Raw genomic sequence first — 134,616 nt, forward strand, 5'->3', positions numbered from 1 at the left:
GAAGCAATGGTTTGAAGTTAAATGTCTTGATGGATTTGTTTATTACAAACATGTTGTAATGTGATGTATTGTGGTGTTTTTATCTGCTGTTTGGACTCTGATCTGACGGCACCCATTTACTGCAGTGAACAAACTAAAGTATTAAATTACCGTAATATTTTAGTGTTTAGTGTATTAGAGTGTTCACTGTGTTTTGATCATCTCATATAGTTGAATAGCTTTTCGACGTGTATATTGCCACTAGAAAGATTTCTTATTGTGAGCACTAGAGTGCTGTTATAGACTTTAAATGAATTCAGATATGCTTTAATTTTTTATAATGTTTATAAAAAATTTTATAATAAAAAATTTTATAATTCTACATTTTTTGCCACTAGAAAGATTTCTTATTGTGAGCACTAGAGTGCTGTTATAGACTTTAAATGAATTCAGATATGCTTTAATTTTTTTTCTCACCTATATGTTTGAAAACATTGAAGGTTATGAGTAATGAAGTTTTGGTTATTCATATTCCATACAAGCTTGTGGTCTGTAGGGATTATTGAACATCCATAAATGTTCTATTCAAATGTTCTTTCATATTATTCTTTGTGCTGGTGGTTTTACCTACATTCGTATGACTTTTTCTTGTTATTGAAATGAATTCATGCCAAACAATCTTGAAGACCTTTTACATTTCCACAATGGTATGACCTTCAGGATTCTCCAGTGCTCACACATTCTCTAGTGCTATACTTCATTCATGTATTCTACCGTTAGCGTGCAAACATGAACCCATCCACCATGTTTTGCTCTTCACACAATGAGCTGAGCTTCTCCATTCCATCAAATCTGACAAATGAATGTCTTCTTGCAGCCAAATACAAAATGCAGCGTGGTCTCCCTTTAGAAAGCCTGTGTTTTTCTTTTTTTAGAGATATCCCCATTAGCAGCAGAGGGAACAATATCACCATTACTCCTCCAAGAGAAGGACTTAGATGCCGAGCCAAAGTTGGGCTTTTGTTCTGGGAAAAGAAAAGCGAGATGCTGAATAGTGGATAATAATCTTACCGAAGCCAGTCGGTCATCTGAGTTTAGCAGTTCTTCGGGTAACCTTAGTTCACTTTTCCTCTGTGTTTTTGTGACATTGTCATATCAAATGGGTCATTCCAGAAACATATTCCATGTGTGTTATTGTGATATAAGCTGATAAATGTGTATAGCATTGTTAGTCTTACCCTGAATAGGAAACCATAAATCAAAACCCTGAAACGGTCAACATTAAATGAATCCTCAGTTTTTCATTCCTGTTATCAATGAAAAAGTTGAATGTGCCTGAAGTAAAAAAGCATCATGTTTACTGAAGCTAAACTTCTTAACAAATGGAAAAGCCGATTTAAAAATCAATAGGCTGCCTTGTTCAAGGGCAGATTAACTCCGGATGCAAGAAAAAGTTTGACATATCGCTTTAAGAATAATGGAAATAAATGTAATCAAATATGCAGAAATAATAATAATTAAAGAAACTCACTTGATCTTAAAAAAAAAAAAAATCTACAGTATCATTCCTCCTTTAAATAGGAGTGAACAACTGGAATGATGTAGATGAATTTGGCTGAGAATGTTTGCTGGCTTGGTTCACAGAGTTTGTTGAATACACAGTGGATCTGATGAGTATATACATGCACTGAATCGTTTATTCTCTTTGTCAGTGTTGCACATGTTGGCCTTGATAAAGAGAACGGTGCATTTCTGAACCAACATTACACAAATGTACAGATGGTGAACTCTTCTTAGCCATTGAATAACTATAAGAGCATCTCTGGACTAGTTGATCTTTTTTAGGGTGTATGGTTAACTAAATGTTTATATATATATATATATATATATATGTGTGTGTGTGTGTGTGTGTGTGTGTGTGTGTGTGTGTGTGTGTGTGTGTGTGTGCTCTTGTTTTTGTGACATATCAGGACACAACTCTGTATAATGACATGGGTATGACACAGGTATTACAAGGAGAGGGGGACTTATGAGGACATAACCCATGTCCCCATTTTTAATCATACAGAATGAGGTTTTTTTGAGAAAGTAAAAATGCACAAAGTTTCCTGTGAGGGTTAGGGTTAGAGTTAGGGGTAGGGTTGGTGAAGGGCGATAGAATATACAGTTTCTACATTATAAAAACCATTACGCCTATGGGATGTCCCCACTTTTCACAAAAACAAATGTGTGTGTGTGTGCGTGTGTGCTTTATGTGTTAATTAAAAAGTAACATTTTAATGTTGAAACTCACTACAGTATATATGTACTGTCAATCATATATATATATATATATATATATATATATATATATATATATATATATATATATATATATATATATATATATATATATATACACACACACCCGTGGTATTGTAATTGAACTGCAATTTTGAAAATTATTACTGTTCATCATAGAGTTGTAGGAAATAATAGTTCACAGCATGTTGTGTAATTTATAAGTGTAACGTGATAACACAAAGACTGCTGCAGGGATTGCCAATAATGGCTCTGCCATAAAGATGTAAAATATTGGGTCGGGCCACATCCCTTCAGTTTTTACTAAAAGTTTAACAAGTGATTCTTTCAAAACAATTGTAATTTTGGTAAGTATTACTGTCATCCATTTCTCAAAGTGCCATTCTAATGTAAAGAAACAGCTGACAAAGTCTCATTTTTTGGTTGCTTATGTTGAATTTCCAGAATGAAATATGATGGGGACTGGTTTATAACTAACATGAAAGTGCAATAATACTTCATCAACCTTTCTTTTGTTTTCAAAGCAGACACACAAACACATCGAAACACACACAGACACAAGATTCATTCATTAGTGGCCAGTTACTAAGAGCCACTGCAGATAAAGACAAATGTTTGTGGAGCATCTCCTTCAAAATGAATCATTTAGCAAGGCCTGTAATGTCACACACTTTATAATGGTGAAAAAGGCTGTAAACTTTCTGCCTAAAACAAACCCGTGCGATAGATGGGCAGTTTACTCACAGGCAAGAGCAACTCCATAAAACAGGCTCTCAAACAGACATCAATAGCTGTTAATATTTAATTCTGCCCATCTGATAATGCGTTTCACTGAAACAAATCATTACTGTATTGAATTTGAGATAAATTGTGTTTAGAAAATTCTGAGGCTTAAAGCATTTTCCACTCTTCTGCAAAGTATGCAATTTATATGCATGCGTTATATAAAAAGACATATGCGATTTTTTATCACGCTTTCATCATGGCTTTCATCACAGGGACAATTTAGATTCTTCATACTGCAATAAAAGACACATAAAATAGTACAACACGGCTACATAAAGTCCTTTTAAACTTTTATTCACTTAAATTTCTCAGTGTTAAAGCAACAAGAAAACATTTAGAATGTCCTTTGGTGTGATTTTCTTTTTTTTTTTACACGTCAGTACTGTATATATACTGTATGTAAACTGATATTCTTTGATGCCAGCACGTTGCCAATATACTTTAGGAAAACTTCACAATCCAACTTAAGGAGAAAAAGAAAAGTGTAAATGAAATAAAATAAATTCCAGACCAACGTAATCAGATATTTAATTATGCACCTTGATTGAACGCACTTAAATGTTGCCCTTAAACACATTTCAGCAATAATACAAAAAAGTATATGTTCTACATTATCTGTACTCTGTCAAGAAAATAACTTCTGTATTAATACAAAAATTAAATACACTGATGACTGTCTAAGCATTTCATCTGTTTGGGTGAAAACATACATCTTTGACCGTGGCCTCAGCAAACAGTCCGTCACATTTCGAAGTCATGGGTTGTTCAGTCATATTTTTTGGAGGATAAGGGGGTGTGCCACATGAGTGTGACTAACATCACACAGACTGAAAGGAAAACCCAAAAATTATATATACTGTACTAAAAAAAAAATAAATATCAAGGGTTACAGAATAACATTCACAAAAGCACAGAGTGGAGGAAGGACGGGGCTTTTGACACAAAGGACACTCTAAAGTTTATTTTTGAAGGTGGAGTGGGACGTGTCGGCGGGACGAGCTCAATTTGAAAGCGGATCAAATGCGACAGTCTGAATAGATTTCCTTATATCCACAATGCACTGACAGCAAAGAATGCGTGTTTCTTTTCTTTTCTTGAGTCTTTCTTCACATAATTTTTTTTTTCTCGCAATTGCCAGTTCGGACACAATCCGGACAGTTTTCCATCGCTCCGTGTCACAATAGCCAAAAGCAGTCTACAGCCAACATGATACCCAGAATGGCTCAGGTGAAGGGCGGCAGCTGGCTTTACTTGTACATGCCTCTGGCTGAACGCAGCTCCCGTTGCCTTGGTGATAAAGGGAGGAAAGGGATGAGTCTTGTCCGCTCCAATCCCTGTCGCTCTCTCGTTCTGTTAGGGGAGTATCTATTATGGCTTAGTTCACATCACTACTTCCTCTTATTTTGCTTCATGAAGCATATGCTCAGGTAAATTCTATAAATAACACCTTGATGTTTTTTTTTTTTTTAATTTTAGATTTTTATATTGAATAAATTTTTTATAAATACTATTTTTATTGATGTATTAGTTATTGTATTTTGTCTGTCATCCTCAGAAATTTTGCTTTGATATTTGGGCACATTCCACATGGCCGGCCGAGTGTCGGTGGGTCTGGTGCGCTGCTTATACAGAAGAAGCTGGACAAGTCGGAGATCTGCCTCTCAAAGGATCCAGCAGATCTCCCCCAGGAAAACGGGACCCAGGACGGACAGCAGCGAAAGCAGGATCAGCCCAGGGGGGCGGAGGGAAGCCTGGCCCGAGTCCGACCCTCCGCAGCCGCCCGGCTCGTTCTCGCACCGTGGTTTCTCGCACAGCAGGCCGGTGTACGCTGGAGGACACTGACAACGGACGTTGTTCACACACACGCCGCCGTTTTGGCAACGCAGAAGTTCGTTGTCACACACTCGGGCTGTGGCATTCAGAGGAAAAGGGTAAGCAGAAGACAAAACCCCCCCCACACACATATATAGGCTAAACCCAAACAAGTATGAACACTTCTATGATTACATAGAGCTCTATCCTGAGATATCATATATTCATCTATTGCTGAAAATAGACAAAAATAGTCAATACAAAGTGCAGGCAAAGTATTGATTGAAATGAATCACAAGTAGAAAACTTAATATCATTATTAATAGAAATTCATAAGTGAAAAACATTAATATACTAATATTTCTTACAGAAAATTGAACTCCTGAGATTTTATTAAAAATGATCCAAAAAGCATCCCTGCTCAAATAAAGAAAATGTCTCTCAAGAGGCCTGCCATTAACCCAAACCATTCTCCAAATCCCTGACAATGACTTGCATTGCCCTCAGGTGTATCAGGTGCATTTAACAACAGGGACACCAATGCCAGACCTCGGACGTAAGCTGTCGAGCAAGCTTCAGGCAAACAAATTCCAGCGTAAACTAGCAAAACCAACAGAGACAAATAAAAACGGATGAACAAGCCATGCCTCTCGCGTCTTCATCAAAGCACTGTAATCCTGCTGATTGGAAAATAATCATAACACACAAGCGCTGACCTCTATCAGTATGCAAGGAATGGTTCTGAGAGGTCTTGTGCATCGCAGCATCTGTTTAATGGCTGTTACTGAGCTATTTTGGGCTGGACTGAGCAGACAGGAAGAGCTGGAGGATAGAGAGAAGAGGTGTAACTCTCCCAGTCATAACAGGCTGATTAGGGAGCTGGCAAAACTACATGGTCTCCAGCTTCTCTCTCTCCATCTTCTGTTTGGATACAGGCTTTATGGTTGAGTCAGGGAAAAATGAGCCCGTTTGTGTCCATAATTCCCTCTTTTCATCACTGCCGAGTCTTTTTACGATGCAGATCAATCGTTCCCTAGTGAAAACCCACACTCGTACCACAAAACAAGACCCAGAAATTGTACCTGCAAGATGAACAAGCTATTTGAATTATCGGCGATTAACACGCATAAAGATTGATTGGGTTCAATTACGATCAGTCTCATTAGTTTTTGTAGGCAAATCATACATTTCTTAATGTTTGGAACAGACTGACACAATGTTGTATAAATAATAATAATTATAATTTACAGTAAATTAAAATGTATTAAATTAGTTTTTACATTAAGCCAAAATAGGGGGTTCTACCTAATGTAACACTTCACTTGTTTCAGTCTTTTCTGTCCGATCTTGTGAGACTTCTTAAATCAGAGTCAAAATGTAAAGAAACATATGTGCGTTAAAAAACAAATAATTATAGTTTCCCTCATTAAGATATATGTGTCTAAATTTGATGTAGATTAGAGAATCTAGATTAGATTAGTTTATATAATCTAAAAAAAAAAAAAAAAAAAAAAAAAAAAACAACTACATTCCCTCAGAAATTGCTAGTAAATTTCAAAGAATTCCAAAGAAATGTCATATCATGCAAAAATTTTGTATAAACATTGAAACAGTATTTCCTTGTAAAATGTACTCTAATAATCTTTGCTGTATTTACAATTTATTTTATTTTTATTTTAACAGTGCCTGTTTTCCTGTTTTGGTGCAGTCATGACCTGAGCACATTTTAACCTGTCTTGTCTGCCCTTTAAGAAACAATAAAGAAATGATGAATCAAAAAATAGAGATTCTTTATTGATTCAGTGTTCTGGATAGGAGATTTTTAAACTCCCAAACTGCCCAAGGCATGTTTAAACTACTGTAGATGTTTCCTATTATAAATGAATTGATTCTTCACAAGTGTACGACATATTGACTTTTTGCAATTGAGACATCAATGTTGCCTTTTACCAAACTGTTCATGAAAAGGAGATTGCACAAAAAGAAGTAAGGTAATGAGTGGATTGTGTCTGTAGAAAGAGTTTCAGAACACCTCCTCTTTGAGGGAAAGAGAGCAAATTGATCGATTGCCTTTTCCACAACTGTGGCCTTTGGCAAGAGTGTTCTTGTGCTTCATCTGAAGAAAGACTTAAAAGAGGCACAGTTTTGCAGGTAATGTATCTCTCAAGAGTTTGGGTCTTTTTGCTTTACCCTGTGAGTTCAACTCTTTCTGTCTCCTCAGTTTGATATCCCCTGATGACCAGGAAAAGGTGCTGAGGCAAGAAGAGCCGCGTCAGTGATTTATAGTTGTTATGGGTGCTAACAAACACCTTTACCTTCCAATAGAGGGGGGCATGGAAACTATTTACTCTGTTGTTGGTCCTACAAACAGTTTAACCTCTATAGCCTACACCATGCTCTCTAGAGCCCATGGACATCTAATAAATATAAGCACCTATTTTAAGAGAGCAACAGAAGCTCTGTATGTTTAAAGCATGTGCAGTAACAAGCAGGAAAAACATGCTAAACCTCCAGTTCTGCATTTGCAATTTGCTTGCATGTAAATAAACGGTAATAAGAGAATAAATTGAGCGATTTATTGGGTTTGCTTTTGATAAGAGGGATAATATTTAGCGAGAATAGCAGTAGATTGCATGGTGCGCTGGGAAGAAAAGGCTTATTTGAAGAAAGAGTTTAACTTTAATTGCATACCGAAAATCTGCATACAGATGGACGGAGTCAGGAAAATGAGCCTTAGATTGCATTTATCACACACATTATGGCCTTTGGGACTTTGAATGAGACAAATGCAACAATTTTAAATCTCTTGTTTAGGACGTCTAACGAAAAGTGTCTTTGCTGATGACAACATCAAATTAAAATGGTTATGGTGCTTTACCTTAGTGCATACCATTTGGCTGAAACAGACACATGGTAATGCATCCTCATGCTGGTGAATGATGGATGTGTATAAAGAGTCATGTCTCTTTATTTCTCTCCAATATGTTTCCCAGAACAGACAGTAATGGGAGTGCATTTGTCACATGTCACTATTTGTACCAAACGCTCTGGTTTACTTTAATCTTATGACGTGTGATGTTGTGAAATTCTGCTTCTAAACAAAACCAGCCTTGTATTGTTGGGTTTAAAGCTACACAGAACTCAATATGCACATATTTACAGGACTGTCCGTCTCACATTATTACAGCCAAAGTCCCTTTGTGATATCTGAGGCTTTGGTAAATGTTGACCTTTGATGCTGGAAGCCTATTGAAGAATATAAATCAATGCTTGACCTAAAGATCGTTTCAACCACAGAGGTTGGAGCCAAGAGAGAAGAACCAGCCATCATAGTGTGGCCATAACAGCACACAGCCAGAGAAAACAATGCAGGCGTCAAATGTTCTGCTCACTCCAAATATTAACTCAGCTGCCTGTGTTCATCTGCGCAAATGCACGTGCATGGGATTGTGCCCGGGGATTGTTTGCATGGTTTATCTCTGTGCTTGAGAAAAATTCTACAATAATACTATTAATAAAAACAATGCTAATAAATGATTCGAATAATTCTCTCAAAATGAATTCTGCAGTTAAACCACTAACAAGGCAGCATAACAGGTGTGACTGAGCCTCGGATGGAAGTCAGTCCAAGTGCTGTAAGCAAACCAAGCTGCTCATTCTCGGATAAGCCAAAAAGAAGCAACAAACAGAGAAAATAGAAATAGGGAAAGAAGAAGGGAGGGAGGGGTAGAGGGGGACAGAGGCAAACGAGAGCAGGGGACTGAAGCTGCAGGTTGGGTGGAGGTTCTACTTACATTTGCAGCCATTGTCCCACAAATATCCTGGCAGACACTCATGGCACTTAGCCCCTGTTGCTCCCTCCTTACATTTACAATATCCTGTGCCATTACAGCGATCAGTGTCTGAGCCAAAGGGATTACAATTACAGTCTGTAGAAACAAGACACACACATACACACAGTGGAGAGATGGGGTCTGCGGTCTTCAGCCTCAGATCAGCTCATGAATAAGTCCCTCTGTTTTCAACACAAAAAGCATTTTCGCTCAAAATGGGCCTCTGCTGCCTCCTTCATGCACATTGCTAGTCTACAAAGGACAGATTTATAACCCCATATCTGAATATTTACCTCACATCTACCATTTCAAAGGAATAAAATGAGAAGCATCAGCTGGGGAAGGTGAGTGAAGGTGGAAAATGGCAACGATGGCATTTGGTTAAGTAAGGAAAACAAATGTTTTGTGAATGTTCAACACCTTGGAAGTCCCATAATGCAAAAGCGTAGACCATTACTGAGTGACTGCAATGTGTGTTCTGAATAATTTTCTGAAAACATATTTCTATATATAGTTTAGCATCAAAAATGAGTGGCATGAAGGAAGGGAACATACAAAAGAGAAACAAAGGCAGTCACATGGTTTCCTGATTTAGCTAGTTCACTTGCTGCCCATAAGTGCATTCAACTTAAATACTGATAACACTGATAATCATAATTAAATCCTTTGATACTACAGAAAATGTCCTTGTAGTCTACATAAAAAGTCTGCATTAATTTAAACTTTTTCCCCGCCATTGACAAGTTATCTCGTTTTTACGGCTTTTTGTGTTTTCACTGTTATACACTCGGGGGCGCTATTACACATCTTCTGAACGAGTACAAAACCTCCAAAACACACGTGAACGGGACAGAGAAATTAGTGATCTCTTATGTCAACAGATATTTAAAATAATCATCAGCAATATACAGGAAATAAATAAAAACTTCATAATGTTACAGAGTAAAATGTTGATCCTGGAAAAGGTATATATCTGTGGTAGCTTCGGAGGTGTTGATGGAAGTGATTTCCTGGATTAATGCTTTGATAATCATACTGAATATTATACAGATATAGTTTTTGAATAAAAAATTTGATTTTCTTAGCTTTTTGCTCAAAACTATAAATTTTAATGAAACCTATTTATATTCAAATGTATTTTTTTTTTTATAAGGCTCTTATCTATTTTGGTGTATGGCATATTCAAATATTCATGCATATTAAAAAAATATACTGGAGGCCATCAAATTTGAGTAAAAATCATCAAAATCGCTAGCGGTGGCTGGCAACTTTTTTCAAAAATGCTGGCGGGGAAAGAGATAATGGCGTATTTCTGACCAAAGATACCAACCTAAAAAAAAAAAAAAAAAAAAAAGTGACTTTATTTTACCCAAATACACAGTCAATTTTGATTTCACGTTGACTATAAGTTTTTGCCAATGTCAGTAACTCTCCAGGTCATGGATCACCCAAAGACATCTGGCCAATTAACTGAGGTCTGCTTATGGTGCTGAAGTGCCATTCAAGACCTGCATTACTTAGATATTTACAAAGATGACACAATTTGAGCAGATGTTGAGCTACTGAGGGGTATTAAATATGCAACAGTTTTAATATTATCAATTCAAAAGAGAATCTGATTAATTCTCTTGTGCTTTCTCAGAAGAGAACTTGGACGTGTAACCATGCAACTTTGATGTGTGCAATGGCATTTCTGATCATGATCTAAAACATTTCTCTTTTTATTTTTATTTCGTTTTTGATGAAACAAATAATTCCTTTTAAAACTCTCCTACTTCTTTTCTTTATAAATTCATCAGTGTTTTCAGATGCCTAGCACAACAGAACCTTTTACAAGTGTGAACATAGCCTCAAGGTTTTGCTACAGAGCAGATACGTGTTTCATTTCTAAGTAAAGACATTAATGCTTATTAATTATTAATGCATTGCTAAAACACTTACATAAACCTCTCCCAAGATGCACTTTTCACATATTTTGACAGTTCTGTGGCCCGTCTGTGACTACAAATGTTGCTCAGTTGAAGTGGAGGTCAGAGTCTGTGACCTGTAACACCTAAAGATGTGCGTGTAAGTCACACAGTCGTGACCTGCTCCCAGACACCTCTCTCGCTCTCTTCTTTCTCTTGCTTCTTCTTTCCGACAGTGACATATGCAACACGCAGCACCTTTTTTCTGTGGGTGTGAGCCCTCCCAGACACCTCACTGGGGAAGTGTGATGGCAGACATCACTTCTGTCTCACAATGACACCTGTCTGGCCTTTGTTTTTTTTTTGTTCTCGCTCTAACTTTTTCTTTTTATTTCATTGGCCTTGTAACAAACATGAAGAAATACCCCTATTTTTCCCCTACAGTATCTAATTTGCTGTGGATCATCACGTCATGCTGGTTTTGTAGTCAAAGACTGGAGGCATGTGGATCAAAGTGACTTTGCTGACGCACACAAGCATGTGTGAAGAGACTCGGGTGACGACAGAGTGATGGACAGACACAAAGAAGGGAGTGAGGAGATGGGAGGATGATGGAGCAATAGAAACAGAAGGCCAGATGGTGGATTTGGGGGGAGTGTGATGTGCGATAAGCCGTGTTGGTGGATGGGAGTGCTGGAGGACTGACCTATGCAAACATTCTCATCGTCCAGCTCTGCTGAGGCATTGCGGTAGTATCCAAGCTTGCACAGCTGGCAGTGCTGCCCTCTAGTGTTGTGCTTACAGCTCACGCAAATGACGGTGTTTAGCACCTCGATGTAACTGCAGCGATTGGAGTGACTGAAACATTCGCAGTCTTGCAAAAAGGGGAAAGAGATGTGGCTGTGTTTAGGGTAAGTGTGTGCGAGTCGCGGCGGCGCTGCAAATGAGGGGCACCATGGCATGCAAGGTTTGGATGGTTTGAACCAGCAGAAGCAGTGTTAGATGTAAGATCACCTAAAGATGAATGGAGAAGCGGTGTTGTTATTAGAGAGTTGGCCTTGAGCAAACCACAGCGATGGAGAGGAAAATAAGAGCAGGAATGTTATATGGAAATCAAACACGAGCAGATGTAATTTTCAACCTCGGCAGGATGCGAGTGCATGTGCGATTTGAAATTTACATCTGCTGTATTCATATTCTATTGCTCATGGAGAGTTGTCTCACAGAAATGATGGAAGGGTGTAGTGAAGGAGCTGGAACTTTCAAACACGGGAATAAAACAATGGCTTCTATTTTCTATTCCCCCGAAATAACAAAGCCTCTCAGGTCGAAAACGGGTACACAAACTGTATCCTCTCCACAGAACTACTGCCATAAAAATGAAAGACAAAGCATTTTTTTCAGTATTGATTCTGTCAGCTCCAAAATGAGAAATAGCACAAGCAAATCAGAAATAACTTCCTATCTATTTCCCAATAGCCTCCAAAGAAACCAAACAACGTTTATCCAGGACCCGCAAGGAGTGTGTCCTACTTTCAAAGTGAAGTTAAATCTCGATGCTCAAATGCTGCTCTTGGCATAGCATAACAAACTGATGGCATTACTCTGACCTGCCAGGGTTGCTTGGTCAACCAACTAGCCAGCACCTTCAACCCAATGGGTCTGACAAATATGAGTTACGCTCATAAAGCCTCCACGTCCCTCCTTCCTGAGATGATTTCTAAGGCTTTCGGGAGAAATGGAGGGCTTCTCATTATCGAGATCTGGATTGAGGTCAGGCCTCCTCTGCATCCTTTTCCCCTGTCCCCCGACTGGAGGAGTTGAGACAGACATATCTCCTGTAAAGCGATCTCTAAAGCTGCCTGGATGTGTCAATCATTCTTTCTGGAAAATGTTTTAGAGGGCCAACAAAAAACTGACGGGCTTCTTGTCTGTGAGCCACTGCGGAATTATATCAGATTCAGTGTTCTCATCCACACTCGGATCAGCAACACTGACTGTATATAACCCATTAATCTGACAGTCAACATGATTTGAACACTTCCCTACTGATTCATAAAGTAAAAATCTCCCCAATATGCAAAGACGTGGGTCTCTGAAGCATTCGGTACAGAGATTCCATGATGATTCAGGATGGAGCTAAAACAAAATAAACAATTGCACTAAAATCTACTTATTTTTCCTTGATAATATGCAAAGTGGGAATAGTAGGGTCAGGGGTAGGTGTTCTGCAAGTACAGGAGGTACAGGACTCACTCTGGATTCATTCAGGGCATGGTGAAGGGGGTAATTCGGACTACATACACTGACACAGAATAGTGAGAGTATATGAATCAAGTCCTCCTACCTCTCTTACTGTTTGAAACTTGTACAGAAGGAACAGTTGCCAAAGCAACTTGAGGAGCTACTAGACAAAATAAAGACAAAATAAAGACAAAATAAATCAAATAAAACATATTGCATCAACAAAAACCTGAATGATGATATAAACATTACAATCTGTCTGTACCAAAAGCACGTAATTGACAATAAAACGAGAATTTAGACTTATCCTGTGTTACTCTGCCATAAATGATAAAAAAGATACAAAAAGAACAAAAATTTGCACAGCGCACAATTCATTCTCTGCAGCTGCTGTGGTTTGGAAGTTTTTTGATGGCTTTAGAAAAGAGAAAGCCTGCATCGCTGGCAGAAACTGCTCAGCTGGCATTAGTGTAGTTGAGCTTCCCAGGCTTCTTGTGTGAGAGTGCGTAAGGCTTAGATCCCCACATCCCGCTGCCAGTCTGACACAGCAGCAGAACAACAGGGCTCAGAACAATCCCAAAGTTATCAGCTCATCGTGCAGTCACAAAACAAACGAGGGGCAATGAGAATTATGCCCTTTACTAACCTCCAACCGCCAATTCAATCAAAAACGCTGTTTACTCATGGCCGTTGTTTGCGTGATGCTTCTTTTTGGACATCTGGCAATGGATTACCTTGAATCAGTCTACCTAAAACAGCCATGAAAACTCCCCAGTGGGGTTAGGAAATACTGAGACAGCCCAAGAGAAAGCGTCATGTCTAATTAAAATGGAGGGCATAACGTTGTCTTTACACAAATAAAGACATATCATATTTGTGTCTTTATGGCTGTTCGGCTTGTTTCTTAGAAATGCTGATTGGTCAAAAATCTCACAGCTTTTATACATATCGAAAAAACTGGTACGTAAAAGAGAAAAGGCAAAAAGAAGATGTTTGTCCATCTGGAATGATTCAGTATGACAAATATATAAAAAGACTAGCTGTCAGCAAACTTCTGCTGAATCTGTTTCACTCTTACATCAGGCTAAAAATTGTTCTGTGAGGCAGATCAAAGGAAATTGTATCCAAGTCAAAAATGTACCCTACCTTGATTTCGGTTAGCGACACCTAGGGATGAAATGTTCTGCCGAACTGCATGCATACAGGAGAAATCAGGTGTTAATTGAATGCACTGGCAGTCGGATGTCAGATGCACTAGGACGGGTCCAGTTTGGACTCATGTACACATAAACAGCTACAAACATCTCCAGATGGGTCATTCATAAAGTTGAGCTAATAGGCTCGATGAGAACAAGCAACCAATAGACCAATCACAGATCATCTCTAGAGATTGTATGTAATTGAGCTGTGTTTTGTGGCTTACTCTATATAAATACTGTACATCGGAATGATGGCTGACAGTGATGAAGGGAAATTGTATCAGTCTTTCGGGTGTAAGACTGGATTGTGCGCATGTGTATTCATGGTTGCTTGCGATGCTTGTTCAAGTTATCGAATTGATTAATTTGAAGTGTGGTTCTGTATGATAAAAATAGCTAAAAATTGAAATGACGATTTGATGAGAAAATCCTCATAATTACATACAATTAATTTCCTTAGAGGAGGAAATATTAGGGCTGGGAATGGAGCTGGTCTCGTGTCAATCTCAGAGGCAGCACTAACGTGAGAGGACCAAACCAAACCAAACCATCCATCCAACACAAACATGGTTAGGTCCCTTATGTGCTGCTTCATGGTTGACCGCAGTGTGTGGGCACATGAAACGAGGACAGGGTGCAGGAATTCCAGCGAGGACACATCTACGAATTATTTTTCTCTGCTTTTCTTTTTTTCACCTGGGACATAGCATGGTGGTTGGGGACTCGGAGAGCATGCACACGCAGGTTGCTGACAGAGGAAACCCATCTTGAAGACCCATTATGAAATGGCCTCTATTCCCAATCACATTGGGAGATAGGACTCTTTTTTTCATGTGATTTGGGGAATTCCGTGAACTTCACTATGAGTTTTCAGTTCAAGCTCCAGTAATATTTTATGAAAGAAATTAAAGATGAAAAGCAAATAATTTGTTTAAGATTAATAAGATAATGTGAGTTCAGGGTGTGTCAACATCATAAAGTGCTTCTCGTTCTTTAGATTAGTACTTGATTTGTCAGCATCATCTCAACAATAAATTTGCTTTGTTTGTTACTCAGTCTCATTAAAAACAATTACAACTATTTCAAACCATTCTTAGCCTTTAGCTTTCATTTGTAAACAAAAAAAAACATAAATGCACAATTTGGCTCCATCAAACTAATCCAATATTTGGAGAAACACTTTTTTCCACAACCCTTTTTAACGGAAGTTCTCTCTTAATTTTTGAATCCAGCGAGACACAAAGAGTGAGCAATCAGCAATGGACAACCGTTGGAGTCACTATCAGTTTGGAACAGATCTGACCTCTGAGTGATGGACTAATCCAGCTGTCCTCTCTCATCACATTCCATGACACTCGTACACACAGAAGCCTCCGTCGTGATACCCATGGGACCATGCTGAGAGCTTTATTATTGATATAAAATGTGTTCCGTATTAGCAAGCGATTAGGAGCGATGCTCATCACATCTGCTCTTCATTAATGTTTTTGTTAGTGAAAATTTGGATAAAAATTGGATAAATGAAAAGTGACAGATTTTAATCAATGCCATCCCAGTAATGAAATGCAATCCTGTACTTTCAAAATCTCATCTTAAAATATTAATTTTGCTCTAATGCCTGCATTAGGCAATTTTGGCAGGCTTAATAAACTTGAAATAGAATTGGAAAAAGTCAATAAAGAATTCAATTACCCTCAAGCAACTCTGAGGAAACTGCAGTGTTTTCTTTTTCAGTCTCGGGAATAACATCTCCGTCCTCAAGGACACTCTTTACAAGCGCTCTCTATAGTTTTGTGAAGGTAGAGAGAATGCTGTTTATAATTGTTATAGTGATGGTCAGAGGACGGTTTTGGTGCTAAAGTAACATCAAGCTGTTTTTGGGACCCTGGTTGCATTGCGAGAGTGTCACCTCTTTGTGTCTTTCTGGATGGAGGTGTGTTAATTCATCATGAGGACAGGGAGTGAATGTTCATGGCATGGCGCTTGAATAAGAAATAATGGAGTGAGCCCATGCAAAAATGGCACAGCACAGGCCATGCTATACGGGCAAATACAAAACACACTTGAGGAGAGGAGAAGAAGTGTCCACTTGGTTTGACATACATTTCTGATTAAAAGTGCAAGAACTTTTAGTGCAAGATTTTTTTTTCTGTGTTCAACAATTTCATATGGTCACTGGTAACATCAAACTGTAATTTATGTATAGATCAGACTCCATTTACTCTTGTAATAATTCCAGTGTTCATTATTGAATATTTGATTTGTGTAATGCTATTCCATACAACTGTGATATATTATACCAATCTATCCAAAGAGGAAATGTGTATATTTGTCCTGGACCCAGGAGAAGTGAAGCGTGTGGAAATTTTCAGGGCTCTACATGCATTCTGACTTGTTCAATACCTCTGTGGCTCCAGTTTTCACATTCAGCCTCCCTGCGTCTGTAACTCTATCTGTCTGATGGCATATGAGGCCCCTGGCCGGACCAGATAATACCACACAGACCTGTATTTCTCCTATTAAAATGATCGGACGAGATCCTGAACGGTTTTACAGCCCCTGTAGCATTTATAATACATGTAATGCATGCAAAGTCAGGATCTGAATTAGTCCATCCATAAACTTTACTACAGAAAACTTCTGTTTTCTTGAAATAGTTTAACTTAACCCTATTCTAATTAACTTCCAAACCAATCAGATTAGGTTGCACTGTTTATATCCGATAGATATAAGGAAAATCAGAAATAAATGTTTAACCAGAAGTGGACCTGAGGTGAAGTGAGAAGCAAAGCTGTTCATCTTGCACTTCCTGTTGATATAGGTCTATAAGTTTGTTTACTTACTAACTGGACCAACACTATTTGGCACACCTGGAAGAGAGATGAGAGAAAAAAAGATTATATTAGCACCAGTAATTAATATTAGGGACACAACAATTTCCAATTTTAATCAATTTAATAAAAAGCAATAATAATAAACAAAATAATAATAATTCTATCTATTATAATATTATTTATATACAAATAAATATTAATAAAAACATCTGAAATGCACATACAATGTAATTTAGTTTTTTTTTTGTGCGTGAAATAATTTATAACAGAGCACATCTTTGCATTTTTTTTTTAAAAGGAAGAACTTGTAGTGTTCTATCATCTTAAATTAAAAATAAATAAAAGGGGGAGGTGCTATGTTTCTCAATCAAGAGGACCATTTGGAAAACAGTGAATGGAGGAGAACTCTTGGAGACAATGTCCTGGATGCAGAAAGAGAACTCACGCCCCTGCCATGTGCCATAGATCTAGTGTGTGCCATCTAATTTCCTTCCCTGATCTCTGCTTCACAGGGACAGTTAAGAGCCAAATTTATGACGTTTGGAAGGAGGGCTGAGAAATGGCTAAGAAAATAAATCTTCAGTCACCTCCGTTGAACACGTGTGAAGACTGAGTCAGAAATATAGCAAGAGGGAGAGGAAAGTGGAGAGGTCAACCTGCACAGGGAAATATAAACTCTGACATCATGACTTGATATTTAGATCCGCCATTTCTCTCCTTGAAGAAATCCTGCTCGATTATCATTTAAGAAGCTAAGTGAAAAATCCTGCACACTTCCCTGACTTGAATCTTAAATGCAAAATATGGCACATGGGAGCTTTAATTCCATTTCACACTTTCCGTACCTTTGGAAAAAATTCTGGGAGATTTATTTATTTATTTACTTCGATGACACTTGGCTCCCTCTTTCAGTGTAAGTCTATGCATTTAGTTATTTTTATTTGTTTTTACTTGCAAGTCACGGTGGAAAAATTGCTCATGTTGATGCTGCATCTGACACCACAGAAACACATACAGACGTCTGGATACACACTAAACAGCATCAACAGTGTAACACAGCACCTCTCATAGCACACAGTCCGCTGTCTTTGCTTTAAATACAGTCAGGCTTTTAGTCATGTTGCGCATTCATCCTCACGATTCATGTAAGTGCAATTCAAACTCTTTTTTTAATGTATTTATTTATTCATCTCTCCTCTTTTGAGTTGGACAGTCGTCCGCCTGAGACGGACGCAAACTATCATGTGTCACATTATTAGATTACCTTTCAATCACAGTGGTTTTCAACCCCCCTCACCTGCTGGAACTCTCCATTATGTCGGGGAGCAGGAATCAAATTGTGAAGCCTGATGCAGAAACACATTAGGCTGCTTATGTTTATTGCATACTCCATTGATTTTTACCATTTGCACTCTGGGGCTATTCGAGTCTCCAGGATCAACCATTGATGGGCAGGAGTGTGTGTGCTAAATGAATACACACCCTGGAAACGTTCCTTATTTTACATGTTCGGTTGTGCATGCAGGCACGCAACAATGCCTGAAAGTCACAACTTTGACTAATTTTTTTCAGATTGCATATATATTATAAATATGCCTGTATATACTGTACTTATTATATGTTTCTTCTATTTAAACAAATTCTTCCTTGATTTTGTGCGAATCCACCTTTCCATAAATTAATAAGACCCTTTTCTCATAATCAAGCAATTCAAAAGAATAGACAGTCTCTTGGGGGACAAATCCACCCACACACACCTAAACACATGTTATACTGACAGTTAATTTTTCAGGCTTCCTCCCAGAGGTTGACGGGACGTAATTAACCCAACCTGGGCAAGATACCAGATCTGTCCTGCCCTACATAACACACTCACTCGCCTGCCAAGTCATCCAGCTTGAGGGATTCCCGCTGGACCGCACGAAAATTGTGACGACTTTCCTTTTTTCCAATTTGAAAGCCAATCTGTCCCTTAACCACCCACTTTCTTCGCCAGCGAAAGGACAAAACCTTCTTTGATGCTTTATTTCATGTTTCATGTTGGAAACAGAGCTAGCTGAATTGCTCGTGGCCTCATTATTGTTGTTCTGGTAGCGCAACATCCTGACCTTCACAGAGTCTCATCTGTTTGCTTTTTCTGTCCACCTGGACATTCCGGTAACGCTTATCTACAAAATGTCTACCCTAGGCAAAGTTTGTAATTACTTTCCCTTGCCACTTACATCTCCTGGCCATCCATCATCCATTTTCCATCCGGATGTGAGCCGTGACATGCACAAGCAACCATGTGCCTCAAAACAGAAATGTAACAATCCACACCAGTGGAACTTGTTGTCCAACCTCTGCTACAGTAACGGTGCCTCCATCTGAACGTCTTAAAGGGCAGAGTGAATAGATTTGCACGGGAGATGGCAAGTATGAAAAAGTGCCTGCGATGAGTCACAGTTAAGATTCTGGGAATGCGACGCATGGCAGAAAATCCTGTGATGGAAGAAACAAATATTTGAAAGAGAGATTACCGTTGCGGCAGCACAGAGAAAGATGTGGAAAAGGCAGAGTAAACAAACCAGGTCTCATGGGGGAATAAGGAGAACATAACACAAAACAAAGAAAGAGGAAAAATCAGATAGAGGGAGCGAACGTATTATGCTTTCGGAGCTGACACTACGAGAGTCAAGATGGTAAAGGAAACCGTGGGGGTTGTGGAGCATATGCAGCCAGGGTGGAGATGTTAAAATGAATAATTAGATAACAAAAACGGTACAAAATAACTTTCCTCTTCTGGGAGAAGACAAGATGGCCACCTGGCCCTTCAGATAGCACTAATTAGAGCATCCGTACGGCAGTGGAACGAGGACTGAGGACACGCTTAATTACACTTCAAGATCATTCATGCTACACAACAAGAAAGGCAAACACCTTCTACAGGACGGAACACGGCTGCAATCAGCTTCCTCTCTGAGTGTATGTTCTTTCTATAAGAAAGTTTGCCTGTCTGAGGATGGCAGGTGGGGGAGGAAGGGTACAGCTGTTATAGTTTCAGCCCAGGAATGAACCGTTAGATTCAAGGACGCCAAACAACGGCAGGCAAACACACTGACATCTGTTAGCCCCTTACTTATGTATACTAATTAAAAAACAAAACCAGCCATCAGTCGTACACTACGGCACTGTTGATAATAATTTACTCTCATTGCGACTGTCATCACCAGATGTGCTGGGCTGTCTTCTCTAGCTAGGCTGAACGGAAGTAAATGAGGTATTATGAATCTCCTCCTCTGGTGGATCTCGCTCAAGCATGATTTTCATGGCTCCTGTTGTATGCCGACTGGAATTTTGTATCCAAATAATTAAATGGTAAAAAGCTGTAAAATCAATAAGTCACATAAAAGCTTATATCATGTTCAGCTTTTACCCTCGCGGACTGAAGCTGAGGTCAATGAGGAGCGATAAAAACCTTTACTGAAACAGTGTCGGGACACATCTCTCTCTTTAAGTGCTTTGATCGCAAGTAATTTACAAGGCCAGACCGGGCTGATTTGAAGTTTCATTTGCACAGTTTAATCCTGCCAGGACAAGAGGAATTAGTCAGTTCTCTGTTAAGAAGTGCTGTCTTAAACCACAGAGTATTACTCAGCAGAGACGTGGAAAACAATTAGCATTGCTTGCTAATCCTCTCTGCGCATTTTTAAATGTAAACGGGGAGTTGCTGATTGCCCTGCGGTCGCTGTATTTGGGTAACAGCAGGCACAGTGCAGATCAGACCTTATTTTGAGTCACATCATGAAACCCTTCATCAATCTGGCAAGCTATAAAACACAAACATTAGTCAAGTTTAAGAAGGCATTTTAGATTCAGCATGGGCCAGAACATTGTGTTTGAGTCCCATTGCCACCTTTTCAAGGAGGGAGAAAATGGGGGTGCCCTCATCACTTCCCCTCTCCTCGAGAGCAGAAATGGTCTGTCATGGCTAATTCTTGAACTGATCGCTCTCAGACTTGCCGTTCCGACGTAAAGCGAGAACCTAGCTACTTCTCAGAAGCTTTGACGAAGAGTGATATCCAACGCTGTTTCCTCAATCTCAAACTCTTTTCCTGGTTTTTCTGATCCTCCCAGACTAACAGGAATTACTCTGCCCTACACAGAAACAACAGAAGATGTACTACTAAATATTTTATATGTGTGTGTGTGAGTGTGTATATATTCATAGACAAAAAAAACATTGTATGATTTTTCATTTATGCCAAAAATCATTAGGTTATTAAATATCATGTTCCATGGAGATATTTTTTTTACAATTTTCTACTGTAAATATATCAAAACTTAATTTTTAATTAGTAATATGCATTGCTAAGAACTTAATTTGGACAACTTTAAGATGATTTTCTCAGTATTTCGTTTTTTTGCACTCTCTGATTCCAGATTTTCAAATAGTTGTATCAAATTGACCCTTATGACTGGTTTTTTGGTCCAGACACACACACACACACACACACACACCCCTATACATATTAGGGCTGGTAATTTAACACGCTAATTAGATTAATTAATTACGCAATATCACATGAGTGCAAATGTGAAACTGATCTTATACAACAGTTCAATAATTAAGAAGTTAATATTGTGTTATTTTCAATTTTGCCAACAAATTTTGCCATTACCACCCACTGGCAGTTTTAGGTTATTTTTAGAGTATCATTTAATTAAATAAATAAATTCATATTCCCATAGTAATATTAATACAATTTATAAAACTATTAAAGGTGTAGTTAACCCACCCAAAAATGAAAATTGTGTCATCACTTACAGCTAACCAACTCAAAACACCTGCAAAGGTTTCCTGAGCCTTCAAAATGGTCTCTCGGCTACACAATCACGGGGAATACTGCTGATCTGACAGTTGTCCAGAAGACAATCATTGAAACCCTTCACAAGGAGGGTAAGCCACAAACATTCATTGCCAAAGAAGCTGGCTGTACACAGAGTGCTGTATCCAAGCATCTTAACAGAAAGTTGAGTGAAAGGAAAAAGTGTGAAAGAAAAAGATTCACAACTAGCCGAGAGAACCGCAGCCTTATGAGGATTGTCGAGCAAAATCGATTCAAGAATTTGAGTGAACTTCACAAGGAATGGTCCAAAGTCCTCTTTTCGGATAAGAGGAAGTTTTGTATTTAATTTGGAAACCAAGGTCCTAGAGTCTGAAGGAAGAGTGGAGAAGCTCATAGCCCAAGTTGATTGAAGTCCAGTGTTAAGTTTCCACAGTCTGTGATGATTTGGGGTGCAGTGGCATTTGATGGTGTTGGTCCATTGTGTTTTTGGAAAGCCAAAGTCACTGCACCCGTTTACCAAGAAATTTTGGAGCACTTCATGCTTCCTTCTGCTGACCGGCTTTTTGGAGATGCTGATTTCATTTTCCAGCAGGATTTGGCACCTGCCCACACTGCCAAAAGCACCAAAAGTTGGTTAAATGACCATGGTGTTGGTTTGCTTGACTGGCCAGCAAATTCACCAGACTTGAACCCCATAGAGAATGGGGTATTATTATCAAGAGGAAAATGCGAAACAACCGACCAAAATATGCAGATGAGCTGAAGGCCACTGTCAAAGAAACTTCCATACCACCTCAGCAGTGCCACAAACTGATCACCTCCATGGCACGCCGAATAGAGGCAGTAATTAAAGCAAAAAGAGCCCCTACCAAGTATTGAGTACATGTGCAGTAGATGAACATACTTTCCATAAGGCCAACAATTCACAAAAAAAAAAATATTTTTTTATTAGTCTTATGAAGTATTCTATTTTGTTGAGATAGTGAATTGGTGGGTTTTTGTTAAATGTGAGCCAAAATCATCACAATTAAAAGAACCAAAGACTAAAACTACTTCAGTCTGTGTGCACTGAATTTACTTAATACACAATTTTCACAATTTGAGTTGAATTACTGAAATAAATGGACTTATGAACTTCCAAAACATTCTAATTTATTCAGATGCACCTGTATAATATAAATAATATATAATATAGTTTGGTAAATGTGTGTGTGTGTGTGTGTGTGTGTGTGTGTGCGTGCGTGTTTGTGTGTGTGTGCGTGTGTGTGTGTGTGTGCATGTGTGTGTGTGTGCATGTGTGTGTGTGTGTGTGTGTGTGCGTGTGTGTGTGTGTGTGGTGCTAAAAAAATGTCCCCCAAAGAGTTGGAATATCATTTCCCCATAAGGAAAAAAGAATCATACAAAATATTTTTTTGTTTTGTAAATCGAAAAATGCAGAAATTTTCCTGTGAGGAGTAGGTTTAGGAACAGGGTGTGTGTGTGACAATCTATGAGGAATGCAAACAACTTTGAAAAAATAAAATAAAATAAAATGAACTAATATATGAACAAACCAATTATATATATATATATATATATATATATATATATATATATATATATATATATATATATATATATATATATATATATATATATTTCTTATTGCTGTAATTAATATGACCTAATGCTTCAATCATTTTAATGCAGCATTTTTAGAATGTGTTGGATTATTGCATCTATTCTGTGCATATATATATAGCAGATTACTGGACATCTACTAACCTACATCAACTCTATTTTTACTGCTAGTTTTTTTTTTAATTTACCCCACTTGTTTCCATTGCCCTTCCACATGGTGTCAAGCACATAGAACTGTTGTAAAATCAGCTGCAATTGGTTTTAAAATGACAAACTGCCTTTCTCATGCCTGATATATTATTATTGTTTAATCAAATTATTTTTAATCCAAAGGGAATGATCTAATGATCTATGGCTTTTGCAGTATTATTACGTTATGGATTTCTCAGTCTCCTCACACAGGGCCATAATAAGGGGTTTAAGGTGAGGCTGTGTGCTGGCTTTTTCTTTTCTTTTTTTTTAATAATGTCCTGTCAATCTCAGTCCTTCAAAACACTCCGCCGGCTCCTAGAGAGTCATGAGGTACAACAGCTGCCAGGAGGCACGCGTCGCTCCACTCATACACATGCATCTACACACACACAAACCTGCTGAGGACTGAAAAGAAAGTTTTGGCATGCAACAGTTTCTCTGCATGCTAAAGTCATATTTGTGGTATGTGTTGCTGCTTTAGTCCCAGAAGCATATGGTGTGTGTTTAATAGTGCTAGTTTACTTCTGGGCAAACATTCTGTGTGTTGGATTGAAGGCTCTGTCTCCTGCCATTTGAACTGAACTGCAGTGGTGGTGTAGTCCTCCGGCTGGAATTACAGCACTGGTTTTCTAAAGGCTAACTGTCCTTCTGTTAGAGTTTAACATTTGACATGCAGTGCATTCTTTGAAAGACAGGTCCTACAAGTATGCCATTTAAAACCTGTGTGACTTTCTTTCTTTCAGGGTTTTTTTTTTTTGACTTTTATAAAATAAAATAAGAATAGCAAAAAGACTGAAACATTATTGAAAATATTTTCAGGTCCACAGAACACAAAGTATGTCATACACGTTTGGAACTACATGATAGTGAGATTTTTTTAATTATTATTTCTTTATTGTAGGTCCTTTGGAACAGCCATAATGGTAATACTATGGCATTCTCTGAAGTACTGTGAATGTAAATACAGTATGGCATATGGAAATCATACAGTACCATAGTATACAGTGGGGTCCAAATGTTTCATTTAATCCTGGAAACATGATTTTGATTATGATAAAAAAATATATAAAAAATAAATAAACGATTTTCTAATTATTCAGCTCAAGTGCTGCTGTCATTAAAGCTAAAGAAAGACATTTAGAAAGTATTTAGTTTGTAATTCAACAGAAACCAGTGTTGATTATGTTTGATATGCCTTCTTAAAGTGACTGTGTTGTTCAGCGTTTGGTGTCAGAGTTCCTGTGAGGACCTGGTTTTAAACTGGAAGTAGGGTAATAGCTTCTGGGGAGACAGCATGAGCGCATTGTGAAAGGTAGGACAGCAGTAAGAGAGATGGTTTATAGTCAGAATAAAAGGACATGTGAGCCTTGTTATCCACAAACACAGAGCTCATATTGTTCTTTCCAGTAAGTGGAATGGGAATATGTGTGTGTGTCTGTGTGTACTCACAGATATTTGCTGTGCCCTTGGGGATGGGGAGATAGGACCCTGCGCTCCAAGCTCTGGCCTGATAATTCCTCTTACAGCGGCCACAGTCAGGCCCCGTGGTGTTGTGCTCACACTCACAAGTCAGTCTCTCTTTGTCATAGATGCAGCTGTTGGCATGAAGGTTGCACTTGCACCTGTCACAGTGAAAGAAAAAAAGAAATAAAACATAAGCCCTTGTGGATTTTCAATCGTGGAGTTCAATTACACCCGAGAGGGAGACAAAAATTGGAACCAGCACTTAGAGACCAGAGTGACCTTGTAAATCATTTGCATTTCAACTAAACGTGAATCTGCATGTGGGGGTATTCTGAAGCTTCCAGAGAGTGACTTCAAAACCTTGCACATGGTGTCAAGGATTCTGCAAAATCAACATCATTATTTTTATGTTTTTTTTTTCTTTCCTCTCGAAAGATAGGTTATTTATAATTATCCCACTGGAAAAGAAATAATTACATACAGTTCACACTTGCAATGAGTGAAAGAAAACTGCTAAATAATATAAAAAAATAAGTGCACATAAGTATATTTGGCGTATATGTTGTTGAACACTTATTATTTACTAATGTTGTGCTGTATGCATTCTATTTAATATCAATCAATTCTAAAGCACTTGTGAAAGTTTTAAATCCTCAGAGGCAGTCATGCTTAAAATGTTGTTGGTAATAAATTAGTATGGCCACTGAGGACAAGCCCCAGCAAGCATTTGTATCAAACACACTCTATGTAGGGAGGTTTGCTCCCCCCGTTTCCTCTCTAAGCACGGAAATTGATTTAGTATACAGGAAGGCAATAGATGGATATTTCTGTGGCACACATGCAGTACTGATGTAAAGAAATGTGATGCAGTTATGTGAAACTGTTATGCAGCTAGAACAGAGTAGCTTAACTTGTTTAGACTATATGTGTGTCTGTTTTTCAGTTCACATGTGATTCTTGCTCCTAATTTAAAAAGAAATTGACCATCACTTGAACAAATATTTTTTTTTTAACTCATTTATTGATTAACACAATTATCTTTAATCTCTTCTGTATATAAAGCCATAATTATTATTATAGCTGAAATAATATTTGCAGTAATAAACATCATGTCTCATATGCCATCCATTAAGTTAGAAAAAATAAAGAATTCCTTTAAAGCTTCACAGCTTCATTCTAACAGATTAAACGAACACTGTAAAAAAAGCAAAAGCTGATCAGTCGCTAGTCTTTGATCTAACTTTTTCCGGGCTGAGGCTCCTTGCGGATTACAGGCATAACCAGGCTCTTGATGTCTGCCGTCTCTTTCCTCACACAGGTGTATGGTCTGCCCTGCGTGGGCACAGAGGAGCATTATTAAAACCATTAAAACCGGTGGGTCCGAAGAGATGCACGTGCAGGGGCTGATAAATATGATGCACTGCATCACGTTTGGAAGTGACAAATGACTGCTCAGTCCCCGCAGGTATACACGGGCAGAATAAATGAGAGGGAATTATTCTCCAGACACCCTGATTTGCATCTCATTTTCTATAGTTTTTTAATTTAACAGAAGGGCATGTCAGATCTCAAGATTCTAGGACATCCTCTTTAAAACTGGCACCTGTCAGCCAAGCATGAATCTGTTGCTTCTGTGAAATTTCAGCAAGCTTGGAAACATAAAATCTCCCACCAAATAATGACTTATGATGCAAATTAGTCCCTGATATTATAGTGGGTCATTAAACTGCATATAAACAGCAAGTAATAGACTTCTGAGACATATTAAAAATACACAAGAGTAAAAACCATAAAAACAGGCTGTTTTACAGTGACATGTAACATTTCAAATAGGCAATGAGGTACTTATTCAGTAAGAACTATGCATTGCAGTGAATGGCTCACCATCCTGAACTAAAAAGGCTGGTCCAGTGACTGAACAAAACAAAGCCATCGAGCTGCAAAAAATAAAAGGCATGCATGGCATTCTGATGAAGCTTCCTTGTTCAGTTCAGGTGGAGGTCTCAGATTCCATGTAGCTTGACCTTCATATCCTCTTATCACCAGTAACATTTTAATCACTGTGTTGATACGAGGCAGAGCTGTGCATCTGATGTAATGAAGGGGACAGAGTAAGGGCCCGCCAGGTCTCTTTGCCGTCGGCATGGTAGCATCGCTAACAGAAATGAAACATTCTCGTTCCAGTCTGGTCACCAGGGGAGACGAGGTGCAATAGCTGCCTCAAGGAGAAACGCAGCAAAAAAATATATTTAATTAGACGTTAATGCCAAAGCTGCTCTCCAGGGCTCCATCATAGAAACTGTCTGTCTTAATTTAACCAGGCTATGCCATATTCACAAACACTACCTTACACTCTGATAAAGGATTACGGTGAATGTGCATGTGCATTCTGCTTGTGAGTTTCCACAGCAATCTAATATGGCCAGCAGCCATATCACCCTGTAGACCAAGGATGGTTGCACACTGAAGCTAAGCAGGGTTGAGCCTGGTCAGTACCTGGAAGGGAGACCACCTGGGAAAACCAGGTGTTTGTGAGGCCTGCAGGGGTGCTCACCTTGTGGTCTGTGTGGGTCCCACGCCCCAGTATAGTCACAAAGACACTATAATGTAAAAACAGCACCATCTTTTTTTATGGGGTGTAAAAAAGAGTATTAGGGGTGTAACCCCGGCATCCTGGCCAAATTTGCCCATTGGCCTCTGACCATCATAGCCTCTTAATCATCCCCGTATCCTGATTGGCTTCATCACTCTGTCTCCTCTCCACCGATAAGCTGGTGTGTGGCGGGCATTCTAACGCAATATGGCTGCTGTCACATCATCCAGGTGGATGCTGCACACTGGTGTTGGGTGAGAAGATCCGCCTTTCACAATGTAAAGCACTTTGAGTACCCAGAAAAGTGCTTTATAAATATAAGGAATTATTATTATTAATTATGAATATGTTGTTGAAGGGACTGTCAAAAAGGAAAGATAGAATAATCATTTGCTCACCTAAAGTCATTCCAAACCTTTATTGATCTATTTTTCTCTGTGGAACAAAATAAAATGTTTTAAAGAATGTTGGTGCCATTGAATTCCATATTGTGGACAATACAAACAAACAAACAATAAAAAACTATGGAATTTAATGGAAACAGAAATATATGGTTATCAACAGTATCGGCAAAATACCAAAATATCTTACAGGTTTGGAATGACATGAGGGTAAGCAAATGATTGCAGATATTCTTATTTTTGTTATTTATTTAGGTAGTTAGTTAGTTTGCTAGTTAGTTGGTGGATGATCCCTTTAAAGAAATATGTTGAAACAAAATTATGTCATTACTCAACTCAATGTTGTTCCAAACCTGACTTTCTTACTTCTGTGGAGTTTTATGTGTTGTCAATGCATTGTCCATGACCCTTAAATTTCATACTTAACTGTATTCATTAAAACCTTAAGATGCGTAAAGGAAATTGGTCCCCCAATGATTTAAAAAGATTTTTTTACAGAATGAAATGCATATTGGTTTGGAACAACATGATGCTTGAATCTACCTATGCTTTTGTTTTTTGAACTACTACTTGGGGAAAAATTTAGAAGTCATTGTGTAGAAATAAATGTGTAATTCTAGTAATTAGGTTGTGTGGTCAAGATAGCTAACACGCAACAAAGAATAATACTGAAGGAGGATTTTGTTCAGTCAGCTTTGAGTCTAACAAAACAGTTTCTATGCAGAATGTCCTCCCTGAAAGGCAGAAGGAATAACAGGCTGTTAATAGTGATTTATATATTTATCTTTATTGATATACTAGTCTGTGACCTCCAAAATAACGGAAGCCTGATTGACAATAAGAGCACTAACAACATCGTATTTTCTCTTTTTTAATGGTCCCCCTTTCAACTGACCTCTTGAAAAAAGAACTTGTCTTCATCATTTCATATCTTATCTTCTTGTGCCAGTTTGGAAACAGACAGCAAAACAGCCCAGGTTCTCAAGCCGCCTTGTGCCGTACTGACTTATCAGGGGATAATTATTAGCAATTATCTCCAAATGAAGCTTCCACATGCATGGCTAAGCATGCTGATCCAACCACAAAAGGCTGAACAAAGACAGAATGGCCTGTGAGCGAGCTAAGTAAGTGAAGTAATTATGTTTAATTAAATGTGCAGGTGTTATTGTAACACAGAGAACAAGGTCAAAAACTCTAAAATAATTGTTTGCTCATGTCAGCATATAAAAACCATTGTGCAAATTGTAAAGGCAAACAGACTTATACTAAACAATGCAACAACAAAATGAAAAAAGGTGTTGCTGAGTAACTGGGGTACTGTAGTTCTTCAGAAGACTTGGACTATTGTGCACAAGCCATATGCACTAAATTAACTATTTTTTTTTTTTTTTTTTTTTTTTTGCATTAGCACAATTTTCACAAGCATTTTGGTACATTTTACATTTTACAATTCTTAGTACTAATATCACAACAGATCATCAAAGGTGCAATTATGTTAGTATAATACACACAATCAAAAAATGTCCTTTTCAAAATAAGTGTTTAATCTATATAGGCCTAAATATTTCATGTGCAGTAACTGCCTTTCATAAAGCTACTACTTTCAAAGTTCTCATTCAGTTTAATACATTTGTCTATTATTTAATCTAACTCATCTTAATTAGTGAATAATTTGGTGCATCTATAGATATGGATTCAATAAATATACAGGTGCTGGTCATATAATTAGAATATCATCAAAAAGTTTGTTTATTGTATAGCTTATTTTATAGCCTATTATTTCACTAATTCCATTCAAAAAGTGAAACTTGTATATTATATTAATTCATTACACACAGACTGATATATCTCAAATGTTTATTTCTTTTATTTCTGATGATTATAACTGACAACTAAGGAAAATTCCAAATTAAGTATCTCAGAAAATGCTAATATTGTGAAAAGGTTCAATATTGAAGACACCTAGTGCCACACTCCAATCAGTTAATTAACTCAAAACACCTGCAAAGCCCTTTAAATGGTCTCTCAGTCTAGTTCTGTAGGCTACACAATCTTGGGGAAGACTGCTGACTTGACAGTTGTCCAAAAGATGACCACTGACACATTGCACAAGGAGGGCAAGACACAAAAGGTCATTGCAAAAGAGGCTGGCTGGTCACAGAGCTCTGTGTCCAAGCACATTAATAGAGAGGCGAAGGGAAGGAAAAGATGTGGTAGAAAAATTTGTACAAGCAATAGGGATAACCGCACTCTGGAGAGGATGGTGAAACAAAACCCATTCAAAAATGTGGGGGAGATTCACAAAGAGTGGACTGCAGCTGGAGTCAGTGCTTCAAAAACCACTACGCACAGACGTATGCAAAACATGGGTTTCAGCTGTCGCATTCCTTTTGTCGAGACACTCTTGAACAACAGAGAGCTTTAGAAGCATCTTGCTTAAAAAAATCTCATGACACATATCTCATAACATCATTCATAATACCTGAGTAGCGCCACAGACTGATCGACTCCATGCCAGACCGCATTGTTGCAGCAATTAAGGCAAATGGAGCCCCAACCAAGTATTGAGTGCTGTACATGCTCATACTTTTCATGTTCATACTTTTCAGTTGGCCAAGATTTCTAAAAATCCTTTCTTTGCATTGGTCTTAAGTAATATTGTAATTTTCTGATATACTGAATTTGGGATTTTCCTTAGTTGTCAGTTATAATCATCAAAATGGAAAGAAATAAACATTTGAAATATATCAGTCTGTGTGTAATGAATTAATATAATATACAAGTTTCACTTTTTGAATGGAAATAGTGAAATAAATCTGATGTGATACTGTATACTGAAGCATTGCCATGGTAAAGACTGCACATAACTATAACTCAACATTCATCTGAAAAATTAATCTAGAATATGGATTCAGTCACATGGCACAGTGAGGACATTTACTGCATTTACAGTAATCTGTTCTAGCAGAAAACCATGTCATACCTTCATCACACCCTTTGATAACACACTGAATAAATACTTTTACAAAACATTATTGATTTTATGTGAGATGTGCAAGCTAGGTAACGTAACATGACTTACGATGAATTATTGCCTGTATCACTGTAATTATTTCAGCAACAAAGGTGATTTGAAACACAAATCTTGCATTGTTTGCTATTGAATGAAGTGATTGTTAAAAGTACTAAACTGAAAGATCATACTGTTGTTTTGGTGATTAATTCAAGTTCTTAATACATATCACAATGATCTGGTGTTTTGCTACAGTGAAATCATGAGATCAGGTTTTGAAAGAATGACTAGTCGTGTTACAAGTGTGATCAGTTTAAAGCTTTATACTAAGAGTTTTGAAAATGTACACCTTGTGAAAATAGTACCAAACTAATAATAATAATAATAATAGTAATAATAATAATAAAATTATATTGACATTTAATGTAATTTTGTGTTCCACAGGAGGAGGAAAATCATATGGTTTTGGAACAAAAAAGATTGATAAAAACTTAAACCAAAATATAGACATTTGTTGTGTCTATTGAAAAGAGTACATCCAAATTACTATAGTTCTGAAATGGGCTCAAGTCTCCAAATGCAGTACTCAGAATTGTAGCCATTCAAGTGTGGTATCTTGGGCTTTTTGAGGAACAATGTCTGAGCTTTTGAAGCAGATGGGAAAACTGAAGTGCTGGGTTACAGTTACTTAGAAAATGTACAAACTAACACATCCTGGCCATCACAGTGTTACAATTCTGTCCTTTATCTTTACTTTTTACTATCCAGTAGTAATTTTGCTCAGAATCATTTGAACTTGTTTTCCATTTGTTGAAAATGTTGTCTGAATTTTGATGATGGGTTTGAGGTTTTGGGGTTTGTCTGACTGTTACTCTTCTTGAAGTTGATTCAATGCTGTAGGCTTCCCTTATTTTCGATAGAACGTTTGTTCAAAAGAGTTTCCCCAAATATTTAAAATAACCTGATTCTACTTTTTTTAGGATGCCAAGTTCTTAGATACCTTTGTTTCTTTCAGCCCTGATCTACGTGGAAGGGTCCTTAGAAATACCCTTACTTGTGTTCCCCAGAAGAAAGAAGATCATACCATTTTGCAATTACATAAGGCTGAGTAAATGATGACTGATCCTTTAAGGTATCCTCCAGATTTTGGTTTACTTCCGCATCACCCTTTTCTGTATCCTTTGCTTCCCTTCACTTGCTTTGTTTTTTATGTCTTTCCACAGCATGTATCACTAATCGCACTACATCTGCCTTTCCACCCCATCAAGGTAAAGACAGATTTTCCCTTCTCTGTAAAGTGTTTACTTCTCCAACCACTGTAAAGTGATTACTTCAGCCAGTTCTGACTCTTTGTGATTGGCTGTGAGCAGTAGCATGTCATAGGCTGACAAGGTGAGGCCTGAGTACCGTGCCTCACTCTGAATCTGAGATAAATGAAACAGGGCATCTTGTGTGCTGACTCTAATTGCCTCCTGACAAAAGCAGACAACTGCTGCGCAGAACAGCACAGGAAGTAAGAAGTGAGTGCAATCTCTCTGAGACAGATATGTGCAACTATTGCTTTTTGCTAAACTCCATGGACTTGACAGCCAGAGAAGTTACATTCAGGGACAACTTAATGCTTTGGGAAGCCGAAGATGACCATCTGAGAAACCAACAGACTCCTCTGGGTTCAACTAGATGTGACAATGCTCACTAAAAATGGTCTATAACAACCTGCACCACATTAACCCTCTCAATCAACCATTAATGAGCAACAAACATGACAATTTAAGTGGCCTTGGTGGATATTTAAAGGGATAGTTCACCCAAAAATGAAAATGTGATTTTTATCTGCTTATACCCAGGGCATCCAAGATGTTTCTTCAGAAAAACACAAATGGAGATTTTAACTCAAACTGTTGCAGTCTGTCAGTCATATAATGTAAGTGGATTGGAGTCACGGCTTTGAGAATCAGATTCAGATTTAAGTAGCTTTATTGGCATGGTAAAAAAAAAGTATCTTTACACTGCCAAAGCATAGAAACATTTAAATAGACATTTAGCACAAAATATACATACAGTAAGAATAGAAGTACATTATATAGCATATAGAGTCTATATATGTCACCCTGGAACACAAAATCAGTCTTAAGTGTAAATTTTTCAAAATTGAGATTTATACATCATCTGAAATCTGGATAAATGATCTTTCCATTGATGTTTGGTTTTGTTAGAATAAGACAATATTTGGTTGAGAAACAAATATTATATGCTAATGATTTTTGGCATAATAGAAAAATCTATAATCTATAATTTTACCATACAATGTTTTTTTTCTTTTTTTTTTTTTTTTGGCTATTGCTAAAAAAAAAATGTATATACCCCAGCGACTTAAGACTGGTTTTGTGGTCCAGGGTCAAATATCTGTATACAGTTAAATTAAAGTACTAATAAAAAGTATAATAAAGAGACAGGAGAAGGATTAGATGTGTGTTTTACAGTGTTTTCTTCAGGCTGTGACTTGTGGTTCTGTTCTACTGGTTGTCCTTTAATCATGGCAGGACTTGACGTACCTTATAGCCGGCTAGAGCTTGTTGAGTTTTCTCCCAGAATGTATGGCAGTTTGTCCTTTTGTTGTATCTTTGTTAAAGTCTTTTTGCCGGTTTGTGAATTGAGGGAAGAATGTTTTCCTAATTTGTGTATAATTAGGGCAGTTGCATGTTGTGTGCAGTGTGGACACAATCTGTCTCCTTTTGGTAGCCAGGTCTTTCTGTGTCTGCATGTCTCTATAGTGAGGTTATGTTATATTATTAGTGGGTACAGACCTAGGTTTGCTCTGCATGCATTTTGTGGAGTTTTTCATTGTACACAAAGAATATTTTTACAGAATTTAGCCTGCAGAGTCTCTGTTGGGTGTTTGTTTTATTTGGTGAAGTCTTGGTTTGTGAGTGGACCCAGACCTCACATCCACAGAGTGCGCTTGGTTCTGTAACTGACTGGAGTATTTTTAGTCAGATTTGAAATGGGATGTCAAGTTTAATATTTTTTCTTGATTGTTTAAAAAGCTCTTTGTGCCTTGTCTCTCAGGTCGTTCACAGCCTTTTTAAAGATTCCTGTGTTACTGATTTTTAATTTGAGGTATGTTTAGTCTGTAGTGTGTTGTTTATGGCATGTTGTTTAATTTGAAACTGTGATGTTGATTTTCATAACTGGCCCTTTTTTGAAGTATCATAATTTTAGTCTTTTTAAGTTTAACTGACAAGGCCCATGTCTGACAGAAGGTGTGCAGGAGGTCCAGGTGCTGCTGTAGACCCTCTTTTGTGGGCGACAGCAGCACTAGATCCGCAAACAGAAGACATTTAACTCAGTGTCTAGTAGGTTAAGACTGGGTGCTGTGGACTGTCCAGAACACGTTCACCTTTTCTTCTTCAGCCTGTGCATGAGGCGTCTTCTTCTTGCTTTAGATTGGGAATGTCAATGGTCCACTTGATAGATAGGATGCACTTGACATTGCGATGAAAATCTATATAAATACTGTTCAACCTGTCAGTTTCTTGCACAGACTAATTGTTTTGTGTCTTTACACATCAGTGTATCGTCACGAGCCACAGGGTTTAATTTGGTTTTGTTTATGTATGCTTTATGATTCTCAAAGCCGTGATTCCCATCCACTTACATTATAGGACTGACAGACTGCAATGGTTTCAGTTAAAAATCTCTGTTAAAAAACAGTCACCTACATCTTGGATGCCCTGGGGGTAAGCAGATAAACATTAAATTGTATTTTTTGGGAGCACTATCCTTTTATTGGATATTCTTTACTCTAAAAAGAGGACTGTGGATGTTGTCTACGGCTCTAGGCTCACAATTATCAAAGCTTCACATTTGCTAAACAACAATGTTAGCAGGATGCAGTGAGGAGCTAAATTGGAATAAATCTGAATGACCCTGAAGACAAAAATTGCCACTGAAATTACAACACTGTATCTACAATTCATTTAATAATTTAAAGAACATTTAATTGTCCCACTTTTGTTTTATGCAGCAGTCACAAGCAATTACAGATTGTTAATGAAAGCCTGAAGACATTCATATTATTCAGGGGTCAGTGAACTAATCACAAGTAAAGAAAAGCTTGAAAAACTGGAGAGGCCAAAATCTAATTCAACCCAAAAATAATCTAGGAATGTCAAAATTTCTACTCAACAGACAGGTTTATTTTGTTTTATTACAGATCATGTAAAGCATATATGACGTAAAAAATAAAAGTACAAAAAATAAAATAAAAATTCGAGCTGCTTTATCCACCATGTTAATCAGTAATTTTACGTGTGATAAAAACGTTTACTCAATTTGCTTGGAAAATACTTGCGAATACCGCAGTCATAAAAAAAAAATGTACAGCAGCCCAGGCTAATAATAATTTGTCTATATTAAAAGTATTGTTCTTAACTAGCGATGTAACAATTAACTGCGAGCCAGTTGAAAATCAATTCAAAATGTGACGATTCAAAACTGTTGAGATTGCAAACAAATCGTGATTCAATTAGGGTAGGAGTTTATATGAATGTATGTCTGAGGGGAACTTACTGTCCTTAGAAAAGTTTGGATGGTATTTTTTCTTTTCATCTTACCTCTGTATAATTACATATTAAAGTTCATAAGTGCAGCACTGCTTTGTTTACAGGGGAAACCAAGGAAACGCTTTAAACAACTACTGGCAGAGAGTGAGTCTGCGTCTCATGCAGATATATTTTTTTTTATGTATAGTTTTACAAAACTGAAGTCAAACCATTCTGGTTTTGCTTTAAATTTCAGTATTATACAATCTAATTTATATTAAAAACTCCCAATGTTGCATGTATGCAGAATATTTGTATGGATCATGATTAAAATGCAGTAGTTGCTTCTAATGTTAAATGCAAAGTGCACATAATTATTTGGTTTATATGAAGATATTTCTTTTATTTGTGTTTATTTGTGTTATTTATACAATTTGTTGTTTTAAAAATTTCAATTTAGTTTTGTTATTAAAATTTACATTATACTTAAATGTGGTTATTTAGCAGGTGCTCTTTTCCAAAGGGACTTACAAATGAGGACAATAGAAGCAATCAAAACCAACAAAAGTTGTAATATTAGTTAGTAATATGCAAGTACTACCTGTATTATTATAGTGTATTATTATATTATTATGGTGTTATATTTCATTTTATATACAGCATTTTGTCAAAGCAATACTAAAAGGACACATTTAATTTATACTTTATATTAAATCAAATTTTGTAAAAATTGTGAATCCTGAAATGGACAGACAGACATAGTACACTGGACGTGACAAAACGACCATTGAAAGTAATTTGAAATTTGTGTCAGTACATATTAAAGAGAATGGGCAGCAGCAGTTTAATGTCAGGAATTTGTTGCACTGCATCCAGTGTAGACAGCAGAATAGGTTATATTCTGTTTTGTCACAGTGCTGCGCATCTGGTGAACACACAGTGTTTAGAGAGATGAATATGTTCAGCCCCCTCCCTCTGAAGCTATGAATATTTGGTGTTGATTACTACTGAAGCTTCGAAGCTCAAAAATGGTATTCGGACCAGACCAAGCATCTTCCCTACATTCAAATTTGAATTGAACATATGCTTTCTGTTTGCTACCATAATTGAAATTCAGGAATTCAATTGAGATCTTTTTAAATTTAATTCTGTATTGTATGATGGGAAAAAACACTCTTCAAGTCTGACAATAATGGGTTTTTCTTAAAAATTTACTCAATTTGTTGGGAAAAGGGTCATTGAAATCATTGTAAAATGCAAAGACAAAGAGAAATAAATTCCTATTCATCTGCAGATTCCCACTACAGTTTACAAAGCATCTCACAGAGCAAGCACCAGAAAAGCCCTTATAAGCCTGACAGCCGAGCCCAACACATGCCAGCCATGACCATACAGACGACATGGCTCTCTCTGATGGAGTATCGCTGCGGGAATTCGTTTTAAGCAAAACTCACGAATCTGGCTTTACACAGCCAATCTGTTGTCTTGTTTCAAGTCCCTTTCACACCACAGCAGCAAACAGCTTGTGTTTCGGTATTATCATTCTGGAAAAACAAGGGTTTGTGACCTTCTTCGATTGCTGAATGTGTAGCGTGGCAGATGAGGGATGTATTTAAATCTTAATGTGTCGGGTCTGAGGAAGGCGGGTGAGGGGAGGTCGGAGGATATCTGTGTTGTAATGATGCATGGCTGTATGGGGCTGGTGAATTGGCCTGGCTCAGATTGCCAAGTTCTCCCCAGACGCTCTGATTAAAGACTCTTAATCCATCATCAGTGGCGGCCTGAACCGCACAGATGTGCCCAGGGTCATAGGGCAGTCCACGATCGGAATCCTACATCGCTTTGCGTCTTCATCTGTCCCGCACAACAGACATCAGCCCAGAGTGAGGCGAGCAATATTAGATGTAAGCATTTCATAAATTCTTAGCTAAAGCGCCTTTAGACAGAATAGATGTTCAGAACGAATGTAAAAGCTTCCCACGCATAGCTGATTGAAAGAAACTTCACTGTAATCTAAAGCAGGGTGACATACTCAAATGGAATGTGTATGTGTATGTGTGAGGGGGGTGTGGGGTTATCAGAGGCAGAGATGTTGAGTAAAGGTGAGGTCAATAAGGGGATTACTCAAAGATATCCATCAACAGTAATATTACGAGTGACCAGACCTCCCCCACTAAGTTATTTAATAGGTCATGCCTATGAATGCAGATGCTGTCAACTAAAATAAAAAAAGAAAAAGGTAGAAATTATTTCATAACACACCTCTTAAAGTTTCTGTGAACACAATATTGCCTTATTCATTAAACCTTCCTATGAGTAAATATAGAGAAATTTGCACTCTAAAAATGAGCTAAAGCAACACAATCTTGGACATTGTGTCTAAACTTAATTGTATTATGTTGTATGTAATTTCATTGCTAACTGGGCGGCAGATTTATAGTTCCTAGCATGCTTTGCATGGGACTGCATTAGGAAAGTAAATGTTGAAATCGTGTAATTTTTTGTATTTTCAGTAAAGCTAAAGACTAGGTAGTGTTTATTGTTAAGTTATGAAGAAGAATATGTTTTTTGAGTTAAGCAAATTTTGTGGAAAAGTATTCATTTTTTTAAATGTTTAAAAAATGCATTAAATTCCTCTTTTTAAAAACTGTTCCATGAATTCACAAGCACTTTGATAGTTAAACGTGTATGTTCATGAATTCCAATAATTACTAGGGAATAGTCCCTAATCCTCTCCCATGAAATACAGGTACTGTATGTAAAATTATGTGAAATACAGGTATGCGAGTTACCTAAAACTATAATAGCAATAATTAAAATAATAATAATAATACATTTATAATTTTTTTTTTCGTTTAGTTAATCTTGATGTATTAAAAAATAATAATAATAACACTTATTTAAAAAGTATATATACAAATAATTAAAAACAACAAAAACAATAAAAAATAAAAATGACAAAAACATTTTGAAACATTCATTTTGTTCATGTTTCATGGATGAGGCTAGATAATAAAGTGACTTAACATTTAAGATGGACTTTGTACAGAGCAAGATAGTGAATAATCACAGCCCAAACTTTCCACTTCAGAAAAAATGACATAAACTTAACCCTGATTTTGACACATTAACATAATAATTCTTGTGTTACAGTGCTAATCTGAAAGGAGGCTAATAGCTTTATTCCACTCAATGGCTTTGAATGGGATAGGGATTTTGTTGGAACCTCTAAATGGGATCAGCCTTTCCAGGGCAACACTGTGGCTTTGCGCTGTAAAAATCCTCCCATCACCTCAGTATCAGCCCTGCTTATGGTGCTAAGCTGTGTATACTTGTACATGCATGCATGGGTTTGTGTACATGTGAATTTGCACATGTCTGTAGCAAGGGACGTCTGTCTCCATGTGTTGATTTTTTACACTATGTTTGCATAAAATACAAATTCAATAAGGTTTTCTACGTTAAAAACACAATTAATCAATTTGTGTTGTGATTGCACACTTGTTCCTTTGCTGAGCGCCCTGTAAAGGAGGAGGAACAGAATAAGGGCTGTGCCATCTGTGAGTTATCAGGTCAGAGAGAGATAAAGAGAGACACAGACAGAGACGGTACGAATGAGCGGAATGCAAATCAGCTCTTCTTGGGAGGAAGGAGTCTTTGTGTCAGTGTGAGAGAAATGTGCATCTAAACAGTGATTCAGACTCACACACACACTGATGCTTAAGAAATATTCACACTAATTCCCAAGGCACTTCCACAAAATACACATGAATCACTGGTCACATCAGCTGCATTTAATGTGCACATGAAATGACTGATTTCAAAGTCGATATGTGCTACATTTGTGCTTGTAAACAAACTGGCCCTCTGATTTTCAAATTGCTGGGGAACATTAAAAAAAGGCAGCCCCTTTCATGCGTCTGCTTTTTAAAAATGTTTTATTTATCTTAATATATGATCTTGTCAACACTTCTCTTTAAGAACCCTTTTTAATTTAAACATTAGCAGCAGGTTTTTATTTTTATGTTATTAAAAGCAACGCATGTTTATCAACATATCAATATTAGAATATATTATTATAATGTTTAATTTTCCACTAAGCATCTTGGTGAACTGGAGTATTAGAAAAAAAAAAAAAAAAACCCTTCCAAATAAATGTCTGTCTTCAGTCTAAACAGAGGATATTGTTTAAGAAAGGTTAAAGAGTTTACAATATAGGCAGACCAGTTTGCTAACACCCTCTAGGCTATGGTCTGTCTCTCCTCTGACTGAATGTGCTGGATCAGGCAGTTGCTGGTAATCAGTAAGGGTGTCTAGAGGCATCCAGACGTTCAGCATGTTATCATTAACACATTTCTCAGTCAGTCAGCAGAGTCCCCAAAGACACAACATTCTCTTCACGGAGAAGCGAATGCATTTCCCAGTCACTGGATGGCTGCTACATTATTGATAAGTCAGAGTGGTTCAGCTGTTCTTGTTACTTAATGTCAAACAGGTGAAATAATTATCAGCATGTTTACTAGAATGCTGGTTGCTCTTAAATCTGGAAAGCAACCAAGAAATGTTGGGAATAGTTTTTATTTTTTACAAATTTATTGAGGAAAACACTCGGTTTCTTGCTTGGTTTCTTTTTGATGGACTTTCAGATACATATTTTAAATCAGTGTGTTTATTCATGCATCAACCAAAACTTCACCGTCTGTGAAACAAGTGAAAGAGAAACCACTCAAGTCACAACACTGACAGACTTTACAATTAAACATACAAATATGCTCAAAGCAACATGTCATTTTCATATAATTTAATTATAATTACCACTTTGTTCCAAAACCTAGTAAGTTATTTACCTAGACAGCAGTCATCAGAATTCACTGACATGCTTGTTGGAAAAAAAAGATAAATATTTATTATAAATATCATCAGTATCATCAACATGTCCTTCAGTACTTAAAGTATAAATAAAATTATTTTTTTATGAAATAAACATTTTATTTAGTTACTGCCTAGATAGAGAGTTCAGTATATAAGTACAATATATATATATATATATATATATATATATATATATATATATATATATATATATATATATATATATATATATATATATATATATATATATATATATATATATATATATATATATATATATAAACATTTTATTTAATTAATTTGTTACTATTGATGATATTATGATAATATAAATAAAACATATAGGTTAAATCAGTGGTTCCCAACCTTTTTCAACTCGCGGCCCACACAACCAAACACATATGTTTGCGCGGCCCACTTCAAAAAAATTAACTGACCCCGCTATTGTTGGGTTAATAACTTAGTACTCAGAAGCTAGATTTTAAACTGTATTTATTGAAAAAAAATATATCGCGATTTTTTTGATCAATTTTGCAATTGTGACACACAATACAATATGCTTTTACAGTCATAAATGCATTCAGGATTAATTTTAAACATATTTCCAATAGAAAACCAATCAGAGCTTTATCAAAAAGTTGTAACATCTCTAGAACAGACATAAGTCAAAATTATCACTATAGTGAAGATGTAAAAAAATGTAGACTTGTGGCAAAAAAAAAAAAAATCCTGTATACAGGGACTTTTTTTTTCTTTTTTGCCATGCATTCTTCATAGAGCTCATTAATTGTAGCGGTGCCTCAGGTGTTTGCAGTGTGTATACAGTATGTGTATGCGGTCAGCAGTGAGAGCGCATAAATACAACGCGAAAGCACATTAAAATAATGCACGAGTGCGAATCTCTCTGTTCGCTGCTTTGCGAGGAGAGAGTGTGCACACTTAAAACGTGTCTCCTCTCACTTAAACTGCATCCTGTTCACTAACAAATTCACTCTATGCTCATGTGTTAGACATGAATTATTTTCGCACATTTTTATTTCTAGCCTTTTACCGCAGTGAGAACGCTCTGATCCGTCAACATTGGCTCAGAAAAAAGGTGCATATGCCCAGTCTCTGTTCTCGCGCTAGGCGCAATGCATTCTGATTGGATCAGATAGCATACTACGGGAGGTCAGGGCCACGGAAAACTGTGCTATAAAGCGATTTAGAAATCGCGCACGCTCAAATCGTGATTTTAGGACGTTTTCTTTTAAATCGCACAGCCCTAGAATGGACTGCAAATGAACAGAAAATAATTGGCGGCCCACCTGCAATACCACCGCGGCCCACTAGGGGGCCGCGGACCACAGGTTGAAAACCACTGGGTTAAATATTAGGTTATTAAGATAAATTTCTCTGGTATTGATATTTTTTTTTTTTTTTGTATCATGACGAACCCAAAATGTATTCAATAAATTAATACCAAAATGACATGATGACAGATGCCTGCTTTCTCAAGTTCTTAAATGAAATGCTGGTATTTGATGGACATTTCTTCCAGGGTGTTGACTGAGATTAGTTTGCCATCATAAATTGCTCCTTAATAATTCATAAAATCAATTGGCCTGACAAACAAAGAGCAGGTCAGCATTTTTTTTATTATTAATTTTTTTACAGGAGCTAATTATACATGTGAATTGCAGAATGGTTCACATGGAACAGAGATAGATTAGCCCTCCTCCTTTCAAATCTGACTAAGCATGGCAGTCACACATCAGCCCAGCACGAAACACACACATGCACGCACACACACACACACACGCACACACACACACACATCTGGGACCTGGCAGCTGGGCTAACCAGATACAGCACTCTCTGCTTATGTTTTGCCGCACAACCCTTCTTCTCTGTTCTCCCTCCTTCTACTCCTCATTTTTCTACCTCTACGGACTGCAGGTGCTCTGCTTGGGGAACTCTCAAAGCAGTGGGTATCTTATTATGGCGAGGCAATGGTGGAGAGAGACAGAACAGTGAGCCCCATGTGCTCAGACAGGAAATGCTGGGCAATATGTGAAGATCTCTGTATGAAAGCTGGTGAAAACCACAGGCTGTGAAACACCAACAAGCAGATCTGTCATCCGTAAATAGGTTAAAGAGAGTGCACAGGTCGGGCAGAGACGGGGAAGAGATGCAAAAGCAAAACAAATAGATTAACTGAGAGATTTTCTGGACTGCAGGAGTGTCAGTGTTTGTTTTGTGACTTGTTAAGGTGCTTTAAACGAGCTTCTGCAGGTCTAATGGTAACAGGCAGACAAGCCAGGTGTCACCTTCCATTACCTTGAGTGATGCTACCTGTCTGCTGTTCTTTCATTCTGAGAACTACAATTGTGTGCTTAAGAACAACAGAGAAAATGAGTCACAAAAAGATACTATTAGGTATTTGTGAGAACAAAAGCAATCTATTTACTTTATTTCATTATTGTTGTTCTTGTTTTTATTGTTTCAATAATTTTCTTATTATAAATGTTTTATATTGTTAAAATGGTTCTAACAAGCATCTACATGAAAACTCTTTAGAAAACATGAATGAGGAGTGCTTAAAAAGTGGCAGTGGTTTTCGAAATCAAGGTCAGCATTTAGGCAGATGTGGACAGGGATAAGCAGATGCAAAGTACTGAACGACTAAATGCACTCATCAATCATGGGGAGAGCAGAGCAACTCTTAGGAATTGCAGGAATTAATCCTTCACCTGCATTGCATTTAATTCCCAAATCGTTGAAAGTAGAAGTCAGCTAATGCACTCTTATGAGTGAGAGGGAGCAGAAGAAAGCACTGACAGAGATGACTGTGAATTCTGGGAGACTGAGAAAATAAGATAGACATTTATTGAGTTGGCTCAAGGGATGTAGTGACAACAACTATGTATCTGCAGGGTCAAGTGTGTATTTTTACACATTAAATTGTTTACTTAGCTCAGTTGACGCCTGGAAACGGCATTTGTGAATAGCATGATGACTGGATGATGAATGAGGTGCCAGAATCAATTGGGTGTGTAATTACACTTCATCATCTGGATACCTTGTGCTCCGATTCTGTTTCTCACAGTAGAAACACACACACACACACACAGTCTCAGATTAACTGTCTGGGCAGCAGCTTCCTGATGTGTCAATGGTGTTAAGAGGTCAAAAGGAATATATCTAAATCGGTGTCCATATCAACCGATAAAAAAAAAGTTACACTGGAATTCTTCCATTTCTGTAACAATAGCACAAAATCAAACACTTTAAATAAAATCAGAGACATGCAAATCGGATTGCAATCATCTGAGGCCGGGAGGTTTTAACATGATTAGATTAAGTTTTGTGGTGAAAGAGCATGTGGAACAGAAGACTGCTGAAACATCAGATGACCGGACCAATGAAATGTGCTGATGTGGAAGAGCTGAAGTGCCGAGCACAGCACATGAGATGGCAAGAGGAAGATACAGAGCGGAATGACTTATTCAGGAAGGGGTGGGGGTGGGGGGGTAAATCTCGAAATTAGCACAAATAGATTATCTGTCCTCCAGTTCCTGGCCTCAGCACGGCCCAAGCAGCCCGGAAAAAAGAAAAGGAGAAAAACACATTGACTTCTCGGCGAACGACTGCCTGTCCGAGCAGCCAAGGAGGACCGCAATTAAACGATCAATCACCGTATCATTGATCCCCGAGGGAGACAACTGTATACTGGTCTAACTAAAAATGCTACGTTTTTGCAGAGAAAACAGAAAAGCATTTGAAATGGAGTATTAGGTTTATATTCCTGGGCAAACAGATACATTTACACGTGATCATATGAAGAAAATATATATTTTAGTTGTTTTTTTTCTGTAATACATTTTATAATGCATGTTAATTAAAATGTTTAACTGTGTGTATATATTTGAAAGATGTTAAATATAAATAAATATTTAGTTTTTCATATTTAATATATACATCCTCTTTTAGTTAATAAAGAAATGTCAGAAAGTTAATAAGCCACTGAAAGACCTACTTTGTACCCATGCAACTACTAAAATACAGTTCATGTGGATCTGTAAGATTAGCAAATTCAGTTTCTTTCCAGACTGTTTATAATGTAGGACACAATGATGCATCAATCTAAAAAGACAGTATGACAGTTGTGATTCACAAATTAATGTTGAACGAGACATTTACGCCCCTCTTTAACTTCACTGCAAGCTTACCAGGAACAGTAGGAGTTTTCAGTTCTCCTGCAGAGGCTATGGTTGAGAGAGAGGGCTGATGTATAATGCATACATTATACATCAGAATGAGTGAGGGCCAGCAGTGTGTCAGAGGAGACAGAGTCAGACTCAAGCTGTTCCTCTAGGAGCCTGCTTCATCCCTCCTTTAATTACACTCTATTGATCAAACACAGATGGAGGGGGGAATGAGGGATGAGGAAAAAGAAAGAATGAAAAAGAAAGACACGGAAGGACAGGGAGAAAGAAAAGGTTGGGTGTAGTTTTCAGACGGAGAGGGAGAGAAATACAATTGCTGCAGTATCTACTGTAGCATATATGTATATATAGTATATGAAATAAATTTTACTGAGCAACAGAAATTTAACTATAATATAATTATTATAAAACACTGTTCCTGCTTTATATTTATAAATATATAGAAAGAATATAATAGATAGAAGATATAAAATAGTCTATAATCACAGTATTTACAGTGACTTTACAAAGCCACCTCATATGAAAGAAACTTAATTTTATTTTTAACTGTTTCTCACACAAACACGACGCTGCTCCAATGACCCTCATAACAAAATATGATATAAAATCATTATTAATAAATATAGCATCTTCAAACAAACAAACATGTACCAAAGTGTACCTTTTCCTCTCTTCTCTTACATTTTGCTGACCTACTTACAGTAGCTCTCCTTTCTAGGACTGCATCTCGGCTACTTTGTTTCATACCGATATAGACTGAATCTCTTCTGAGATCAGGAATCCTGTGCTTGGGGTCATCTGCCTCCTGCCAGACTCTAGTGGCTCATGCATCGAGAACATTTCAGGGGATGAAGGAGCGTATGCTTCCTGTGAGTATGTGTAGTGAGATGAATCATGATTCTCCATGACAGGGAGGCTCAGAGAAAAACCCACGACAATGAGCACGCTGCTGAACTCTGGATTACCTTTTAAGAAACAAGACGACAAGTCACTGCTCTCATAAATATCCGTCAGAGATGACACTCACCGATCATCACTGCGCACCATTAATGAGAACACAGCCGTGAGGGAGGTTTCAAATTTACAGCCTTCTGTGATCAACTGTCATCTTCCCCCACTAACAGGTTTAGAAACATTCACACATTCAACACACAGAAATTGTACACTCCGATGTAAAGTTTGCTGTAGATTAGACTTTCTCTGTCTACATTCCGCAGTCTAATTCCTCTATAATAAAACAATGTGAGAGCTAAACTTTTACAAAAAACATTGTGCAGAATATACTGTACTTTGTACTATTACAAAATTAAATAATAAATAAACATAATGAAACATTATTTAAATTATTATTATTAGTAGTATTATTTCTAGTGTATTAAAATGACAGAATTTAACCTACATTAAATATTTAAAATAGGCTTTCTTTGAATGAATTAGCATTCTAATCATTGACCTCTGACACTAATGTGATGAACAGGCTGGGGCAGTTGCTGAACTTAAGCTCGTCTCCTTGTTTTAAGATGAAAAGAAATGAACATGTAAAGGTGAGATGAGAGGGATGCGGGTATGGCCCCTGATACGTGTATAATTAGAGAATGAACTCCTGTTTATAGCCTTGGTGTCAGAACAGCGAATTTCACAGTTTTGAGATTGATCACAGGGTGTCAAATTAGAAAGTGTATTTCAGAACATTGCAACAATTCCTGACTACACAAGAGTTTAGTGAAAGGTGGAGAACAATATAAAAAAGCATTCTAATTTCAATAAGGTTCTCATTCTGGAAAAACACACACACACTGAAATTAAAGAGTTAATGAGAACAGTCGTTTTTGCGTGATTCCAAAAGTACATGTATGCACTTACACTAAATGTTTCCCCCAAATCTTTTTTTATGTATTGTTAAAAATAATTGTAAGACCAATACAATGTAGTTCTGTCAAGCTGTTTAAATAAATAAAGCATATGCATAAAACATTCCTCTAAAAATATCAAGCGAAGTACACCTACCCTGCCTCCCAATACACAGAACTACAGAATGAGAAATAGTTTGTTAGGGAAAAAAAAGAAAAGAGCCTAAGGCAACAAACCCCAACCAAAATTTGACTGCAACTGTGATAAATGTCTTACCTGCCGTGTACTTTAATGTCAGAGATGGCATAGAAGTATCTGGAAAGGTTGTTCTCATCCACCATGGTGGCGCCCGTGGCAGGCCTGAGCAGACGTATGCGCAGGTCAGTAATGGTGAAAAAGTCTCTCAGGTTCTTGGTTGTGTCCAGTTGTCCATACAGAGAGGCCATATTGTGCAGCTTGGGGCCGGCGAACAGTGCGAAGCGGTCTTTGATTTCGAAGCGTACAGTCTTGTCGTTCTTCCACACGTAACCTCTGGAATATTCCTCGGTGCAGATAATGTCCAGCAATGTGTGCTGGGTAATGTCCCTCACCGTTTTGGGCTCCATAGTGAAAGCATCAAGGCAGTCGGTGGCGTAGAACTGGTAGGGCTGCCAGCTACGTCCATAGTCCAGAGACTTCTCCAGAACCATCTGCTCCGGCCGACCCGACTCGAAAGTGATGACAATGTCGTCGGTCAGCTCAATGGTCTTGTTCCATGACAGGGTTATGTTGACAGCCAGAGGTTTAGGGTACTTCTTCCAGGAGGACGACTGCCAGAAAGTGGTGGGGTTGCGGCCCTCAAAGTCGAACATGAGCTCAGGGGGGTGAGCCAGTTCTTCTGTGGCAGCATCACACTCGTTGTTGCACATATATGGGTTTTCCTACAAGATAAAGACAACAGTTAAGTGAGAATCCAAACAAAGGTGCTTTTAAATGAGCTTTATCATATAGTGTGCAAATTTGGGGTATAGGCTGGTTCAGGCTAATGAAACAAAGACATCTTATTTTTCAAACGCACTGGCCTTGTTGGTACATGAGCGATATTTTGGACATGAAGCAGTGGTTGAATCTATTCTCCAGCTGTTGGCTAAATCCAGATAAGCACTGGCCATTAAATGCCCAAAGACTCATACATCTTTTATAGAGCCATTTAAAGTCAAGTTCCCGTATGTAGACAACCAGTAAAACCAGTCTTGTTTAGCACATAATTTATGTGAAGATCATTCCCTGCCATGATAATAAAGAAAAAAGAAATGGAGTCTCTAAAGAGGTAAAAATGGACAGGAATTCATGTTAAAATTCTCATTAAAAAGAGAAAAATATGAAGGTCACACTGACAAAATGTGAATAATACACTCTCCTCAAGTCATTCTTTTGCATAAAGGCTACCTTGTTCTGCACCTTGAGGTAAGGACACCCAAAGGTGCACTTTTGTCAGCCACTGCTGACAGGTGAAAATATGCCACAGATCTGCAATTCATAAAGAGGCACTGAAACAAGAGTGCTGCTGGTTTGCATGAAGATTGTATGGGCTAATGTCACTGTCCTTTTTCACACTTTAGCAACCTCTCAAACTAATCAGCGTACTGGTATGTTCAGCTGCACCACATGCTGGCGCGCACTAAGCAGGGGCTCACAGGGCTGTTATACTGTTGGGTGGCGTTGGCGTCCTCCAGGAAATACCTCTCAAGAGGAACAAGCTCCAATTTATCTGAACAAGAAACGCAGCAGCTGATTAAGTGGGAGATGTTTGTCTCTCTGCAGCAATCCACAGGCCTGGACGCTGGGGAAGAACATGGTGATAAGGATAGGTGGAGAAAGGGACTGCAGAGAAGAAAATGAGTGACACAGTGGCAGAGAGGTACACAGGGAAAAAAAAGGAGTTCTTCTGTTAATAGGCTTTTCCTCTTGCCTTGTCCTCTAAAGCAATGTGACAACAAAGCCCTGACAACCATTTAACCTCTTAATTCTGACAAAGTGGCATTAATATGCTCTCCTGCCAGTCCTCTACAGCCATGGACATAGGCCTGGAGAACGATCAGACCCACCAGTGGGTCCACATGCCTCTCATTAGACCATCTTGTCAGGAGGGCAGAGCTGTTCATTCATGCTGTTCTATCGCAGCATGTGCTTCAGGCACTAGTTCTCCTATGAAGAGAATAACTAATTGGTGTCCTCAGCACTCTATATTTAGTGAGCAAGCATCAATATAACTATTGCTTATACTTGGGAGTGTGTGATTAAGTGATTTTAACAAACCCCTTCCCCAAAGAATCAAGCTAAATTAAGTTTAAATTTTGTTTGTGTATTCAACATGAATGATAACTCCTATTGCATAGCTTGTTGAGGGGTGGTGTGCAATTAATTTTCCTCCTGGCAGGCAATAAAATGGGAAAACAAATAGCATAGACTTACACTGATGCCATATTTAGAAAGACTTGATGTTGGGAAGTACCTAGCAACCAACCAGCAACCAACCAGAACTGCTTAGAAATGCATAAAAAAAGAATATATATATATTTATATATATATATATATATATATATATATATATATATATATATATATATATATATATATATATATATATATGTATGTATGTATGTATGTATGTATGTATGTATATATATATATATATATATATATATATATATATATATATATATACTGTTATCATCATGATAACTTGATAACTTGATGATAACTATATCAATATATATATATATGAAAATCTGATTTGCTGCACAGAAATCTCCAGTCAGCTACTCACAACACCCCAATAAAGTATGGTAAAGTAAGTTACACAAGGGTAAACTCTAGGAAAAATCTTTGGAAAATTTGTTTTGTGCATATTGGGTCAAGTGACAATTGACAATAATGAGAATAATTATGATAGATAATAATGATTTCATATTAACTGTAAAGAATCAGCCTAAGCATTCAAACACTACAGTATCTCCAAAAATAAATATATATTAAGGTCCACAATCTGATTTCCTTTCCCCAACACACACACACACACACACACACATAGACCTACACTTCTTCACAAACTTATTTTTATCCAGAGGGCAGTTATCTGTAGTGTTGCATCTGCAAAAGTAAGGGCTGATATGAGGAAATAGTCTGCACAGAAATACCTTATAAAGATTCATTTGTTTTTGTTTTTGTTTTTTAAGTCACTGCAAACCTTCTATTTATCCGAGGGACATCACCTTTAAATGCAGCCCTTGAAAAGAAAAAGTTTCCAGTTAGAAAAACTGACATAGCTGTCAGATTGACAGAGATCAGTAATTATGTTTCTATTAATCCTAAACTGATCAGGACACCCAGGATATGTGGACCAGGGATTTTGATGGCTGAGTGCATTTGGAAAAGCAGACAGCTTTCTGTGATTTGGAGGTAATGACAGTGTAAGGCTAAAAACTGTTTAAGGTTAAACCCATCCACAAAGTGCTTGATGAAGTCTGATGAACAAGAAAGAGGGCCAGAGATAGAGAGAAAGAAAAATAGAAAGAGATATGTGCTGCACATGCGCTGGTTCTAATCCGGGCCTGTTGTCCCTATTAAATGTGTTCTGGGTAATTTCACACCAACAAACATGCACACAGTTGTCATGAATCACCTCACACTTGCTTCCTAAACATAGCCTTGAAAAAACCCACCCGTCTTACAAATGCCGTTTGTCTGTTCAGTGCCTGGCTGAGCGTTTTTCTCACGGCTGAACACATATCGCTGTGGAATGAAGATGTATTATCAAAGCAATAATTTGTCTCAAACAGAAGAGTGCAAATGAAAGCCATGTTAAAAGCCTGCCTCTTCACAGGCACAATCAACAGTGTATGCTTTCACTCGATAACGACTCCCATTATTTTCCTGCTGATAATCTCACACATTGCAGGATCAAGAATGACTCATGTCAACATTTCCCAGTGCACTGAACTCTATGTAGCATCTGCAACTTTGCCACTGCCTGGCATGGAGGGTATTGTAGCATGACTCTCAGACAGTATTAACTATAACCCCATTTGCCACTGACCGGCAAGTTGAACTGCAGCCAGTGGGGAATTTGCATTATGTATCAATACATGGGTTGTGCACCACTCAGAATTTAATTGAGAATGCCAAATCCTGAACTGCAATTTGAATTTGAAAGTAAGGATGTTGAATTAAATCAAAATATAACTAAATAATAATAACAAATAATAGTGAGGTGGGAATTTCTGGACGAGGGCAGAAGTGAATGAGATATGAGTGTCCCACTGGCAGGCAAGGCTTCAGATTACCAGATCACCAATGTGACTGAGTATAGATTTACTGTGGCTGACAGCAGACTGTGAATTATAGGACCAACCAATCAAACAAATCTGTTTGTGTGACAGATGTTTGTGACATGTAACCCAGATCACAGAATGCTGTGTCTATTTCTATTTCTCTTTCTTTTCCCACTCGATGGTCCTTTGTGGAACACATATGTGCAAATTTCTACTCCAACACATCAATATGCATCGCAACACAGCAAGCGTATTGTCTGTTCCATCACTTTCTTGGCATGCTTTTCACGTATTTGATTGTGGCTGTTTTGAGCTCTTCAGAAATGACAAATAGATCAATATTGTTTCATTGGAAATGAAATTACTATGCAGCGGCCACACTGAGATCAGTACTCACGTTGTGAAATCTACTATGTAATTGTTTCAGCTAAAGGAGAGCAGCGTGAAGAACGATTTCTCCTCAATCGTTTCAAATGTTAATGTCTAATCTGTCAGAGGCCATTTTGCCAGACCACACGACAGGCTCAGGTCAGGCCATTTGCATATATCTTTTCCTGGTGCTGACATGAAATGATATGTTCACTTGACACGACATTAGCCACTAAATTACAAAGGAGAAAATTAGATTTTAAGTGCACGGCTTGCAGGTGTTACAAATAAACATGAGTGTCTGGTCATGTAATTTCCCTCGATCTCTTTTTCGCTTTCTGTCTCTCTCTCCCTCCCCAGACTGCGGTTAAATCCATCACTTGTGCATAAATGAGACCTTGGTGGAGGGATAGATTTCTCCAAGGCCCTCAGTTTGATTGAAGCTCAGGCTCCTTTTCAATCTGCCTCTGTGCTCTCGCAAGCACCTTTGAGCTCGTCCTGCAGAACGGCCACAAACGCACTTGGGCTTCACCGCAACGCTGCTTGAATTCAGGAAACACAGATTACTGTGTGTAATAGACCCCAGGATAAACCCCACAAAGAATTACATTCACGTTTCCAAACTAGAGGTCAGCGGGATGAAATAGCAGACAAAAAGAGAAGCCAGTTCAATCCCCCTGCCGAATGCATTGACACATAAACACTGCCTGGATTTAACAGATGCACACACATCAGCATTTTCAAAATTCTCCCACAGGTTTTGGTGATAGTAATTATAAGTCAAGAAGTGAATGAGTTAAGTGATGTGAGCTTTTAAAATCTAGTTAGTGCTAGATGCATAACTATTATTATTACTCATACTCTCACTAAAAAACCTCTAACCTTCAAAGGTAAGTAATACAGTTTTGCCCATAGTTAATTTACTATGTGTGCTACAGTAAATAATCATGAATCAATAAAATAATGCAGCTTTCACTTGATGGATGATAAAAAAATAAAAAAATAACCAAAAAAAAATTCACTAGAATATGACAGACATACAGACAGACAGACAGACAGACAGACAGACAGATAGATAGATAGATAGAAAACAAGCATAGATAAATATAACAGAGCAAAGATACGAATGAAATAAGCAGTGCTTTATATTTTTCAGGTAAATCTAACAGTCTTCAGGTACAGAAATTGAATAATCAAATGTAAAATAACACCGCATAGTTGCAAACACTGCAAACCAATATTATACGGTTACACATCCATTTTATTGTTTCCCTTCATCTAAGCAATAAGCAACTGTGTTTACAAGGATACTTGCAGAGCACAATATTTCATGCACAAATAGATGCAGAAGTGAACAGAATTTTTTGTTTTTGTGCATTTGCGTGGGTCTCACGTGTCTACACCGGACACAAGTGGCACGGCACAATGCAACAAAAACAGTGAACCCATTATAATCAGTGATGCTGTCTGTCTACACTGGATGGGGTGCGCCACAACAAATCCTTGACAGAAAACTGATGCCACGCTCTCTTTATGACGTACTGACACAAAGTTCAAATGATATGGAATAATCGCTTTGAGTCCAGTGTGGACATACTTTGGGGCCGTTCACATGTCATGCCTAAAAATGCAGGGGAAAATGCCATTCACATTGTTTTCTCCATCTTTCCAAACCACTTGGGAGCTTGCGCTTTTATGGCGTCTGCCATTGCTAAGCAACCATGACCTGTGCTTTCCTGAACACATGGAAGTTTCAACAAAGGATAAATGGATTTCCAGCACTGAAAATTGGGTGCAGTAGCTCTGCTACTAAATGTATTTAAAATGGATATCTCTGTACAGCTGTCGCGTTTGGTGTAGACACTGTATCTGTGTGTGATCAAAGAAAACAGTTGGTCTAAACATTTAACGATCAGTAGCCTATACTAAAGATCGAACACATCCTGTTATGTGACTATTGCGGATGCACAAATCGTGATATTGATGCTAAATCAACAATATATTGTACAGCCCTATTAAGCATGTAAAGTACTGCATGAGGGCATAGCTTTGAAGATGAAACCTCATTCTTACATCAGTTGTTTATCAAAAGCTCACCACTGCCGTAATTATTAATGGCTTTCTGCTGCCATTTAGCATTTAGAGTGATTACATGTCAGATCTCGAGCTCAATAGAAGAAATCTTTTCAGCTTGCAGTTGTGTCTGTTTGTCATGCTGGGTCAGCATTGTCAGGGCCAGAGGTTCAAACTCTTTGATAGCTTGAAAATTAGTATAAGAATGAAGTCAGGACGAAGTTAGACAATCCACCCCTAATGTTAGGAGTAGTAATGAAGAGAAATTCAATTGTTTCCTCTATTCAATATTCAAGAGTGTCAACTTATTTTATTCATAAAAAGACTTAATCAATACATGCAGGGAATCACCCATAGATGATCTCATTTGACAATCACAAAAGATCAAAAATACCAGACAAAGTTGTCTGATAACCTTATTCCTTCTTTTGATCTGCCAGAACGAATCAGCAGTATTACTACAGAGCACAGAATCACCACACACACATTATACTTACACATGAAATGAAAAAAATACTTGCCTTAAAACAAAAATCTGAAATGCCCAACATAAACTCCTTATAGGGATGCAGTATCATAAAAAAAACAGCAATTACTTAAATCCAAAATTCTGTCATGAAACCTATATGGTGCTTGATTCGATCAGGACTATGGTTAAAACATGAGAAGCCAAATTCCTCAGAAAGGAAAATCAATTCCTAGTGCCACAAGTCAGAAGCAAGTCCACTAACCAACTAACTCTTTCCCAGAACAGTTTTCAACATTCACAACATTAGAACAATTATTGACAATTTCAATTTGGAGAAGAGATTGTCAAATTTGGGGAAAGTAATCAAGATTGATGGTCAAAGAGATGCACAGCCTGACCATCACATGTAAACTAATGAGAGTAAACAAGATTGTTGCATTGACTTCTTTTCGACTAGAAGAACCAGACTGAAATTCCTAAGGGGACCTTTTAACCTCTGGTTTCCAAAGAATATCCATATGTCAGAGAACTTTCACAGATGTAGATGCACCAAAATTAACTCAAAATGACTTCTAAAGGATTATCAGTCCATTGCTTAACTCCATATCATTTATGAAACCCCACATCATGTCTCTAATCACTTATTGTGTATGCCTTTTTAATAACTACTGAATAGCTTAACGATTCATATTCATGTTTAGTATGTATGTGTTTCAAACTGCTTGCTTGAAATGTTTCGGACCATCAGTTATTTGTCAAATGTATCATATTCTTGTTATAGGAATCATGTCCAAAATTAGACCCTGCAAGAGCGGGAAAATTCGGAGCACATGCTTGATAAGATAACATATGATTTATGATACCTTGAGCAAAGACAATAGTAGCATTTTGTGGATGCAGCAAGTCTCATTATTTGCTCTGCAGTGTAGCAAAGCTAGTTAATTGTATTACATACACCAGAAAAATATACTTTTCCAATTATTAGCTACAGGTAAATATGGGGGAAATTTTCCAAACATTTTGCTATTCTTAGATTTGTTTAGTGTAAATAGCTCCTCATATCCTACCAAGTTTATTTGCGACCAACATTTCACTCTGACATTAACAGTTTGTATGGTACATTTCAATATGGATGTTTTGAGAAGCTTTCGCAATGTAGGCTTTGTGAAAAGGCTAGTACTGAAGGATGGGGAATCACCAAATTTATTGAATGTGATGGCAAATCTGAAATATAAATGCTATTCATTTCACATTCAAAACGTTGTCATTCATAACAGCGGTTATTTAAATATAGAAGCCTGTCTAATTCTAAGGGCAATTTTAATACAAAATGTAGAATAGGATCAAATTCAGAAATGAAGAATTGGCTTGTTTTTTAATACATGAATTCAAATTTTAATGGCACTGGCCACAAACCACAAAGACGCTGAACTGAAATTTAAATTGGAATGACAGAAGGATAAATTTACTATATTATAAACGTTATATGAGGACTTGAGGAAAATATGATAACAAATATACAATGTATTCCCTTTTATAAAATACTGAGACTGGAACAGTTGATAAACTGATTAAAGCAAATTTATTGGCTTTTAGAGAATTATTTACACACTCTTTCATTGAGCCACCCACTGGGATCATCCACATCATAAGTCTCTCAGCGGTTAACAAAGCATCTTTCACAGTGCATGACCGGGACCACAGTGTGGGTTACTATGGCAGCAGAAGTCTGTAGAGGCTAAGGCTGTCCAAGGAGTCTTAGACCTGATAATCCTGGCCTTGTTTCAAACTGACTGACAGATCATATTTCCTCTTTCTTTGGTCCTTCTCCCTCTGTGTTTTCTTCCTTCAGTCAGACATTCATATTTTGCGTGTCTGCTCCACTGCTATGGCTGAATGAACAAGTGTCTGTGTTGACCGCATCCTCCTCTGAGGGCATCCAGGATAGAAAACTAATTTCACCAAGTAAGATGTTCAATTTTGCATCATTTCCAAAAGACTAATATTTTTATGATAATATTAATGGGCTAGATCTAAGGAGACAAGGGTTGGTTGCAGAGATCCGCAAATCACATTACTGCAATTCATAATGTCTTATAAAGATCTGCGATATGGACCCATATTGTTCCTGCCAGCTACAACTTGCATTTTAAAAGTCATTTCTCAGCCATGTCATTGGTGAATCTCTGTAAATAGCAGCCTGAGGGATTAATTCAGAATAATTTCATAACAACTCTCTGCGATTTGGGATCTTTGTGACATGGAAATTGTCTCTTGATATGAGAAAACTTCCTTTGAAATCTCAGACCCTTAGAACAGCCATTCAACTCATGATATAGTTTCCGCTTAATTAAGAGTTGCGGTGCAGACGGGGAGTTTTACATTAATTACTGTGGGCTGTGAGATCTCCCTTTGTGTTTAATCTGGTTTATGTTGCATGTCTGACAATCTCAGAATAGCAAATTGGGTTGGCTGCTTAAGGTGTCAAAAGAATTCAATCAAATGTCCCTGTTTGACACCTTCTCCTTTCCTGGATATAACAAGTTTTTTTGTGGCTGTATTTTGCTAGTTTTTTCTTGAGTCTGGAGCACTGTAGTATGATTAAACTCAATATGACTTTGAATGTCGGCTGTGTGTGGCAGAAAGCGTCAATGGTCTTTTAAATTCGGCTCCTACCACCCCTGTAGATCAGTGAAGCCTCTCTGGCCCATCCGCCGGGGATTCTTTTACTCTTTTTTCTCTGTTGAATGTGAAATATGATTGACAGATGACTCTAGGGACCAGAGCAAAATCCTCTGTACTCTGCTAGACTTATTCATGTGTGCACACACACAAACATCCTTTGTGTTTACAGAGACAGAAAGACAGGGAGTGAGAGACAGACACTTAGAAAGAGCACTGCCTTGTTACACTGCGCAAAAAAAAAAAAAAAACATTTAAAAGGTGAATATGCATTCTAAGCATGATTTTCTTTTTTTTTTTTTACTTTCCCATGTGTAATGAAACCAGGATGTCTTTCAGTCCAGACGGACTCATTTGCTTCCTGACAAGCTGCTATTAAAAACTCTAAAAGGACCATCTTGGCTGATTAACTCCACTCCTCAGAAATAAAAGATGAATTAAGCTCTCTTAAAGTTACCAATTAAGCCTTGCGACTAATCTAATGAGACAACCCAGAAAATACCACGAAAAGCCCTAAATTCTTATTCTACACTTGTCAGGGCTCAGCGCGGGGGTCTACAAGAGCGCGTGTGGGGAATCAAGTATGGAGAGTTCAAAGTGTCTAGTCAACATCATACAATATTACAAAGATGGACCTTTTCCATAATTCTGTAAATAAAATATGAATGAATTTATATAATTTTAAACATTGTTTTTCTCTACATAAATGGCTTCATAGGTTTTGAACAGCACCACTCAATGAAACAATTCCATGAATCTGAATTTCTGTAGAAATTGTCTGTTTTCTGTTTTTTTATTGAAGGCAAACCTATTTATTCTCCGCTCTGTTATAGTGAGTTCAAAACAAACATACCTAACCTAAAATACCTTAGATACTGGAGATAGCATCCGAACAAAGATATTGCACTGTTTTCAACCTTTGTAGTAATACGTTTCTTGAGCACTAAAACAGCATATTAGAATGATTTCTGAATGATGTGACACTGAAGACTGGAGCAATGACTTTACTATCACAAGAATAAACTGTTTTAAATATATATTTTACAAATTTATTTTAATTTGTAATATTATTTTACAATATCACAGTTAAGTAAATAAAATAAATATAGTCTTGAGTAAAAAATTACTTGTGCCTACATTTTTCTGAGAACAAAGGTTAGTACATTTCGGTGAACTCTAAGTTTGAGAACTCTAATATTTTTCATATGTAGAGTTGAGTTTGGTATGCACCACATGCTTTTTTAATATTTAACTAATCTATAGGCCTGAAATAACTTTAAGATCTGTGAACAAACTACAAAAAGAACAACTGTATGAACCTGCATAACTCTGCACACTCTTCTAGTCCACATTTATTAAATTATTTATTTCTGTTTTAAATCTCTGTTACAGACTGAACATTCCGGTATATCCTCCTCCTTCTGTCTCAAACCCTCTTTTCTTTCACTGATGTTTATTGTCAGTTTTTTTCTTCATTATTGATGTTTATTGTCAAACTATTCCTATCTCCTTTTCTGCTATTCTATCTGTTTCTCCAGCAGGCCCCTTAGCTCCGACTCTCAGCCACTTCTCTCGGCTCTGTCTGACACATCTCTCCTTGAGATCGATGCAGCTGACAGCTCTGACTGAACTTCTGCGTGGGGGCTTGTGATTTTTAGATGCGAAACGGCACAAAAAACCCCTCCAATCCTCTGCTAAAAGATCTTTCTTGTATTTTTTTCTCTCTTGCTTTCTCTAAGAAAGAACTTGTCTTTTCTTTGGTTTGTATCTGAATTATTTTATTAGATATGACTCAGAGTGTAAGGCCAAAGGTGGAAGTGATGCACGTGTCTTGTATAATGCTGGCCTGTCAATAAGAGACCAGTGCTGATGCAGCCATTCACAAACACATGCTTACACATACAGAGAGGAGCAATCTTTCCTTCCCACACTCACTACACCACAGTAGCACCTGTCTGTGCTATTTGCCACCGTATATATTTCATGTCTCAAAGCTGCCCCAGATTCTGCTGCAGACTTTTGTCAACTGAAAAAAAAAAAAAAAAAAAAAATATATATATATATATATATATATATATATATATATATATATATATATATGGGTTTATTATGCATATAATGTCTGGGGGAAAAAAGGTCATCAGCCAACATTTTAGGTTATTTTATTTATTTATTTATTTTCAGAAAGGGATGCTTTTGTTTTGGTGTCCTCATAGGCTTAACCATGCTGGTCCACCAGCTAGACTCGATCAAAAACAAAAGTAACCTTCAAAACTCAAGCAGGACATCTACACTGATCTAAACTGGTATTTTAAACATGACAATAAAATACATTACTAATAATAATTAAAAACTTGCTATGTGCTGTCAGCAAGCCAGTAAGTCAAGTCAAAGAACAGAAAAATCTAAAAAATCACTCCTGGCGAGCCTTGACATTACATCTCTCTGAGGTAAAAGGTCAAGCCCAGCAGCATCTTGCATGACTCAGGAAGAGGTCTGAAAGAGTTTTATACACCCCATGCAAAGCCTTCTGAGAGTAAAAATCATCAGCCATCTTTTTTTTTTTTTTTTTTAACAACAGCTCACTTTAAAATCACAAATTTAGATGGGTATAAACACAAAACATTCAGGAAAAATCCTTAAACAATCACATGTAAAGCTTAAATGAATCAAAATAAAAAGGTTGCAAATAAGACATTACATTAAACCACTATCATTCTATCAAGGCTTCTTCACTGAGAACACTTCTCTCCAGTGTGTGGAGTTCTAGCCAGCGGCAGAGGGAGGTTTGCTGTTGGCAGGGAGGTGAGATATCCCTGCCAATCCCCCTCTATCCCTCCGCCCTCTGATGGGAATATGGAGCTCGCTACAAGTAATTAAATCAGCCGCCATTCAGCTGCATAACTGCCTAAATTACAAGAATGACAGTGAAAAGGAAACATCAAAAGAATCACATTGCGAATCGACAATTGGTTTGAATCTAATTTGGCGTACTTCTGACATATTTGCAAAAAATATCTTTAAGCATTATCTACAGCACAATCTGTAATTTTGTACATAAAAGATTATTAAAAGATTAGAATGGCACAACAATTCAACTAAATGGAAACTTCAGACCCATCGGCAGTCTGGACATGCATGAAGGTTCTTTTTACTCAAACTGTGTTTAGCTGAGACATGCTGTGAAAGCGATCCTTCATTTGATGCTGGCAGACAGAGAGGAAGTGAGAACGCTCAGGCTGAATGTAGACTGGAGGGTGGTTTTAACAGTCCCCGGTCAGACAACTCTACAGATCACAATAATCAAGAAGCAAGAAGTGATCGCAAAAGGATGTTATTACAAACACTCGATTGGGGATTACAGTGAGTTTTGTATAAGTGTACTAATCATTTCATAAGCTACATCTGATGTAGCTTGATGTTAACGTTAACTCTAATGCTACTGATAGCAGGTGCATTTCTTCTTCATAATGCATTTCTGTCACAATAATTCATTTATACCAATAAATATAAATAATTGAAATAATAATAATGATAAAACAATAATGCGGATAATGTGTCATACCTGGTGGAGGTGTGAAAGACTCGTTTGATGACAAGTACCATAAATCAATCAGATTAACCTTCTCTAAAAACACACATGACATGATCTTAGAAAATATTTCATTAAATTCTCAGTTTTACAGATTGGATTATGAAATTTCAATTGAAGCTTTGGTAGACTTGTGGCTTTAGCTACACCGTGTTCCTAAACTCATATCCTACATCAATAATTTATTTAACACATTTAAAAAATATGTTTTTAATATTTTAATTTGTGTTTTTATGTTTAAGCTTATATATCTATTATCATAACAGTCTGAGTAATTCTGATTCCTGAACAGTAAACTTTGAAGTGTCAGCTTTGTGAACAAATGAAGATTATGTATCTAGTCAGAAAGAATCATGAGCAAAAACCTTTTTATTTTGTATGTAATTTCTGTCTCCATGCCAAAAAATGGGGGGTGACTGGTAAGGGGTTAATGGCAGTAGGCAGGTGTTTTTTTTTTTTCTCAACAGTCCAAAAGTAGTCAAAAAAGTGCAAAAGTGATGTGCTTCCCAATGAATAACCAACATTGCTCTCATTTGGACATCTTGTCATCAGTGACATATCCCATGTCCCCAGGGCATTTGGACTCCTAATGGGTCTGTATGCAGTGAACATCCACTACCTCAAGCGCATGAAATACACCATCTACAAAAACTTGTGAAGAACATCTGCTCCCACCATGTGCTCGCCATGGCGGCAGGAATTGTAGGTGGGGGTGTGAATATACAGTGCTCTCTACCCCCTTAATACCATGACTGAGGTGCTCTTGAGCAAGGCACCGAACCCCAACTGCTCACCTGGTGCTGCAGCATAAATCCTTCTAATGTTAACACTTATGAAATTTAGAAAATTTTATTTTATTTTAACTAATCCCTTCCTAACTAAACGGGGATTTACAGCTGTGCATGTGTTTATGGCTCGTTATTACGACAAATCTGGTATGTACTGTGTTTTGATGTGTACTGCTTACACAAAAGTAGCAAATACAGTTTTTATAAGCTTTCCATTGAAAATAACAATTTTCACCATTGATTGAATTTGCAGAACATTTAGACTGATAACTTCCATGCGCAGATGCGGCAAATTTGTCACCGGACACGCGATATGACAGTTGCGTCCGACTATATATGAACTAGCTGTTTTAATAAACATTGATTATACAGTATTTTTATATTTAACGTTAGTTGATAAGTATGTTTGAAAGTATATTTTTTTATTATTGGTGATACCAGGCTCTCTCACGTGCAACTGCGTGGTTTAAAACACCAAATAGTTATGCTATGATAAGAACAGAGTCTCTCTCTTGACCCACTCATTCACAATAACATTGTGCATCGTCAATCTCATGGGCTGATGATATGACGATTTGAAAAAAAGGCCCAACACTAATGCAATGACGTTTTGTCGACTAAAATTAGACTCAAATGACTAAAATGTTACTAAGACTATTACGCATTTTTGTCTCAAGTAATAGCCTAAGACTAAATCAAAAATGCCTGTCAAAATTAACACTGATCAGGTGCTTCCAGTATAATGGGTGCGATCTAATTCTGTTTTCTAAGTTGGCCTTGTCAGACTGACACTGAACAGAGGTAGACACTTACTTGTTAAGAAGAATAAAGCATCAGTTAAGAAGAGGAATATAAAATTAGATATAATTAATATAAAATTAGATAAATATTTGTAACTGTTAAAAAAGAATGCTTTTCAACAACACATTAAATTATCCTGTCAAAATATAACCTCACCATCTACACTTTCCATTGTCGACTGACAATCCTCTCCTTAATTACAATGAGAAATGCAACATATTCAACTACATCATCTTGGTTAGTGAAACACCGTCCTGGGAAAACTCTGCTGGGTTTTATCAAGCTACCAAACTAAATTAAAAGGCAATGTGGCCACTGTGATACTCAAAGGAAAGAACACTGTTTGCTTATTAATTTTTATTTGTTGCATTTAACTGAATTGTTTCACAAGATAATGCACCACTGTGCTACTTCAGTTCATCTCCTGAGTGTTTCTTAGCAAATGTGTGATAAATCATCCCGGCAAATGTGTACGCAAGGCTCCTTCACTCTCGAGGTTTGCAAGCAAGATATTTTTTTCTTGGTGATTCTGTGAATGGAAACAATATTTGTTTCTAAATTTGTGCTGGCAGCAGCTACCTGAAACATATCTCTGTAACCACAAGCCCTAATAAGAGGGTGGGGGGGATCTATAATAAAAATTTTCATTGGCAGCATAAGAAAACAAAGCACACAGGAGCTCAAACTGTGTCACTTATTGGTTTCCATGTTACTACTTGTTTTACTGTTGTTTCGTAACAGCTCTGTAGTGACTCCCGAGTGACTGAGCACACAAACTATTCTACACAGCTACAACACAAAGTGGCTGCGGCTTTGTGATCATCTAAATTTATCTACAGAAATCAATAGTCCTAATGTGCAAAAGTGAAGAACATCAAACGGAATAGAATGAGACGATGTGTATCAGAGCTCGCTGTATTGGCTGATTTTTAAACCCTTTTTACGTAAAACACAAAAGAGGCTTAGAAGAGATAGATAAATGGTTGCAAAACAAGGGGAAGGAGTGCCTACAAATTCTGATTAAAACAGAATTACTAATTGCAAGCAAATGAGAGACAGATAAAGAATTGCATTGTTTTTAGTTTTTTTTTTTTAATGAAAATCTTCTTATCATTCAGACTGAATTAAATTTAGACACTACTTCTTGTTACTGCCACTACCATATCTAAATTAACCTCCACATCTTTGCCTTGTCACTCTGTTTCTCTCTTGTCTCCCAGGGCTGATTACTTCCCAGGTTGGATGTCATTTATTCCCTCAGCTGTCGAGGTGTGGGCCAGACTCTTCTCAGCTCTCTGTCAGCTCCGAGGGACCAATGTTCTAAGGTTGTGACCGTGGTTAACTGGCTGTCCTTTTCGCCCACCCCAGGACGGCATGCATTGATACCATGAGTCAGTCTCCTGTCTGCTCCTGCACACCCCGTGGGATCCACTGGCCTGGCTGAGGATATTGAAACTCATTTTTCAGATTCCATTAGATTATAGTATATTGCTGTCAAATACATGGACATATTTGACTACAAACTGTGTGCAATGTCATGATGGTAATGTAATGACCCTGCTGAGATAATGTGTAATTGTTTATAATTCAACGAGGCACTGAATCATATTAAATAGCAACAGATCATGAGTAATTCAAAGTGTTTTTAGAGTAATGGCACAAGAATGTTTAAGTATGTGGCTCAGACCAATGCATCCACAGGGGGGATGGGTGGGAGCGCAAATGATAGATCGTTTTGAATCCAGTGGACCGAAACCCATCTGCTCTTGAAACCGAAAAAAGACTTTCTGATGACCCCCAAAAGATACACAGAGAAAAATAAATGCTGAAAATTCAGATGCACTAATTGAGGAAAAAAGAAAACTCTAAATAAATAAATAAACTAAAGGTGCTGGTGTTTGTGACAGCTGTCAACATTATTATTGAGTAAGTTTGTAATTGTCATGCAGCAGGCGGTTCGTGGCCGAAAGGGAACAATTGAAGATGCTTTGGTGCTGCCAGTCAGAGACATATCAGCCTTCCAAAATGATCCACTGAATATTCATTAAGTTTATGGTATGCCTAGATTTGCCTCAAAATAAAAGCTGCAGAAACATTAGATGTGTGTAAGTTAATGAGCAATTGTATTCCTTTCTGACCTCCTTTGATAGTAGTAGCATGTCTATGCATTTTCATTATAGCTCAGTTATTTGAAAGCCATGTAAGGGCAGAAACAGAAAGCTTTGTGAATTATGCATGATACAATTTACAAATTCAGATATTCTGAGATACCACACATAAGAGCTTGGAATTCTGCAGATGAACACATCAAATTATATTAAGTATCTTTATTAATTAAAATTATTAATTAAAACAGTGGTATTTAACTATATGTTACTACGTTAAACACTGTCACACATAATTTCATGGAACACAGATCCAATGGCAAGGAATATATATATATATATATATATATATATATATATATATATTTTTTTTTTTGTGAAAATTAATCTAAAAATGAATCTAAAAAGATTATGATTAATTAGCTATATATTTATTATTTTACTAATATATACTAATATACTCAATACTAATATACTAATGCTTTGTTTTCACATTACCATAATTTTCAACATTTTAATGGACAAATGTTTACAGTATTTCAGTAATGACATGTAATGAGATGCATTTGTAAACCAGTTTTCACTGAAGCTGGAGTTTTCAGCCAAAATAAAAGCTATACTGCCATATCAGTTAAAATAAAAGCTTATAGGTTTATCTCTTGCAAGCAAGGGCTAAAATTAACCGACATTCACAAAGTAAATAGCTTAACAGGCAGAGCAAGCTCACTGTACATTTGAAGAAAATATTCAATATTGGGGTTAGGGTTTATATAAATGTTATTTTGAAACTTGAAGTTTCAATGCCATTTTTCCCCCCATTCCATAAATGCCACCTGCTGTCAGAGAGTGAAATTCAGCCTGTCTGCTATTTTTGTTTTATGCAGGTTTTAGCATAATTTCACAAAGCTAAACTCAGTTCAACTCAAATGTTGAAACTATACAATCAAATCATGATTAAAATGCAGTGGTTAGTACAAATTTGAAATTCATTAATACAATTTATGGCCAGTAACTTTTCTCAAGTCACCAGCCATAGCCAAACTTCATGCCCTGCGATATTCATTAGCATACAATTAAAAATCATGTGTGTATTCCTCATACAATCAGTGGTTTGTATAAAATGACTGATCAGAGTATATTAGAAGGCTGCATCTATTGATTTATTTGTCATAATGTTAGCGCTTTTTTCTACCATATGCTCGTTAGTAGTTGAGGAAAATTAGAAAAATTGCCACCATGGGAAAGACTTCAAGAAGTAAGGCAACAGAACAGTGTTCAGAAGAAAATGGAATTGTAAAGGTTTTGCTTGTGCTGTCTTTGGTGTACATCTAACCTAACTTGGATTTCCAAAATTCAGCACTAAGCCAGTCACACAAACAGCTGCCAGACTACATATCAGTACTGCATGCAAAGAAGGCTACTAAATGCCTGAAGGCAGTCTCACCCCTTGATCTAGATCCTGAACCCTCAGACTGTATGTCTTTATTTTTATTATCCTCATGTGAAATCACCTGATGCCCAGTGTCAACAGCAAAGCTATTACGGTTCCACTTTAAGCCTAGATAAGCAACACAAGCAAGCTGATGGTCATACAAAGATAATATTTTTTTGGTTTTAAACCATCAAACCCTGAGCCTAAAAACACATTACCCCAAGAGCTCATCCGGGTGAGAACGGAAAGTCAGCACAAACATGTATACAACAAAATGCACTATAAAATGAAGTTACAATTAAATAAACTCCAAATAATGTAGAGAAATTCTGGGAAAAAGTCATTTAACTGACAACTATAAACTAAAAGCAATCTCTTTATTGAAAAGCGTTTATATGAAACGATTATGGCAGAAGACATGCCTAGCCTTCCAAATTGCCAGTTTAAAAATAGAAAGCCGAAACAACATTGGACGGAGATAATTCTGTAGAAAGGCCTGTCGACTGGGGAGAAGAGCGGCTTATGCTGTGTTCTTATCTACGAGCAGAATAAACCCCGACGCCGTGACACATGGCACGCTGGCACACACCTCTGCTTTCATCCATTCTCTGAAAGCAGAACAGAGTTCAAAAGCATTAGCCGAATTCAGTGCCAGTGTAAAGCACTGCTAGACATCTTTAGTGCTCACATACTATGACATTCTAAATAGGTTTTCTCTCAGCAGCAGAGAAAAACATGCTCTGATAACACTGATGTCCAAGCAAAAGTGCTATTAATTGGCAGAAGGCTCTTACAAAGTTCATACAGAGAACCATTTAAATCTGGTTTTGTTTGCCATCGCAAGAATATGTGGCATAAAGTTGTTTAATTGAAAATGAAAGTGAAGTGACAAAATATGGTGAATTTGTGCTATGCATTTAACCCATCCAAGCGCACACACACAAACACTGTGAACACACACCCGAAGCAGTGGGCAGCCATATTGCTGCAGCATCCAGGGAGTGCTTAGGGGTTCAGTGCCTTCCTCAGTCGTGCTATTGATGGTTTGAAAAGAGCATTGGACATTCACTCCCCCCACCTACAATTCCTGCTGGCACCGAGACTCGAACCCACAATCTTTGGGAAACAAGTCTGACTCTCTAAACATTAGGCCACAACTGTCCTAACACTTGATATGATCATAGCTAAGTGTAAACTACACCGAAAGCTTCAGGCAACCATAATGGGCCCTGCACTCATGGCTCACTCTAGAGGAAATGTTTGAGGGGAAATACATTAGGAGGAGTAATTAGGATTATTAGCAGGGTATAATTTGCTCAAGAGGGAATAAAACAAATTGCTGAGGCGTTTCTAAGCTAAATCGAAAATGAATACAAAATTAATGGCACGATGAATAGAGGAATTTTACAACTGTTGACAAGATGAACCCTGGTGTCACCACCAAACCGCTTAATTAGCAGAGAACGCTGCAGGGTCCAGACATATTGTGTCAGATACTATAAATTCTGACCTGTCATTTTCATGAAGCCGTTTTTTCCGTTAATAGGTCATAGTCGCCGGTCATATGAGTTATTAAATAAAAACAGGGCCATAATCATTACTTGCATGCATCTGATTTGGGATTAAAAATCTGAACCTGAATTAAAAAAGTATATATACAAAATCAGCCATTTGTAATGATTTTTTTCTGGATAAGGATGGATTATTCCGATGGGAGTTTTGGTTCTAAGTAAATCGGTCCTCACAACGGATTTACATTAAAAAAAAAAAAAAAATGTCTCATGCATGCAAGGTTTTGTTCTTCTTTCTTTAAGGCTGCTTCACTGTGAAAGAGCAGCTTGAAACAATAGGAGCTATGAGAAAAGGCCCTAATGAAATTTCTACAAATTCCAGCATACATCAGAGAAAATAGCCAGCAGTATGGCGGCTGTCGTTTTGAGCTATGAAGCTTGGTGGGGAGGGAGAGAACGAACACATTTAACACCATTAAAGAGCCCCTTAACGCATCCCGAGATGAGCCGTTACTCCCAGAGCAACATCTGAGGCTCAATGTGTGTCACTAAATCACTTCATTTCTATTCTCTAATGCGCAGCATGTGGATATGTAATACATTTCAAGCCAAGGCTTTAGAAAATGATGACCCGCTGAAGTTACGAGAGTTTCACTTTACACTGCCTTCCCTAACTGTGGACAAAGATACATCCCCCTGAAGAATATATGTGGATAGCCACTAAAAATGCTCTAAGTTTTTTCTGTGAGATGATTAAAATGAAAGAAAAGTATATAATAAAAGGCAATGCTGCATTAGACAAGCTGTACAGTAGTTTATTTTATTTTATTATTTTTTTAGCTTATAGAAAGTGGAAAATGTCCCTTATTAAAACTAAACCGACTTCTTTCATACAAGAAACAATATAAAACAATTCAAATAAATAAATTCTCCTGATGCGTGATGCACCTGTCATCTAATGAGGGTGTAACTTAACGATCAGGGTTTGGCACAAATAAATGAATGTTTTTTTTTTTAGTTTTTTCTTATATTTGTGTGTGTGTGTTTTGTTTGGAATGTGGATGTATCGAGGTGAACATATTATATTTTACCAAAAATATACTGAATTGCTTACCATAATTACAAAAAAAAAATAATAATAATATGCAGCATTTTTGCTGTCAACCCACATTAAGTATGTGTATATCTTTATTTTTTCATATACTTTAAAATTAAAATACATTTGCCATAACTGATAATGAAATTGGGTTGGCATTGGCTCAGTGGATAAGACACATGCCTTTGGTGTGAGAGACCCGGGTTTGAATCCACTGTGAGACACCAATGTGTCCCTGAGCAAGACACTTAACCCCTAGTTGCTCCAGAGGCGTGCAACCTCTGACATATATAGCAATTGTAAGTCGCTTTGGATAAAAGCCTCAGCTAAATGAATAAATTAAATTGTATATACAGTATTACATGTTCATTTATGGAAAATTTACAAAATACAGATATAAACCAGTGGATTTAATAAAACGCGTCTTGCATTTAATACTGTTTTGTCATTATTCTTGTGGTCTAGAATAGGACTTCAATGTGTAAAAAAAAAAAGTAAAAAAAAAAAAAAAGCAAATTAAATGAATGTCAAGACTTGACGCCAATTTAATGTCAAGTTTTGACATCGATTGATTTGCATTTTTGACCAATTCTTTGATGACTATGTTTGACATCAATTTGATGTCTATTTGACATCAATTTCCCGCTGGGAATATGAATCTCCTCGGAGATAAGGTGTGTCACGCGTCAGGAGAATTCAAATTTATTTGAATTGTTTTATATTGTTTCTTGTATGAAAGAAGTCACCATGCCCCAGCAACAGCAGGACCAGAATCTCAAGATTACAAGCACGGACACGCTCCTCGGAGCATGCCCGGCGAGAGCGTAGAAGCACAATCAGCCCCCTTATTTTTCCTCGAGAGCCGACTGCACGAGCTACGCTCCCCATTAATGCTGCTTGTTATAATATTAGGTCATAATATTGCTTGTGTAACTGATGCTTGTGCAATTGATGATGCTAGCTCATTGACGCCCTCCGTATCAATCTCCTCGGAGAAAGACAGGCGGGCACGAAAGCAAAACCCGCGAGCACAGCCACTGCTCCGCCTCTGCAAAAGTAGGACCGGCACCACGAGAAACGCTCCCCCCTCAAAGAGAGCCTTTAGAGAGTGAAAAAAAGAAGTAACAAACGGTCGCATTGCGGGCCGCCAACTCCCTCGAGAGCTGATTCTGCGTGCTTCGCTCTCAAGCAGACAACACACTGCGTTTGTCCCTATCCAATATATTATCACGCGCATGGAAAACACACAGCCTGAACGCTGCCTGTTTTAGCCCAAAACTTCTCTTGACTGAGGTTTGATATAATGGAGCTTATCAGTGGACAAAAAACTCTAAAGAAGACTCACAAAACAAATAGCGACTGACACACACAGAGCTTTGCTAAATGACAAAAAGCTGACACGCGTTCCACCTCACGTGCTTTTATAGCATCCTGATCGCTACGTCACCCGTCTATGGCGTCACGCCCATTCATGAGACCGATTACACATATTATTCAGAGCTGGTCATGCTGAAGGGTGTTCCCATAGTATTTTCAGACACAGCCCGAGTTCCTGAAGGCGAACTATGCATTGGTATGTCCAATGACTTAAATAGTTTGTAGAACTCTTCAATACAGTAGGTAATTTTTATAAATTATTTTTAATAAAGATTTTTTATTTTTATGTTTATTTATTTATTTATTTATTTTGGGGGGGGGGGGGACTATACACAGTATCAGAAAAATGGTATCTTCTTCATGAGACATGTGACTTTCAACCCATTACTTTTCTAGTTTGCTCCAGGACTGATTTAATGTATTTTTATATGAAAAATAAAATAAAAAACTTCAGTGTCTATAACTTTTATTCTTTTTGAGCATTATCAACTCTGGGTAAAGAAAACTAAAGCCCAAAGGGTCTTATTTCCAAAGACACAAAAGTTGACACACTGACATAAGGAACTGTTACAATTTTAAGTTAAGTAGGGCATTTTCATGCGTGAGTCCCATAATGGGGGTCTGGTTAACAGGTTAAGAAATAAAAAAAAAAAGTTTAAACAAAGGGGAGTGGAAAAGGTGAGGTTTAAAGGCCAGACATGCACTGGCTGCTGGCTGCTGGCTGCTGGCTTGCAGACACTGCAGTCGATCCACCAATAGACTCAATTTACAGATTGGAGAGCCGCAATAAAGAGCTAAGAATCTCACTACAGGCAGCACTTCTGTAACAGCTCAGTGTCATGTTCATTTCTCTTCCTCTCCTCGCCTTCCCAAGAAACTGTAATTTTCTCCAGTTTTTTTTTAATCAGGGACTCACTAATTAAATGAAAACTCTTGGGCCTCTCCTAATTTGGGCCTGGGACAGTCTCAGTAAATACTGATTTATATCAAAAAGTGTGTATGAAAGCTGCAGTCTCTTTAATTAAAGACTGAACCTGACTGTTCGTAAAAATGGATGGTAAAATGAATATCATAATAAACAATAATGTTCAAAATGTATATTTTAAAAATATATTATACCAGTATATACCATATACCATTATAATTATATGTATACCAGAATAAATATGTTTTTACAAAGTAATATGGTTAATATGCCCAACATAATATCTTCCAATCCAATCAGAATTTAGAGTCAGAAACATTATCCTGGAAGTTTTTTTTACTTCTTAAACATTTGTTAAGTGAATAAAATAAAGCAAGTGTCATAAATATTGGTATGCAATTTTGTGCTCTTCTGCAGAGGTAACGTCGACCATAGACTACTAGCAATAAGCTCAGAAGCACATTAGCAATTCATCAAAAAAGCAAATGTCATTCTGCAGCAAATGTCTAGGGAAATATTTAGCATTTGATTCTCAGTTCTGATTGCATTGTTATTGATTTTTAATTTTCTCTGCACTGCTTGGGACAGACATAACAGATCATTGCAGTTTTGAACTGTCAGTCAGTTGAGGCACTCTGTCTGGGGGCCAGTGAAGACAGACAGAGTTTCTCTCTTTCTTCCTGTCTTCACACGGCTCTCAGAAAGTGAGATCCAGCCCTTGAGGCCCGCAAAGAGCCTCCTCAGCCCTTTTCTCATTGCCCGGTATCGCTTGAAAAGACAGCTTTTTTTGTTGTTTTTTTTCCTCTCCTTGAAAATGAATAGCCCTATTAATCCATCCTCCACTGACCATTCTGAAAAAGAGGGAAAACGAGAAAGATGGCTTGAATTGTATGTTTGTAAAGTTTATTTTTTCATACTCATTTTTTTTTTTTTATCAATCCCTTTCACATGAGACAAGAAATGTAGCTCTTTGTGGTCCATTGCCCATTTAATGAGATCAATTAATTTATCGATAAGGTCCTTCCTTTACTCAGCTCTTTCTGTCTGTCTCCAATTAGTAAATGGTTTGGCTTTGACATCTAGAAACCGCACATACTCATTAATATCTCTGTCCCTTCATGCATGCACAACAGGCATTTAATGTGGCTGGAACAGCAGATCTGGTCCTGTAAAACCCCATGATCCTGTGCAATGATACCGGCCTTTAAGGATCTAATTTAGCAGTGCCCAAAGCAATTCTTGTCCTCATACTGCACACAGGACGTTTCTTTCAAGTGGGTAAATTATTATGGGTGTCTTAGCACGAGTCTATGTTTAATGTATGAGTAGATAGTAGTTTATTATCTGGCGCTTATTGAATCATTTCCATTTCGCAGTCTTTCCCGCTTTCGAATGCCAAACAGATTGTGAAAGTCACAATGTCTGCATAGCCAACACGAGCATAATGGTGCTAGTAACACAGAGAGTGAGACAAGTACAACAACAAACATGGAAAGATATGATGGGCATGAGAAAGATATGATGGGCGTGAGAAAGAAAGAAAGAAAGAATGAAAGAAAGAAGGAGGAAGGAAGGGAGGGAGGGAAGGAAGATCTGTAGCCTAAAGGCAGAGACAGCAATTAAAAGTAAATGGATCCCAGGGCCCTGTTTCAGATAGGCTAACAGAATTCTGCCTATTCTTAGAAGCCATCCTCAGAGAAGGTTTGAGCTGAGAATTTTCCATGCGTGATGAACTGTGGAAACCAACAAAAGCCCCATTACCAGGAGAGGGATTTAGCCTCGTCTTGCATTAGAAAGAGAGAGAGAAAAGAAGCCCTTAGTCAAATGGAATACATTAAAGAAAATTCCCTGTGTCATAGAAATAAAAACTTGAAGCCAAATGACGGTGCTCTCATTATCTACAAGCCAAGAGCTCCAGTGGGACATATTCACAGAGCAAATTACAGACCAGAGAAAAAGATTTTCCAATATTCTAATGTGCAATTTGACGGTGACTCAGAAATGTTTGCGTTAATTTAAGGTTATGATATTCGAGTTGAGCCGCATTTGCTAGTTATCTTTTTTGTGCCATTCTGTGAGGGTAAATGTCAGGATAAATGTTTATATTAATATCATTTTAGCTTAAGCCGTCTGTACTTCTTCTTACCTTTACAAGAGAAAGATAAGATGGTACACTATCTGCGTATGTGTATGTGTGATGTACAGAGCTTTATTGTATAATATATTGGGAAATTTCCAATGGCTGGTTCTGCTGTCCTCTCCATTCTACTCATATTTCCACATAAAAAAGTGATGAAAAGTTGTCAGAGTGCATTATGGGATACCAGCATTGGGAAAATACATTCTTATCTTCTTGTAGCAGCCAGTATGTACTTAATCCATGTCCTGATAGAGTTAAGATAGAACAAGAAGCTTCTACGGTAAGTAATACTACTTCCTGTTACTGCGGGAACCATATCACCTTGGTGAATAAATTCAAAAAGGGTGAACAACTAACAGATTTGTGTGTGTTTTGTCAAAGTCCAAACTGCTGCCCATCCTATCAGGGCATTTTATTCTGAAAGACTTTGCACACAGATTACAAATATTCATTTGCTGGCCACTCTGATGTCTTGCATGTAAATTTGTGCATGTTCACCCATTTAGTTAGACTGTAATTTGCTGATGTTTTAGTAAATTTTAGAAAAACAGCAGCAATGCACAAAAAAAAAAAAAAAAAAAAACTTTTAAAAACTCACACTGATGAGGGAGAGAGCCGTCTGTCAGTCCGCATTCATTCTGTGGCCGGGAAACACTACTGTCAGGCTGATTATGGCTGCGTCTCATTTCGGAGGCTGCATCCTCCGGAAGTTGCATTTGAAGGCTGCATATATCATTAAGGATGTCTTATTTAAGAAAAGTAACCATATTAAAATTGACTGTTATTCTTTGTGATATTTAAAATACTATAATTATTTTTTTACTTTGCAATTTAACGGTTACTTTCCTTAAATAAGTCTTCCCAGATGACGTATGCAGCCTTACAATGCGACCTCCGGAGGACGCATCCTCCAAAATGAGACACAGCTGAATAAAATAATTAATTAAATATAACTGAATTAGTTATATCTAATTTGCCATTTACATTACATTCTTCTTATTAGCCTATTAGGCCTATTATTATTAAGATACTTTTATTATTAAATTAATATTACAATTAATTTACATTAATTAATGCAGCATCAGATGCCAAAATCTCTGTCAGTGTTTACTTTCACTTTCTAGTGAATCAACATAGATTAAGATTTACTGCATAACTCTTATGCAAAGTTTGCACATTGCTTGTGTGATATCGATTGGCTTGCTTTCCTGTTTTTTTTAAACAAATATTTACATAAAATATTGCGAAAATATCTAGTCACCCAACCCACCCACCCTTGAGTTTGTGTCTGGGGGCTGTGGATTTGCACTATGCCACTGGACTCTGTCTGTTAGTTAGCCTACTGCCTGCTCATTTTTGCCCAGGCCCACCCAAAAATAAAATTCTGGCTATGCCACTTTTTGCTCTTAACAGACCTGCAGTTTTGTATCACTAGTGCAGTGTCCGATCTCAGAGCATATAAGCCCTGCCTGCATGAGGCATGCCACGTCTGGCTTGTGCTGTCCTGTAGTTTATTAAAGGTTTATTCAATCTGAACATGTCACGTGTCCACATTGCATCAAAATGTGACACTGCACTCCCTTGGGTCCACACCAACATGCCCACCAAGGGAGAAATTGATAGAATGAATGGTTCTCGACATGATAAAAATGCAAACAGACAGACAGACACACAGAGATTCCTGCCTTTATTAGAGAGAAGAATATGTTCAGCCCCTTTCGTTCGAAGCTTTGAATATTTGGTGTGTATTACTACCGAAGCTAAAAAAAAAAAAAAAAGGTATTCGGACCAGCCCTAACTATAACATGACAAGTTGTCAGCTGGTGCAACAGTAGATAATGCTTCAGGTCACAGCATTAAAATGTATAAGCATTCTATTTATAGACCAGTGTCAATATGAATGCAAAGACAGTCTCCAAACCTTATGCAACAGCACAGCCACTGACGCACAAAGCAGAGCAGCTAATAAAGCATAATACCATTTACTATGCCCTTCTGAAAGTATATTTTTGTTCCAACAACTGTTTGTAGAACAAAAATATAATTTCCACACTTCAGCCTTGATCGTGGGTTTCCCTGTAATCCATTTTCTAACCTAAAACCCCAGAATTTTTAAGGCCATTTTCTCTTCTGGGACAGGCAAAGGGATGGGTCAGAACACACAGACATACAGTCATTCTGAAGGCCCACCGGAGCAAGCAGAGGTTAAGTGCCTTGCTCGAGGCCTCGGACAAGGGGGAGACCCTTCAGTAGTATTCGAATCCAGCTGTTTTCATTCATGATGCCAAGCCACCAAACAGCTGGCAGTGCACAGACATGGACAGTTATGATTCAACCCTTGCAATCAATGCTACACAAAAGTAGTGATAGAAGAGAAAAAAAGTCATAAACCTGAACAAAAGTCTAAAATCAAGAATATGGTGAAGAATATAACACAAAATATGTTTCTGCTGGACTTCCAAAGAGCTGAACTGTCAAAGCATTCTTTTATTGTCTCAAGTCTTACATTTCTATTCTAGAGGGTTGTACTTATGTCTGACTAAGATTGATAATTCCATCAGATTTGTTCACCTTTTGCTCTTATACAGAGCAGACACTTCATTGAGATTGATTTCTATCAGCTCTTCAACTCGGCTAAAAAAGAAAACAAATAAATATATCAATCACATGGCACAGTTCAGATGATTAACAGCTCTATAGAAAAGTAATTAGTTTTCCAATAGTGTTAAAATGCAAATATTTGCCTCAGTCCATTCATGAAAGTCAGCACTTTTGAAAAGCTGCTTTGTGGCTGGTTTTGTGCAATCTCTCAGCATGAATTCGGCATGAATAAACTATTTGATTAAAGTCGAATGTCACCATTTGTCTGAGACTACACTGTATTGGCAGGAGCCTTTTCCCCTCGGCTTTCATCGAGACGCACATTTAAATATGAGAGGAGGCATATTGTAGCTGACAGCACACTCAAATCTCACTGAAATGTCAATGCTAAGCCACTTGAGGAATGGCACCGCTCTGAGAGAAGGCTGATGAACCAAAATGTCTTCCATCAATCCCTGAGCTCTACAATATCACGCAGAAATATGCAGGAAAAGGTCAGAATTATATATCAAAACATAAATAAAGCGGTGTCACTTTATAGAATAATGAAAGCTTGAGTAATGCTGCAATGGGACAATCTTCAGCTGAAAGCCATTATGATTTTTTAACCACAATCTAGTTTTCTTTCTGTAACTGTGTAATTGTTTCATTTTCCTTATTTAAAACAGCTCTCTGTCATTCAGTTCTTCTTTCTAGGATGTATAATATCACACGATGAAAGGAGAGGTCTTCTGAGGCTGTTGCATTAGTGAGGAGTGTCTCTCTCTGAATTGTGTCAAGTCATAAACTGTTTGAATTATATCTAACTGTAAATCTGTAAACCATTGCCAAATTTGTTTCAATGTTCTTTTATAGTGATGCATGAGGTCTTCTTTTTTTTTTTTTACTAGGGATGTCCCCTAATAATCAACTAATCGTTAGTCGACCAGAAGAAGCTTGGTCGAAAAAAATTGTATTAGTCACAGAAAATGAAAAGAATAATCCACAGGCGAAGTCACGCAGTCCTGACTAACAGATTGTTAACGTCTTGTCTATGGTAACACAGTACATCGGGCAGGACATCCAAACGCTCGCCTATCATTCATCGACTTCAAAATGGCTTATCTGAAATATGTAAGTATTAGCAATTTTACATGGCCGCTCAATCTAATGTTAATCTACAGAAACGTGCCCTGTTCAAGTGTGTGTGTTGAGTGTGGAAGCTGAACATCATCGCTAACTGCAAGACAGATGTAGGTGCCTGTGCGCTCACTTCCTCTTAAAATACTCCCAAATTTTTGGTCATACAGATAAATATCAATATATCTATATCTATATTGATTTAAATGGTTTATTAATAAATGTGTGATAGTCGGCTAATGCTTCAAATGAACGACTTGAACGAGTTAACCAGGAGAATCTTAAGTTGAGCACAACCCTATTTTTTCCTCTAACTGGCTACATTGAGAGCTAGAGAGTTCAAATCCAATATCGAGGGGCAAGTGTGGAAAGAAAATTCAGAGCATGATGAGTGTGAACATGGAGAAAATTGGGAAGCAAGGTGATAGAAATGGCTGATAGCAGTGACCAGGCTGGAGCCGTTTGATTTAAGGCTAAAGATAGTGGTGGCACAGACCAAAGCAGCATTTTAGGCAGGTCTTAAATTTATTCTAGCAATTACTGGCAGGCAGCGAAGAGACCTGGGCAGAAGTGTAAAATGAGAGAATTTCTAGAGGTTAAATATGAGGGCAATGGTCTGGATACGCCAAAAGCTTAAGGTGGTGAGTATTTATTATGAAATGCTAGAGAGATTTTCTTAAAAATGTTGAGATGTTGAGAAAGAGAATGAGACATACAGATTGTATGAGTTGTTCTGGTGTAAACTGAGTACAAAGCACCATCCCACTAGTGATCCCACTAGCACAATGTGTGGTATACGTCCTCAACTGACTTGCCATGACATGTTATCCAAGTCTATCCAAGTCTTTTTTGCATTAGCTCCACAGTTTTAGACAACAAAAGCAGAAAACATTCAGAGACAAATAGCACTGTCTACAGCACAGATTCCGCTTAAAGAGCGTCTGAGCAGACGTTTTTATGTGGTTTAGGGCATGAGGGTCAAGTTTTTGCCATAGAGAAGGTCATCACCCATAGCATTATAAAAGCTTTTCACAAATGGATCTGTCCAGCTTTCTGCACTTCAGATTGCAGGGTAAAGCATCGGTCTCTCCAGTGCTTGGATTTTTTTCAGCCCGGAGCAGGTTCGCTGTCTGCCTGCGATGGCTGTTACAGGTCTAATCAGAGGAAACAGCCTATACTAGCCTCAGAGAGGGAGAGAGAGAAGCCCATGGCCAGCCTGAGTAGAAATCAATTACGGAGGATTGAGCTCTTGTATAAAGAACACTAATGGCAATAGCCGGAAATAAAAGAATGATTACAGACATCATAAAAACTGTTATTGGCATAATCGGTATATCTATGTAATGTCTGCTGCCAATTTATGGCTAACAGCTCAGAAATTGATCAGCCTCGATGCACTGGCAGAAAACCGAGTGGGTTTCAAGGCTGGACAATGGCAATTTATGTTGCTTGACAACAAGGGGGCCTGATCACCTAGAGATACCAGAAAATGTTTCACATTAAATATTTTGTGTAAACTTGGCCTAAGAATCTACTCAACTGTTAAAACAGGTTTGTCACACCTAGGAACTATATTTCTATTATAACTGCCACAGACATTTTATAAGTACAAAGTAATATTGGGGCCAGGGATGAAGGAAGGCATGACCACAGTGCGTGCTGTTTGTCAGTCATCTGTTATTGCAATAATAACTGACTGGTGTGCTGGGGTGAAATTATGTGTCATTTTTTTTTTTACTTCGGGCCCTTGGGAAACCAGAGAGCCAAGCTATATTGTGACAGTGACCCTCCAAAATGGATAACAGCCCTTGCTCTAACCTTGAGAATCTATCAGAGAGAGTCAGCATTTTCAAAAGTGCCTCCCAGATATGGCTCTGAATAATGTATCCTATGAATAAAACACATTAGCGACAAAACATACTGAATAATTCACTTTTCACTCCCTGCAAGCCAGATATTAGGTCCTCTGTCACTCAGCGGACTCTCATTGGACTGTCCCACAACACTCGTTATTTTCACCTCTTAAATACTGTAAACAGAATCTCACACGCTCTCTGAACATGTAGTAAAACTTCAGCTAATGCGCATAAGAGCCTTTCAAAACACACATACAGACAAGCAAATGTAACACTGATAACCACTAACTAACCTCTAATACTGAAGGCCAGCTGTGAGTTTCAAAGAAACGCGTGTAAAGGCACAAATGATTTTTCTAATTAAAAACACAGACTTGCCCATAAAAGATGTACAGCTCACCTCCTCAAAAGAAAGACATATTTTTAAGTGCGCCTTTCATCCATCTTCCTCTCTCTCTCTTCTTCTACCTCTAACTCTTTTCTAGTTCTCATTTTCAATACTAATGACAGACGGCATTTTGTCCACAAAGACCTAATGAAGGCTTTCACCACAGCCGAAACGAGAAAATTAACCATATAAACCATATAAGTGGACACCATTTACACGGACACAAATGTGACGTTAACTGAGGTTTCAGCTGCACCACTCCTTATTAGCAGTTCTAATGGCGTAAATGAATGAAAATTACTTTGTCAGTTATTTGTAAGCGTCTTCATTGATACCGGTTGTAGATTATGCAGATCCATCCCACATTCTCAAAACTGTTTAACCTCAGTTATAGTCTGCATGCCATTTCAGCACCATGAATGTATTTGCATTAATCAAATGTAAAGCACATTACAAATGATATGAAATAAGATGAAGCCACAACAAGTAGTAAATACACTGTGGTCGAAATTATAAGATTCATTCACTTACCAGGGTGCAGTAGGTCTCTGGTGGGTCTCCACAAGTGATGTTGGGTGGGTCAAGAAACACTTTTAGGTACTTGGTCATGTCCGCGGCTTCGGGCTGACAGGCCATGTAATACCAGGTCGGGCCTTCATCCGTGTAGCCATGTGACTTGCACAGGTCGTAGTGTCCCCAGGTTGTGGGATAGTGCTGTGTGGCCACACACACAGTCAGCCATGATGCCTGCAGTGTCAAGAGCAGCGGGAAATGCATGGCTGTTTCCTTTATTTGGGCCGCCCCTCTAATAGACTATTCACTGTGATGTAAAGTATCCTCCTGCTCCCTTCCTCTCAAAGATTCATGAGAGAATGAGAGATAGAGAAAGAGGGAACGTAGAGGAGGATCTGGGTCTGGTTTACAAAATAATCCAACTTTTGCTGAACGTGAGACCGAAGAGGGGCAGCAGCATACCAGCTTCGCTTTAGACACTGAAAGTTCGTCAAGGATGATGCTTCTATCTCCACCTCTGGTCTTTATTGTGTCCGCTGGGAAGGGGCAAGGTCGGGGTGCCAGCAGAGATGAGAGAAGTGGAGGGAGAGAAAACGAAGTGATCGGTCGGGCTGGAGAGAGAGCAAGGCTTCTGACACTGATGAATCGACTCTCTGGCTGGATGTTGACTGACGGCCGTCTCAGCTTTGCCTTCTGTCAATCATCCTCTATTGCAGCTTGGCATCTGCACTCTGCACAGAAAAATGAGAGAGGTGATGGTGAATATCTCTTAGGGGATAGAGTTTGACAGCAAAGGGAAATTAGCACTCCGACTCCTATGAGGTGGTGCCAGTCAGGTGTCTGGTGTGCGTCATGAGAAATATCGGATATCTAAAAGGCCATCAAAGAAAACGTGATCTTGAGAGCTTTCGTGCATTCACTTCTAGCATTACCCATACTCCCCTGCAGACCCGTTCTCTTCCACTGTAGCTACACTCAAAATGCTCTTTTGATACTGAATATAGACTGACAGCTACATGTAACACTAAATGAAATTAGAGGACGTAGAGGGTTCAGGTCAGAATTCAGAGAATAAGTGCAAAGCTGATGATTGCTTGGATGCCTTTTGTATGGGAATTGATGAAATTGTGAATAGGAAGCAAGCTCACAAGGTTACTCTCACAAAAGTTACTATAGAAACACGCTATCTGCTGCTCAGCAGCAAGCTGAAGTCACTTTGGAGCCCCTAAAGGAGGCCTGTAAACTTCTTCTCTAAGGAGATAATAATGTGAAACGCACAACATTTAATGCTTTTTCCTGTTATTCTAAATATTTCACAGTATGCGCTGCACATAGAAACCTCCACCACTGATGCTTGACTGAATGTTTAAACACATAATTAGAGAAGGGTTGATCTGAACTTGAAAACACCCCTACTGTATTAGATTGAAATTATTACGTCAGCAAGTAACCTTTCTAGCTTAACATTTATATTTAGGTGGAGATGAAGATGCTTTTTAGCTAAAGCTGACATTATTTATGGATTCCTATGGTCACACATTTCTTTTATCTTCACTTTCATGATTCTACTGTAATGAACAGATATTTCAACTGAGTTCATCCAGAATCATCAACTCATTCTCTGGGGTCTTTGAATGGTAGGTCTGAAAATACAAAGCTGCAACAAGTAATGACATTTGCAGAAAAAAACTCTTATAAAAAAATCTGTTGTGCTTTAGAACAGTAAAATGATGCACTGAAAAAAAAATACATAAGAGAAATGCAACATAAAAGAAAGTATGAGGAAAAAAAGACAGAAAGTAAAAAAAATATGAATAACATATCTATGGTTCATTTAATTTTTTGTTTTATTTAGTTTGATACTAATACTACAGTAAACTGCATAGTTTACACTGATTATGCTCAATAAGCTGACAAAAATAATTCTAAACAACTTACGTTTTAACATCAGATCAACTCCTAGAATGTTGTATGTTGTCCACACTTTTCTTTGCATATAAAAACAGTTAAGCTAATGCATAGTTCTATTCACATCAGGTTTTCAACAACAAGGTCTTTACCAAAATGAAGAAACGTGAAATTGTTAGCATTCCCCTTTCATTCCAATGACTTTGTCTTCAAAAACTGAATTGTAAGCTCTGTCCTCCAAAACAAAAAGTATTTTGGCAATATTACAGGAAAAAAAAAATGTTATTTTGCCAGAATATAAGGTTATTGAATGGTCATCAATGAAAATATAGATTTATTGATTTAAATGCAATTAAAAAAATTTTTTTAGCCCATTTCTGACAGTTATCAGTGCTTTGTTGTACATTTAAATGTGCTCACTGTCACAACATCAAAATATATTTTTTTCAGATGATCTGTATACCCATCATGTAATGTGTATGAAATATCCAATATCAGTTATTTGTTAGATTCATTCAGTGAGTAACCCTTTGGCTGTCTGCTAAGAGCAATCAATACGGAGCAGTTAGAGTTGTCCACTTAAGTTTTGCAAAACCGCAGTTTCTGCACAGCACAGCTACAAAATGAAGAGAGAGCAAAGGTTGCCAGTTCCCCCTGATGGAGGCTGGCAGGGGATAATTGACGACAACCTACCAAACGTTCTCAAAGAGGGGGCCAGGAGCATTTTAGTGCTTGTTAATCAGTCTGTCCAGTCAATACAGATGCTGACCCCACACTCATCCCGTCACCAGTCCAACATTGATCAATTAACCTTGTGAGCCCCAAACGAGGTGGGGCAGGGAGTCAGATCACAGCGCAGTCCCGCAGCAGATCTCCTTCAGACGGGAGCTCTTTTCTCACCAGAGCAAAGCTCATGCAAATTGTAGTGCAGAAAGGATCATTTGCACAATTGCTGTCACTGTAATATCACAGAACAGGGAGTTGAGTGTGGTCCTCTGTAATAGAGCATAATCTCCAATTAGAAAAACATGGAGCATGAAATCTCATTCTGACTGTTGACCAAAGCTGCCTAAATAAAAGGGCGTTTGGTGCCAGTGGATGAAAGAGTTCATCATAACTGAAATATTTTAGGATCAGAGATATACTTAAAGTTTGAAAAGCACAGATTAGTCATATTAGCTGTAATGAAAGACAGACCAAAACCATGCCTTCAAAATATGCATTAGGGAGAATAAAAGAAAAAACAACACTGAATGAAAGAACATCAATCAGCCTATTTATTTCACTGCTTAATTTAGACATTTAACCTACGGATTAATCCAAATTAATACAAGCAGAATTGGAAAAGGTCAGTTTTTTATGAATCCTATAGTATGGCCATGTCCTATTAAAACTCATCACATCCATCAAAGTGACCGTTATCCAGAACTATGGATGGAGGGCATGATTAGATCCTCCAGATTTAATAAGGACAGAGTGAGGAGACAGGGCAGGACAGAAGGAGACAGCAGGAGAGATAAAAAGAGTAGGTGGGATACACCTCTTAACAGCTGTAATGTTGAGGGCGGGGGACAAAAAATGTAGAAACTCTTGGCATGCAGCTCTCGATGGCACGAAATTCATACGAGACACTGAGGAAGGGAATGGAGAGAGAAAGACGAGGGACGAGGGAGGAAAAGAGGACAGTGTAATGAGCCATTAGAGATACAGGGAGGATAAGTGTCTAGGGCACATTAAAGATCACACAAGCCCGCTTGTTATCACTTTCCATGATCCATATACGAGTCCTCTTAATTATTCTGCGCTGCCTCCGGTGATGTGGCTGGCACAGAGCGCAGGATGCATTATGACACAGAGCGGGTGATTTGAGGCAGGTCACCTCATCTAACATCTATTTTGTTAAACACGGGACCCTGATGAAGGGATTCACAAACAATCTCATCGTTTAATCCCACTATTACAGGGAAGTTAAATGCATCATCTGCTGGGGGCCTAGTTTAGCATGCAGGGAAAAGAATAAGCATAGTTATATGGTAATTTTTATGAGTACTGTGGAAATCAATCAATCAGTCTGTCTGTCTATTTATCTACATAGCAGTGAAAACAAGCAAATCAGCAACAATATAGGTGCTATTTGGTAATTTAAAATGAATTGTTTTATTAATCATTAACATTGATTTTAGCTGTTCCAACAGATAGAATATGATAATCATGATGATAAAATATATAACATATACAAATATTAGGTAACACTTTTTATGAAGCCTGTACTTATAATACATTATAAGGGTATTCATAAGACATTATAATGAATGCATGATGCATTATAAAAATAAAAATAAAAAACTTAATATATGTTAAGTTTAAGAGTATGATTATTTATATCACACAATGAACACCATATTAAATCTACTTCATTTACAGCGTAATGGACTGTATCATATCTTGACATTATTTAAGATCTGATGCACAGTATCTTACTACAGCTTGAGAGTGGTTAGATTTTGAGTGTTATTTGAATATTTCCTGTGGAGCTAATTATAATTCATTGATGTGAGCTTAATACTCCAACTGACAAACAATGCAATGTTTTATATGGTTATATTTTATTTTGATGGTCCCCTTAATCAATCGACTGTAAGCAATTTTGCAAATGAATGCCAACTAACTCTCATTAGAGTATTAGTTATTAGTAAGGTCGAGAATGGTAGAATCTAGTATGGTAGAATAAGCTTATGTACTTGCAAATACTCATTTCAGTTTATCTGTTGATGTACCATTAAAATAAAGTGTTAGCATATATTTACAGTAGCAGACATACTAATACTCTATGACTCTAATGACTAGTGGCTAGTTGACATGTAGTTGCAGAGTTACATATCAGCAGCTGTCTAAAGGGATACCATCAAAATAATCAAACGGATATTACAATAAAAACAGTTCAAAGCAAATGTGTCATATTACACATTCATCTGATCTGATATCTGATCTTATGGCTGTTTGGGAGAAGAAAAAAAACCAAATGTTATTATTATTATTATTATTATTACTACTTACAAGTGGTCCTTGACCGGATAGCATAAGACAAAACGGCAAGATTCTTATAACACATTATAACTATGAGGAATAGAATCAATTTTAGAAGTGGATGCAACATTCATTGTGTTCTAAATCGTCATACTCTTAAAAGCTATAACCAGAAATAAGTAATTATTATAATATATTAAAACTGTTTTTTTGACTATTCATGAGATGTTACAACATATTATACGTTTTTTAATATGCATTATGCATTCATTATAGTTACTTAAGAATATCCTTATAATGTATTATAAATATGGGCTTCATAGAAGATACCAATTATTAATTTGCAAACCTAGAAATAGTCTAAGTGTGTGTAGCATTCCACTGCCATTTTGAGACTTTTTTTTTTTACACTTTACTAATTCAGAATTGTCTCTTATCATCTTGTTACTGAAATGCTTACATTCATTTTCTATTCTGTAATATATATACACATGCAATATATATATTATAGAATATAAATATGCATTTAAGAACGAGAGCTTTACCAGTAAGCCACATGCTAATATTTTATTTAAACCAATAAAAAGTTTACAGATTTCACATGACCTTTACAGGTCTATGGATAGTGGATCAGTTTTCCTCATCCACTTTATGCTGTGAAGCACATCCTTCCCTTTCTTGGTGTCCACTTCGATCTTATCCCCTGGGCTGCTGAAGCAAAACGTCATGTCTAAACCTCATAGGTGCTTCAGCCCCACCATCTTCTATCCCAAAATCCTTTTTCCGGTCGCCACATTTCTCTCTTTGTCATTCACTTCTCAGGCTGTGATAGAGAGGGAGGTGCAGTGCTCGATGAGATCTGCGCTCTCGGGATTTCAGTGCACGCCTGCACAGGATCAGTGATTCTACCATAAACAGCCTGCCAATATGACAGGTCTCATAAATAAACATTGAGTGCAGCAGGGAGTGAGTATGTTTTCCCTAAACATGACAGCCCAACACATACACCCACAGAGTCTGATGATCTCTGCTCTAATCCAGACTTATCCACAGCACTACCATCCACTCCTCCATGTCACCTCTTCTAATATTCAGGTGCAAAAACTTTCTTTTATCATAATGTGTGGCAATTGCAAGCAGAAGATGGCTGCTTGTGACTCAGCCTGTCAGTAGGAGGAAAAATCAAAGCACAGGTTTGTCTACACTCCATGAGTGCTACTGAACCTGGCAGACCTCCTATCCCATAATGCAATCTGATTGTCTGCAGTAGACAGGTCCCTGGCCTCGGAAGAAAGGGATCTCCCTAAGCGCAGCTGCTAAGCCGAGCTTGACTTCTCCCTCGCTTGCTCTTCATTCTCTTTTTCTTTCTCTCCTCTGCATGTTCTGCCACTTTCTGTTCATGTGTGAAGGCACAGTCCACTTGACAGGGCGACTCTCAACTCTAGCAATGCCATTTGTGTCGTGCAGCTTAGCTTCAGGGGTTTGTTTCTCAATCTCCACTCACAAAGGCCCCTATAAGGCTTGTGTTGTCACAGACCTTTCCCCTACAATCCCCACTCCGCTCAAGACATCACCCTCCACTGCCAAGCGCACACTTTGCTGCGACATTGGAACATGTTATGCATTATTAAATATACTTTTCCTAAAAGGCTGCTGTGGCATTCAGTTTTCGTCGCGATATGTCAGACTGCTCAAAATATCCCACTGGAGAACGAAGCTTGAAATCATTATCTTGGGATGTTGAGAATAATTTTGCACTGAACAGAAAGCTCACAGCTCAAGTGCATGCTATTATTTTTTCTTCCCTGCTACTTTCATGATTGCTGCTAAATCTCAGATATAATGTCATAAACCTCTGATGATGATTGATACTTACAATTTCCCACTCACCATATGAATATTGTGTGAGAAAAAAAGACTCAAACAAAACCTCTACCCTATGATAATGACAAATGGCACTGATTATTCTCAAAAGTTTCATGCAATAATCTATTCTAGTATCTTTCTATCTATCCTTTGTAGATGTTTTTATTTTTTTATTTTTTTTATGAACAACAACATTTTAGATTATTAATGCATAATGGCTGTAAATGTATAAAAGCTGCATGCATATATAAAAATATAGAAATTAGACTAAACTTTAAGTATTTATTGTCAACTTGTTCAGATCAAATCTGTTTAATATAATTTCAAACAAGCAACCTGAGTTGCACACACACTCTGTCTAGAGAGAGAGAGAGAGAGAGAGAGAGAGAGAGAGAGAGAAACCTTATGAGGAAACAAAGAAATACAAAAACCAACCAAAGTCTATAATTATTAATTCAGTTTGATGTTTGCAGTAAACTTGCATGCGAAATTGAAATTACACTAATATTACTCCAGCAGCATTTGTTAAACACTATTTAAAGCAGCTACTGAGTAAATTAATTCTCAGAGAGTTTGTTTTAAAATTCTATTCAACAAAATGGCCTACTTTGATGGATTTAAACAAATTAGAGAATATCAGGTAAGAGTTAATCGTGCGTGAAAGCAACCTGGACATAGAAAGACAAGGGGATTATTGCCGCAAGGGGGCGCTTCCATTCGCAGTCTCTCATAGGAAAGTCCACTCTCCAAGGTGCTGAATTCATATTCGATTCGCATTAATTTTCTACTGGCATATTACAAATACGCATTCCAGGTATTTTTCCATGTGTCGGTGTCCTATTAAAGAGGCTCAGCACTAGGCAATAAACCACACAGCATTGTGAATGAATTTGGCTAAGGAAAGTTAAAGCTGCAGCGAAATCATATAACTAGATTCCATTAGTAAATTATTAACTAACGTATGGCGCACACATTCACACAAACCAACCGAAACTTAAAAAGGAAACGGAATACTCACGTTAATGAGATTCACTCTCGATGTGAAGGGTCCCGCGGAGGGCTGGGTGTTCAACAAGTCATGAATGACCACAGAGGATCCTCTTAAAGACGGCTTGTTAATCTTAATGTGATGAGTTCGGGGGAAAAACGGAATCCCCACCACCTCCACCCGAACTAGACGGGCTGACTAAACACAGCGATTGAAAGGGGTCTCGCGGCACGTCAATCTTTTCTTAAGTCGCGTGCCACATCTCTCTAGTGCAAGACGTTACCAAAGCGGAAATTTCTGAGGTAACGTTAAACTTCAAAGGAAATGTTTTCAGTGGCCCTAAAATGAGTATAAATTCAGCCTCTGCGTGTGTCCCAAACAGTTTAAACTCATAAATCCCACAATGTATCCTCCTTCATCGTGTTTTCTTATGTGAGTCTCATAACAATCGCCTGCCAGCAACCGTCCTCACTAAACTTTAAATAGCGAAGGGTCCGTTCTTCCTGATAGCTTTTTTCGATAGCCCTAAATCCAAAAAAAAAAAAAAAAACAAGAGACTCCCTTCTTGTTTGCAGGGATAACGACCAACGTTATTTTTGCAATATTTTCACTATTTCCTCGACGTTTTACACATGAGCGAGATACGAATCGCACCAATTAGACTCGCGCGCAATGATATAATCCTCACGCGTATATACCGCGAGTGTTCGGCGGGAAATGATGGCTGGCGAAGATTACGCACTTGGACACTCCACACACACTCTTTGCTTTTACACATCCACTCAACCCTCACTGTTTTCTGCTCATCCTCTCCCCCCTCTCTCTCTCTCTCTTCCAGCAGTTTAAAACTCAGATGGGACTTCAGCAAAGACACAAACGGGACAGAAAACAGTCCTTCTTTTTGTATTCTAACAAATGGTGGGGGAGATGGGTTACCAATAGTTGATAATTTCTCTCTGATGTAAGGATCTCTTCATTGTAAATACTTAGTAGGATATGCCATCCACAGGGTCCTAAAGGTAGCATTTACTTAAAACATATATTGAAGCTTCTATTTAGGGTGATGGTCAATATAATGCATTATCTAGATTCAACAAGAATATCATGCTGATACATCAATTATAGCTGCATTTTTTTTCCATAAAAAAACGTCTGATGTATAATTTCACATAATATATTTCCCTAATACAATTAATTATATCAACTAACTAAAATGATCAATATTAATATTAGTAATAATATTTAAAAAATTAAAAGTAATTTATTTACTTAAATTACTATATTTACTAAGAAAAAAGTTTGTTATGTTTAAAATAAAAGCAAATCAAAATCAAATAATTGAAGTTTCATTTAACACAAATCAGATCATCTCACATATCAGAAATAAATGTAAAAATACCTTTATAGTTATACTGAGAGGAGCATGGCTTGGAAATGTTGTACATTTTAGCTATCAAAGTGACCGGGCAATGTCTACAAAACAGAATAAAGTCACATCAATTAACTGTTAGAAACAATAAAGCAAAGCCATCACTGTTTGGAAAAGTTAAAGTGACTTTGATGCATTGCAAAAACACAAATTATTTTCAGGATAATGTTCCAGCCTATAAACAAGTGTACAAAGCCAAAGTGTGTCTTGTTTTTTTTTTTTTTTTTTTTTTTGCAAGCAACAGCTTAATTTCCACCAGTAGCTAAGTTCATGTATCCTATCGGTATGCCATTAATTAATGACACTTAAAATATGGAAAGCATAATATTTATGAAGATACCAATACCATGAAGTGTGAATACTTCATAAACTAGGGTTGCAACTCTACTGGTTCGTTATTGAGCAGTGAGGGCTAAATACGTATAAAGAAAGAGCTAGTGATAATCATTCATCTCATAAAGAGGCAAGGAGTTCAAGATCTGCTCATTTATGTAATTGCTGTCAGAAATCCTTTTTATGGAGAACCAATAAACTAGAATAGTGCGTGACATCATACACTCAAAGCATACTAGAGATTAAAGTAAAGAAACATTATTTTTTTGCATCTTACAAAAATAGTTTTACACCAGCAAGGTCCATTGCCAAAGCCATAAACAAAAAGAGACACATGTGCGCAAAAGCGCATGGTAGATTTTACGCACTGCAGGCGAAAGATAATAAACCACCCATTTAGAAAAATAAATAAATAAAACATAGCAGTTTCGTAGATCATAACACTCGTATTAGATTAGCGTATCAGATAAGCTATATTCAAATAATGCTTCAAGAAACCCGGCAAATACCTAACGCACATCAAAAGTTTGGGCGAGACGCACACATTAACCACGCATGCATTGAGATATAAAGTCCTCAGTGATCTCACCTTCACTCGAAAGCTTCACTCTATAGCGTCAATCCCGAACGGTGCGATGAGATCTCATGTTGCACACAGATATTTGACGGGTTTCAATCGGGACATCTTGGAGACGCGCAGGTGCGGAGCTGAACTCAGAGGCGACCACTCCTGTCCTCGGCTCCGGTAGAATGGTGGTCTCATCGAAGGCATAAATGGCACTTCAGCCAGTCAAACAACTCAGCAAACAAATGCGACGGCGGAGAAACACTTTTCCGGCTTAGTGCTAGGTTTTGGTGAAACCTTATTTCCTCGGGGTGGATGTGACAGATGAGATGCCTTGGGAAGGTGGGATTATATTCAACATGTGGTGGATAGTCGTGGGTGTAAAATAGTGATATATATATATATATATATATATATATATATATATATATATATATATATATATATAACTTCACGGGAAAAAAAAATACATTAAGCACAGGTTGCTTATATACATATATATATAAAATACTGTCAAAAGTGTCCAAAGTTATTTTAACTTTTTTTTATTTATTATAAAATACACTTTTTTGTTTGTTTGTTTTTTTTTTCATTTGAAAACTGCACATTCAGAAATTGAAGAATGCTGTATGTTCTAAAAAAGCTGTCCTCAAGCTATTTAAAAAAATACAAATAAAATGTTCACCCCCAAAAAATAAATAAATAAATAAAAAATTCACCCCAAAAAATGTATTTCTGTGACTTGTCTCTGATTCGCACCTGCACATCTAAATTAGTGATTGAAAAGCAAGATACATTTTCTGTCACGGACCATTTAACCTAAAAGTGGCCAGTCATTAGTTCAGACAGGAAGGTCAAGGCGCTGATATGAAAGCCTAAATGCTGCTTGTCTGCATTAAAGAAAATTGAAGATGACTGCATAGACTACTGAATAATTCATGTGAACAAAATGAACTATAAACCACTTTCAGGGTGACCAAAAATCCGTTAAGCTTATCGCCATCATGTAAGTCAATCAAATAAGGCCATTATACACACACTTTCAAAATCCATAGATATCCTTCCTTCACAGAGGGGCCACATCCGTTGAATGTGTTTACCTTTTCATATTCCACACAGCCGTGCATCTTAAAATCTATCGTAAAGTTCAATAGCTTGCTGGCGCTGCAATTGACATGGACAGACAATCACATGACTGCAGCAGCCAGCAGGAGATGCAGCCTGTGTTTCCTTCAGTGCTGTCATACCTTTCAGTTATCTGAGAATTGATGACTGCCTCTCATGTGGCTCATCACTGTCTCTCACATCTGAGAAGAGTATTGGGTTTCATCTGTTCTGTCCAGCGCATATCTATCACATGGTAAGATATATGAAGAGAGATCACTATGAAGTGAGATGTTTCCACAGATTGTTTAACCCTTATATAAACAATAACACTTCAAAATCTAGTTTTTGTTTTTGTTTTTTTCATATATTTTCTTTTATTGTGATCTTTATGCCTACTGGATAACTCATAATCAATACAATAGCCTTTAATTTTTTAAGACATTAATTGATGGATTGGAGTTGTGTGGATTCAGTTTTACAATGCTACACTTCTCCAAATCTGTTCTGAAAAAGAAACAAACTCATCTACGTCTTGAATGTCCTGTCAATTGTCTTATTTGCCCAGACTGAAAAAAAATGGTGCACAAAATAATTTTGAAGTAGAAAAACTATAATTTTCTTGCAAAAAGATAAAACTACAACAACAACAAAATTACATTGGAATTGGTAATATAAACTAAGAATATATATATATATATATATATATATATATATATATATATATATATATATATATATATATATATATATATATATATATATACACACACATACATACAATTTAATTTATTTATTCCCAAAATGGAAAGAAGGCCATTCAAGTTCAGAATTAAACTATGTGGAGTAGATGATGACAAAATTTTAATTCAGAACTATCCATTCAGCTTTCAAAATTCTCAGTGTCTTCAAATTCTAGTCAAAGCACATGACATTTAAACATAAACCTCTGCTAAAAATGACACGCACTGTAAAGAAAAATGGTCACATAACAGTGCATTTTTAAGACTGAAATAGTACATAAAGCCTTCTGGTGAAACGTATGTGACAAAGCCTTATTCACATGTGTTTTAAGCCTGAGACTTTTCAACACATTTAAAACTGAGCACCATAATCATGAATTTTCATATTCAAGTTTACTGACATGGAAATATTCACAGCAGCAGATGATGTTCCTCTAAAACTGATCTCATCAAAACATAAAAAACACAAAGCCTCCAAATCTACCGTAAACATAACCCAACAAAATTAAAATTTGTTTTTAGCTGCCGTTCATTAAATCTAGTGCCTTTTAAGGACTGTGCGAGGGTAGATATCTCTCCATGAGAGACCTTCTGTCACTGTGGCTTATTTTAGTATGTTAATGAAAGCAAACCGGCCTGCTAATGATAATGATGACAAATTGTCACTTGGCCATGAAGATCCGCCCAGTGCCGTGGGATCTGGTCTTCTAAATTAGGATTTGTCAATAACATGCTGCCAATTTGTCTTCTCACAAATCAAAAATATTGGTTACTGTAACTGGCAGGCGGCAAATGATTTCTCCTGGTTTATTTACAGTATCATCATTAACATACCAGGGGGATGTATTGGATAAAATGATATGCCTTTGTGGATAAAACTCATTGAGGCTGTCTAGGAGACAGAGACACAGCTCTGATTTAATTTGCTCCTTACTGACTACACAGCTATTAATAGCAAGATTCAATTAGATGGAAATGCATTTAATTTTTAAATATGGGAAGATTTTTTTTGATCTACGGGTATTAAATGCAATACATAAAATCAAGTGTGGCTCTGAAAGCGTGTTAATGACACAGTGCTCCAATTAATCATGACATAACAACATGAGCTTGCATAAATACAAAGAAAATGAGTGTACTTATCACTCCTGGGGATTTCGAGGATTGGTAACTGCCTGCATCTGAACTGCATTCAATGATAATCCAAATCACAGTTAATAACACGATTAATGATGATTGGGTCAATAGGTAATTGAGCTTAAGCTTATACATACAACAACTAAGAAATCAGCTTTGAATGGACTCCGAGGCCACAAATGTCCACCTGATCAGGCCGTATAAAATTCCAATCAGTCATGACTTTGCATGGTGTCTATGTTAAGATTGAGAAAAAGTAATGCACCATTTAGGACCTAGCCTTCATGAAATGTGTTTAGGCAACTTTAATGTAAATTGCATATTGGTAAAAGCAGTGTTTATCACTATAAATAAATGAGCATGGACAGAATACACCTTAGGCTCTATGGCAGCAAATGGACTTCCAACAATGTCCTTATACTGACTCTCCATACTGGACTCCACACTCTCTCCATTCCTCTCACTAGGGAAATAACTAAAAATAAATAACGGCCACATCTCTATTTAACTTCTAAATACTGATCAGGAATAGAAAAGTTTTTGGAGAGCTTTTTCTGTTCACCTATCACATAGTCCACACGGATGCATATATGTCTAGAATTCTCCTCGGAGGGATACAAACTGATCTCCCCCTCGACTTTAGTGTCCTGCATCACATCCACAGCATCATCCAAATACAGAACAGCCTGTTTCCAGTGAGTCTCAGGCTTGAACGGAGACGTGGAGAGCACCAGGGCCTTCTCGTCAGCGGGGAAAGTCACCGAGAACCACACGCAAAAGGCGTGGATGGAGGACGAGCCGAAGCACCGGCAGCTGAATACGCCCCTCACATCTCTGAGCTGCTCCAGCGTGACCGTGTTCAAATCCAGCTCGGCAAACTTGCACGGATGGGAGAGCACATCCTCCACCGTCACCGGATTCACAGTGATGTCTTTGTTCATGATGCACTTCCTGGCAAAGTCGGTCATGCAGGACATGTCCACGCCGTACTGTGCTTTGACGGTGCTCCAGAAATTCAATCTGCCCTCCACCACCAGATCGTTTATGGGAGCTATGTAAAGATCCGCCCGGGACGGTAATATAAGGCCGCCGGGTTTGAGCCACTTATCCCTGGCGAAGATCACGGAGTTCAGCATGGATTCGTGGAGGAGCGCGTAGCCCATCCATTCGCTGACAATCACATCCACCTGTTCGGCCAGTTCGATCGTTTCTAGTGCGGCTTTAATGACTTCGATTGTGTCCTCCATCTGATTCAGTTTTACGATCCTCACAGCCTGTTCGGCGATCGAGCTCGCCTCGACTGCATAAACCTTCCTGGCACCCGCTTGTGCACAGAATAAGCTCAGGACGCCGGTACCGGCTCCCACATCAAGCACCACTTTCCCTTCTATTGACTTACTGTTTTTTAAAATACCCATTCTGTAGGTGTTAGTGCGCACTGTGTCTGCAATCATCTCTTCGTGAATGGTGACATCGGAGTAGCTGTCAAAGTAAACGTAATCCTCTGTACTCCTATCTAATTTTCTTTTCTTGGTACCGTGCTGGGACATTTTCCACAAGTTTGCCATGCGTCTTTAATATTCCCAAAGTAACTTCCGTATCCGAGACGCAATTTGAAAGGCATCATGGGAGATGTAGTTTTTAAATACGCCAGTGCGATTCGGAAAGATCGATAGTCAGTTCTGAAATGAACTCCACTTCCCACGAGCGTCAAGAAATTCTTACTTTAACTAGAACGTATCTTTTTTTTTTTTTTTTGTCAAAAACAAACAAACACTTTTAATTGTTCTTGAATAATTTAGTTAAATGTGATAACCTTCCCAAAATAACATGTGGAGACAACTCTCATGTCACAATGCATTATAGCTATTATGAAAAAGCAATTTATTTTAGGTGTTTGGTTAACCTGAGTTAAATAGGCTATAATTATTGTTGTCTATTAACAATATTTAATAAGAGGTGGGGGAGGTAGATATCTGATAATTATTTAAGGTGACGAAGAACATACAATTCCAAATTCGGTAGTTACTGTTCCAGGCCTATGCAAAGTATGTTTGTCACAATATATCCATGTGGTTATTTAAGTTAATGCTGCATGCTGGCCCACACAAATAAGTGGATTAAGCCTGATAAATAAATAAATAAAATAATATCGTTTTTTTTTTTTTTTTTTTTTTTTACAGTGAGTGTCTATGCTGTCTGCCAGTTTGGCAGTAGTTCCAGGGCAGCTGTTTAAACTGACTGTGTCCAGCTGTAGCTGTACTAACATAACACCATGGCTCCGTCTGAGCCGAACCACATTTTCAACCATGACGGATAGCATGATCTGCTTTTAACCTTAATAAAATAGCACTGCCTCTCCCTCGGCCGTCACTCTCTCCACACACGCTAAGGGCTACACACTGACAGCAGGCTATTCCTCTTGAATACAGTGTGTTTTATGATTTTTTCTTCCTCTTCTTTATCTATGGTGATAAATGTTCACGGATGGATTATGAGATCTGGCCTTTTTTCAGTATTGTCCTCAAGTTGAACTCACAGAGTAAGGAGAAGTCAAAGGAAAAGGATGCACATTGGTTATCTTCATATGACACATATACACATTTCTATTAAAGAAAAAATAAAATATCATATAGAGATAATTAAGTACATATGTGAATGCATTACAGCACAGAAAATAATGGTTGTAGTGAATTGCATGAAACAGTTGGCATGAAATGAAATGTTCTATATTCTTAATGCATGTAGATCTTATTTTGAACATTTTAGCCATGTACTGTATATGTAATAAAATATATATATATATTAAAAAATGTCTATATTAAAGCTCAATTTCACCACCAAATCAAAACCTGCCCTCGTTGAATATCTGTTTCACTTGAAAATAAGGACGTCAACAAATTATATAGGAAACATCCTCCTTTTTAAAACCTGGCAGTGGTATTTATTTTTATATTTGCATTTGCATAGTCCCCTCCCCCCCGACCTGCAACCAACTTTTGGGTGGCGACCCAGCAGCTGTAGACAAATGTATTAAAATATGGTGTTTTGCAAAATTCTTTTGCACTGTTAGTCTCTTTTTCCATATCTCCCTTGGGTAGTTTTGAGTCCTTGATTCGATAACACACAATTTAAACAAAATCAACATCCTCTGAATGTTTTTACACACTCGGAAATGATTGGAAAATAAAAAAGAAAACCTGTGTGTTTGCACAGACATCGGCACCTGATCTCGCTTTAATTAAAATTGCACATCACTGTTTGCCCATCTAAAGCACAGCCTCTGAGCTGATTGGAAGGGGATGGACTGGCAACGAAGGAAGAGACTTTGCTCAGTGGTCCTGAAACATGTCTGGAAAGCCTGAGATAATTTCAGAGCCGAGAGATGGTGGCTTCTGCAAAGGGAAGAAACTGGTTGTTCAAGCATGAGTGTAACAGCGGGAAAGCAAATCACTTTGGACAATGAAGGATGTCCTGAAAACATTTGATAACACAGCTCAAGCTGATTTTTCCTGGGTGGCTCATGTTGATTCCAATCCACCTGCTGAATCTTGTTTGGTTGGATCAGTTAAGGGTGAGGACATGTGATAAGTCTGCTGAAAGGATGAAACTAGAAGGGGAAGTCACAATCACTGTGGCCTATTGGTGGTTTGATTCAGTTATAGCAGTGAAGCAGCAAGCACATTAACATTTGAGGAAACAACCTGTCCAGTAGTCAGTCAAAATTTCTCTTTCAGTTGAATAAAAAAAATATGTTACTCTCAGTTTGCTTTTTTGGCCTGATTGAGAATGATTTGTTACTATAGACATTGTACAAATGCAGTATTTTTAACAACAGAGTTCATTGAAAGAACATGTCTCTACCTACAGTACATAATTGTTAAACTCCCAATATATCTATACAGTTTACAGCTGTAATGAACACTGGTACTAAAACAATAACCACGTTTAGTCCTTGTCTCCATAAAGACTGTGATTACGGGGCAGACACTTTCACCATATTTCATGATTTGTAAACTATATATATATATATATATATATATATATATATATATATATATATATATATATATATATATATATATATATATATATATATATATATTACACTGAAGATAAGAGTAATAGAATCAGAACAGAACCCCAGGTATGTGCTAACCGCTTGCCTCAAATATAAAATGCAGCATTACTACAAAATAACTAAGACTTGCGAAACAATATTAAACACAGTGCATGAGGTAACACCTCAATAAATGGATGAAACTGATGAGCAATGCAACAGACGTACGTAAACACACTAAGTCACCTCCGGAGGTGAACCTAGAAATCAGTTAAACAAAAGAAGACTGTTAAAGTTTAATGAAATCACACTCCCATACAAACATATTTTAAAATGTGTGTGCGTCTCACTTCTCTCCTCAGCTGCTGTTGGAATTCGTGCGCCTATAGGGAAATCCTAAGTGCTGACAGCAGGACTGAACCTGTCACCTGCCTGACCATCGTCTGTGGCTCTCCATCAGCGCCAGGCCTGCGGGCAGCACCGCCTGCCAATCTGCCCACTGTCACGCTGGCCTATTCAAAAATAAAACCCTTCTGAGAAATTAATGTGATGCTCTGGCTGAGGATCGATTCCAGCAGGATCAATGTGGAAGTGCCTTGATATTTTACTCTCGTAGTGAGGCGCACATTAGACAACAGCAGTTTGTTGAAATCTGCATTTTACTGAACATTGATTATGGCTGCAATCTGTTTCAAACTGACAGATGAGTTGATAAATAAGGCAGAGAAAAGACATTATTTAGCTTTGTAAGCTAAATGAAAATCAAAATACAGATTTAAGGCAAGTTGCATTTTAGAATTAGACCTGTTAGCAGTAAACAGGGCCGTTCTTAGCTGACACGGGACTCAATTGGTCCATTCACGAGGGGCCCGGTGAAACTGCACCAGTTGGCCTTGGAAGTAAATGTGTTGTGAAGTCACATTTTTGGTAGATACTTTTCAAGATGATCTATGAAGTAGAAAGTATATGTTTATTATATATATATATATATATATATATATATATATATATATATATATATATATATATATATATATATATATATATATATATATATATATATATATATATATATATTTTTTTTTTTTTTTTCTGGAAAACAAAATACTGATAAAGAAAACAGCTCACCCTTTCGTTCACACTTGAACCCATTAATCAATTTTACCAAAGACCTGCAGGTACTGACTTGGCATCCAGTAATAAATTGAATTACATTGTTACTTGATTAAATGGCACATTAAGTTCACATGTTAGACCCATGAGGAAAATACTGGCAACATCCTAAGCCATCATGTTTCACATTGTCAGTGTAGCTGTGATTTTACTGTACAATTAACTTAAATATAGGGTTGCTGAATTAGCAGGTTAATTTAGTACAATCAATACATATGAATATATGATTTTCTTTTTTTTTTTAATCTGTACCTTAGACCTCATTTCAACAAATCTTTTAAAGGCTATGTTCTTTTTAATTCTGTTATTTAACCTGAATATTAATATTGCTGAGATATGGTTATTTGAAAGAATTAACTGATTTAATTTTGTTTCTCTGAAAATAGTTGTTTTACATTATATTGTATTTGTTAATGAAGGATTTGTAGACACATTAATGTTTTTAGATGTGTGGTGTTAGATAAAAAAAAAGTGTTTAGTCTATATAAAATAAGTGTTTTAGTTATATAAATGTTTCATTGACAGTGATTGCCTACTACTATCAAATTTCTTTAATAAATTTGTCTATTATTTAATCTAACTCATCTAAATGGTTAATCATTTAATCATTTGGTGCATCTATATATATAGAATATTATATTCTAGAATGTGATTGCAATTTATTATCATTTTAAGAGGATAACTGTATGTTTTGTTATTTGTGAGCAGGAGATGTATCGGAAGAAGGGAGACAGATGGCTACAAATACAGCATTTTACATTATATTATGCCATGGGATACTGTACATTTAAGCATTACCTTATATTATATCAAAATTCAGCTAGAATATAGATTCAGGGATATGGCACAGTGACACCTTCATCACCACTTTTGATAAGACACTGGATAAATACTTTAACAAACATTATTGATTTTATGTGAGATATGGAAGTCAGATAATGCAAGTGTATTTTCTTAGATTCAGCAGGCGGATTATTGACTATTTCAGCAACAAAGTTGACTCTGACGTTTCTTGCATTGTTTGCTCTTGAATAAACTGTTTGTTAAAAGTACTAAATTGAAAGAAGATCATACTGTTGTGTTCTGGTAATTAATTCAAATGTTATCAATACATATCACAATGATCTTGTGTTCTGAAACAATAATTATGTGGATTGAAAATATACCCACCTACAATGAAATCATTTAAAGTTTTGTACTAAGAGTTTTGAAAATGTACACCTTACTTGTAAATAAAATAAAAATAATAAAATAAAATAAAAAACGATCTAATATGTGTTAGATGTTACTAAATTAGCGAACCTTAAAAGTTCAAAACCAAAATTAACACTGTTCATAAAGAGAGCACCTTCCTCCATTTAACCCTATACAACACAACACAGTCTCAACACAGTCTCACTCCCAACTCGTCATATATTGACACTTGGTCAGGACACCTTGGCATGTTTTCGGTTGTTTGTCTTAATTTAATGGTTTTCATGCATTTGTATTAAATATTAATAATTGTATATAAATGTATACTTGGAGCACGTAACCCCACCCCTACCCTAAACCTACCCACTTCTAAACAATATATAAAAAAAAAAAAAACTGGCAAATAAAAGTACAGTCACAGATATTTATTGCAAAAACCAACCATAAACAGGCAGTATAAAAACATTGCATTCCAAGCCATACAATACATTTAGGCGAAGAAGAGAGTAAAACATTAGGTTATAATCGCTTAAATGATCCCGCTCCATTAACATGCTCACATCACATCTCATTCAAAAAGATAGTCTCGTAGCACATGTTGCAGTCAGTCAGGAGACACACAAGAGCCAATGGCTGACGTAAGGCTTCTTTTGGCGGCATTTTTTTTTTTTATTTGCGCACACAGCACACATGAAGAGCTTCATGGCGGACTGAGATGCCAATTGAATCTATTACTCTCACAAATCAATTGTTTTTCCTCTAAACAATTAATATTAATATTTTATTGCATAAATTATGACGGTAGTAGTATCTGCCTGTTATATATTGTGTCTTATTGACAGATGCTAGGTTTAGGGGCAGGGGTTGGGTTACCTGCTCATAAATGTGTAAATAGTGTAAAATAAAACTGTTGTGACTGTTTACATTGAAAATTCACACCCCAACATATATGTAATAATGGCAATATTATTGCCCAATAAATAATTTAATCATGATGATAAGCCATTTGCATTACGAAAAGCAATGGAGGACCCTGCAAGTCGAAAAATTGTGCTAAAGGGGTACCCTGTGCATCAAAAAGCACCACCAAAGTGTCCTGAACAAGCCTCAATATGTGACGAGTTGTGAACAGGCATTGTGAACAGACGAGTTGTGGAATGAGGCTGTGTTTATACATGACATGTGATGACAGCTATCTTTGTTTTCATCATCACGTACTGAAGTTGTATCCAAATTCTTCACTTGCTCAGTAAACAAGAATTCCACAGATTCATCTGAAAAGAGAATTGTGCCAACACATACACCCTGAGACCTGAAAAATAACAATCAACACATATACAAAAGAAAGATCATTAGCTGTGAGACCAATTCAAGAAACCACTTTCCTTTGTTTCGCTGTGGTGGTTCATGGTTAGAAGGTATTTACAGAATAGATATTCCCCACTGGGCTCTAATCAGCATGGAAGGACAACACACTGACAGTCTTGAGCACACAAAAAAAGAAGAAAAAAAAATCATCATATTTTCAGAACAATTGATTAGTATTGTATTGTATTCTATTGTATTATATTCTATTCTATTCAGTATGTTTTAAGTGTTAATATTTGGTCTAATGCTTAAACCAAAAAACATTTTGACAGTGGGGTAAAAATACTTAATTTAAGATATTCTCTAAAACCAAATCTTGTTGTTTTAGCCACTTATGCTTCTCAAGTAAATGGATCTTGTTTCAAGGATATTGCAGTGGAATACTGATTAAGATTTATTTTTTATTTTTTTCCAACATAAAAACCTGATTACCCAAATGGGAGAAAAAAAAAGCCCAGCAAGAGCAGCATTGTGGAGTGCCAATTAAGCATCAGATAATTTTGTGGTGTTTGGTTTATGGTCTGCCAGCGTGAGGGGAAATCTGTGCATCTATTTTTACCTCCAAAGGCTCGTGTCCCACTGTGCTCGTATTGGACACTATCAGAACATCACCAATTAACAGGCAGGTGCTAATAAGGTAGACACAAGCCAGATGGAGCAGAAGATGAAAAAAACTGAATCTCTGAGACATTGCTTGTTCTTTTTGTGATCAGAAATCAAAATCTACTCCTACCTGCACGTCCAAGTTAAAGTATAAAAAAGAAAAATGGTTCTCAGAAGGAATCTCCTACCAAGGGGAAATTATTACTTAATTTTTTTCTACTTGTCTGGATGTGGTTTATTCAAATTCTACTCACATACACTGGACAAACTTCAAGGCATTTAACAGGAAACCTATTAATTTGGGATAGCTCTTATGATGCATGATTAGGTCTATTTAAAGGGATAGTTCACCCAAAAATGAAAATTCTGCCATCATTTACTCACTCTCATGTCCTACCAAACCCATAAGACTTTTATTAATCATCGGAAAACAAATGAAGATATTTTAAAATAAGTTTTAGAGATTTCTGTCCCTTCATTGGCAGTATATGCAATTACCACTTTGATGCTTCGAAATATTCATAGAGATAACTAATCCATGAACTGAGTGGTTTTAAGTTTTACATTTTCTGAAGAGACTTTTATCTTGTTAATGTTTTAAAGGTTCAATACTATATTCATTAACACTTGGGTAAGAAAGCACAATACATTATTCAAAAAAAAAAAATAATAATGGTGAATAAGTGGTTACATTTTACACAAGACAAAGGAAAGTACAAAGTTATCCCAACTACTGAGGTCCATTGATAAAGCCTTATATGAATCTCTTGTTATGTCTGGCACCATACACTACTAATACATACCAGACTACAGTGGAAGACAAACCTCTCTCAAGGAAAGACTGAAATTAAACTCATTGAAGCTGCTTTCCATGAACCTAACCATAAAGGTCTGATAAATAAAATCAGTGACCCTCAGATGTCTTTGCAAAGAACATGACTCTCTTGAGTGAACCAGATCTGAGAGGGTTCTTACAAGACGGCTCCTTATAGCAGCCTGAATACATGACTGGGCCCACTCTACAAACAAAGCCCCATCTTTCATAAGCAATCAGATTGAGTCTGTGAAGAAAACAAGAAGAAATAAAAGGAATCCATTTAGTATGTTAGCAGGAGGTGTAATTGGTAAGATCTATTTATGTAATTGCACATATTGATTTTTGCTGTGATGATCAAAGTTAAAATTAAATTAAAAATTGTTAAACTGTTGGAAATGTATATTTCCAGGGCAGTGAGCTATTAAATGAATGGATGGATGGGTAGATAAATGCAAAAAAACTCAACTCAAAAGGTTATTTTTTATCATTGTGTCTTATCTACAGGCTCTCTGAGTTGGCATCTTGCAGTTCGTACCTCTCAGAGCTTTGGTTTATTTACACACTCCCAATCATTGTTGCAGATCTGGACAAGAACACGTTTGCTTTCTTATTCTCTGCGGTCTGTGGACTTTTCCCACATGCGTTTCAGACTTAGAGATTCTGCTCCAGGTGTTGGGATATCAGCAAACACTCGTGGGTATCTCCGTTCTTGGCTGCCGAGTTGTTTGTGTAAGCTGTGTCTTTGTGAGGTGCTGTGGAGGACTCCCAAGGCGTTTAATCTCCCCCGTACCACAGGCTCTTAAATAAATCACAAGGGTGAGTGATTGGGCGTTGGAAACAGTGGACGTTCGACAGGACTGTTCCTGACAGAAATCACGATTTACCTCAGGTATGCAAGGCATGTTCAAGGTTCCTACAATCCACTGAAATATTAACAATGCCCACCTGCATTTGTTCTCCTCGCTGTGAATTATACAAGACGGTCGCAAAGTTCTAGCCATTTGCTATGCTAGCTAACTTAGAGTTGCCTGTCAGTACACCCCTTCCTTCATTCTCACTGGCTTCTGTTATCTATGTGTCAGCTAGATTATAGATAGATAGACAGACAGACAGACAGACAGACAGATAGACAGATAGATAGATAGATATATAGATAGATAGATAGATAGATAGATAGATAGATAGATAGATAGATAGATAGATAGATAGATAGATAGATAGATAGATAGATAGATAGATAGATAGATAGATAGATGACAGAACAATAGCAATCTGCTAATCTGGATTTCTAAATCCTAGAACATTCTATCAATAAGGAATCATATTAAACTTGGCAGCAAAGTTGCTGGCTGGTAATGTTTTGCTGTGTACGCCACTGCTGCTGAAATTTAGCCTGGGGGAGCAAGTTATGCCCCTACACAAAACTCAACTGATGGCTGTGGGCATCTGCCCTCAGGGCACCAGAGTGAGTGTCCACAGTGAGGACAAATAGACCGCTGGACCTACAGTAGCCCACACTGCCATTTAGAAAAGAACTTATCTCTATTTTAATCCAGATAGAACTAGCACAAACATCCCATGAATGTGCTTTAGCTTTATGCATATTGGCTTTGTTCTCTAAATGTGCCCTTTCATTTAGCGTATTATTTCATGAAATCAAACAAGCACACAGTATTTTGAAAGTCACTGTTGAATAGCCTCGAGAAATCAGAAATAATTTCAGTCCTAATTGGTGCCTTGTGCTACCGCCGAAATCTAAAAACAAGCCAGTGGCGCCATCGCATTTCTTTCTCCCCATATCTTTATAGCATGGGTAAAATCCAATCCACGGTATTTGTTTTATTTTTCCTTAGGAGACGTACAAACACAGTGAGGGAAAGCATTTGTGATGATAGAATTATCCAGTGAAGTATAGGGACACGGGCAGGATGGTGGAGAGCACAGCTTGTCGTTCCGTAACACCCTGCTGCATTCAGCTAATAAGCCCTAAATAATATCCTGTGACCAGCTTGGCTCTTTATCACCGGGACTTGCCCTGTGTAATAAAGTCAAACCATTTTAAACTGCCTTCACAGTGCACACACAATGAGTCTCTGGATACAATGGACTGTTGTTAGCTGCCTGTTCACAAACCATTGGGAATTATGCGCACACAAGCATTTCCACTGACATCATACATCCCCTCTCAAATGAATGCAGATGGTTCCTATTTCAGAATTTGTTCACTCCCAATTAATATGTGACATTGCTACGGATATTTGCAGTTGTAAGGGAATACACAATGCACAATTGAGCAGTATTGATAAAAAGTCTTGTTCTCTTGATGTTATGCTGTTATGCAGTCAAATTCTTTAAAGGGATAGTCACCCAAATTAAGAAATCTGACATCATTTACACACAAAAGAAGATATTTTGAAGAATGTAATCTGAGTGGATGAGGTTCAAAACATCACTGGAACCCAATGACTTCCATTGTATGGCCAAAAACCGTACTGTACAGGTTTGGAACAACACGAGGGTGAGCAAACAATGACAGAACTTTCATTTTTGTGTAAACTATGCCTGTACAGAATGAGTTTTAATCAGTGTTGTCAAGAGCATGGTTTTCCCACGGAATTGGGCTACTTTAACACTCTTTCCGCTTGATGTTTTCATGTCCACGACCCCAATAATGTGACATGTAGCCCCTGGAATGTGACTATTATCAGGAGAACCCCTCCGAAAAACTTGTATTTTACCCCACAAAATGCGTTATTTACTGGAAAATTTCCCATGAAGAGCGATTGGTCTAGTTTTGAAAAGCAATTGGTCGGGTTTTGCTATGAAAACCTGGCAACCCTGGTTTAAATGTTTCTTTTTAACTTTCATGTAGCTACATTAACACAAGGATCATTCACTTTTCTTCAGTGTTCATTCACTTTTACTAAACATTCATTCAATGCGACTGGTAGGTTGAGAATCTCAAGTGAGCAGACTTTCTGAGAACGTAGATAAAATATGCTGACAAATATAAAAACCTAAATACATTCGGCGTAAAAAAAAATGTCCTTGTTATATTTTAGATGACTGTGCACTTGTAGCTTAAGCATGCATGTTTTGAATCCGTAAAATGACATGAATTGATTAAAAAGAGGAAGATGGGAGGAAAAGGAGGAAACTTGCATAACTCTCCCCTCCAGATTTCATGCAAACCAAATGAGACATAATAATGTAACATGATAGATTAAGAACATCGGTCACCATTCTTTGCATAATTTAAATCACATAATGATCTATATATAACCATTCAGAATCTCCTCCTGGAGTCTATAAATACAGTGGGAAGCTACAGTGTCGCTGACATTTGTATGAGCACACTAATGACCAAATGAAAAAGAAAATTAATACTTTTGCTGAAAATGGCTGAACTAAAGTTTCCTATAATAGAAGCCTATTAGATGATGGATACCACTCTGGTCTTTCTGATTACATAATAAGGTGACGAACCAAATTCTTTCAATGCATAATGCAAGTGTTTTGCAAGTGTTTATTATATATATATGCAAGACACAATGTTTTCAATAAAACGAAATAAAAGTTTACCTTTTTCACCTTTGACCCATTTAGTTGTTGTTGCAGATGCTATCAATTAGAAGAGTGCCAGACTTTCAACTTCTAGGCTCTCTGAGTCACTTTTGTTACATTTGCCATCAGAAACATGTTAATATTATTGTATTGACTTGTTTAATACAGACTGAAGTATCAGATCTTGACCAGTCTGTCCATGCATTGTGCCAGGTTTCTTTATCTGTGGCATTACAACTGGCAGCAGTTACAACCACATCCAGCTCTGCCGTCAGCCACGAATGAGACATCACACTTCAGTTCCCATTAGAACTATCTTTATAAAGGGTGCAGAATCTAGTTAGCAGAAAGGGTTTGTAAAAAAGACTTTTCAGTGCATCTAAACCTTGCTTCCCACCACCGCACAAGGTCCCACTGCTCTTCAAGGTGACTAATTTCATTTCCCTGATTTAAGTGACCTTCTGCAAAGAAGTTTTGACTGTAATGATTTCCTGTCCCTTCTGCTCAGCCAGTAGAGCGTTCTGAGTGGACAGGGGTTCTGCTTTATGTCCCGGTGGCTCAGATAAAATGTGTAATGAGTTGAGAGAGATGTCCATGTGACCGGGGTAGTGACTGCAAGGTTTGACACTTCAACCTATAGTCTAACTACCACTCACCCCATCAATCTCAATTCACACTCTGATGCTGCAGCAAAGGGCCTGGCAAAAGATTTTAAGGGTGTTTTACTTTCATACTGGTGAGTTCAGTGATTTTCAGATATGTGCATGTAAAGAGGCTCTGATTTTTCACTAAGGGGCTTTTCTGCAGCTTTAAAAAAAACAAAAACAAAAAAACAAACTTGCACCTTCTACTATAAACTATACATTTTTGATGTTGTTATCATCAGCTCTCCCTCACTTATTCCTAGAATATAAAAGCAGTTTTCTTTACAACAAAAATGCAAAGTGATTTTCAGGGATTATTAAAAATCATATATTAGATTGGGATTTGAACACTGTTCCCTTTGCTTGCTAAACAAAAACCAAACCACCCGTGTTCCACATCTAGATTTATTACAAATTACATTAAGCTTCTCATGGTGCTTTGTATAAGAAGACAAAAATTATAGAAAAGTTCAAATAATACAAAATGTATGACAATACAAATTTTACTTTTATTCATTTATTTATTTATATGTTTATTATTTGTGTACTTGTAATTTAGAGAACTTTCTAGCTTGCATAGGCACCAAGGGAGCTGGGACTGCGATGCCCTCTTATTAGAAATATTGCAATATTATATTATAATTTGTTGCTTAAGGAATAGGTCACCCAAAAATTAAGGTTTGCTGAAATTTTCCTTATCCTCCGGCCATCCAAGATTAAGTTTGTCCATCTTTGAGACAAGTTGTTTTCTCATCAGAACAGATTTGGAGAAATGTAGTATTACTTCTCTTGTGCACCAGTCATCTGCATTGAATGGGTGCCGTCAGAATGAGAGCCCAAACCGCTACTAAAAACATCACAATAATCCACAAGTATTCAACAAAACTCCAATCCATTAAATGTGCAGTGAAAAGCTGCGTGTTTGTTTAACAAATCCACCAAGACGTTTTTAACCTCAAACTGTTGTTTCTGGCTAAAATATCCGTAATAGAGTCCTCTATCCATAACACTGCTTTCTCCAGTGAAAAAGTAACCTTGTCTGATTTAGGAGAGAAATACGCACAGATCAAATGCTCTTTACAAGCAACAACAGTCCAAAACAGCTCTACATAAAAATGTTGGTGGATTTTGATGCGAGAAGACAACAGGGGATTTTTTAATTTTTTAATAGATTATGAACTTACATTCTGCCCAGAAGCTATGGCTTGAAGTTAAAACACCTTAATGATAGGGTATGTTTTTTTTTTTTTTTATTACAAACACCCAGCTTTTAAGACATGAACTGATGAACTGAAGTAGTGTGGATTATTGTGATGTGTTTTTTTTTATCATCTGTTTAGACTCTCACTGGGGAGTAAGTGATGTAATGCTAAATTTCTCCAAATTTGTTCTGATGAGTAAACAAGCTCATCTACATGAATGGCCTCAAATATAAGTAAACTTTCTGCAAATTTTCCTTTTTGGTTGTACTATTTCTTTAAATTAAATCCTAAAGTAATAATTAATGGAACTTTAAAAAAAAAAGAAAAAAAAAGAAAAAAGAAATCAGAACCAGAAACAGAATTGTTAAATTCTTCATGATTCCCATACCTACCACCACTGGTTGTTTTACATTATTCTCACTGTAAGCCAGTAGCGTACTGGATTGCTGTCTTTCTCTGCCAATAAAAGCATAGATCAGAGCTATTTTCAGGTCAACTTAGCAAACATCTGAAGGGCACAGTACTTTATGCTGAATTCAACATGGCACAGACATCCTTCAGAATTTTGCATATAAGCACGAAAGAGACGGAAGGTTTATAATTTATAAAATGTGAGCGAAAAGAGAAGAGGGAAAAGTTGGATAAATTGTAGAGTCGTTTGAAAATGTATTCATATTCGGCTCTCCCATAGCACACAGATTTTTCATTCCTGCGGAAATGACTGTGTAGCAGACTTTTGATTTTTTTTGACAATATTGAACATTAAAGTTATGGCAAAGTCGTCCCCTGTAGCCAAGCTTTTCTCATAACGCATGTGCTCGTCAATGCAAAATGAGCATTTTGCAGTTCCTGATAGACAAATGGGTTGGCCAAGCTCTCTGGGGGCACTGCTCTCCGGAGAGGAGAGAAATATTTGATGTCAGGTAGCTAGGGCTCTTTACGTGTATATTAATACAGGCAGCATGAAATATGAACACACATTTTAATATGGTTAACATTGAGTTCTCCATACCGCCTAGTGCCGCCTTGGAAGCATGACCTGAGGAAAGAGTGGCTCTTTAACGTATGAAAATGCACTCTTTAAGTGCTTTGTTCCATTCTGCAACGGGGAGGGGAATCCGGAGGCAGTGAGCAGCATGGAAGCCCTGGGAATATCATCTTTAACAAAGAGTCTGTCTTAGACAGGCGCCCAGCAACCAAAGAGCTCATCTCAACATTTCAAAAGTGTTCCACCGTGTTTCATATCCAGTGGCTGCTCTCGGAGTGTGGAGCTGAATTCAGAAGTTAGATTTCCTCTATGTTTTATTTTGCTGGTACTTTTAAAAGCTCCCATAATAGTGTTCTCATTCCTTTTGAATTGAAATCAGCCTACAACTGTCATGCCCATTTAAAGAGTAGATTTTGAATATTACCTTGTAAATACATATGACAGACATACATACGCAATACATACATATAAGAATTACATCACTTGCTCACCAATGGATCATCTGTAGTGAATAGTGAATGGGTGCCATCAGAATGAGAGGTCAAACAACTACTAAAAACGTCAAAAAATTCTACAAGAAATCCACACCACTCCAGTCCATCAATTAATGTCTTGTGAAGTGAAAAGCTAATGAACAAATCCATCAAGATGATTTTAACATCAAACTATTGCAGACTTAAAACTGAGTCCGTAATCATTAGAGAAATATTGTACGCACAGATCAAGCATCGTTTTAGGTAGAAACAGTCCAAAACAGTACTATACAAATACAGTGTTATTTTTATCAGCTGTTTGGACTCTCATCCTGACGGCACCCATTCACTGCAGAGGATCCAATGGTGTGCAAATAAACTAAGCTTGACCTAGGGTGAGTACATTTTCAACAATTTTTTTAATGAACTGACACAAAATAGAAAAATATAACATTTGGCTGACAAATAGCGTGTCTTGTTAAGGACTTTAAATGTTATAGGCTTTAAAGAGACATTTACACTCTTTGGTTCAGTCAAGCTGTTAAAGGCCAAATTGCTGACTCAGTACCCCTGGAGGCTAGAAAGAGACTCGACCATATAAAGCTCTGCTGCTTTCATGGGATATAGTCACACCTGCTTCCCACGGTACTGTCTTCCAATCATAAAGCTGCATTTAGGAAAGCACAAAAGGGCTGCTGGACTGCTGCTGGAGCACTTCCTCTATCAGCACATCGAGCTGCTCAGATGAGATGCTATCACAAAGAATAACCCAGAAAATCAGTTAATCGTCCGTTCTTTTCTAAATAGTATTTGCTTTTCAGAAACATTGTATCCTTCTTTGATAAGCTTATCATACACACGTTTGGTGACTTAAACATCCATTTAATGTGTACACTACTGTTCAAATGTCTGGAGTCAGTAAGATTAAAATAAGCTATTTAATTATTCAGAAAGGATGCTCAACAGTTTATGCTTTTAATATGCTGTTTTAAATATTAATATTCTCTAAGTGGAACACAATGCATGCCACATCACAAACGGTAGCATTGCCTCAGCTACCGGGGATTAAAAGTCCCTAGTAATGGCATCATTCTCAAAATTAAGCACTAGTCGCTCTTATAAAAGACGACTTACAAAACCCAGCCGTTCTTGTGTGGCTTGCTGAGGTCCCCTGGCATCAGTGACAGCGTCTGTGATTGACAGGGCCTTCTGGGGGCTCAGGAAGGGCTGACAGTGTTCTCCACACCTCTTCCCACAAGTCTTTGAAGCCCAGGAGCTGAGCGGAGTGCGGGAGCTACAGAATGATAAGGGCTTGAATTAAGGTTCAGCATGAGTTTCTGGCGGGGAGAAGGTGAGAGAGTGCAAATTAACATAGAAAGGGCTTGTTCAGCATGGCCTCTGCATCCTGAGGAGGTCCCACCGCCTGCCGGCGTTACCACAGCTTACTGATCAGAGTGACTACAGCTTGTCTGACCGCTCTATACACATCTCAACGAGCTCATATAATCAACAATATTTTAATTTGTTTTTCTCATTTATTCTGCATGAGAGCTTGTCGCCTATAGACCTAATTGAATAAAGTGCTTCATCGTGTTTCTTAAGTTGATCAGACCTCTAAAGACCTTCCAATGTTTATGCAATTTATCCAGAACACGCTTGCAAACACTTTTCTTATGTAAGACCAATCGTTTAACCTTGTAGGCACTCAAGACACTTTGAAAACGAGGTATGCAAGCTGTCGGTACATCACAGTGACCTCCAGTTTTTCATGCTGTAACTAAATTACACAAATATACAATAAGAATGGCCTCATGGTGTTTCTTCAGCAGTACATTCACACTAAGATGAATAAGACAACAAATACAAATGATGTCTCATTGCCACTGTTGTTTCTCTTTAGTTAATGACCTCTCATGTTACCCTGCAAGCTATAGATAAGGTTGCATTAGATGCTATAACATCCAATGAATACAAGATGATTACATTAGTACTGTATGTGTAATCAAATGTATGCAATGTATTTATTTATTTTATGCAAAGCAACTTACAAATGAGGAAAACAAACTGGTTAATCCTAAGAAGGCAATAACATGAGAGTGCCCTTTTTTAAATTATCCTGAAGACTACAGGCTAGAAAGAAAGAAAGAAAGAAAGATTTTTTTGTGTATGATAGAAGTTTTTGCTTTTAACAACATCATTTTTTTTTTGTCAGCATCAATTAAAATAAGAAAATACAACTAAACTGAGACTACAACTAAACATTTTCAATGTTGTATTAGTAGCCACAAAAATTTAGTCACCAAATATCAAAATATCAACCATGAGCATTGCAATATTAAGGTGTACTACATTTTCTCTATGCACCCCCATATAGATTGCTCGCAACAGAATGTATTTAGGATAAAAGCGTGCAGTTGATAAACTTTTTCCCATTCTGTGGTATTACCAAAAAGTCTCATCAGGGAGATATTGAGATTTCCCTATCATAATTTGTGGAGGTTCAGTTAATTTCCCTGCAGGATTTGTATTCTTCCTCTTTGGTGGATAGACAGGCTATCCGGGAGGATTAAGAGGGGGCACTCCACGATTTCTTTTTCATTTCTATTCAATGCCAGTGGTCTGTAATCTGTCACCCAACATCTGATTGCTGTGACACATAGAATATAGGCCTATTTCATTTTTACTGCTATGTCACAGTGACTTTTTTACTAATAAAAAATTTGACTGTTTTCCGGTTTGTTGCATGCAAACAGATCCATAAGATTGCCACGATCTGAGTGATTTAATACGCCAGAAGTTAATCTGGCTCGAGTCAGAACTCTTGACTCTGTGCTGAAAGATTTCAGATGTACTAGACAGATTCAAGTGCCTGCAGAACACTTTTCGGAGCACTATGAAAACTGACACAGCCTCCACTGGGAATGTGTGCGGTGAAAATATAGTATTATAGCAGCAACCAACTTATGATATTACTGTTTAAAGGAAAAAAGTTTTTTTTCTGTGTCAGCTGAATGTGAAACTATAAAACACTCATAGGTTGACTTACCAAAGTGCGTAAAATATTACTCAACCTCTTGCTTGACCAGTGGTGTGGGTTTAGCACAGGACTATCTATTTTCTGAAAAATTGGCAGACCAGGCTGTACCGAGCTACAATAACGGCAAACATTCTCAGAACTTTGGCTTACATTCTGGCAGCCTTCTCTCAAAGTTCTGAACTTTAATCCAGCAATGTTAATAGAATGTTCATTCAAAGTTATCTGGTTGTCATCAGTGTTCTCAAAAAGTTGGAACAAATGCATTATATACAGTATACATTATTCATTGAACTTAAAAAAATAAAAAATAAAACATTTTGAATGCTCATGATTTAAAATGTTTTAAAAACCTGGACATTTTGAACAGTCAGAGAACCTTCAGAAATAATGATTTCTTAACTTAATGTGAACATAAATTTGTTAGCTGGGTAGGTACCTATTAGGATGAATTGTGCGGAAAGTAGGTTTTCATCTGTCAACACTGATTCAATTACCTATTAAAACACAAAGAGACACACACATACACACACAGAGACACACACACACACTTACACACGCACATACACCACTGTGTCACATTAAAGAAAAAGCAAGAAAAAAATTTAGGAAAAAAAAAATTCTGATACTCATTAGAACTGCCAAGGAAATAATGAAACAATAAACAGTGACAGTTATGTATATATTCAGAGCATTTGTATAATAATAATAATAACAATAATACAACTTTTAAAAGACCAGGATCTCTAAAATATAAGCTGCAGACTCGCATAAAATCAAGCTTTTCCCTCTTAAGCAATAGGATGAAACTCTCAAGTGCGTTTTAAATGTGCAATACTATGGGGCAGAGGTTGCTTCGCATTGTCTGGGTTGAGCAGGACTACAGTACATAGTTTCTAAAATGAACTAGCAAGACACAACAACATAAATGAAACATATAGGCCATCTACTTTAAAATCCAGAGAGATGGAGTCTGGCAAACAATGGTTCCCAGTTTCGGGGAGTTTTTACATTTACGCATTTGACAAATGTGTTTGTCTGAAAATTGCCTCACACTACGTTTGCAATTTGCATTGCAATTTTAAACAATTTACGCATTCCCTGGGAGTCAAACCCAAAACCTCGGTGTTGCTAGCACCATGCTGTACTTTTTCTGAGATACAATTCTATGCAAATTGAAAGCTGAACACCAAGCATAGAGTAAAACAATCTGGCGTGCAATAGCTATTTTCTAAATTTAGTGTTCTTTGAGATACAGAATTCTTTATAACATTATATCCCTCAAATTTGAATATTATTGCAATATGCAATGCCTCTACTTTCAGCCACAGAGTAAAATAAATAAATAACAATTATGAGATGTAAACAGCCTTTTCCCTACAGCTGTCTCCTTACTGAATTCTGCCTGTTGACACCCCTCCCCCCGACCCAACACACACACACCACTACACACTCCTCACCCCTCCTCATCACTACATCTGGTTTACAAAAAACACTTGTTATTACCTGCACTACTGTATGTACATCCAGAATATTGAAATGATCCATTTGCAGACTTTAATATTTTTATATGCACTTTTTAAAATGTCCATTGCACTATTGTTTTGTATAGCTTAATGTATCGCTTACTGTACATATTCATTTGTAAACGATGGTCATTTGTTCATAGTTTCTGCTTGTAGTGTACATACACTTATTACATAATCCATCTGGTACTGTACAGTATGCTCATTGTGAACCTATCTGTATATCATGCGGATAGTATTTAAAAATCTGTGAATTATGTTCATAGTACTGCCATATCTGTTGATTTATCGTGCATTTGTAACATATTGTAGACATTGTGTATACTGTACTTACTGCTTATTGCACTTCTGGTTAGTTGCTAAATGCATTTCGTTGCCTTGTACCTTACATGTGCAATACAGTTGAATATAATCTAATCTTATCTAAACGCGGAATTGCAAGAAAAAAACATGCATTTCCCCATTATGACCTTTTTTTCAGAATTGCACATTTTAAATCTCACAGATCTGAATGTTTTATTATGAATTGCAAGAAACAAAAGTCCAAATTGTGCGTTTAAAAGTCGCAGTTACCTTTTTAATTTTTTTTATTCAATGGTGGAAACCGGCTCCAATACTCACAAACATAGTAAACATAGCATGATATCACTGGGCAAGCAACAGACTTTATTTGACGAGGCGCTGGAGATGGATGTCAGATTGGGTTGGCTGTGTCATGGGAGAGTTTAAGGGCACAGATCAATTCTGTATGCCCAGTCCTCACTCATGACATTTTGAACCTGTGTACAAGGTTTCAACCACAACTATTCAATGCAACTTAATATATCACAGCTCCTACTGTTTTGACAGAGATTACAAACCCCCCGTGATCAAGTGTACGATTGATTTTGCATTGGATTTTACAAATATAAACCAAAGGGCAAAGGGGGGCAAATAAACAGACAACAAATATTCCTTTAGTTATTTAGTATGGAAAAACAACACAGCGCAGAGTTGGCATTTAGTAGATTATCAATATTAGAACAGACAAATAAAACCTCATTGACATAATCAACAACAACAAATCAAGGACGTTTTAGAACAAATTGGCCAGATTAAGAATAGAAAAGCCTGTGCACCTCTAAGGGATGAGGGCTTTTCTTTTTGATCAAGTTTAAATTGCTTTGTACAGCGTTCACAAGGCACTGCCTGAAGTGGTGCGACTGCCATCATATTTTATTTCAATATGTATGCGAGAAGATTGGACATGTGGAAAACAAGACGATAACGCTTGAAGCCTGTATATCTGCGACCTGCCTTTTTTAAAACACTAAACGAGGAGATGTTTTAATTCAGCTCATCCGATTTTCTTTTGTCTAAGAGCATTTCACTTGAAGAACGATGGATTAATTGCGACTTGTTTACGTAACAGTGATAAGCGGCATAAACAAGCATCATAAAAAAAAAGGCAGCGGTTATGAGTGTAATTATGAGATTATCTTTGCAAAAACAGGGCAATTATAATGTATGGGTGACAGTAATAACTATCTATCTATCTATCTATCTATCTATCTATCTATCTATCTATCTATCTATCTATCTATCTATCTATCTATCTATCTATATATTATATTATATATGCATTAAGCAGCAAATCAACATATTAGAAAGACACTGAAGAAAATTTAATAAGTTGCATTTTAAAATATAGAAATATATATATATTTTTTTATTTCTTTCATAAACATTTAAAAAAGGCATTTGAATGGTAGTGTAAAAGGCATTCTCGATTCAAATCTGAAAAGTCAGAGCATGAACTAACCTTTCTTTCTACTCTCTTTCTCCTTGCTTTCTCTCTGTCCCAATAGACAGGAGGAGTACTTTACAGAAAACAGTGTGGTGACGCCTACAGACTTGCTTCCAGTCCATACAGAGCCACTTCATTGATCAAACATGCATCTGAATGAACTGCAGGCTGAGGTGATCGCTTTCACGGCCCAGACGGCCGGTGCTGCCTTACCTAAACCAGACCTGTAGTTCCACAGACACAGAACAGCCCCAAACAAAAGTTCAACTGAAGCAGAAGATGCCCAGAGCAGTAACAGTGAAGTCCTAGAAGACTAAAACTTCTTTTTCCCATGTTCCCGTTTTCTACAAACCACATTAATCATATATACAAACCATAAGCTGCCCTACACCAGCTGACACTCTTTTTCCTCCAACTCTGTCTCTGTCTAATCCTGTGCTTTTTTCTTCTGTTGCTCGTTCCATGTTCTTATTTACCAAGGTACATTGAGAGTTTATTCAGAGCCCCTTCTGTAAATAACTGTAAAATGACTTTAAAAACGGGTCAGTGACATGTTATTTGACCTGATATTTTTAAGTCTGGACACGCTCGCGTGAATTAAACATACCTTCCCCTGTCTTTATGACAGATTTCCCGAATCATTCATTTCTGCCCCTTTTCCCTGAATTAAGAATTCAGAGGCCCCTGTGTGAACCGAGCCCCGAGCCATTTGTTAAAATTAGCACCTTCAGAGAGAAGACTTTAGTTACCTTAAGCTGCCTGCACACACACATGCTTTCTTTCTCCTTTTTTGCTCCCAAATTAGGTTTGCCACATTTGTACAAGCAGTATGTTCCTGAAAAGAAAAGGCACTGGATGCCATGCTTTACTAGATTGGCCTTAACTATATGCAGGCAGAAAACAACTTATAATCATGTTACTTTTTTTCCTAGTATTATCAAGTGGTACTATTTAAGAATTGGATTATTAGATATTACTTACCCAATGTGAAGCATTCAGAAGACTTAACGGAGTTTGCATTTGTTACATTTAGGTATCAGGTTTGGGACAGCATTAGGGTGAGTAATTAATGACAGAATTGTCCTTTTTGGGTGAACTATGACTTTTAGCAAATCTGAGCACAGTTCGAGACATCATTGAGCTCTCCACTAAAGAAGGGACCCATTAAGTCATTTTTTCTTTCTGGAGTTCATTATAAACATGTTTTCAGATTAATTGCCTGTTTTTGTTTAAAAGAAGAAGTGGAGAGAGACAAAAGAGGAGAGAATGTAGAAACAGAAGACAAAATCCCAGGAGTATGACGAATGAAAAATTAAAGCTGAAGCATATTCTTCACGACACAATGGAAAGGCTGTCACAGCAATGATGACACTCCCAGCCTAAGTGTTCCCAGGAAGTGTGGAACAGGACAGAAGAAAAAGGGCTAAAATGTGAGACGCTGGCTGCCTGGATGGAGGTACAAGATGCATTCAGAGGTCAGGAGCCGGTCTCAGATGGGAGATGGAGAGCTGGAAGAGTGGAAAAGAATTGTATCGACATCCAGTGCTGTACAGGGCCACACTGAAACCGTCAGTGTGGCTTCGGAGTCAACAGAGTTTACCCAAGGCTAGGTATTGATTTCTGTTGAGGGAGGCAAAAATTGTCTGGGGTATAGGAACTGAGAGAGAGAGAGAAGACGTCTTTCCTGCTTTTATCTGATGGCATTTGCGGTTGTTCTTGAGGTGACCCGAGGATCACGCCAGCCTAGAAGTGCTACCAATTTGTAAATTTCCAAGGGGATAAAGATTCTGGATAAACTCAAATGTAGTGATTGGAAAATGTCTCCAACACATTAACATCAATAAAAAGGCCCACTTGTACCCATTTTTGAGGAAAGTTCATTGTATTAAAATGGTAATGGAAAAAATAAAATCTATTTATAATTATAAAAATATAATTTTAATAGCATGTACTGTACATATAATTAAAAATTTACTTATTCATGTATTAATTTTGACCCTTTTTAATATACCTTGTTTGTGGTTTCCGAAAAAAAAAATAATAATAATATATATATATATATATATATATATATATATATATATTAGGCAGCACAGTTTTTTTCAACATAATTAATAATAAGAAATTGTTATTAATTTTATTTATTTTAGCAAATTAGAATGATACTCTGAATTATCATGTGACACTGAAGACTGGAGTAATGATACTGAAAATTCAGAGTTGCTATTACAGGAATAACATATATTTTAAAATGAAAATGATATATATTTTTAAATACAACCATACTGTAACATATAAAGCCACAATATTAAGTCACATAAAGCCACACTGTAACATATAAAGCCCCAGTTATTGCATAAAGCCAAACTGTACGTTTTAAAATCACCACAAAAAGACTTTATACATTTTCTAGCTAAAACAAAGTTCACAAAACCTCAGGATCAGCCAAATAAAACAGTAGGCTGAAATATTTTTGCCAGTTTGTCATCTGAACGATATTGTTTTTCCGAGAGTTCAGCAGCTGTGTCCTAACCAGACGTATGGGACTGCGATAACGGCCTCGTCAAACACTCTCTGCGCAAACAGTTCTGTGTGCCTCCACACATTCTAAACAGCAGCGCACCCAACTCTCATCCACAAACCTGGACACGGAACAAATCTGCAATCACCCGGACAATGTTCATTTCTCCTGCGACTGAGTTTCATGCGAGATGCATCATCTGTGCTATTTTCTTCCACGTGATAATGCGGCGCATTATTATATCATATTCCAAAAATGACAAGCGCTAGCAGACTGTGGCGCTCTTATCTCTGAGCTATGAAAGCAGGAAACACATTAATCTTAGAGGTTGTTGGTCTGTCTATATCTGTGGTTGAGTTTCTTCAGCCTCCACAGGCCCTATGATCCTGTCCCGGGCTCATGTTCCTTTCCGTAAAGATTTTCTGCAACCGTATAGCCTTGCAATCTGTCATTCATAAATATTTGCCATCAGAATGTGTTCAAGTCTAAGATTTCCACCCACATTTCCCAATAGCTACGTCGTGGTTATCCAAGTACAAGCCTGGAAGTTGGTGATGTAGGTAAGTATCATTGGAAATATTCTGTTACAATAATTAAGGCCTCTGGTTCCGAAGTCAACATCTGCAAGATCTTTGAAGGACTTACAGATGCAAAGTTGTATATATATATATATATATATATATATATATATATATATATATATATATATATATTTAAAATAATTCTGAAATGTATGCAAAACATTATTTACAGTTGTGAAAAGACAATATACAAATTTTTGTGTTCTGATCCACCTGAGTTTCCTCTGTTTTTTTTCTTTCTCAAAAGCTTGGTTTGCTGCTCTCGGTTGCCTGTAACACAATATTGAGGAATACATGGGATAACATGAGTGACCATGCTGATTGTTGTGACAGCCAGTATATCACTGCTGGAAAATGCAATTTCACTCTATAGTCCCTTTAGCCTGCAGATCTTATTAGCTGACCACAAGAGAAGAGTAAAAAAGCACAATGTAGGTCCGCCATCGCTTGATAAAGTGTGTGTAGACAGACTGAGAATCACTGAAGATTTTCCCCTCCAAGTTTGCAAGCAGTTGTTGTTATAAATGGAAAGTGGCATACAATGTGCTACTCGCTGCACATTCAGTATTCCAGTCTGGAATCTGCATCTTATTCACTCTCAGTGAAGTTTACCTAGCTGCACAATGTCCCGAAATAGTGCTGCACATTGTTTAAAAGAGTAGCTCACTCAAAAATCTAAATTTGCTGAAAATGTACTCATTCTCATGACATGCTAGATGTGGATGTTTGATCAGAAGAGATTTGGAGAAATTTGGCATCACTTGCTCATCAGTGGATCCTCTGCAGTGAATGGGTGCCATGAGAATGAGAGTTCAAACAGCTGAAAAAAAACATAACAAAAAGCTGTCTTTTTAATAAACAAATCCATCAAGCAGTTCTTGACTTAAAACTTTGGCTAAAATAAAAGTCCTCTATCTATCCATGATCTTTCTTTCTCCAAAGAAAAAGTCATCTTTTCTGAATCAGGAGAGAAGTATGCACAGATCAAGCACCTTTTACAACAGCTCTAAACAAAAATATTAAGGTGGATTTTGATGTGTTATGATAACAGAAGATTATGACAGAATCTATTACAACAGAAGACTATTTCACTGGAAGAAGCATGAATATAAAGGTCATTCAAAGCACCTTAATGAACACACTACACTTTATATTTATATACACATACACTTATTTATGTAACACACATACTTAGTATACACTTAAATCTTGCACATAATACACATGCACATACATAACTGCATTTTGTAATATACCTGCCTACAATTGTCATTTTGTATATTGTCATTCACTATCTACTTATTTGTATTTTTTATTCTTTTATTATGTGTTTCATGTTCTTTCGCTGTCATTCTGTTGTACTGTGGAGCTTCTGTCACGAAAACAAATTCCTTGTATGTGTAAACATACATGGCAATAAAGCTTATTCTGATTCTGATTCTGATGACTGATTTGTGTATTACAAAAAAAGATTTACAAGATATTAATTTAGTAACTGGGGTCCTGTAGATTACTTTTAATTTATTGTGATGTTTCATCAGCTGTTTGAACTCTCATTCTGACGGCACCCATTCACTGCAGAGGATCCATTGGTGAACAAGTAACATAAAGCTGAATTTCTCCAAATCTGTTCCAATGATGAAATAAACAAATCTACATCTTGTATGGCCGGAGGGTGTGTAAATGTTAAGGAAATATTTCAGTGAACTATTCCTTTGATTTCAGTCATTATCTTTTCACCACCAACACAAACATTTCTATGCAAATTAGGCTTATAGAAATGAGTGGGTCACTGGTTTTTAGCAGGTAATCTTTAAACAAACTGATAGTTACACATTTTATGTTACAATAAACTAAACATTAGAACAGTGTAAGAAGTTGTTGTATGATCTCAGATATTAATGAGTAAAAAGGCCCCATTATCAACAATATTGAGTTCACCAGTGTAGTGCTTTACCCAAAAGCCTCCTCCCAGTGCCACCCATGAGGTCATTAGAAGCTAAGCAAGGAAAAGACAGTCCCTGATAGTCAGCATGATGCTCTGACATTTGGACAGGACTGACAAATAGAACAATTCAGGGGATGAAGGACACGTACTAACCCGTGGCAGCTGTGGTGGAAGAGGGAAGACATCTGTCTGACTCTGGTTTCATCTCAGTTTAGGCTGCCAGACAGGGTATTTGATACGAGACATTTTGAATAAGACGTGGTGGACTGATGCTCTCGAAAGATGTGACTAGAACACAGGGTTTGATGGCGATCCATTATAGCTGATAACAGGCCTCGTAACATTTCAAAGCCTGGCCTCACTCAGAAACCCAGCAGCACTGAAAATATCTCAGAATCGGTCTTAGCCGAAACCCACTTACCCATCAACATTTTTCTGGTTTTATTTGGTATTATTAGATCTTCTGTTTACTTATGTATGAATTCTAAAGCATTAACCTGGATCACCAGATAATACTTCAGTGATTTCTAAAAATAAGCCTCATGTACTTTTTAGCAGATGTTTATCCGTAATATGTAAATGCAGTGTTATTCACACTCACTGCAGGATGCATAAATTAGACAGAATTATACTTTAACCCCAAAACATCTGCACTGTGCCATTGACATCACTTCAGTGCTGTGCTTCTTTACCCTAGGAGAAAGAAGAAGAAAAAAAGCCTTTTAGGGGTGTGGGGGAAACAGATCAGTACATGTCAATCAAGTCTACTCACCAACATTTTTTAAATACACAGTAGAGCAAAAAAAAAAAGAAAAAAAAAAAAAGTTAAATTTTTCTCATTTTTAGAATTCTGACATATTGCATTTGTCAAGATTTCTTTGCAGATTTATTTCTGGGCTTATCCTCTACCCAGACTTTAAATACAAAAAAATGCCTTAAATTTATAAATATGATCAAATCAGGACATTATTTTGTAGTTCCTAAAATTTTAAGCATCAGAAATACAAGTATCTTATTTATTCACCAAAAACAATTTTGACATGGATTCGTGCTTTGTTAATATATATATATATATATATATATATATATATATATATATATATATATATATATATATATATATATATATATATATAAATATATATATATATATATAATACATTGTAAATAAAACAACAATTATTTGGCCATGCTTTAGAAGAAAATACTGTTTCAGTTTTTTCTGTTTTTTTTTTTTTTTTTGTGATTGCACATTTGTCATTTCTATGTAATTGCTTGTCAAATTCACTAGCAATTTCTGAGTGAAAATTGTTTCTATTATTTTCAGTGTTAACAAGCAAAAATGGTCTTTAAAGCAGGATTTTGCACACACTCACAATCATAATTGTTTGTTTGTTTTTTTACCTGAAAAAGAAAGAAAAAATAAATACAGTTGTGTGTCCCCAGACAACAGCTAACAAAATATTAATGCATTTAATTTTCCTTTGTCCTTTTATATAAGTGACAGTGAAGTTTTGCACGTGTGGTAGATTCATTGGGAATTCTAAATCTGATCAGTGACAGGTCCATAGATGCATCTGCTGGCAGATTAATGAGCCGGATCTCCATGTGGGCTTCTGGTGCTGTTCTGACAGGCTTTGCTTCAATGATCATGCATTACTGAGCCACGAGGACCCTACATCAAGTGCGTCCAATGGGAATATCGGGGTCAGCTTGTGTTTATTTGCATTTGTAGATTTCTCCCGTGAGGGTGGGTAACTTGGTTGATTTGATTGTGAGAGAGTCCTTGGTGAGGCAGGACGCATTTCTTTCCTACATTCGCAGTAATTTGCCTGTCACGTCGTCTGAATGTCTGCAAACCACAAACCCACAATTTCATCAGATGAAATTTCATCTGTTCTCTGATTATTATTTGCAAAAACTTAATAACAGTGGCCTGACTAAGAATGAGCGTAAACAATCATATCCCTGCTCACTCTGTAATGACCTGGATTTTTATTTCTTGAACTTGAGTTCTATACATGGGGTGGCAAGGGGGTGGTCAAGGCTACTTTAGGGGGTCCTTAGACCTTAAAGGAAAATTATTGTGAAGGGAACACTACCTAAAAATTCTTAGATCATTTTTGTGTGTGCAAATTCACTTGGGGTTCATGTTTTCAACAGTAATTGTATATTTAAGTGTATATTTAATTTATCAATTGTATAATCATTTTTCTTATTGTAAGTGAAATATCTGATATGGACATGCTGTTTGGTTGTAACATGTAAGCTGCATATTATAAAATAACCGATACAGAGCTACACACACAACTCAACTCCCATTTCTCCAAAAACAGGAGACAAGAATATAAGAACGCTTTACATTTCTTGAGTTTTCTTTCCCAATCTTGACTCACTTTCTTATAGTTTCCAAACAGAATTCATAAAGGTATATATTTGCATGCTAATTATCCAACGCTATCTCACGACCAATTCGAACGTATTTAATGAGGTGGCTTATTCGTACGAATTTGTATGACCTCACTCGTACGAATTTATACGATTTGTCTAAACCCCAGTGACGGTTAGGTTTAGGGGCGGGGTTAGGTGTAGGTCATTCGTACAAATTCATACGAATTGTGCAACTCGTCAAATACGTACGATTTGGCAAAAATCTTATTAATTTGTACGAGTGTGGGTGACGAATTTGTACAAATAAGCCACCTCGTGAAAAATGTATGAATTGCCGTGAGATCGGGTTGAATTATCTCACGGGCACCGGTGATGCATACAGTGTGAATTACAAAAGATGCGATCTGAGAAAATTGCAGACACCTGTGAAATATTAGGCATGATAAACATCTGGACCTGTTGGCGATTCAAAATCCTGCTGTTTGAAATGTGTTCTGGCTGAAAAATATATTTATTATATACCAATAAATTAAAAAATCTTAAAATTAATTGCATGCCATTTGATAAATCATTTAAGAATTTAAAATTATGTGATTGACAAAAGCAATAAATAGCTAATATTTTTCATCAAACTATCATGTTGTGTGACTGTGGTTTCACACATTCATGTAGTTATATCACATGATAGAGGATACCCTATGAGACCAGCATCCTTCTCTCCTGACAGGGCATCAAGAATAATAAACAGTGATCCCGAGGGAAGAAACGGCTCAGACCTTTGATGGAAATGAGGGTTCAGTATTTGGCAGCTAAAAAGATGTGATAAACGCCTCAGTCATGGGTCAGGGAGGCGGTCAGAGCTAGAGAGAATCTCTTGTTGATTGCATTCTCAAAGCTGTTTTGTTTCTGGTCTGCTGGAGGACGGCTTCTGGACATTTCTGTTTGTACAAATGAATATGTTTCATTTAGAGGAATACTTCTCACAGTAGGTTCACACCATGATGACTTGTTTGCACAAATATGCTTTTGGTTGTGACAAGTTGGTTGAGAGAGCGGCTGAATGGCAGAATGAATGCAAACCTCGTTTCTGTGTCTTATTCACTAAACCCTCACAATCCACATTGGTCCAATGTGGTCTCATTAACTGTAGGTATCTGTGCATAAAGTGTGCTCCTAGAACATGTATATTTTCAGACTATCAAGTATATTTGGAAAATATTGACAAACAGAATCGCAAATGTAATTACTGAATGTCTGATTTTTTTTATTTATTTATTTTTTTTTTTTGAGATGTGCAAATGTTTACAAATGCTTTAACATTTATAGAACATTAAATTAATGGAAATAATATATTAAGTAAAAAAAAAAAAAGTTATCACAAAAGTGCTATCACATTTATATACCTAGGTTTACACTTTACAGTTAAAAAGTTTTGGGTGAGTAAGACTATTTATTAATTGGAAAAAAAATGAATACCTCTATTGAACAAGAATGAATAAAATTTATTGAAAAAAAAAATACATTAAAGATATGTACAATATTAATATTATTATTTATGATTATGAATAAATAGCAATGATATTAATTTTCTATTTTCAATTATTCAATCGATATCCATCCATCCATCCATCCATCCATCCATCCATCTATCTATCTATCTATCTATCTATCTATCTATCTATCTATCTATCTATCTATCTATCTATCTATCTATCTATCTAACATCCATTATATTTAAAAAATTTCTATACATGTACCGAATAGACAGACAGACAGACAGACAGACAGATAGACAGATAGATAGATAGATAGATAGATAGATAGATAGATAGATAGATAGATAGATAGATAGATAGATAGATAGATAGATAGATAGATAGATAGATATTGTCCATTGTGATGGACAGCTGGACAACAAGCTAGAGAAACAAACTGTTCCTGATGAACATTACATTTGTCTGCTGGAAACAAATATTTGGATGGGTCCTTTCATGGATTAGCAAAACCTCTGCAAATGAACAGAAAATACAAAAATGACATTTACAATCTAGGCTGGAGAAAGGAATGTTTGGTTTGTGAAGGCCCAAATGAGCCAGTTTATGCATCTGATTTATTGATTGTGTGGTAAAACGTTGCAGTTCAGTTCATATTGAACCTTACTCAATCAATCTGACAGCTATGACTCCGCTTCGACTCAAACTGTCTCCACCGTGGAGAGGGAACGTGGAGGTTGACTTCGGTCTCTCTCATGGGGGCCTACATTCTTAATCATTAATGGAAACTGCTAAGCATTCAGGCTGTAAAAGACCATCAGCACTATGTTTGTAAAAGACACAAGACATAATGCAGCATGATCTCGTTGGCATTTGTAGGTAGTGCCCTTTCATGTACATTGATAGATACCAAAACATTCAAAGTAAGCATACTGAATTCATATGAAATTTAAATGTATTTACATACAGTAAGTACAAATTTAGAGGTACACATTTTTACTTTGAGGTACAATATTAAATTATTGGATTTAACAGGTTGATTTTGTTATCATAAATTTGATTAAGTATGTAAAAGTTTAACACATACCTAATTTGACATTATAGTTTAATCTTGCTCTGTGTGATTTCTATACTGGACAAAATAACTTCTTAATATGTTTCTAATTAGTCATTTGCTTTTCCAGTTTAAATATCTAAATAAAAAACATAATAAAAGAAAAAAGTAAATAAATTAAAACATAAATTAACTTGGGAAGCAACACTGTATTTTTTTTTTTTAAAGTAGTGAAAAACATTGAACCTGAGAATTAAACTTGTCATAATATGTCATAAAATGTTTTATGAGAAAAAAACTTTTACATTCACTTGCAAAATTTTTGCATTCCCTAAAAATCATTGTCTTTAAAAAAGTATTGCTTTCCCCAAGAAACTGCATTTCCACACAGAAGCACTGAAATAAAGATTTGTTTTGTTTTTCTCTCCCACATCATATTATTTTCGTCACCAGTTTTGAATTCCCTCACAAAAGGTATGCAAGTGAACAGAATGTACAGTATCTCAGGGGAAAGTTTATTTTGAGTGAACACAAAAGCAATGAATTATATGTATTTTTCCCCCATCACTATGTCTTCCTTGTGGCTCCATGTAATACCGTCAAATATAAATATGGATATTCAAATATATTAAATAAAATAATACAATTAATAAAGAATAATAAGAATGAGAAAATGGAGCATGCAATATAAGAAAATACCTTTGACAAATCAGGTTTTCTTGGAGCTAATGTGAGTCTCAGTGTTCCGTAAGCATCTTTGATACATGTCTGAGAGGGTCTCAAAATGTCCTTGATCAGAGATAGATGGCTCTGCTTTCTCTGGACCCAAGATTGTTCTGAGTGTGATCTTTCATGTAGTTACACGGCAGACATTCATCATACCAGCGACATATCCTAGGCGCCCTGTCACCAAATATGCACAGTTTTGATGCAAAGTGGGGAAAAAATCAATAGTCGCAGATGTTAGAGTAGCTCTTTACTGTGATTAAATGCAGTACGCATTACACGCTAAACAAGGGTTAAAAGCTCTCCAGACCATGAACTTGTGACTGAGGTCATGGATTTGGGAGCAATCACTGTCTTTTTTCCCCTCAGCGTTCAGACTCTGTGGCACCAACCAAAGGAGCTCACAGTCTGCAAGGAAGAGGGAGCATTTCTACAAATATTTCCTATTATTTATGTTTGTATATTTGAATTGTTGTGAACATACACAAGGGCTAAACATAGTTTTCGTATCATTCTCCATTGCCTATACGGATAGGTCTAGTTTTCCTCCACTATTCAGTTTCACAAAATCTTTCATAAATCATTCTAATATGATGATTTGCTGCTCAAGAAACATTTTTCTTATTATTAAGGCTGACAATAAATGTGCTGTGGAATATACACACAAAATAAGATATTTAGAAAATGTACATTATTTTTGTCAATTAGCAGACAATTTTTAATATGTGACACTTTATTCTTTTAAGGATGTTATACTAGAAAAGAGACCAAAATCATGATATATATATATATATATATATATATATATATATATATATATATATATATATATATATATATATATATATATATATATATATATATATTTAATGCACCATAATAAAAAGCATTCATCACAAAGAGACACCAATAATCATTTGTACGCCTGCTGGGGGTTCTAAATTTGTTGATTAATACTGAAATTGATTATTGTGCATGACTAAAAATGACACTGAGAAAGAGCACCAGAGAGTGAAAGTCCTTAAAATTCTGAAGCAGTTTGATTCAGATCTCTTTCCCTGCCTCTCCGTCTCCTATCGGTGCTCAGGCGAACTTATTATCTGCTCAGCATGTGAGAGGCTTCAGGTCTCCCGTTGATCTGCTTTGCCCTGAGGCAGTTATAATGATGAAGTCTGTATCAGCCATGTCACAGGAACACTGATTCCATATGTAAGTCAACTAAGCAATGACTCTCAGTGTTCCAGCCAACCGTCAGGATCCTGTCCACATCTGTCAGGACGCTCGGACAGTTACTGGATATTCTGGTGCTTTCAAATACAAAAACTGATTTACGGTGTTTTTTCTTTAGACTAATTTGTTTCTTGAAGATCTCAGTTTACATGTCAAAAGGAGTTTATATCTTTAAAATATGTTTGTTTTTGGTTTACATCCCACGCTTTTTTTATAATGATATTTAAAAAAAAACACACACACAATTTAAACTTATATATATACATGGATGGATGGATAGATAGATAGATAGATAGATAGATAGATAGATAGATAGATAGATAGATAGATAGATAGATAGATAGATAGATAGATAGATAGATAGATAGATAGATAGATAGATAGATCATAATTGCTAATTGATAAAAACTTTATATCTCACAATATTAAATAAACATACTAATAGAAGTCTTGTTAACAGTCTTTTATGCCGTCTAAATCCAGACACTCTCACCTGGAAAAAAAAGCATGTTTTTGTTTTTTTCCTGGCACATTAATCATGAGACTAAACTCTAAGTTCTGCTGTTTGATGTGACAATAATTGCGAGTTGCTGTTGTTTTTTCAGTTGCCCTTTTTTTTTTTTATTCATGTTACTGACATAATACATATATTAAAAAACAGCTAAACTCATTCCTCTCAAAGATGGGTTAAGAATATAATGCCTTAAATATTTATGTTCAACAACACGTGCCGTATTGTTCAAACTATTTTATTAGCAGTTGGAAGGTTTCTTACAAATGATTCTTGGAATTACATTAGATTTTCAATCCTGATTCTGTTTAGCAATTACCTAGGCAGTTAGACTGGGATTTATGCTTGCAGAATGACTTTAAACTGTGCATTTAGAACAGCATATGAAGTTATGAGTATGTCTGCTTTAAATGTTATAATTACAGCAACAAATAATCATAAAAAGAATAAAGAATTTTTAATTAAACAAAAAGTCATACATCTTTTTGCTAGACAAATTTGAAAGACTTAATTTCAAACATCAAACCTGAACTCTGCATTACCTGAAGTGAAGCAACATTTAAAAATGGATGATGTTGTATAAATATGCAAAATAGCAAACCAAGTGGCAACCGCAAACAAATTATGCTAGAGCTGTTCTCAGAGCTGACATTACTTTTCTTAGTCAGGTGTAGTGTGTCACACTAACTAATGTAAAAACATATTCCACTAATGTTTGAAAACTAAAACGTGTCTATAATTTGTTGTGATCTTGATATTTACATATGATTTGAAATCAAACAAACTTCAGAAGTGTGCCTATTTGTCTTTGAAATAAATTCCCCTGGTTTGTTCTCTAATGCAGTGACATTCACACATCTTTTTGGATCAAAGCGGAGCTGAATATCAGCCTAAACGCACACAAAATGTTCAAATCTAATGATCACCCTGTGATCTGGTCATTTGCATCCAGCGCATCTGGCCGTATTATTCCAGATGTCTATACAGTAAACTGCATATCATGGCAGGCAGGAAATCTTTGCCCATTACATCTGGGTGCTTCCCCGCCCCACGCTTTAATTTTGTTAGAGTCGAGGGAGATTACGGCTCCTCTGTGCTCGCTGTCATTGAGAGTGTGGCTTGGCAGGTGAGTCAGAAAAGCGTGTTGATAAGGGCACCTGCTCTTTGCAGATTTCCCAGGAGAAGGAAGATGTCGAGGTGGCCGGGGCAAGGTGTTATGCAGGTAAACACGGGCCGCTCGGCTCCATCAGCGCACAGCAGGCACAGCTGAAGCCCCCCATTTACTGATAGACAACTCACACGCTGGGAGACCATAAAGTCATGTGGGTAGAATCAAAGGGTTTATGGGGCCATAACAAAATTAGATTCAATAACCAGGGCTGGCAATTCATTCAAAAGATTAATCAAATGAATAACACGACAATAAGTATATCATATAATATGTCAATTAATTAATTTAAATTAATCAATGTCTATATCTCGATTATTTATCTATTTATCTGTCATTTATCTCTCTCCCTATTATAATTGAATATAATTAATTACCTAATATACAGAGTAAAAATTAATTAAACAATCTATTAATTATAATAAGTATAAAATCTATGTATGTGTGTGTGTGTGTGTATACATATCCATACATATTAATCAATAATTTTGATCTATCAATATTTAATTTTATCTATCTATCTATCTATCTATCTATCTATCTATCTATCTATCTATCTATCTATCTATCTATCTATCTATCTATCTATCTATCTATCTATCTATCTATGTCCAGGACATCCAATATATTTAAACATGTTCTATACATGTACTGCACTGACAGTATTTTTTGTCAGTTATTAAAAACGAATTTGAAGAAGTTCTCTGCTTCTCAATTTCAAATTCACCATTCTAGACCACTTTTATCAAACTGGGTTTAACCATTTGGAGAACAATACATCTGAGCATGTTTTATAAAGCAGACCCTTGGGTGTGCAAACCTTCAGAGCTCATGTACCATCAAGCCCCCTGTTTACTCTCCACCAAGAGAGCTTGAAACGAACTACCATTTCCATAAAACAGTGTGAGCGGCAGTTGCCCGGGAGCATAAATATATTCCCTTTCATGCAAGAAGTCAGTCGGTACTCGGGCATCATGTGACAGTGGGTCTGAAGCTTCTATGATGGGATCCAACAGCTTCTCAAAGACAGAAGTAGTGGAGTCCCTCTGCTTTGATGGCATCGCTAGAATATTCCCTATAGCTGTTGTGGCCCAGCAGGAGTAATCTGAAAATCTAACTGACCCTACAGGGAATTAGACACCTTAAGGCTGAGAATATTAAAATTAGATTTGTCTTTTGTGCCTTGAATCAAATTTCCAGCTTCTCCGTGGGAGAACAGTCATGACATTATTGTTACAGCTTTCTTGATAATATCATGCATTTCTCCCAGGCAGAGACCCACCTCACTGAACCTTACTTACTATGTATATATAACTTAAATACTGAAAACTTTGATGATTATATGGAAACCACATATAATCATCTGAGAGGTTTATCTTAAGAAGTCCTCAATGATCAGAATGGATTCCTTATTTAGTGTGAACCTATGCACATAAAAACAGCATCTGTTGTCAGATCCAATCCTTAAGTAAAAGCAAAGTATATTGACTCCATTTCCATGCACTGATCCACACACTAATGACCCACAGCTTGTGTTTCAGAAACACAACTGATACCCTGTTTCTCGTAATCTTTCATATACAGACACCTCTTTCAATGAGCACTGACATGCATGCATTAGCATTTGTTTAGGTTTCACTTGGTCTATTTAGACATGGAGCATCTAACCAATTATAAAGGAAAGTTAGTTTTCATTCTCTCTCCCATCACGTGACTTCTGAGCCCTAAAGCACAAATAAGTCATGCAGGAAACACATCATCCACACCAGATCAGAGGAAATGTCTGGACTCTCCAGATACAATTAACCTCAGAGACCATGCAGGCTTGATTAGATTAACTTCAGCAGGTCCAGTTAAGTGACATAGTAAACTGTGTCACTGACATGATGATTGAGAAAACCTCCAGAGCCTTCCTGGAGGGAAACGTAATGGCTTTATATGATGCTCTTGACTATGAGCTTCTTGTCAGATATTTCTTCCAACATCTCTTGGAAAAAAAATCTAAACAAACAAGAATTAGACATTAATTAGACATTAAACAAAAACAACAACAAAAAAAAGACTTTTCATTTCAGATTTTGAGAATACTTTGAGACATTGTTAAGATAAAAGTCTACAGAAGACTCGTGAGATTATATAGTCTTTTTCTAAGGATGAAAATCTAAGTATATATCATCCCTTACGAAAGGAAAATATATTTACCAATATATTTCTTAAAATATATTGTGATATATTGTAATATATTATTTTCCCTTTTTATTTTCTAATATTTTATATATTTGAATACATTTGATAATATATTGATGATACATATATTATATAATATATTGCAAAATATACAAATGATTGCTGCTTTCAATATATTGCAATATATTGGAAAAAATAAATATATATAAGAATATATGCCTAATATATTACATGATATTTTCCAATATACTGCAATATATTTTTGTTTCATAAGGGATGAGCAGTGTCCATTTGATCTATTTTTTTGATTTAGAACAGATAGAATAATTGAGATACAGTTTTATTGCAAATTATTATTATTTTTTTTACAATCATTCAATTAGCAATTAACATGCGTATTGGCCTCATTTAGTGATGCACGATACACTATTGGTCAGAGAGCTCACGGGATGCATCAAAAACAACTTAATTTGTGTCCTGAAGATTAACAGAGGTCTTACGGGTTTGGGATGACATGAAGGTGAATAATAAATGACAGAATTTTCATTTTTGGGTGAACTTACCCTTTAAACAATTCTAAAAACATAAGTATCCATTTTCTCGATTCACTTAAAATGATTTATTAATTTATGAAAGTTTTTATTATTATTATTATTATTATTATTTATTTATTTATTTATTATTATTTTTTTAAAGCATATTAATATAAAAATTATTATCGGCTTTCCAGTATTGACCTGAATTTTAATATCAGTCCATGCCTAGTCCCAATTTGCATGGCATGGATTCCTGCAGATTATAAAACACACGTGTCAAATGCACATCAGTATTCTGAACAACAAAGATCTCAAGGTCAAATCCTTGCAAATTCATTTCTAATAGAGAGAGGGAGAATGTTTGCTGTGGTTGGAGGGAAACAGCAGTGACATATTGCTGGCTGTGAGCGCATCTTCTCCCTTTCCTTCTTTTCATGCCATATATCAGCCGTAGCCAGAGTCACTGTGACAGTGGGTTGTCAGAGCTTTGGCGATGAACTCATCTTCAGTATGTGAGGTTATGATCACTCTGCCATGTTACAGCTAGAGGAGATTGTCACACACTGTCACACAAGGTCTTCTTCTACAGCTTTAAAACCACGGAACAGTAACAAGCAACAATACAAACTGAATTAAAGAAAAAAAAAGAAAAAAAGAATAATTTTAGGTTTCAAAGCATATAGCGCCAGATGGGTATCTGAGAAGTACATAGTAGAAAATATTAAACAACATATTTATAAGGCTTCATGTGCAAATGATTTCGAATGATGCTGCATAAAGATAGAATTAATTTGAGCCATCAAAAGTGTTCAGTTTAGAGGGACTTAAAACAGTCACTGCTTATCACCATGTGGATGAAATTGTACAAGCTATTTTTCCACCTTTTAGACACCGATCTGCCAACCCCCGGAGGGCCAAACGAGAAGGTAATTACAGATGTAGAAAAACGAGAGTGCAAGATAAGACAGATTTCTTTACAGAAAGAAATAGGAGAACAGTCCTTGAGCGCCTTTTTGTTTGCTGTCCGGGATGAAAGCTCAGAAATATCCACAGATGGAACATGTATATGATGTTAAATATTCTTACTTCATACTGTCTTTGTAGCAGAAGGACCATGAAAAAAGTCAGTTGACCATACTAAGTTTTTAATTCATCATCATGTTCCTATTTTGAACAACAAATCAACTAACGTTATTGCAGGGGTGGGGGGGGGGGGCATACTCTGCTTCAGAAATAGTTTTAATTTTGTCTGACATCATCAAGTCCTCTTATTTTTGTAGCCCCTCCCCTTCAACCACCTGTACCATCCCAAAGTAAAATCCCTGAGAGCACACATACATCTCAGAGACGTCTATTTAAAGTGTGTTTACATCTGGAAGACTTTTTTTTTTTTTCATCAGCACTACATCTCTAAGATTTTACTTGTTGGCATCAAATAGACATTTAGAAAATGTCTTTAAGATGTTTAAAATGTATGTAAAACTGACACCTTAAAGATGTTTATCAGATGTTTGTACACATCAGATGCTTTCCAGATGTAGTAATCTTTAATAGACATCTTGCAGATGTTTTTAAACACCTTTATTTTTTAATTATTTTTTTTATATATATATTTCATTATGACTGTGTAATTTCAAAGCTGTGTGGATTAAATAAAATGCATGTCACCCTTTTTGAATTTTTTTTTTGTAAGCATCTAGGTGGCATATGGCCCTTGTGTGCCAAACTGGAAAAATGGCAGTCATGCTGTCTCTCTGTGCTGCTCTGTTTTCCCTTGGTGTGTGTGTGTGCGTCTAAGAGGGAATTTAGAGGCACAACAGAAGTTATCCTAAGTGTATGACCTATCCTCAGAACACAATGACATTGTCGGTTTCTCTCTCTGTTTCTTTTTCCTTTCCTTTTAGATGCCAGACTATCTTTGACATGCCATCTCATCCTGCTGTATTCTCTTTATAAAAACTATGATAAATTGATTGCTGTCAATAACATACAAACTCATAAAACAGTGTTGTTTACCTAAAACTATTATGTTCCTCTTCGGAAACTTGAGCTGCATCGAGCGCTTTTGGCAAAAGCCTTTGGCAAGAACAACTCTGAATATCGTGTGCAATCAGTTCAATGGAAGAGCGTGACGTCACGGACATGGTGACGTAGCGACCAGGAAGCTATAAAAGCACGTGCCACGCAGCTGGCTTCAGCTTCGCGTCTTTCAGCAAGCGCTCTGTGTGTGCATGTTCATAAGTCTGTCTTGTAAGTCTTATTTACTGTTGTCTGTCCAGTATCAGTAGACTAAAATGCCAAAGTATAAAGCAAAGACGAGACACGTGAAGGGCGAATCCAAATCGCGCTATAAACTGTGTGTTCCTCCATGCCAGTGCTACATCACGGCTGGAGACACACAAGATTTATGCGTGGTTTGCCTGGGGTCGAAGCATGCTCAGTCCCAGAGGGCTCTCTTCGAGGAGGGAGCCTTCGCCAGTGTTCCCCGCGGTTCTGGCGGTTCGTGGGGTTCGCAGGTGGATCTGGCGGAGGGAATGGAGACAGGCCAGTCGTTATCTCCTTCCTCATCTGCTAGATCCGGCGCCCAAACCCTGGGATCGGAAGCACGCTCGTCGGTTTCTTCCCCCCAGGGTGAGGGGTCGACACTCCACCTCTCTTCATCCGATGAGGTGGATGTGGAGACAGTTGGTAGGGATTCGCCACCCCTTTCCTTTTTTCCCGACCTCCACGAAGAAATAGCGAGGTCTGGAAACACCCCTATTCAACGCGTCTCTTCGGCCCCCATTCTCAATATTATTGAAATGTTACGGGGCTCGATGAGCGAGGGTACAGAGCGATGCCCCCGGTCGAACAGAAGCTTGCGAGCTATCTGTCACCCAGTTCGGCGTAGTCTCTGAAGGCTCCGGCCTTGCCCACAAAACCGTTAAGAACTACATCAGCACTAATGGGCAAGGGCTATGTGGCAGCAGGTCAGGCGGGGGCATGCCTTCACACTATGGCCGTCCTCCAAGCATATCAGGCCGACCTGCTGAGAGAGGTAGACGAAGGAGAGGGGATCAAGTCCGACGATATCGCAGAACTTAGACGGACCGCTGATCTCTCCCTCCGCGCCACCAAAGAGAACGCTCGCGCGATTGGGCGGTCTATGCCAGCCTTGGTGGCCGCGGAGAGGCATTTATGGCTGAACCTGTCCCAAATAAAAGATCGTTTCAGGTTCTGCCTCCTGGACGCCCCGATCCAAGCCTCAGGCCTGTTCGGCGACACAGTCAATACTGTCGTCGACTGGTTCCAGGAAGCATGCAAGCAGGAGTTTCCTCCCTCGTCGCTCTTGTGGGTTATCTGGACGGGAGATACTCACACCACTAGCGGGCTCCTCATACCGCGAGGCTCAAAAACAGAGCGTCGCCACTCGTGCTCTGAATCGGGGGCTTCTAAATTAAAATCTGATCTTCGCACTGTTATCGAAGCTAGGAAGTCCTCGACGAAGAGGTCCTGACGCCAGAATCCCAGTGACCTCGAGGGTAGCCCCTACTGGGGTAGAGCGGTGTCCACCTCATTATACGGTGCCCGTCTCTCCCCGGTGACCTCTGGAGGCCAGTCTGCCAACCCTACCAGTGTTTCAGGGCGCAGCGGTCTCCCGCGAGTGTTACTCCCAGTTATTTCAGCCTGTGAGCGTAGCGGAGCTGGGAAGCTCTCCTCCCCTTCGGGGGCCTCTTACACCAGAGATCAGTCTCGAGAGACTGATTCACTTAGTACATTATCTAGCAGCGTGGAAACTACTGCCAAATGTATCTCAATGGGTCCTGCACACAGTAGAAAGAGGCTATTGTATTCAGTTCGGCCGTCCAACGTCGAGATTCATTGGTGTTACACCAGCAGTCGTCGGCCCCCAGCAGGCTCTGGTTATGGAACAAGAAGTGAATACCCTATTAAGGAAGGAGGCCATCGAGGTGGTCCCTCCTCTAGACAGGGAATCCAGGTTTTACAGCCGGTATTTCATAGTTCCAAAGAAGGATGGGGGGTTGCGTTCACTTCATGGTGCAGAGATTGCCACCTTGACCCTGTTAACTGCCCAGTTGGTACAGTTTTGGAGTTCTTACAAGCTA

At 37.2% G+C, this 134,616-nt stretch overlaps 2 protein-coding genes across 6 annotated transcripts; both read right to left on the reverse strand.

Annotated features, from left to right (window-relative positions):
- Nucleotides 1-3,339: 3,339 nt before the first annotated feature.
- ntng1a (netrin g1a) lies at nt 3,340-89,078 on the reverse strand. Of its 5 annotated transcripts, none has more exons than XM_052596431.1 (8): nt 88,773-89,078; nt 78,651-79,363; nt 46,759-47,402; nt 24,986-25,158; nt 16,905-16,931; nt 14,009-14,053; nt 12,966-13,022; nt 3,340-4,975 (listed from the first exon to the last, which is right to left on the reverse strand). In XM_052596431.1, exons 2-8 carry the CDS (start codon nt 78,894-78,896, stop codon nt 4,728-4,730), a joined length of 1,440 nt encoding a protein of 479 aa, XP_052452391.1. In that variant the 5' UTR covers nt 78,897-79,363; nt 88,773-89,078; the 3' UTR covers nt 3,340-4,727. The 5 variants fall into 5 exon arrangements, with proteins under 5 accessions (XP_052452391.1, XP_052452390.1, XP_052452389.1 ...); XM_052596430.1 differs by having other exon boundaries at nt 12,966-13,025; XM_052596429.1 differs by lacking the exons at nt 12,966-13,022; nt 14,009-14,053; nt 88,773-89,078 and adding exons at nt 8,673-8,807; nt 11,325-11,492; nt 86,452-87,240.
- Nucleotides 89,079-90,969: 1,891 nt separating this feature from the next.
- LOC128012876 (protein arginine N-methyltransferase 6-like) lies at nt 90,970-93,347 on the reverse strand. Its single transcript, XM_052595447.1, has one exon. It carries the CDS (start codon nt 93,298-93,300, stop codon nt 92,233-92,235), a length of 1,068 nt encoding a protein of 355 aa, XP_052451407.1. The 5' UTR covers nt 93,301-93,347; the 3' UTR covers nt 90,970-92,232.
- Nucleotides 93,348-134,616: the final 41,269 nt, after the last annotated feature.

This window comes from Carassius gibelio, chromosome B24 (genome assembly GCF_023724105.1).
Source record: "Carassius gibelio isolate Cgi1373 ecotype wild population from Czech Republic chromosome B24, carGib1.2-hapl.c, whole genome shotgun sequence".
NCBI classification, from domain to species: Eukaryota; Metazoa; Chordata; class Actinopteri; order Cypriniformes; family Cyprinidae; genus Carassius; species Carassius gibelio.

Excerpts from the sequence above, each read along its gene's own strand:
- ntng1a (XM_052596429.1), bottom strand. The coding sequence starts at position 78,896 with ATGCATTTCCCGCTGCTCTTGACACTGCAGGCATCATGGCTGACTGTG. Across the intron at positions 16,932-24,985 it reads CAAGGGCACAGCAAATATCT|GTGTGCCAAATAGTGTTGGT; the intron begins GTGAGTACACAC and ends TCTCTCTTCCAG. Across the intron at positions 11,493-16,904 it reads AAATAGTGTTGGTCCAGTTA|ACTGCGAATGTTTCAGTCAC; the intron begins GTAAGTAAACAA and ends CCTTTTTGCAAG.
- LOC128012876 (XM_052595447.1), bottom strand. The coding sequence starts at position 93,300 with ATGGCAAACTTGTGGAAAATGTCCCAGCACGGTACCAAGAAAAGAAAA.